This window comes from Ranitomeya variabilis, chromosome 6, assembly GCF_051348905.1.
Source record: "Ranitomeya variabilis isolate aRanVar5 chromosome 6, aRanVar5.hap1, whole genome shotgun sequence".
Lineage (NCBI taxonomy): Eukaryota > Metazoa > Chordata > Amphibia > Anura > Dendrobatidae > Ranitomeya > Ranitomeya variabilis.
Genome location: NC_135237.1, coordinates 336,786,759 through 336,930,937, shown reverse-complemented (window position 1 = coordinate 336,930,937; position 144,179 = coordinate 336,786,759). Strand labels below are relative to the sequence as shown.

The 144,179-nt window shown below is 44.6% G+C and overlaps 2 protein-coding genes and 1 long non-coding RNA gene across 3 annotated transcripts in view; all 3 read left to right on the top strand.

The window, feature by feature from the left end:
- Positions 1-3,844, top strand: part of EEF1E1 (eukaryotic translation elongation factor 1 epsilon 1) — a 9,959-nt gene extending 6,115 nt beyond the window's left edge. Inside the window, exons 3-4 of the mRNA XM_077269838.1 lie at positions 1,636-1,731; positions 3,423-3,844. Of these exons, the coding sequence (XP_077125953.1) occupies positions 1,636-1,731; positions 3,423-3,563 (237 nt within the window). The 3' untranslated portion in view covers positions 3,564-3,844. The remainder of the gene's footprint in view (positions 1-1,635; positions 1,732-3,422) is intronic.
- Positions 3,845-41,483: 37,639 nt separating this feature from the next.
- On the top strand, positions 41,484-141,790 carry BLOC1S5 (biogenesis of lysosomal organelles complex 1 subunit 5). Its single transcript, XM_077269837.1, has 5 exons — positions 41,484-41,679; positions 42,815-42,897; positions 97,022-97,151; positions 118,545-118,603; positions 141,156-141,790. Exons 1-5 carry the CDS (start codon positions 41,571-41,573, stop codon positions 141,330-141,332), a joined length of 558 nt encoding a protein of 185 aa, XP_077125952.1. The 5' UTR covers positions 41,484-41,570; the 3' UTR covers positions 141,333-141,790.
- On the top strand, positions 130,625-131,922 carry LOC143782111 (uncharacterized). The gene is made up of 3 exons (XR_013216873.1): positions 130,625-130,721; positions 130,881-131,037; positions 131,799-131,922. It is a non-coding gene; the product is annotated as an uncharacterized LOC143782111 (long non-coding RNA).
- Positions 141,791-144,179: the final 2,389 nt, after the last annotated feature.

Here is a 144,179-nt window from a genome sequence, read left to right as displayed (position 1 = left end):
TGACAGCGGCATTTAAATTGCGCTTCCAGCAATCGCGCCGGAAATATGCATACTGGTGACCCCCCCCCCCCCCCGTCACGTGATCGCTGGTCACCGGTGTGTTGGCATAACAACCTGAGGTCTCCTGGAGACCTCTATGGTTGTCAGTGCCGGCTTGCTGTGAGCACTACCCCGTGGTCGGCGCTCATAGCAAGTGAGTAAATCGGCTATGGAGGCGATCTGAACATTGCCTCTATGTAGTAGTCGATTGGGTTATCGCAGCTTCTAAAAATAAAATCAAACATACACATATTTGGTATCACCGCATTCAGAATCGCCCGATCTATTAATTAAAAATAAGGATTAACCTGATCGCTAAACGGCATGGCGAGAAAAAAGTTGAAACGCCAGAATTACGTCTTTTTTTTTTTTTTTGGTCATTGTGTTATTGCATTAAAATGCAATAATGGGTGATCAAAAGATCGTATCTGCACCAAAATGGTATTAAAAATGTCAGCTCGGCGTGCCAATAATAAGCTCTTGTTCAACCCGAGATCACGAAAAGTGGAGACGCTACAGGTACCAGAAAATGGCACAAATTTTTGTTGTTGTGTTTTTGTTTTTTTTTTCTTTTTTCAACAAAGTTTGGAATTTTTTTTCAGCACTTAAATAAAAAATAACCTAGACATGTTTGCGGTCTATGAACTCGTAATGACCTGGAGAATCATAATGGCAGGTCAGTTTTAGCATTTAGTGAACCTAGTAAAGCCAAACAAAAAAACAAGTGTGGGATTTCCCCTTTTTTGCAATTTCACCACACTTGGAATTTTTTTTCCCATTTTCTAGTACACGACATGGTAAAACCAATGGTGACCTTCAAAAGTACAACCCGTCCCGCAAAAAATAAGCCCCCACATGGCCATATGGATGGAAAAATAAAAAAGTTATGGGTCTGGGAAGGAGGGGAGCGAAAAACGAAAATGCAAAACTGAAAAAAGCTTCAGAGATTAAGGGGTCGGTATACCCATCTCAAAGATCCTATTTCAATATGTTCTAGGTGCAAAATCAATAATAGTAATTACCTCAAATTAGATATTCTGTATAAAAAAAAAAAATGTTTCAGTTGTATTGCGTATCTCATGTACAGGGTATCACAGTCACTCAGGTATCCGTGGAAACGGCCACTATGGCATTCCTGGCCGTGCTTGCGCAGTCAGTAAGGAGTTTATCATTATCAATGGTCGGGTTCTATGCGCACTGACTACACAGCCGTCCTGTCAGGGAGCTGACTAGATGGTGCATTGTGGCGGCCATTTTGCCTGGGTCCCTTCCATCCCTGGAGCAGTGTGGTAGTCGCCATGCAGTTCTGCACCTCATAGAATAGGAATCCATGTCCGTGTATCTGAGTGATTGTGCGGCCCGTGTTTTTCCTACAGTTATGCAGCTTGCTGTATTCTCTAATGGCTGGCTCCCCCTTGCATCTTATCTCCAGCTTTATAATGTACCTCCTTTACGCTCCCTCACACAAGGGCGCATGCATCCAATGAAGATTCCTTTTACCGTCCTGTTCCTAGTAATGTAAGATACGTGACTGAGCAATGTGCGGGGCATTGTGTTCTCACTTGTCATTTCTCTATTGCCATTTTAATTTTTCAGGATCTGAATTCCTATCTGGAGGATAAAGTATACATGGCTGGAAATGCAATCACTGTGGCTGATATCTTAACTTATTATGGGTTGCATCCATTCATAGTAAGTATTTAAAAATAAAGAACTATATCTGATCCTTATCTGGGCAGCCATACAAAACCTCTGACCGTGGTCCGCGTGCAGCTTTGCCTGCTCACCAAATATCGGACATTGCCGGAGCGACCAGCCATTAACATGCACTATTCTAGGCCACACGTCTGCCACAGGAGTGCATGCTGCCATTGGTTTTCACACGGTCATTCAGGCCATGAGAGGGGTCCGTCATCCGAACATTTACTAATAATGGTCAGTGTGCCGTCTGAGTTATGCGCTCACCCGACAACGCCCCAACAATCGCATACCCTTCTCTACAAAAAAAAAAATGCTTTTAAGCTGTTTATTGACCTGTTAGAAACATTCCTGTCATACTGAAGATCTATCATTCTATGGAACTGCTGTTATCTGAAAATCCACTTCTATCCAGCACCTTGCTGTATGCTAATGAGCGAGGACTGGGCCGGAGAGGCATTTACTCACTGACACTAGTCCTTAGCTTTTCCCCCAGTTCCTGCACTGCCCAGGTCTTCGCAGTGTTCTCTCCTCCTGCCCCCCATCTATCTGCCCACCCCCGTCACAGCTCTACTAATATCTTACTGATCCCAATGCTGACTCTTCACAAGCATACTGCTGAGACGGGGGAAGAGCGCAGCACGGCCCTATTATTGGTAGGTGACATACATTATTCAACTATACATTTTTTTTTAAATTATTATATATACATAATTTGTTTTGCCTCAGATGAACCTTTTCCTTAAAGGGAACCTGCAGTTATGGGGTTAATAGCGTTCTGACGCTGTCTGGCCCTTGCACTGACAGGTTTTATCCACTACTAGGACAACCTCTTCTTGATCCTAATGTTTGGCCCCCATAAAATAATAAAGCCTATACTCGCCTCCTGTGCTGGTGTTGGCACTCGCAGTCTCGGGACACATGACGTTATGTTACACATGACGCCGACCCCTATCGGAGCTGGCATCACGGTCCCCGGACAAATCGTACATGAAGAGGACGTCTGGGCTGCAGCTGGTCTCGGACTTACTCTTGCTGCTCAATTCGACAAAAGGCGATTGGGCGCCAGCATCGCCTATCTCAATAGCACGGAAGACGGAGTGCTGTCACCACAGGAATGGCTCCAGCACGGGATGTTAGTATAAGCTTTATTATCTTATGGGGGCCAAGCGAGGAGTATGAGAAGATGTCCAAGTAGTAGACAACTTCTTTCACTTTATTACTCCTGGTAGCCTCAGGTTTTCTGTTATGGAGGCATGGTCGGCACGGCTTCAGTCATCGCTCAGTACATAGCGAGTGGCGGCTGTAAACCCGCTCGGCACTGTCTCAGGCGTACATCATGGCCCTGAGCAGTGACTGAAGTCGCGCCTCTATGTCTGAAAGCCCGAGACTGCACGGCTCAGACCGCTATTAACCTGCAGGCTAGCCAAGTATCTGCAGGATAATACCATTTTTTCATATGTTCCCTTTAAGCTCAACCCTAGTGTTAGAAAAGTGACAAAAAGAGCGGCGTAAAAGCAAAAGTCTCATATTTTTTTTTTTTTTTTAAACGGTGTGTGCCAAAATTTGCGACTTATTCCAGCTCAACAGATTTTCCCTTTGTATTCAAATTGGAGATTAAGAGAAATTTTCACAATTATTCTTTGGTAATTTCTTATTTTATGGTATTTTTTTTTCTCTGACAGGCTGACCTCTCAATCCAGGAAAAAGAGACCTACATCAATGTGTCCCGGTGGTTTAGTCATGTCCAGCATTACCCGGGCGTGCGGCAGCATCTCCCAAGCTTGGTGTTTATTAAGAACAGAATCTATACTAATGTCCATTAGCTGCTCAGCCCCCAGCTGTAGGCACAGATATGTTTACTGGCCCCTCTCGGTTATGTCTGGGCCTCGTCATATGTCAGAATTTAGGCAGCAAATTGTCACATCTATTTTCTTATTTATTTTTATCAGTTTACCTTCTGGAAAGTCAACAGAATATCGAATATTTCATTGTACTGTATTAAATTACATTTAGACTTTGTGCCAATTTTTTTTTATTGTTGCAGTTTTTGTCTGTTTTTTTACAAAAGCTCTGTGCCAATAAAAGATGGGTATTGCTGGTTTTATTTTTCTGTTTTTGTTTATTAAATAAGGCCTCTTTCACACGTCCGTGTCTCCTGTACGTGTTGTGACAGTTTTCACACGTAGCAGAGACACTGACACGCAGATCCATTCAAATGAATGGGCATGTGCACATGCCAGTGTGTTTCGACGGACCGTGTGTCCCACACGTAGACATGTCCTTTTTTTGACAGGCCGCAGACCATCCCACACACATCCACACGGATGTCATCCGTGTGACACGCATCGGCGCCGGGGAAGAAGCGTTACAGTAAGCACTGTTCCCCAGCTCCGGGTGCTGAAGACTGCTCTCATCATTCTCCCCTGCTCTGCCACCGATTGGCGCAAGCAAGGGAGACTGATGAGTTATAATCAAGTCAGAACAATGAGAGCAGGTGTGGGCTTTTGGGACTCCTACTCCCATCAACCTACACCTACTGCCGCTACTAACAGTGACAGCAGGAGCGGATGATGGGGATATTCTTCACCCGCCGCCTGTGCTATATAAATGAATGAAAAACCCAGCATGGGTTACCCCCGTATTTTCTACAGCCAGCCAGGCAAAACTCACAGCCGGGGGTTGCATCCCTCAGCTGTAAGCTTCTGCAAGGTTGGTTATCAAGAATAGAGCAGTCCCCACTCTTATTTAAATAATAAAAAAAAAAATTTAAAAAAACTGCATGGTGTCCTTCCCCATTTTTGACAACCAGCCCTGCTAAAGCTGGGGGTTGGTATTCTCAGGCTGGTAAAGGGCAATTGATATAGCCCCCAGCCTAAAAATAGCAGCCCGCAGCTGCCCAGAAAAGGCGCATCTATTAGATGCATTATTTCTGGAACTTTGCCCGGTTCTTCCCACTTGCCTTGTAGCGGTGGCAAGTGGGGTTCATATTTGTGGGGTTGATGTCCGTTTTGTATTGTCAGGTGACATCAAGCCCACAGCTTAGTATTGGAGAAGCATCTATAAGACACCTATCCATTACTAATCCTATAGTTATATGGTAAGTAAAGAGACAGTCATAATAAAGTCTTTTATTAGAAACAACACAGTTTTCCATTTTTATTTAAAAATAACTTACACAGTTATACTCACAAAACGCCTATTCCACCGAAGCCCTCGTTCTCCTGTAATAAAACTAAAATAAAAAACAACAATATACCATACCTGTCCATCGTTCTGTCCCATGCCGTAACCCATGTCTGAGGGATAAATACTTTTCAACCTGGACTGTGCCAAGATGCGACCGTCCAGGTTGAGAACCACTGGTGACTGAACTGCTGTGAGCCCAGCCCCAGTGACCAGTGATGACGTCATCGAGGTTCCCAGCCGGGCTGAACTGCGGTGACCTCAGGGCCGTGGGAAAATGCCAGTGATGAGGTCACCGCAGTTCAAGCTCAGTGTTTTCACAGCAGATGACCAAGAGAATTTCTGTGTCATTTATGGAAATATCAAACTGCTTTCCTCACCCTCCTGTGTCCAGCACTTAGTCTCTGCCGCTGCTCCTGGTGTCTGTTATTGTCAGCTGCACTGACGTCCTGTCGACAGTGCTGCAACGCATAAGTGAGTTCAGCGGCTCTGATAGCACGAGCTACTCAGCCACTAAGGTCACTGGCTGCAATGCTGCCGACATATCAGCGCTGCAGTCAATAACAGACACCAAGTGAAGCTGAGACTAAGTGTTAGACCCAAGGAGGGTGAGGAAAGGACAGCTTGTTTTTTTTTTCTAACAACTGGACCTCTGGGAACAGGAGTTTTCGGAAAACCATGAAACCCTTTACATCCTTTGTTAGGCTCCCTTGATGAGTTTTAGGTGAGGTGTTGACACTGAATAAAAACAGCATTAGCATTAGATGCAGGAATCTGTGGGTTAAAAACTCACTAACAATACATGTAATCTGCACATGGCTGTTTTTGTCAGAGCCAAATTCCAGGAAGTATCTACGGCCGGTTTCACACGTCCGTGCCTCTGGTACGTTTAGCGACAGTTTTTTACAAGTACTGGAGACACTGATACATGTAGACCCATTCAAATGAATGGGTCTATGCAGATGTCAGCGTGTTTTGACGGACTGTGTGTCCGTGTGCAAAATACGCAGACATGTCCATTTTTACCCGGACACACAGCTCACCAAATGTCCCGTACATGTGCACACAGAGAACAGTGTACACTGTAATCTGTGCGCATGGACGGCAGCGGGGGAAGCAGCACTACTGTAAGCCGCTGTTCCCCCGCGTGTGGTGCTGAACCTGGCTTTGATCCATTGTGCCCGGCTGTGCCGGCGAGCAGGGGACCATGAAAGAAAAAAATTACGTGGGGTCCCTCCTATATTTTACAACCAACCCGGCAAAACTCACAGGTGTGGGCTGCTATTCTCAGGCTGGTAAGGGGCCATGGATATGGGCCCCCCGGCCTAAAAAAAACAGCCCGCAGCTGCCCAGAAAAGGCGCATCTATTAGATGCCCCAATTCTGGATCTTTGCCCGGTTCTGCCCATTGCCCTGTAGCTGTGGCATATGGGGAAATGAGGGGTCAATGTCACCTTCCTATTGTAAGGTGACATTAAGCCGACTTAGTAATGGAGAGGTGTCAATAATATTGACACCTCTCCATTACTAATCCTACAGTTGTTTTGATTAATAAAACACAGAGAAAGAATAAAGTTTTTAATTAAATGAAATAATATACACAGTTTTTCCATCTTTATTCTTCTGCCATTTCAAGTGAAGCCATCAATCACCTGTAATAAATCATAAAATAAAAAGCCAACAATATACCCTTACCTGTGTGCCGTACAGTCAAGTCCCATGCAGTAATCCATATCTAGGGGAATTTACAGTTTACAACCGGGAGCGCTGCTAATGCGACCGCTCCCGTCTCTAAACGACTGGGGAATGAATGTCACCGGTAGTCACTGAAGCTCTGTTCCCTGCGTCTCATTCATTCACCAGTAGTTTATAGCCGGGGCAGCGCTCCCGGTTGTAAACTGTCAATTCCCCTAGATATGGATTACTGTGTGGGATTTGACTGTACGGTGGACAGGTATGGTGTATTGTTGTTATTTTTATTTTAGGGCTTAATGTCACCTTACAAAAGGAAAGTGACACTAACCCCTCATTACCCCATATATATACAGGGCAGTGGGAAGAACCGGGCAAAGCTCCAAAATTGGCGCATCTAATAGATGCGCTTTTTCTGGGCAGCTGCGGGCTGTTTTTTTTAGGACGGGGGGGGGGGGGGGCCACATCCATGGCTCCTTACCAGCCTGAGAATAAAAGCCCGCACCTGTGAGTTTTGCCGGGTTGGTTGTAAAATATAGGGGGGACCCCACGTCTGTTTTTCTTTTATTCATTCTCCCGGAGCAGGGGAGAAGGGATGACAGCTGGCTTCAGCACCACACGCAGGGGGACAGCGCTTACTGTCAGCTGTCCGTGTGGTACTGATGCGGCACACGGATGTGTCACGCGGACACGGATATCTTTGGTACCGTGTTTTCCGGTACCAGAAATATCAGGATGTGTGAAACCAGCCTAAAACAAGCTTTATTTAAAACATGACACAGCAAAATTACAAAAAACACCAAATGCTCATTGTGGAAAGTATGTAGTTCTCTCACACTGACGTACATATATTGGGATGATCATGTGGGCACAGAAGCTGCGTCCGCGAGAGACCAGTGGTGATTGACTTGAAATATAGCAACACAAAGCCAAATGTTATTTTACAACAGCAAAAACATAATAATGCAAACTTTCTATAGGTTTTTTATCACCATAATTGCAGTGACCCACAGAACGGTAATGTATTTATGGTGAATGGTGCAGAACTCACCATAAGGCCGGGGTCATACTACCGTAGAATACGGGGGAGTGCTATGCGAAAAAACATTGCATTGGACTCGGACCAGTGATAATCAATGGGGCAGCTCACACCACCGGTTTTTTTCTTAGGCATGCTGCGATTGTACGTGTGTATCGTCTGAGACTCGCCAATGCAAGCCTATGGGTGCGAGAAAAACTCTGACACCACACGGAACATTCGACTAGCTTGCGACAAATAACGCAACAATTTTCCTCATTTCAGCCCACTGAGCCATTAAATTCAATGGGGAAAATCAGTGAGAAATGTAAAGTCATACGGATGCATAGGTGCGAGAAAATCGAATCCGCATTGCAAACGCATTACACATGGATGACCATACGGAGAACACTTGTGCGACTCTCTGCAGGGAGACTCGGACCCATTTTTCATACGTTAAGTGTGAGTCCAGCCTCAGGTCGGGGCACACTGGCGACTTAAACGGGCGAGTGCAATGCAATAAATAAAATCGCATTGCACTCGGACCAATATTAATCTATGGGGCAGCTCCCAGCAGCTGATTTTTTTTGTCGGCCGTTTTCCTCGTTCCGAGACAATCGCAGCATGCTGCGGTTGTCACAGACACTCGGCCGACTCTCGGATCACTCGCAGCCATATAAGCCTATGGGTGCAAGTGAGACAACGCACATCACTCGGATATCATCCGAGTAATGAGCGTTAAATGCTGACCCCGGCAATGGAGGAGATTAGTTTCTCCCCAATCCTTCACAGCTGTAGTCCGATCTGCTCTGCGAGAGGCTCGGAGCACAGACACATGACACTCGGCTCCTGCTCGCAGCAGAGCAGGAGCCGAGGGTCATTAGCATATCGCATCCGATGCAATACGCTAGTGTGACTCCAGCCTAAGAAAGACAAAAGTGAAATTGCTGTTATTTCATTTCTCCTAGAAAGTACTATAAATGTTTTTAGTTCTAAGAATTCCAAAATAGTGACATTAATAATTACAACTGGCGCAAAGAATAAGACTTGAAGAAGGGCTACAATAACAGCAACAAATAAAGATATGGCAAAATGCAAAGATGAAAAAACGGCTAACAACACTGCGCTCTGAAGACCAATATCACTGCTTTCTTAAAGGGTATATTTGTTACTTTACAAAAAATGTACCCAAGCACTATCGGGCAGGTTACATTTTAAAAAGTACAAATTGATCCACCCAATGCTTAATAGTTGGCAAGATGTTCTTTTCCTGAAGTTCTGTGCCCTTTTTCCTCCACACATACCTTTGATCATTGCGGCCGAAGAGTTCTGTTTTAACCTCATCAGTCCGCAGTACTTGTTTCCAAAATGCATCAGGCTTGTTTAGATGTTCTTTTGCATACTTCTGACGCTAAATTTTACTGTAAGGACAAAGGAGAGGTTTTCTTCTGATGATTCTTCCCTGAAGGCCATATTTGTTAAGATTAGTGATGACGTGATCGTTGTCGGATAATGTATTATTCAAGCACGCTCATGTCCTAATAGACGATTTTCAGCGTACTTGAAAAACAACGCTCGATTCTCTGCTGTTGTTAGCCACAACACATACAGGAATTGTCTTAACAGGCAATCTCTGCATGTGTTGCGAATGTCGAACAGCTGCGAAACATGCAGTTGTGGCGACTCGAGTATTTTTTTCCAGCACACCAAAAATAGTCGCTTAGGACACAAGTGTTTGGATAACGTGACGTCTTATTCAAGCCTCTGGGCATGCTCGTATATTATGTTAGAGTCCCTGCGGCCGCATGATTGCCTAATTGCTAGGGAAACCAACACGTGTCCAGGCTGTCTAACAGCCGCAATTTGTGCAGCCGCAGGGACTCGAACATAATAGAAGAGCATGCCAAGATGCTTGGATAACACCCGATCATGCTCGCTCATCACTAGTGCAGATGTCTCTGAACAGTAGAACAATGTACCACAACTACAGAGTCTGCCAAATCTTTCTGAAGGTCTGAAACAAGGGTTCTGATGTGCCTCTCTAGCAATCCTTCGAGCTGCTCACTGAAATTTTGCTTGGTCTTCCAGACCTTATCTTGACCTCCACTGGTCCTGTTAACTGCCATATCTTAATTAATTTTGAACTGACGAAAGGGCAACTTGAAAATGCTCTGCTAGTTTACAGCTTTCTCCTGCTTTGTTGGCCTCCATCATTTTCAGAGTGCTAGGCAGCTTCTAAGGGCTCATTTCCACATGCGAGGCACACGTCCGTATCTCGCATGTGGAAACCAAGCTATGGCGCCGGCACTTTGGAGCGGAGCTGTGCAGCTCCATGTGTTCCTATGCGGCCGCACGCTCCGCTCTGGAGTGCCGGCTCCACAGCTTGGTTTCCACATGCGAGATACGGACGTGTGCCTCGCATGTGGAAATGAGCCCTTAGAAGAACCCACGGCTACTGGTTTTTGGCACAAGGTAAGAGGAGGCTGGGTTTTTAGAAAGCTGTGAAATTTGCATCAACTGCCCTGTCCTAATGATGATGGTGAACAAGCCATTGACCTATCATGCTAATTAACCCCTTCATGACCCAGCCTATTTTGGCCATAATGACCTTGCCGTTTTTTGCAATTCTGACCAGTGTCCCTTTATGAGGTAATAACTCAGGAACGCTTCAACGGATCCTAGCGATTCTTGTTTTTTCGTGACATATTGGGCTTCATGTTAGTGGTAAATTTAGGTCGATAATTTCTGAGTTTATTTGTGAAAAAAACGGAAATTTGGCAAAAATTTTGAAAATTTCGCAATTTTCACATTTTGAATTTTTATTCTGTTAAACCAGAGAGTTATGTGACACAAAATAGTTAATAAATAACATTTCCCACATGTCTACTTTACATCAGCACAATTTTGGAAACAATTTTTTTTTTTTGCTAGGAAGTTATAAGGGTTAAAATTTGACCAGTGATTTCTCATTTTTACAACAAAATTTACAAAACCATTTTTTTTAGGGACCACCTCACATTTGAAGTCAATTTGAGGGTTCTATATGGCTGAAAATACCCAAAAGTGACACCATTCTAAAAACTGCACTCCTCAAGGTGCTCAAAACCACATTCAAGAAGTTTATTAACCATTCGGGTGTTTCACAGCAGGAGAAGCAACATGGAAGTAAAAAATGAACATTTAACTTTTTAGTCACAAAAAATGATTTTTAGCGAAATTTTTTTTATTTTTCCAAGGGTAAAAGGAGAAACTGGACCACGAACGTTGTTGTCCAATTTATCCTGAGTACGCTGATACCTCATATGTGGGGGTAAACCACTGTTTGGGCGCACGGCAGGGCTCGGAAGGGAAGGAGCACCATTTGACTTTTTCAATGAAAAATTGGCTCCAATCTTTAGCGGACACCATGTCGCGTTTGGAGAGCCCCCGTGTGCCTAAACATTGGAGCTCCCCCACAAGTGACCCCATTTTGGAAACTAGACCCCCCAAGGAACTTATCTAGAAGCATATTGAGCACTTTAAACCCCCAGGTGCTTCACAAATTGATCCGTAAAAATGAAACAGTACTTTTTTTTCACAAAAAAATTATTTTAGCCTCAATTTTTTCATTTTCACATGGGCAACAGGATAAAATGGATCCTACAATTTGTTGGACAATTTCTCCTGAGTACACCGATACCTCACATGTGGGGGTAAACCACTGTTTGGGCACATGGTAAGGCTCGGAAGGGAAGGAGCGCCATTTGACTTTTTGAATGAAAAATGATCTCCATCGCTAGCAGACACCATGTCACGTTTGGAGAGCCCCTGTGTGCCTAAACATTGGAGCGCTCCCACAAGTGACCCCATTTTGGAAACTAGACCCCCCAAGGAACTTATCTAGATGCATAGTGAGCACTTATAACCCCCAGGTGCTTCACAGAAGTTTATAACTCAGAGCCGTGAAAATAAAAAATAATTTTTCTTTCCTCAAAAATGATTTTTAGCCCAGAATTTTTAATTTTCCCAAGGGTAATAGGAGAAATTGGACCCCAAATTTTGTTGTCCAGTTTGTCCTGAGTACGATGATACCCCATATGTGGGGGTAAACCACTGTTTGGGCGCACGGCAGGGCTCGGAAGGGAAGGCACGCCATTTGGCTTTTTGAATGGAAAATTAGCTCCAATCATTAGCGGACACCATGTCGCGTTTGGAGAGCCCCTGTGTGCCTAAACATTGGAGCTCCCGCACAAGTGACCCCATTTTGGAAACTAGACCTCCCAAGGAACTAATCTAGATGTGTGGTGAGCACTTTGAACCCCCAAGTGCTTCGCAGAAGTTTATAACGCAGAGCCGTGAAAATAAAAAATAATTTTTCTTTTCTCAAAAATGATTTTTTAGCCCACAATTTTTTATTTTCCCAAGGGTAACTGGAGAAATTGGACCCCAAAAGTTGTTGTCCAGTTTCTCCTGAGTACGCTGATACCCCATATGTGGGGGTAAAACACTGTTTGGGCACATGCCGGGGCTCAGAAGGGAAGTAGTGACGTTTTGGAATGCAGACTTTGATGGAATGGTCTGCGGACATCATGTTACGTTTGCAGAGCCCCTGATATGCCTAAACAGTAGAAAACCCCCACAAGTGACCCCATTTTGGAAACTAGACCCCCCAAGGAACTTATCTAGATGTGTGCTGAGCACGTTCAACCCCCAAGTGCTTCACAGAAGTTTACAACGCAGAGCCGTGAAAATAAAAAATCATTTTTCTTTCCTCAAAAAAGATGTTTTAGCAAGCAATTTTTTATTTTCACAAGGGTAACAGGAGAAATTGGGCCCCAATGTTTGTTGCCCAGTTTGTTGTGAGTACAGTGATACCCCATATGTGGGGTTAAACCACTGTTTGGGCACACGTCAGGGCTCGGAAGGGAAGTAGTGACATTTGAAATGCAGACTTTGATGGAATGGTCTGCGGGCGTCACGTTGCATTTGCAGAGCCCCTGATATGCCTAAACAGTAGAAAACCCCCACAAGTGACCCCATTTTGGAAACTAGACCCCCCAAGGAACTTATCTAGATGTGTGCTGAGCACGTTCAACCCCCAAGTGCTTCACAGAAGTTTACAACGCAGAGCCGTGAAAATAAAAAATAATTGTTCTTTCCTCAAAAATTATGTCTTAGCAAGTAATTTTTTATTTTTGCAAGGGTAACAGGAGAAATTGGACCCCAACAGTTGTTGCCCAGTTTGTCCTGAGTACGCTGGTACCCCAAATGTGGGGGTAAACCACTGTTTGGGCGCATGTCGGGGCTTGGAAGGGAGGGAGCACCATTTGACTTTTTGAATGCAAGATTGGCTGGAATCAATGGTGGCGCCATGTTGCGTTTGGAGACCCCTGATGTGCCTAAACAGTGGAAACCCCTCAATTCTAACTTCAACACTAACCCCAACACACCCCTAATCCTAATCCCAACTGTAGCCATAACCATAATCCCAACCCTAACCCCAACACACCCCTAACCACAACCCTAACCCCAACACACCCGTAACCCTAATTCCAACCCTAACCCTAATCCTAACCCTAATCCCAACCCTAACCCTAATCCCAACCCTAACCACAACTGTAACCCCAACACACCCCTAACCCTATCCGTAACCCTAACCACAAGCCTAATCTTAACCCTATTTCCAACCCCAGCCCTAATTCCAACCCTAACTCTAATTCCAACCCTAACCCTAAGGGTATGTGCCCACATTGCGGATTCGTGTGAGATTTTTCCGCACGATTTTAGTCACAAAAATGATCTTTTAGCTAAATTTTTTTTATTTTCCCAAGGGTAAAAGGAGAAACTGGACCACGAACGTTGTTGTCCAATTTGTCCTGAGTACGCTGATACCTCATATGTGGGGGTAAACCACTGTTTGGGCGCACGGCAGGGCTCGGAAGGGAAGGAGCGCCATTTGACTTTTTCAATGAAAAATTGGCTCCAATCTTTAGCGGACACCATGTCGCGTTTGGAGAGCCCCCGTGTGGCTAAACATTGGAGCTCCCCCACAAGTGACCCCATTTTGGAAACTAGACCCCCCAAGGAACTTATCTAGAAGCATAGTGAGCACTTTAAACCCTCAGGTGCTTCACAAATTGATCCGTAAAAATGAAAAAGTACTTTTTTTTCACACAAAACTTCTTTTAGCCTCAATTTTTTCATTTTCACATGGGCAACAGGATAAAATGGATCCTAAAATTTGTTAGGCAATTTCTCCTGAGTACACAGATACCTCACATGTGGGGGTAAACCACTGTTTGGGTGCACGGCAAGGCTCGGAAGGGGAGGCGTGCCATTTGACTTTTTGAATGGAAAATTAGCTCCAATCGTTAGCGGACACCATGTCGCGTTTGGAGAGCCCCTGTGTGCCTAAACATTGGAGCTCCCCTACAAGTGACCCCATTTTGGAAACTAGACCCCCCAAGGAACTTATCTAGATGCATAGTGAGCACTTATAACCCCCAGGTGCTTCACAGAAGTTTATAACGCAGAGCCGTGAAAATAAAAAAATAATTTTTCTTTCCTCAAAAATGATTTTTAGCCCAGAATTTTTTATTTTCCCAAGGGTAATAGGAGAAATTGGACCCCAAAAGTTGTTGTCCAGTTTCTCCTGAGTACGATGATACCCCATATGTGGGGGTAAAACACTGTTTGGGCACATGCCGGGGCTCGGAAGGGAAGTAGTGACGTTTTGGAATGCAGACTTTGATGGAATGGTCTGCGGGCATCATGTTACGTTTGCAGAGCCCCTGATATGCCTAAACAGTAGAAACCCCCCACAAGTGACCCCATTTTGGAAACTAGACCCCCCAAGGAACTTATCTAGATGTGTGCTGAGCACGTTCAACCCCCAAGTGCTTCACAGAAGTTTACAACGCAGAGCCGTGAAAATAAAAAATCATTTTTCTTTCCTCAAAAAAGATGTTTTAGCAAGCAATTTTTTATTTTCACAAGGGTAACAGGAGAAATTGGGCCCCAATGTTTGTTGCCCAGTTTGTTGTGAGTACAGTGATACCCCATATGTGGGGGTAAACCACTGTTTGGGCACACGTCAGGGCTCGGAAGGGAAGTAGTGACATTTGAAATGCAGACTTTGATGGAATGGTCTGCGGGCATCACGTTGCATTTGCAGAGCCCCTGATGTGCCTAAACAGTAGAAACACCCCACAAGTGACCCCATTTTGGAAACTAGACCCCCGAAGGAACATCTAGATGTGTGGTGAGCACTTTCAACCCCCAAGTGCTTCACAGAAGTTTATAACGCAGAGCCGTGAAAATAAAAAATAATTGTTCTTTCCTCAAAAATTATGTCTTAGCAAGTAATTTTTTATTTTTGCAAGGGTAACAGGAGAAATTGGACCCCAACAGTTGTTGCCCAGTTTGTCCTGAGTACGCTGGTATCCCAAATGTGGGGGTAAACCACTGTTTGGGCGCATGTCGGGGCTTGGAAGGGAGGGAGCACCATTTGACTTTTTGAATGCAAGATTGGCTGGAATCAATGGTGGCGCCATGTTGCGTTTGGAGACCCCTGATGTGCCTAAACAGTGGAAACCCCTCAATTCTAACTTCAACACTAACCCCAACACACCCCTAATCCTAATCCCAACTGAAGCCATAACCATAATCCCAACCCTAACCCCAACACACCCCTAACCACAACCCTAACCCCAACACACCCGTAACCCTAATTCCAACCCTAACCCTAATCCTAACCCTAATCCCAACCCTAACCCTAATCCCAACCCTAACCACAACTGTAACCCCAACACACCCCTAACCCTATCCGTAACCCTAACCACAAGCCTAATCTTAACCCTATTTCCAACCCCAGCCCTAATTCCAACCCTAACTCTAATTCCAACCCTAACCCTAAGGGTATGTGCCCACATTGCGGATTCGTGTGAGATTTTTCCGCACGATTTTAGTCACAAAAATGATCTTTTAGCTAAATTTTTTTTATTTTCCCAAGGGTAAAAGGAGAAACTGGACCACGAACGTTGTTGTCCAATTTGTCCTGAGTACGCTGATACCTCATATGTGGGGGTAAACCACTGTTTGGGCGCACGGCAGGGCTCGGAAGGGAAGGAGCGCCATTTGACTTTTTCAATGAAAAATTGGCTCCAATCTTTAGCGGACACCATGTCGCGTTTGGAGAGCCCCCGTGTGGCTAAACATTGGAGCTCCCCCACAAGTAACCCCATTTTGGAAGCTAGACCCCCCAAGGAACTTATCTAGAAGCATAGTGAGCACTTTAAACCCTCAGGTGCTTCACAAATTGATCCGTAAAAATGAAAAAGTACTTTTTTTTCACACAAAACTTCTTTTAGCCTCTAGTTTTTCATTTTCACATGGGCAACAGGATAAAATGGATCCTATAATTTGTTGGGCAATTTCTCCTGAGTACGCAGATACCTCATATGTGGGGGTAAACCACTGTTTGGGTGCACGGCAAGGCTCGGAAGGGGAGGCGTGCCATTTGACTTTTTGAATGGAAAATTAGCTCCAATCGTTAGCGGACACCATGTCGCGTTTGGAGAGCCCCTGTGTGCCTAAACATTGGAGCTCCCCTACAAGTGACCCCATTTTGGAAACTAGACCCCCCAAGGAACTTATCTAGATGCATAGTGAGCACTTATAACCCCCAGGTGCTTCACAGAAGTTTATAACGCAGAGCCGTGAAAATAAAAAATAATTTTTCTTTCCTCAAAAATGATTTTTAGCCCAGAATTTTTTATTTTCCCAAGGGTAATAGGAGAAATTGGACCCCAAATGTTGTTGTCCAGTTTGTCCTGAGTACGATGATACCCCATATGTGGGGGTAAACCACTGTTTGGGCGCACGTCAGGGCTCGGAAGGGAAGTAGTGACATTTGAAATGCAGACTTTGATGGAATGGTCTGCTGGTATCACGTTGCATTTGCAGAGCCCCTGGTGTGCCTAAACAGTAGAAACACCCCACAAGTGACCCCATTTTGGAAACTAGACCCCCGAAGGAACTTATCTAGATGTGTGGTGAGCACTTTCAACCCCCAAGTGCTTCACAGAAGTTTATAACGCAGAGCCGTGAAAATAAAAAATAATTGTTCTTTCCTCAAAAATTATGTTTTAGCAAGTAATTTTTTATTTTTGCAAGGGTAACAGGAGAAATTGGACCCCAACAGTTGTTGCCCAGTTTGTCCTGAGTACGCTGGTACCCCAAATGTGGGGGTAAACCACTGTTTGGGCGCACGTCGGGGCTTGGAAGGGAGCACCATTTGACTTTTTGAACGCAAGATTGGTGTTGTGAAATTGGATTCTGGGCTCCCCCGGTGGCCACTTGTGGAATTGTACTTGTGTGCATCATCCCCTCTGTTCACCTGCTCCTATCAGGATGTGGGAGTCGCTATATAACCTTGCTCCTCTGTCAGTTTCTTGCCGGTCAACAATGTAATCAGAAGCCTTCTGTGCTTGTTCCTGCTACTAGACAACTCCCAGCTAAGTTGGACTTTTGTCCTTGTGTGTTTTTGCATTTTGTTCCTGTTCACAGCTGCTGTTTCGTTACTGTGTCTGGAAAGCTCTTGTGATCGGAAATTGCCACTCTGGTGTTATGAGTTAATGCTAGAGTCTTAAAGGAATTTCTGGATGGTGTTTTGATAGGGTTTTCTGCTGACCATGAAAGTGTCCTTTCTGTCTTCCTGCTATCTAGAAAGCGGACCTCGATTTTGCTAAACCTATTTTCATACTACGTTTGTCATTTCATCTAAAATCACCGCCAATATATGTGGGGGCCTCTGTCTGCCTTTTGGGAAAATTTCTCTAGAGGTGAGCCAGGACTGTCTTTTCCTCTGCTAGGATTAGGTAGTTCTCCGGCTGGCGCTGGGCATCTAGGGTTAAAAAACGTAGGCATGCTACCCGGCCACTTCTAGTTGTGCGGCAGGTTTAGTTCATGGTCAGTATAGTTTCCATCTTCCAAGAGCTAGTTCTCATATATGCTGGGCTATGTTCTCTCGCCATTGAGAATCATGACAGTTTGACCGGCCCAAAAAAGGGTTAATTACTGGCTGAGAAAGGAGAGAAAAAAGAAGTCTGCTACAATTTTTTTTTTTTTTTTTTTTTTTTCCCTCTAGTTCTGAGTGTGCTCTTAATTGAATCACTTGCTAGTCTGCCTATACTGCAGCCTTCCTCTCTTTCTCTCCTTCTAATCCTTGAATGGCTCTGTGTTCACCTGTTTCAAATGGATCTTCAGAGTGTAGCTACAGGTTTGAATAATCTCGCCACAAAGGTACAAAATTTGCAAGATTTTGTTGTTCATGCACCTATGTCTGAGCCTAGAATTCCTTTGCCTGAATTCTTTTCGGGGAATAGATCTCACTTTCAAAATTTTAAAAATAATTGCAAATTGTTTTTGTCCCTGAAGTCTCGCTCTGCCGGAGACCCTGCACAGCAGGTCAGGATTGTAATTTCCTTGCTCCGGGGCGACCCTCAAGACTGGGCTTTTGCATTGGCACCAGGGGATCCTGCGCTGCTCAATGTGGATGCGTTTTTTCTGGCCTTGGGGTTGCTTTATGAGGAACCTCATTTAGAGCTTCAGGCGGAAAAGGCCTTGATGTCCTTGTCTCAGGGGCAAGATGAAGCTGAAATATACTGCCAAAAATTCCGCAAATGGTCTGTGCTTACTCAGTGGAATGAGTGCGCCCTGGCGGCGATTTTCAGAGAAGGTCTCTCTGATGCCATTAAGGATGTTATGGTGGGGTTCCCTGTGCCTGCGAGTCTGAATGAGTCCATGACGATGGCTATTCAGATCGATAGGCGTCTGCGGGAGCGCAAACCTGTGCACCATTTGGCGGTGTCTACTGAGAAAACGCCAGAAAATATGCAATGTGATAGAATTCTGTCCAGAAGCGAGCGGCAAAATTTTAGACGAAAAAATGGGTTGTGCTTCTATTGTGGTGATTCAACTCATGTTATATCAGCATGCTTTAAGCGTACTAAGAAGCCTGACAAGTCTGTTTCTATTAGCACTTTACAGTCTAAGTTTATTCTATCTGTGACCCTGATTTGTTCTTTGTCATCTATTACCGCGGACGCCTATGTCGACTCTGGCGCTGCTTTGAGTCTTATGGATTGGTCCTTTGCCAAACGCTGTGGGTATGATTTGGAGCCACTGGAGGCTCCGATACCTCTGAAAGGGATTGACTCCACCCCATTGGCTAGTAATAAACCACAATACTGGACACAAGTGACTATGCGTGTTAATCCGGATCACCAGGAGGTTATTCGCTTTCTGGTGCTGTATAATCTACATGATGTTTTGGTGCTGGGATTGCCATGGCTGCAATCTCATAACCCAGTCCTCGACTGGAGAGCTATGTCTGTGTTAAGCTGGGGATGTAAAGGAACTCATGGGGACGTACCTTTGGTTTCCATTTCATCATCTATTCCCTCTGAGATTCCTGAATTCTTGTCTGACTTTCGTGACGTTTTTGAAGAACCCAAGGTTGGTTCACTACCTCCGCACCGGGAGTGCGATTGTGCCATAGACTTGATTCCGGGTAGTAAATACCCTAAGGGTCGTTTATTTAATCTGTCTGTGCCTGAACACGCTGCTATGCGAGAATATATAAAGGAGTCCTTGGAAAAGGGACATATTCGTCCTTCGTCATCTCCCTTAGGAGCCGGTTTTTTCTTTGTGTCTAAGAAAGACGGCTCTTTGAGGCCGTGTATTGATTATCGACTTTTGAATAAAATCACGGTTAAATATCAATATCCGTTACCACTGCTTACTGATTTGTTTGCTCGTATAAAGGGGGCCAAGTGGTTCTCTAAGATTGATCTCCGTGGGGCGTATAATTTGGTGCGAATCAAGCAGGGGGATGAGTGGAAAACCGCATTTAATACGCCCGAGGGCCATTTTGAGTATTTGGTGATGCCTTTTGGTCTTTCAAATGCCCCTTCAGTCTTCCAGTCCTTTATGCATGACATTTTCCGCGATTATTTGGATAAATTTATGATTGTGTATCTAGATGATATTCTGATTTTTTCGGATGACTGGGACTCTCATGTCCAGCAGGTCAGGAGGGTTTTTCAGGTTTTGCGGTCTAATTCCTTGTGTGTGAAGGGTTCTAAGTGTGTTTTTGGGGTTCAAAAGATTTCTTTCTTGGGATACATTTTTTCCCCCTCTTCCATCGAGATGGATCCTGTCAAGGTTCAGGCTATTGGTGATTGGACGCAACCCTCTTCTCTTAAGAGTCTTCAGAAATTTTTGGGCTTTGCTAACTTTTATCGTCGATTTATTGCTGGTTTTTCTGATGTTGTAAAACCATTGACTGATTTGACTAAGAAGGGTGCTGATGTTGCTGATTGGTCCCCTGATGCTGTGGAGGCCTTTCGGGAGCTCAAGCGCCGCTTTTCTTCCGCCCCAGTGTTGCGTCAGCCTGATGTTGCTCTTCCTTTTCAGGTTGAGGTCGACGCTTCTGAAATCGGAGCTGGGGCGGTGTTGTCGCAGAGAAGTTCCGACTGCTCCGTGATGAGACCTTGTGCTTTTTTTTCCCGTAAATTTTCGCCCGCCGAGCGGAATTATGATATTGGGAATCGGGAGCTTTTGGCCATGAAGTGGGCTTTTGAGGAGTGGCGTCACTGGCTTGAGGGGGCCAGACATCAGGTGGTGGTATTGACTGACCACAAAAATTTAATTTACCTTGAGTCTGCCAGGCGCCTGAATCCTAGACAGGCGCGCTGGTCGTTGTTTTTCTCTCGGTTTAATTTTGTGGTGTCGTACCTACCGGGTTCTAAGAATGTTAAGGCGCATGCCCTTTCTAGGAGTTTTGAGCCTGACTCCCCTGGTAATTCTGAGCCCACAGGTATCCTTAAAGATGGAGTGATATTGTCTGCCGTTTCTCCAGACCTGCGGCGGGCCTTGCGGGAGTTTCAGGCGGATAGACCTGATCGTTGCCCACCTGGTAGACTGTTTGTTCCTGATGATTGGACCAGTAGAGTCATCTCTGAGGTTCATTCTTCTGCGTTGGCAGGTCATCCTGGAATCTTTGGTACCAGGGATTTGGTGGCAAGGTCCTTCTGGTGGCCTTCCCTGTCACGAGATGTGCGAGGCTTTGTGCAGTCTTGTGACGTTTGTGCTCGGGCCAAGCCTTGTTGTTCTCGGGCTAGTGGATTGTTGTTGCCCTTGCCTATCCCGAAGAGGCCTTGGACGCACATCTCGATGGATTTTATTTCGGATCTGCCTGTTTCTCAGAAGATGTCTGTCATCTGGGTGGTGTGTGACCGTTTCTCTAAGATGGTCCATCTGGTTCCCTTGCCTAAGTTGCCTTCTTCTTCCGAGTTGGTTCCTCTGTTTTTTCAAAATGTTGTTCGTTTGCATGGTATTCCTGAGAATATCGTTTCTGACAGAGGGACCCAATTCGTGTCTAGATTTTGGCGGGCATTCTGTGCTAGGATGGGCATAGATTTGTCTTTTTCGTCTGCTTTCCATCCTCAGACTAATGGCCAGACCGAGCGGACTAATCAGACCTTGGAGACATATTTGAGGTGTTTTGTGTCTGCGGATCAGGATGATTGGGTTGCTTTTTTGCCTTTGGCGGAGTTCGCCCTCAATAATCGGGCCAGCTCTGCCACCTTGGTGTCCCCGTTTTTCTGTAATTTGGGGTTTCATCCTCGATTTTCCTCCGGTCAAGTGGAATCTTCGGATTGTCCTGGAGTGGATGCTGTGGTGGAGAGGTTGCATCAGATTTGGGGGCAGGTGGTGGACAATTTGAAGTTGTCCCAGGAGAAGACTCAGCTTTTTGCCAACCACCGTCGTCGTGTTGGTCCTCGGCTTTGTGTTGGGGACTTGGTGTGGTTGTCTTCTCGTTTTGTCCCTATGAGGGTTTCTTCTCCTAAGTTTAAGCCTCGGTTCATCGGCCCGTACAAGATATTGGAGATTCTTAACCCTGTGTCCTTCCGTTTGGACCTCCCTGCATCCTTTTCGATTCATAATGTTTTTCATCGGTCATTGTTGCGCAGGTATGAGGTACCGGTTGTGCCTTCCGTTGAGCCTCCTGCTCCGGTGTTGGTTGAGGGTGAGTTGGAGTACGTTGTGGAAAAGATCTTAGACTCTCGTGTTTCCAGACGGAGACTCCAGTATCTGGTCAAATGGAAGGGATACGGTCAGGAGGATAATTCTTGGGTCACTGCCTCTGATGTTCATGCCTCCGATCTTGTCCGTGCCTTTCATAGGGCTCATCCTGATCGCCCTGGTGGTTCTGGTGAGGGTTCGGTGCCCCCTCCTTGAGGGGGGGGTACTGTTGTGAAATTGGATTCTGGGCTCCCCCGGTGGCCACTTGTGGAATTGTACTTGTGTGCATCATCCCCTCTGTTCACCTGCTCCTATCAGGATGTGGGAGTCGCTATATAACCTTGCTCCTCTGTCAGTTTCTTGCCGGTCAACAATGTAATCAGAAGCCTTCTGTGCTTGTTCCTGCTACTAGACAACTCCCAGCTAAGTTGGACTTTTGTCCTTGTGTGTTTTTGCATTTTGTTCCTGTTCACAGCTGCTGTTTCGTTACTGTGTCTGGAAAGCTCTTGTGATCGGAAATTGCCACTCTGGTGTTATGAGTTAATGCTAGAGTCTTAAAGGAATTTCTGGATGGTGTTTTGATAGGGTTTTCTGCTGACCATGAAAGTGTCCTTTCTGTCTTCCTGCTATCTAGAAAGCGGACCTCGATTTTGCTAAACCTATTTTCATACTACGTTTGTCATTTCATCTAAAATCACCGCCAATATATGTGGGGGCCTCTGTCTGCCTTTTGGGAAAATTTCTCTAGAGGTGAGCCAGGACTGTCTTTTCCTCTGCTAGGATTAGGTAGTTCTCCGGCTGGCGCTGGGCATCTAGGGTTAAAAAACGTAGGCATGCTACCCGGCCACTTCTAGTTGTGCGGCAGGTTTAGTTCATGGTCAGTATAGTTTCCATCTTCCAAGAGCTAGTTCTCATATATGCTGGGCTATGTTCTCTCGCCATTGAGAATCATGACAGATTGGCTGGAATCAATGGTGGCGCCATGTTGCGTTTGGAGACCCCTGATGTGCCTAAACAGTGGAAACCCCTCAATTCTAACTTCAACACTAACCCCAACACACCCCTAATCCTAATCCCAACTGTAGCCATAACCCTAATCACAACCCTAACCCCAACACACCCCTAACCACAACCCTAACCCCAACACACCCGTAACCCTAATTCCAACCCTAATCCTAACCCTAATCCCAACCCTAACCACAACTGTAACCCCAACACACCCCTAACCCTATCCGTAACCCTAACCACAAGCCTAATCTTAACCCTATTTCCAACCCTAGCCCTAATTCCAACCCTAACCCTAAGGCTATGTGCTCACGTTGCGGATTCGTGTGAGATTTTTCCGCACGATTTTTGAAAAATCTGCAGGTAAAAGGCACTGCGTTTTACCTGCGGATTTACAGCAGATTTCCAGTGTTTTTTTGTGCGGATTTCACCTGCGGATTCCTATTGAGGAACAGGTGTAAAACGCTGCGGAATCCGCACAAAGAATTGACATGCTGCGGAAAATACAGTCATGGCCAAAAGTATTCACACCCCTGCAATTCTGTCAGATAATACTCAGTTTCTTTCTGAAAATGATTGCGAACACAAATTCTTTGGTATTATTATCTTCATTTAATTTGTCTTAAATGAAAAAACACAAAAGAGAATGAAGCAAAAAGCAAAACATTGATCATTTCACACAAAACTCCAAAAATGGGCCAGACAAAAGTATTGGCACCCTCAGCCTAATACTTGGTTGCACAACCTTTAGCCAAAATAACTGCGACCAACTGCTTCCTGTAACCATCAATGAGTTTCTTACAATGATCTGCTGGAATTTTAGACCATTCTTCTTTACCAAACTGCTCCAGGTCCCTGATATTTGAAGGGTGCCTTCTCCAAACTGCCATTTTTAGATCTCTCCACAGGTGTTCTATGGGATTCAGGTCTGGACTCATTGCTGGCCACCTTAGAAGTCTCCAGTGCTTTCTCTCAAACCATTTTCTAGTGTTTTTTGAAGTGTGTTTTGGGTCATTGTCCTGCTGGAAGACCCATGACCTCTGAGGGAGAAACAAATTTCTCACACTGGGCCCTACATTATGCTGCAAAATTTGTTGGTAGTCTTCAGACTTCATAATGCCATGCACACGGTCAAGCAGTCCAGTGCCAGAGGCAGCAAAGCAACCCCAAAACATTGGGGAACCTCCGCCATGTTTGACTGTAGGGACCGTGTTCTTTTCTTTGAATGCCTCTTTTTTTCTCCTGTAAACTCAATGTTGATGCCTTTGCCCAAAAAGCTCTACTTTTGTCTCATCTGACCAGAGAACATTCTTCCAAAACGTTTTAGGCTTTTTCAGGTAAGTTTTGGCAAACTCCAGCCTGGCTTTTTTATGTCTCGGGGTAAGAAGTGGGGTCTTCCTGGGTCTCCTACCACAGTCCTTTTCATTCAGACACCTGACGGATAGTACGGGTTGACACTGTTGTACCCTCGGACTGCAGGGCAGCTTGAACTTGTTTGGATGATAGTCGAGGTTCTTTACCCCACATCCGCACAATCTTGGGTTGAAATCTCTTGTCAATTTTTCTTTTCCGTCCACATCTAGGGAGGTTAGCCACAGTGCCATGGGCTTTAAACTTCTTGATGACACTGCGCACGGTAGACACAGGAACATTCAGGTCTTTGGAGATGGACTTGTAGCCTTGAGATTGCTCATGCTTCCTCACAATTTGGTTTCTCAAGTCTTCAGACAGTTCTTTGGTCTTCTTTCTTTTCTCCATGCTCAATGTGGAACACACAAGGACACAGGACAGAGGTTGAGGCAACTTTAATCCATGTCAACTGGCTGCAAGTGTGATTTAGTTATTGCCAACACCTGTTAGGTGCCACAGGTAAGTTACAGGTGCTGTTAATTACACAAATTAGAGAAGCATCACATGATTTTTCGAACAGTGCTAATACTTTTGTCCACCCCCTTTTTTATGTTTGGTGTGGAATTATATCCAATTTGGCTTTAGGACAATTATTTTTGTGTTTTTTCATTTAAGACAAATTAAATGAAGATAATAGTACCAAAGAATTTGTGTTTGCAATCATTTTCAGGAAGAAACTGAGAATTATCTGACAGAATTGCAGAGGTGTGAATACTTTTGGCCATCACTGTACAACGCAGCATTTCTGCACGGAATTTTCTGCACCATGGGCACAGCGGATTTGGTTTTCCATAGGTGTACATGGTACTGTAAACCTGATGGAAAACTGCTACGAATTCGCAGCGGCCAATCCGCTGCGGATCCGCGGCCAATCCGCTGCGGATCCGCGGCCAATCCGCTGCGGATCAGCAGCCAAATCCGCACATGCCATAACCCTAACCCTACCCCTAACCCTAACCCTACCTGTAACCCTAACCCTACCCGTAACCCTAACCCTACCCCTAGTTCTAACCCTAGTTCTAACCCTAACCCTAGTGGAAAAAGAAAAAAAAATATTTTCTTTATTTTATTATTGTCCCTACCTATGGGGGTGATAAAGGGGGGGTTTATTTATTATTTTTTTTATTTTGATCGCTGTGATAGAACCTACCACAGCGATCAAAATGTACTTGTAATGAATCTGCCGGCTGGCAGATTCGGCGGGCGCACTGAGCATGCGCCCGCCATTTTGGAAGATGGCGGCGCCCAGCGAGGAGACGGACCGACACCGGGAGCCTCGGTAAGTATAAGGGGGGGAGATCGGGGCACGGGGGGGCGTCGGAGCACCGGGGGGTGACATAGGAGCAGGGGGGGAGCGGGCAGGAGGACGGGGGAGCAGAGCACAGAACGGAGGGGACCGGACCCCATAATGGAGGACTGGGGGGGCGATCGGTGAAGTGTGGGGGGGTCACTTCAGGTTTTCCAGCCATGGCCGATGATATTGCAGCATCGGCCATGGCTGGATTGTAATATTTCACCAGTTTTTTAGGTGAAATATTACAAATCGCTCTGATTGGCAGTTTCACTTTCAACAGCCAATCAGAGCGATCGTAGCCACGGGGGGGTGAAGCCACCCCCCCTGGGCTGAAGTACCACTCCCCCTGTCTCTGCAGATCGGGTAAAATAGGAGTTAACCCTTTCACCCGATCTGCAGGGACGCGATCATTCCATGACGCCACATAGGCCTCATGGGTCGGATTGGCACGGGTTTTCATGACGCCTACGTGGCGTCATGGGTCGGGAAGGGGTTAAGGTCTGAATCCTTGGGTAAAGCTATCTGAACACACAAATACTAACAATGCAGGGTGCCCAAACTTTTGCATCAGCCCATTTTTCTTTTGTAATTTTTAAAATGTAACAGATGACTAAATATGTGTGTATGTATATATATATATATATATATATATATATATATATATATATATATATATATATATATATATATATTTGCCTAAAATACAAATGAAATGTGTCATCTTTAACTTTAGGCCTTAAAGAGATCATCCAATCTTCAACTTGCTTAACTGTATACAATAACAGTAATTTTGACCAGGGATGTCTAAACTTTTACATGCCACTGTGTCTTTGTGTTTATCAAGTGAATGTGGTAGATGCTGCCCGATTTCCACACAGCATGTATCAGACTCTGGCTCCGTGTATGTTTAATTCTGAAACACTACAGAGTTTCAGAGAAGAAAATTGCTTAATAGATGCAAGGCAAACTAGTCAGGAGAGGTGGGTCCCCGGGACTTCCTGGGACCCACATGTCCGACTCGTTTCCAGTGTGGCTTATCCTTTGGACTACTGAACTATGTGTTTCTCTTAACCCCTTAACGACCGCCGATACGCCTTTTAACGGCGGCAGTTAAGGGTACTTAAACCACAGCGCCGTTATTTAACGGCGCTGTGGAAAAAGTGAATAGCGCCCCCCAGAGTCGGGTTTTCTCTGAGAACATGATTCGGGGGTTTTTTACCAACCCCCAGGTTGCGATCACCGGTAATTAACCGTTTACCGGTGGTCGCAAAAAAAACCGCGATTTCCCTTTTAATTTCTCTGTCCTCCAATGTGATCACACATCAGAGGACAGAGAAGTGGGGTCCCCGATCGCCCCCCGATACTCACCTGTCTCCCCCGATGCTCCTCGTGACTCCCGATGGGAGCTGCCATCTTGTTCCGGCCAAAAAATGGTGGGCGCATGAGCAGTGCACCCGCCGGCCGGCATCTGGAAGATCTTTGGGGTCTCGGCTGCCGGGGGTAGCCGAGACCCCAAAGAACATGATCGGGGTCTGTTTTTACCGACTCCTGTTTTGCGATCGCTGGTAATTAACTTTACCGGCGGCTGCAAAAAAAAAAAGCTATGTGTCATTCTCTGTCCTCTGATGTGATCGCACATCAGAGGACAGAGAAATAGGGGGATTCGGGGACCCTGTTATACTTACCGGTGTCCCTGGGTCCTCCTGTGTCCCCTCCTGGCCGCCGGCTTCTTCATCTGGTAAGAAAATGGCGGGCGCATGCGCAGAGGAGATAAAGGAGTTGGGCTAAAGCTAGGGTTAGGGTTGGGGCTAAAGTTAGGGTTAGGGCTAAAGTTAGGGTTAGGGCTAGGGTTGGGGCTAAAGTTAGGGTTAGGGCTAGGGTTGGGGCTAAAGTTAGGGCTAGGGTTAGGGTTGGGGCTAAAGTTAAGGCTAGGGTTGCGTCTAAAGTTAGGGTTAGAGTTGGGATTAGGGTAAGGCCTCTTTCACATTTCCGTCGGTACGGGGCCGTCGCAATCCGTCGGCCCGACGTACCAACGGACGCGCAAAATTGTGCACAACGAGGGCAGCGAATGCAGTTTTCCGACTCATTCGCTGCCCATTCTGAAGTGCGGGGAGGAGGGAGCGGAGTTCCAGCCGTGCATGCGCGGTCGGAAATGGTGGATCTGACAGACGAAAAAACGTTCCCTTGAACTTCTGTCACGACGGTCCGCCAAAACACGACGCATCCGTTGCACAACGGATGCGACGTGTAGCCATCTGTCACAATCCGTCGTCAATAAAAGTCTATGGCAAAAAAATGCATCCTGCGGGCACATTTGCAGGATCCGTTTTTTTTTACCAAAACGAGGGATTGCGACGGATGGCAAAAAACAGAAGTGTTTTTCGAGGCCTTAGGGTTTGGATTAGGGTTGGTATTAGGGTTAGGGTTACATTTGGGATTAGGGTTAGGTTTGGGATTAGGGTTAGGGGTGTATTGGGATTAGGGTTAGGTTTAAGGTTAGGGTTGAGATTAGGATTAGGGGTGTGTTGGATTTAGGGTTTTGATTAGGGTTATGGTTAGGGTTGGGATTAGGGTTGTTTTGGGGTTAGGGTTGTGATTAGAATTATGGATCGGGTTGGGATTAGGGTTACGGGTGTGTTGGGGTTATGGTTGGAGTTACAATTGGGGGGTTTCCACTGTTTAGGTACATCAGGGGGTCTCCAAATGCGACAGCCAATTTTTTTCTCAAAAAGTCAAATGGTGCTCTCTCCCTTCTGAGCTCTGCCGTGCGCCCAAACAGTGGTTTACCCCCCACATATGGGGCATCAGCGTACTCGGGATAAATTGGACAACAACTTTTGGGGTCCAATTTCTCCTGTTACCCTTGTGAAAATAAAAACTTTGGGGCTAAAAAATCTTTTTTGTGGAAAAAAAAATATTTTTTATTTTCACGACTCTGCATTATAAACTTCTGTGAAGCACTTGGGCATTCAAAGTTCTCACCACACATCTAGATAAGTTCCTTGGAGGGTCTAGTTTCCAAAATGGGGTCACATGTGGGGGGTTTCTACTGTTTAGGTACATCAGGGGCTCTGCAAACGAACATAACGCCCGCAGACCATTCTATCAAAGTCTGCATTCCAAAATGGCGCTCCTTCCCTTCCGAGCTCTGCCGTGCGCCCAAACAGTGGTCCTCCCCACATATGGGGTATCAGCCTACTCAGCATAAATTGCCCAATAAAAGTTGGGGTCCAATTTCTCCTGTTACCCTTGTGAAAGTAAAAATTTGGGGGTGAAAAGATAATTTTTGTGGAAAAAATATGATTTTTTTTATTTTCATGGCTCTACATTATAAACTTCTGTGAAGCAGTTGGGGGTTCATAGTGCTCACCACACATCTAGATAAGCTCTTTGGGGGGGGTCTAGTTTCACTTGTGGGGGGGTTTCTACTGTTTAGGTACAGCAGGAGCTCTGCAAATGCAACATGATGCCCGCAGACCATCCCATCAAAGTCTGCATTCCAAGCGGCGCTCCTTCCCTTCCGAGCCCTGATGGGTGCCCAAACAGTGCCCCCCCCCACATATGGGGTATCAGCGTACACAGGACAAACTGGTCAACAAATTTTGGGGTCCAATGTCTCCTGTTACCTGTTGAGAAAATAAAAAATTGCAGGCTAAAAAATCATTTTTGAGGAAAAAAAAAAGGATTTTTTATTTTCACGGCTCTACTTTATAAATTTCTGTGAAGCACTTGGGGGTTCAAAGTGCTCAACACACATCTAGATAAGTTCCTTAATGGGTCTAGTTTCCAAAATGGTGTTACTTGTGGGGGGGTTTCCACTGTTTAGGCACATCAGGGGCTCTCCAAACGCGACATGGCGTCCGATCTCAATTCCAGCCAATTCTGCATTGAAAAAGTCAAACGGCACTCCTTCTCTTCCAAGCTCTGCTGTGCGCCCAAACAGTGGTTTACCCCCACATATGGGGTATCAACGAACTTAGGACAAATTGCACAACAACTTTTGTGGTCTAATTTCTCCTGCTACCCTTGTGAAAATAAAAATTTGGGGGCAAAAAGATCATTTTTGTAGAAAAAAATGCGATTTTTTATTTTCACAGCTCTACGAAATAAACTTCTGTGAAGCACCTGGGGGTTTAAAGTGCTCACCACACATCTAGATAAGTTCCTTAAGGGGTCTAGTTTCCAAAATAGTGTCACTTGTGGAGCGTTTCCACTGTTTAGGCACATCAGGGGCTCTCCAAACGCGACATGGCGTCCGATCTGAATTCCAGCCAATTCTGCATTGTAAAAGTCAAACGGCGCTCCTTCTGTTCCAAGCTCTGCGGTGTGCCCAAACAGTGGTTTACCCCCACATATTTCTGTTTTTACACTTGCGAAAATTAAAAAAAATGGTTCTGAAGTAAAATGTTTGCAAAAAAAAGTTAAATGTTCATTTTTTCCTTCCACATTGTTTCAGTTCCTGTGAAGCACGAAAAGGGTTAATAAACTTCTTGAATGTGGTTTTGAGCACCTTGAGGGGTGCACTTTTTAGAATGGTGTCACACTTGGTTATTTTCTATCATATAGACCCCTCAAAATGACTTCAAATGTGATGTGGTCCCTAAAAAAAATGGTGTTGTAAAAATGAGAAATTGCTGGTCAACTTTTAACCCTTATAACTCCCTAACAAAAAAAAATTTGTTTCCAAAGTTGTGCTGATGTAAAGTAGACATGTGGGAAATGTTATTTATTAACTATTTTTTGTGACATATCTCTCTGATTTAAGGGCATAAAAATACAAAGTTTGAAAATTGGAAAATGTAAACAATTTTCCCCATATTTCCGTTTTTTTCAGAAATAATCGCAAGTAATATCGAAGAAATGTTACCACTAACATGAAGTACAATATGTCACGAAAAAACAGTATCTGAATCTGAGTTATAACCTCATAAAGTGACAGTGGTCAGCATTGTAAAAATTGGCTCAGTCATTAAGTACCAAATTGGCTCTGTCACTAAGGAGTCAAACATCGCAGCATTTCAGAGTCAAACTATATGGTTGAAGTCCATGCAGCCAGTGTCTGATTCATGCTGTCCTCAGATTGTGGAATGTGGTGAAAATAGGACATATATCCAGTAAACATGTTGTACATTGATTCTGAACCTTCATACATCATTACAGCTCATTAAACATAGGACACGTGAGATACAGCTGTAGGGATGAGCAATGAACTCCTGCCACCATCGAACTGAGTTATTCCAGTGATGTTCACTTTCACTTTTGGTAAGATTAGATAAGAATTGGAAATGTTCATTAGCATAGGACAGGTGCAATGTACCTGCTGATCATAGGGGGGTTTACTTTGTTTTTTGTGAATGAGCTGCTTTCTGCTTGTGTGTTTTTAGATACTTGTATTGAGATGTTTTCATTGTACTGAAGTACAATTATCAGTATTACACAAGTTTTAAATTTTTATTGACAAATACATCAAATTTATACAAAGACTCAATATTTACTGTGTTGGCCCTTACTTTTCAAAACTTCGCCCTTACATTCTGGATATCCGCATCTAGGCCAAATCCTAACCTATTCTTGGCTAATCAGTGCTTGGATATTATAATAATTTCTGTATTTTTGTTTGTCAAATCACTTTTTGAGAATTAACTAAGTTGTCTATGGGAGTTTCCTGGCCATGGATCCAAAATGTCAATGTTTTGTTTACTGAGCCACTTGGGTACCACTTTTACCTTGTGACATAGTCTCCATCATGCTGGAGGAAGAGTTATTAATCACCAAATTGCTCCTAAATCTTTGGGAGAAGTTGTTCTTGGCAGACGTTCAGATACCATTCATAATTTTGCCTAACAACAGTGCCATGAATAATCAATGATCCCACTCCTTTAGATGAACAGCAACCCCACACATGAATGGTCTCAGGATGCTTTATTGTTGGCATGACACATATTTGCCCAAAATAATTGATGAGAGCTCATCCGAGGAAAAAAAAATGGGAAATGCATGGATTGGAGTGCACTGGACAGGGGTAAATTAATTTTACTCAAGCCGCCCCCTCCTTCTTCAATTTTCATAAATTTTTGGACAGTGTGTCAGTTTTTACTATCAGTTTAATCAAGGTATTTTTTGCTTACGAGAATCTCCTTTCAAACCCAAAACTAAATCGGACATCACGAGGATGGCATCTGAATGACTTTTTTCACAGATCCATAAACTTGCATTGGAAAGTATGATCGGTGACTTGGATGAAAATCGGACACGTCTCATTTTTTGGTGTGACTACTCAGTCTGCAAAAAACAATGTGAACAGCCCCATAAACTATAATGTGTACGAGTTACGTGAAGAACTAATATCTGAATGGATCCCAATACTAACAGAGGATTAGCTTTGCATCACCTCTTTACTTCATGAACATGCCAAATTCACCAAGCAGAAGGGGTCCACATACTTGTAGCCACACAGAGTACATTTGTTTCTATATAAAAGTAATGTGAAACAAAGATAATGATCTATTTACATGTACAAGTTTGCATTCTAACTTTATTTTCCCTTCCGCAATATTTTCCACTCCTTTTTTTTTTTGTTATGAGACAGTCTGACTACTCTTTATTACAAAACTCCAAATTCTATAAATTCTACCTGGGAACATTTCGTTTTATTGTCCATGCCTAATGTTATTCTTGATTTATTAAAACTGAATTACAGCTTTCTTCAGGCAGAAGGTGATTTTTATAGCGAAAATGATGAGGCAAATATGTGACCATATATCTGAGTGCTGCACTGAGCCCTTGGATAGACAGGTACCGTCTAATTCTAGGCTCAGAACTTGGATTTATTACACCAACCTACTGCAATTAAAGTCAAGCTTTAGGTTATACTGAAGCTCATAGCAGATTAGATTAAAGATATCTGTGAAAGTATTACTTGTTGCTCACTGTCCTACAGGCTTGCCTTTGCGTTAAAGAGTCTAAAAAATAGTTGATAAAATACTATGGATTATTGGATATTTCCCATTTTATTCAGTATCGCTATTTAGTAAACACACATCTTTTAAACTATTTCTCCATTGGAGGAACTCAATCTCTTTCCAGCCTTATGAGCTAATTTGACAGCTCATTGGTGATGTCTATTCCACTCCAAAAAGGCATCCTCCCTGGGGCTAGCCAGCTGGATTGTGGATTCTACAGATTTGGCTTGCTGTTCCTGCTGGGTGTCATCTGTCTTCTTAGACTTGCACTAAATAATTTTTGTCTTCCTTGACATCATCTGCCTGAGCAGTTTTTGCCTGCCAGGCCTGTCTGTCCAGGTTGAGCATCAAACACAGTAGCCATACGGATAATCAGAAAAGGCACCATTCCAAACAAAGCTGCCTGGGGCTGGCTTTGACCAAGATCAGCATAACATCCCAACAACTTCCAGCTATCATGACTGCGGCAGGCCTGATCTTCCATCAGAGACGCAGCCTATGGACTTATTCTGCTCACACAAGTTGCTTTCCTCTCCCTCCCCTACGTATTGTAGTAACTGTCAGCCTAATCTCCCTTTACCAGGAAGAGAATGCCTCAACAGGTTTGGGTCTCCCTGCCTCTTGCCGGCATTTCACTTGGATTTGCGCCAGTTGGATGAAGTGGATTACCATCGGTGAGCAGCCTGTGGAAAAATTACATGGTTCTGTAGCAAAGGCCTAAAACACTGCAGTGCGGAGCGTAGAAAATACTAATTGCACGTGGCATCGTTATACTATCATTTCAAGTCTGCGGCAACACAAAAGTGACAACAAATGCACGGTGTATCATCAAAGCAAAATGCACAATAAAGGCATATGCTATTGTTCAAGGCTAAACACTTCGATTCCTGAAGGACCCTTTGTGACATCTAATAACCTAACCATAGGCTGGCATATTTTAGTAATATTATGTACGGTATATCTTTGTAGTATGCAGAAATCACTTTTCTTCTCATCCTTAATTATTTCTTCTTGTCTGCCCAGACATTTAATTTCCATTGTAACCTGTACATTTATATTGTGACCTTTAAAAAAACAAAAACCACAACCTAAGGTCACCAATAAATGTGTTACTTGCCTCACTGGGTTCCTGCTCCGCTTCCCAGCAAGCGGCCACAGTCTGAGTGGATGGTCAATTCTCAAGCCAGTAAGTCTGACCCCTTTTGCTTTAACGAGTTACTAACTTTTTTTTATTTATAATTTTATCCAGTATGGAAAGTTATGTAATGTTACCAATCACTTTATTAGGGATTTGTCTTCATTCCTGAAAAAAAAAAATTATGCAAGTGGCTTCCAAAACTCTACTTTTTTCCAGTCTATTTGCCTGCTTCCTGCTGCATTGATATCAGAATGCACTCATTTGTGTTATCAGCGCATGCTCGTGTGCTAACAGAGTGTCCTCAGCGTGCTCGAATAATATGTTCAAGTCCCTAAAGCTGCATGGCTTTTGGCTTTGCAACAGCCGCAACACATGCAGGGATTGTCAAACAGACAATCCCCACGTGTGTTGCGGCTGTCTAACAGCTACAATTCATGCAGTCGCAGATGCTCAAACATATTTTTCGAGTGCGCCTAAGATAGCACGTTCGCTCATCACTATTTGGCATCTAAGCTGATTTTTATTTTTAGGTAAAGGGAAAATCCACCCAAAAGTTATCTTCTGACACTAGTCAGGTTATGTCATCAAGACAAGTCAAATTGCCACCAATTTATAAACCTAGTGAGTGGCCAGTCCACTTCAAGCAGACTCTGTGATTTCCAGGGCAGTATAGGATAGAACTGGGCTTTCATAGAGAGCAACATTGTGCACAGCATCCCAGATGGCCTGTGACAAGCGCTGCAGGAAGACGCTAGAGAATCTGCAGTTTAGCAAAAAAAAACAGAAAAGAGAACTGTCAGGATGTCTATCTTTAAAAGGGTTTTGAACTACTGGAAAACCCATTTTCTATGTCCCTATGTGCCTAGTAAAATATAAATTGATGCATACTTACTAGTGATGAGTGAACAAGCTTGGATAACATGTTATCCGAGTATCTTGGGCATGCTCATACAGTATATTATGTTCGAGTCCCTGCGGCTGCATGTTTGGCAGTTGTTAGTCTCAACACGTGGGAATTGTCTAACAAACAGGCAGCTTGAACACACATGTCCAGGCTGTCTAATAGCCGCAAATCATGCAGCCGCAGAGACTTGAACATAATATACGAGCACTCCCAGATGCTCGGATAACACCTGAGCGTGCTCGGATAACATATCTGAGCACGTTCACTCATCACCAATACTTACCTCTCGGACCAGTGCCATTCCTCTGCTTTGAGTATTGTGTCCCCCGGTGATGTCATCATGACATTGTTTATGTCATGTGAGCGCTGCAGACTATCAGCGGCCACTGATGGGTTACAGCATTTACGCTTCCATCAGACAGAAGCATTGAGGGTCCCACATTTTCTAGGCACCACCACAATCACACATTTTTTGGTCATGTACAGCTAAGAAGTCTGGGCTCTCCTTCATTACTAGAGAATTGGGGGGTTCAAACTAAGACAAAATCACCTGCAGAGACTGACATGTGGCGTAAGAGAAATTTCACCAATAGAATGTATTGGATGCGGTAAGTCTGCACAGTTCACTGAACACATGTGGATTCACCTGTGTTCAATGCCGTGAGAGTTCACCGGAGTTCATCAGCTAATCAGCTCCAGTGCTCTCACTTACGGCACCTCTGCATGAGAAAGTTCTCACACAGCGGTAGAAGTGAGAGCATCTGAGCTGATGAACTCTGGTGAACTCTCAAGGCACCTCCGTGATACACTGCGGGGGCAATTACCTCCTGTCAGTATATCGCCGGAGGCCGGGTAGAGCAGTCACATCTTCGGATGTGACTGTTCTACAAGTGAGATCGCCGTGGGACACTTGGTATTAAATGGTCTACGTCGGATTATATGTTGGTTTATTACTTTTTGATTGTTTGCAGGAGACGAGGGCGTCTTGGATTAGGCGTTCAGTAAGTATTATAGAAACTTGATTCCAGCTCACCCAGTTGCTCTATTCTCATCCACTTGGGGCTCAGACACTGGCCTCGCCCTGGCCTCACATCAATGAAAATAGAAAAAATTGGGAGTCCGGCTCAATAGGACTAGATTTTCCTTTTGTTTTATTTTTCAAAACAAAATATAGTGCATACAAAAGAAAAACTTACATGGTCGACATGACCCAGTCGACACGTTTCGACTACACTAGGCAGTCTTACTCATGAGTCAGTCAAAAACACGTCAACTGGGTCATGTCGACCATGTAAATCCTTCTTTTGTATGCACTATATTTTCTTTTGAAAAATAAAAATAAAAGGAAATTCCAGTCCTGTTGAGCCGGACTCCAGCTCAGTAAGTATGGTCAATTTAGATTAATATATGAGTCTGTGTGATTATTTCAAATAAAGGACTTTATTCTCGATGTCTGTTTTATACAATATCACTATGGGGTTAGTAATGTAGAGGTGTCTTATAAACGCCTCCTCATTACTAACCTGTGAGCTTGATGTCACCTGACAATACAAAGGTGACATCAATCCCACAAATATGAACCCCATTTGCCACCGCTACAGGGCAAGTAGGAAGAGCGAGGCTAAGTGCCTCTATAAGATGCGCCATTTCTGCGGCAGCAGAGAGCTGATGTTTTTAGCCTGGGGGTGCCAATATCCATGGCCCCTTCCCAGGCTATTACTATCGGCCTGCAGCTGTCTACCTAGCCTTTGCTGGTTTGAATTTATAGGGGGGCCCCATATCAATTTTTTTCTGGAGTTCCCCCGTAAACTAGCCAGTAAAGGCTAAGCAAACAGCTGTGAGCTGATATTAATAGCATGGGAACCTTTATGGCTACTGGCTCCTTCCCAGAATATTATCAACAGCCATCAGCTTTCCCTCTGCTGGTTATGAAAATTATATGGGATTTTATGGGCATTTTTTTCACTTAAAAAAAATAAAAAATCAGATATTGCGTTTCACGCAGTGCACAGACTGGCAGCGGATACTGTAACTGGAAAGCAGTCAATCTAAACAGATATCAAACAGTTAACTGTCAGCGGTGGCAGGCCACAATCTGGTGGGGGACATCTGATGTAACATCCCCTTAGACAGAACATCTTCATACTGGGAGCGGGAGACAAAACTGGAGTTGAAGGAAACCAAAGTGGAATCGTTAAAGTAAAAATATTGCAAATATGTTAAAGGCAAAGAAGTGTGCAATCTTAGGGAATGCAATCCCACTGAAGGACACGCAAAGCCGTTAATAGTTGCTTACAGACATCAGATTCCACAGACAAGATTAGTTTAGGTCAAATGTCACTTAGTAATGCAGGTAAGATATATGTTAGGACACCTGCGTATTTCATGGTTGTTACATACCGTATTGCTAATTCCAAATATTTTATATGATTTTCCCATCACTGGGCAGAATTACGCAGCTGTTCAAATGCAAAGCCTTATATCTGCCACAATGCGTAAGTAATTAGGATATACTGCAGTTCATACAAATCTTGCCTCTGGGTTCAGAAAATCTGTCTTTCCTTTTATATCTCCCATAGGTTCCCTAAATAGAAATTCTTTCCATGCATCTCAAAAATTTCTAGCTTTCTAGGGAGGGCAAAGACATAAAACTACTTTAAAAGGCATTTCATTTCTTTACTATATAAATATAATGTGCTCTCTACGCATTATGGATGTTCATATTACTTAGCAGCATGGAATGAGTGTTTCCTCGGAGTCCCTACATGATATATCAAATTGTAATCCTTTAATACAAACACTTTTGCGGTTCTAGGTTAATTTAGGTTAATCTGATAATCTAACTTTAGAAAATGCAGCAAAGTCAATAAAACATGCAGATAATTAAATGAAAAATGAAAATCAGATTTTCACATTTCTGGGGAATGCAGTTTTTAAAATGTAAAAAAAAAAAAAATCACCAGAGCATAAGGCCTCATTCACATACGGTACATGTTCTATCCATGATTTTATAATCTTTGGAGATGTTCAAATGTCTATAGTCTATGTAGTCGATGAGTCAGTGCAAAACTCACCAAGATATGGCATCACAGATGAAAAGTGCCAATATAAGTGTAATGATCCGCAAAGTTTTGTAGTTTATTTAATATTTATCCATTAATGAAAAACACTGATGGTAAAACCATTTTTTTTTGTGTATGTGAAGAAACACAAACATCTGAATGAGCCTTAAATGGGTTCCCCACTCTTAGGCTGCGTGTCCACGTTCAGGATGGCCGGCGGTATCGCCGGAGCGGCGAAGCCACTCGGCGCTAAGCCCCGCCCCCTTCTGGGACGCGATCATGCCGGATGTGTTAACTGTACACATCCGGGATCATCGCCCCCCTCCCATAGGGCCCTGTGTTATGCCTTGCGGGGACGCTGCGTCCCTGCAAGGTGTACGGACATGCTGCGATCTGAAAAGACGCGCAGCATGTCCGAAGTCGCAGGCCCGCCGCGTGCGGGTTTCCACGCATAGTGGACACGGGATTTCATAAAATCCCCTCCACTATGCTGGAACATCTGGACGCTGCGTGTTTGACGCTGCAGCTCTGCGCAGCGTCAAACAAGCAGCGTTTACTGACCGTGGACACACACCCTTAGTCCCGATAAAGAAAAGCTTATGATCACCTTCCGAGCCGTCTCAGTCCCTGCGGTGTTGGAACTCGCAGTACGGGGCTTTTATGCCGTTGTATGACATACGAACACGGCGCTTAATCAGTGTTGACGTTGCCTTGGCACAAATTGAGCATGAAGAGGATGTCCGAGCTGCAGTTGATTTCTGACTTCCTCTTCATGTTCAATTCGACAGAACATGGGGACAGTGAAGCCAGCGCTGACTGGGCGTCAAGCGCCACTTGTCATACAGCCGCACGAGAGCCCGGGACCGCGAGTGCCAACTCCACTGGAACGCCGCTGGCAGGAGATGCAGGTCTAAACTTTTTTATTTTATTGGCACCAAGCGTGGGGAATGAGAAGGGGTTGTCCTAGTCATGGACAAACGCTTTAGAGTAGTTGTCCAGGACTATGATACTGATAAGGTTTGGATAGGTTGTCACTATCAGAGCAATGGGGGGTCCGTCACCTGGCACTACGATTGATCTCCTGTTTGTTGGACTCTCCATGCATGTATTGTGCCTGTACAATGCAGCTGCGGCTCGGAACAGCTGATTATCGGGAGCTCTCTAGGTAGCCGGGTTCCCGATGCAGTTTATTCGGTAAGTGCTATAGCTTGCTGAATAAGGAGGGAGCTCAAGATATTCACTTATCTCTAACAATGATAAGCAAACGTGCTTGGATAATGTAAATAAAAAATACGGCACTCTGGAATAATGCTGCTGGTGGTGATCAAGTCGGGTGTCCAACCCATACAATTAGGCAAAAAAAATGACTTGCCACTCAGTTCTTGGATAATGTGTTATCTGAGAAAGCTCGGGTGTTATCCGAGCATCTAGGGCGTGTTCGGATAATATGTTCGAGTCCCTGCAGCTGCATGATTTGCGGCTGTAAGACAGACGCAACACATGCAGGATTACCTGTTTGTCAGACAATCCCCCCATGTGTAGCGGCTGTCTAACAGCTGCAAAACATGCAACCGCAGGGTCTCTAACATAATATTCGAGCACGCCCAAGATACTGGGATAACACATTATTCGAGCACGTTCGCTCATCACTACCCATGACGTGACCAAGAGCTCAGTTCATCAGTTCCTTCAGTTTGCATACTGCACATATTGTCATATCTTGATTGACGGCGTCCAAGCGAGTGTTGCCTGAATTCTGCAGCTGCCCTCACCTAGTGTCATTGCTGACTCCTTTCTGCAGTACCACTCCAAGCGGTGGCCCCAGACAAGAGTGATGAGAGCCGGCAATGAGACTGTGAGTGCGGCTGCGGTGTCTGTGCGGAGGTGAGTCGCCCCCGCCAGGGCCGTGGGGTACCCGGTACCGGGTCCAGTGTTCACAGGGGGATGTCAGGGTGGTGACCTTATCCATGGCCCTGGGTGCCGATGTAAAAGGGAAATCGAATAAAGTTTATGTTCGTGACGCCACTTGTGGTATTCGGTCAGTGGGGACCGATGCTGCTTTAAGGGGTCCTCTGGGGTGATGTTATGGCAGCTATATGGTATAACTTCCAACAGGTGAAGTAGGTCCCCAGGACTCCTGGTGTGTAGATGGTGAATAGTGCAGTAAAGAAGGAGGACACAGGAGTGCAGTCTCTTTACCTGGTTTACTGAAGGCTTCAGGCAACCGCAGTCCAGGGCACCTGATCACAGGACAGGCAGAGTCCGACCGGCTTGGAGGCAAATTGGGAGTCCCCTTTTCCAGGTGGAGATTAAAGCCTTTCTTCTAGCGCGGTGGTAATGTAGTCCCTTACTGCCTATGGCTTCTAATAAGGTCCTCACAGTCCTTCTCTCTGTCCCCCATATAGGTTAGGACAAAACCCCGTATGACAGGTGACTCAAGCCTTTTTACAGGGTCTCGATCACGACCCGGGCTGTGTCTCCTGGGTGTTAGGGCGAACAGGTGATATATAATCCAGCTGTCCTGCCGGTTTCTGCTATGTGTCTTAGAGTCCCACAAAAGCCTCGGTCTTCCAGCTACCGGTGTCTGCGCTTTGCCAGGGAGACAGTCTGCTCGCTGCTGTTATCCCCCTGGTGTCCTCATCCGTGCCTCTCCTACACGCTCACTGCAATCTGTTCTGCTTTCAGTGTTATCTCTGTCCAGGAGCTGCAGCACTTTCTTGTGGCTGCTTGGCCCCCCTGCTTCCTTCCCCTCTGTCTCTCTGACAGGAACTCACTAACTTTCCCTCCAAACCACAATATATATAGGGGAGTCACCTAGGAATAGGATCAAAAGCTCCCTCTTGTGGCCTGGAATGTGAACATGTTGCATGTTTGTGTTTACCTGGTGAAAGTTACCCTTCCTTGCCTCCAAGCGTGACATCACTCTCCCCGTGAGGAAAGTAAGGTCACTGTGACGACCAGGACCCTGGGGCGTCACAGGTGCATTGCTGCTGTGTAGATGAACATTTAAAAATATTGTTAATGTAGCAGTCACAGTGGTATCCACGCCAAATATGAAGTGGATGCATTTGCCTGTAGAGTTCCGTCACACACAGCATTTCGGCGTGCTGCGTATTTGGTGACATATCTGCAGTGGCAGCTACACATTGTGCACATTTTCCAAGCGTAAATGGACCTGTGGCGATCTTCTATTCTGCAGCTTCAGATTTCATTGCGGATTTCACCTCTTGCAATGGGTACAATTCTTTAGTGTATAACAAACTTGTCATACAGCAGATATAAATTATGATGGATAAGAGCGGTAGAAACGCTGCGGACAATCTACATCAGACCTGATAGGCCACGTTCACACACTCAGTACCTGTAAGCCAAAACCGGGAGTGGGTGATAAATACAGAAGCGGTGACGTGTTTCTATTATACTTTTCCTCTGATTGTTCCACTCCTGGTATTTGCTTACACGTCCTGAGGTAAAATACTGACCAAATACTGAACATGTGACCGTGGCCTCGTGTGCTGGTTCGGTAGGTGCATTGTTGCACACTACACGCTGCAGACAAACGTTTGCTAGGACTCATCAGTCGCTGCATTTATGGCTTTCTATATAATTGGGGCGCACTGTACGGATGGTGTTTTTCTCCACACGCACGTGCTTTTTTCCGTGACTGGAACATACGCAGTGTAAATGTGTATGGCGCTGTTGGTTGCATCATATTGTTCTACCCTCATGGACTAGTCCAGGACTTCTGATGTAAAGCACTATCAGCCTATTTTTACTACTCAATGGATGACACATATATTTAGTAGATGTCACTGAGCCTGAGTGTCACAGAATGGGGCACAGAAGCTCTTCCTGCAGCGATTTCCAGAAATGAGACCGAGCAGAAAACCAGTGTCCTCTCCTTACACCACTTCCTGACAATAATATTGACCCAATCAAAAGCCGAGATACAGAGCTGGCAAGTTAGGAGATCAGTTTGTCTCCAATCAGAAGCCGCGTTACAGATGTGACTCCGTGCCTGGTGTAAATAGAAGCGGCAGGAGGACAGCGGAGTCACGTGACTGAGTGCACCCCGCACTACAGCGACTGCGAGGAGATGAGCAATCAGTCACCGGCCAGAGCGGCCGCTCCTGCCCCGCTAATCCCGAGCCCGAAGCGGGACAACAGATACTCGGTGGGGCCTGCGACCCAGCTAATCGGCAGGGGTATGGCCGCTTACTGCATTGCTACTGGGCGACGTTGTGCATTATGGGGCCAGCGGTAGACTTGCGGGCTGCTTCACTTCCAGAAACAGCGCCTCTCCTGTCCGCGGGCTGTGCCTGGCAGTGCAGCTCAGCCGCAGTCATTGATTTGAGTAATATCTTGAGAAATCCGTGTGGAGAAAGCCTTCACTGCGCCCAGCAGCAGCCCCACATAGAGAAGTGCTGCCCCCTGACTGCACTAGGAGCTGCCTGCTATGGCGAGGACCCTAGTAAACAGGAGTGTCAGTTTCTCAAAACAATAGCATAAATGAGCTCCCCTGAATCTGCCTCTTCCTTGCTTTTGTGCTGTGACGCTCCATCGCAGTGATATTCACATTTGTTGCTTTTGGGGCGCCGTATGTGAAATCTCCCTGCAGACCAACTTGGGGTTTCTTCAGCGTTTTCGCTGGGGGCGTGCACTTACAGGCTATGTGCACACGTTGTGGATTTGCCTGCAGATCCGCAGCAGATTGGCAGCAGTTTTCCATGCGTTGTACAGTAGCATGTAAACCTATGGAAAACCAAATCCGCAGTGCACATGCTGCGGAAAATACCACGTGGAAACGCTGCAGTTTATTTTCCGCAGCGTGTCAATTATTTGTGCGGATTCCGCAGCGTTTTACACCTGCTCCTCAATAGGAATCCGTAGGTGTAAAAACGCAGGTGAAATCCGCGGTTAATCCGCAGGTAAAATGCAGTGCATTTTACCTGCAGACTTTTCAAAAACTGAGCGGAAAAATCTGCAACGTGGGCACATAGCCTCAGCCCTCCCTCCAAGATGCTGAGCATCAACTGCCTAACTGTCTTGGAAGGAGGAGTGAGAGCATCACTTCCCATCCCTCTTTTAGGGAAGACACTGAAGAAACACCCGGCGGCACTACAATCAGAGATTTCACATACTGCACTCCAAAAGCAACAAATGTGGATATGTCTCTGATGGAGTGATGCAATGGAAAAGGGCTGTGACAAACACGCGTTTCCTGAATGTGGAAACATACCCTTAGAATCGGGCCACCATCTAGTTTGTTTAGAATCTTCATAAAACAGCAGCCAAGCATAAGACACTTACGTTTTTATTATATCTCAAATCATTTTACAGATATCGGAGAAATTCACTCCAGATTGTTGGATCATCGTCCAATCATTCAGGGTGAAACCCGCTACTTCATCAAAGAGTTTGAGGTCAGTCACTCCAATCCTATTTTTTTTTTCCCTCAGCTCTTGTATGTTTTGCTACTATTGGGCGATGAAGAAAAAAATGTAATTATCCTATCACTAAAATGTTGTGTTGGTCCCAAGTTTATTTTTCTAAGAGCAGATAAAAAAATGGACCTTAGTTTGTTGAAAAACTTTCAATGTAAATTTAAATGTAATTTCAGTGCAAAGCTCAGAAGAGAAGGAGGGCCATATTATATCTTGAGGATTTTACGGTTATGGTCTGTGGGTGCCATGACCCACCAGGAGAGCCCCTGAAGTGCCAGAACAGCAAAACTCTTGAATTTTACAAACTACCCTCCCCAATGATTTAATATAGGGGTGCAGTGATCATGTTGACTCCACGGGGGTCACAGAATTTTATACCGTTGGGCAATGAAGAAAACATGATTACATTTTTACCATTAAAAAAATTGTTTTAGGGCCCTAATTTACATGTTCACAAGTAGAAATGGGTACAAATGGCACCAAAACTTGTCCCACAATTTCTTCTGAATGTAGATTTGGCTGTACTACTCTGCCATACAGAGAGACTTGGGAGGGATAGAACGCTATTTGCCTCCTGGAACGCAGATTTTCCTAGAACAGTTTGCAGACTCCATGTACAGAGACCCTAATTGCTAGAAGAGCAGAAAAATCCCCTCAACTGACCACATTTTGGAAATTATAGCCCTTTGGAAACTTATCTGTAGGTGTAGTGATGATTGTGACTCCATGGGTGGTTTCTAGTAACAAGTAGTGGATGTTACTGAGTAAATTGCAAACTCCCGTTGTAGTGACCAGTACGCTGCAGTCACCAGTACATTATGCCCAGCTCATGCTTCTGGAGACACACACCTGTAAATTAGGTGGGCTCTCATCACTACAGAAATGCCAAACGTGGACACTATATAGGGTTTAGGTACACTGTGGGGCTTAGAAGGGAGGGGGACATTTGGATTGGGAGCGCAGAATTTGCTGGATTTCTTTTGGGATGGGAGGAGCTATAGCGCTTTTCCAGAGCCTTTGTACTCCCAGTAACGTGGAAGCCCCCAATATTTCCATTGACAAATGGGACAGATTGCATCGCTGTATATTCTGAGAGCTATAACTTTTTTTTTTTTTTTTTTTTGTACACTGACGGAGTTGTGTGGCAGCTTGTTTTTTTGCGGGACAAGATGACGTTTTCAGAGATACCATTTCTATTTACATTTGTCTTTTTGATTGCGTTTCATTCTGCTTTTTATTCGGGGTTATGATGAAAAAGCATAGTTTCCCCTTTTTTTTTTTTTTTTCTTTTACGGTGTTCACTGAAGAGATTAACTAGTAGGACAGCTTTATGGGGTGGATCATCACACACACTGTCCTACCAACTGTGTGTGTACTTTTGTTTGTTTCTATTTTTTTTTTTGGCATATCAATGCGAGCTGTGGCAAGAAGGTTTGCTGTGTCTGTCAGCGTAGTGTCCAGAGGCTGGAGGCGCTACCAGGAGGCAGGCCAGTACACCAGGAGACATTCAGGGGGCCGTAGGAGGGCAACAACCCAGCAGCAGGACCGCTACCTCAGCCTTTGTGCAAGGAGGAACAGGAGGAGCACTGCCAGAGCCCTGCAAAATGACCTCCAGCAGACCACAAATGTGCATGTGTCTGCACAAACGGTTAGAAACCGACTCCATGAGGATGTTCTGAATGCCTGACGTCCACAGATGGGGGTTGTGCTCACAGCCCAACACCGTGCAGGAACGCTTGGCATTTGCCACAGAACACCAGGATTGGCAAATTCGCCACTGGCGCCCTGTGCTCTTCACAGATAAAAGCAGGTTCACACTGAGCACATGTGACAGTCTGGAGACGCCGTGGAGAGCGATCTGCCGCCTGCAACATCCTTCAGCATGACTGGTTTGGCAGTGGATCAGTAATGGTGTGGGATGGCATTTCTTTGGAGGGCTTCACAGCCCTCCATGTGCTCGCCAGAGGTAGCTTGACTGCCATTAGGTACCGAGATGAGATCCTCAGACCCCTTGAGACAATATGCTGGTGCGGTTGGCCCTGGGTTTCTCCTAATGCAGGACAATGCCAGACCTCATGTGGCTGGAGTGTGTCAGTAGTTCCTGCAAGATGAAGGCATTGAAGCTATGGACTGGCCCGCCCGTTCCCCAGACCTGAATCCAATTGAACACATCTGGGACATCATGTCTCGCACCATCCACCAACGTCACGTTGCACCACAGACTGTCCAGGAGTTGGCGGATGCTTTAGTCCAGGTCTGGGAGGAGATCCTTCAGGAGACCATCCGCCGCCTCATCAGGAGCATGCCCAGGCGTTGTAGGGAGGTCATACAGGCACGTGGAGGCCACACACACTACTGAGCATCATTTCCTTGTCTTGACGCATTTCCACTGAAGTTGAATCAGCCTGTAACTTCATTTTCCACTTTGATTTTGAGCATCATTCCAACTCCAGAACTCTGTGGGATATTAGTTGTGATTTACATTGATAATTTTTAGGTTTTATTGTTCTCAACACATTCCAATATGTAATTAATAAAGATTTACAACTGGAATATTTCATTCAGTGATATCTAGGATGTGGGATTTTAGTGTTCCCATTATTTTTTTGAGCAGTGTATATATCGTAATGTCACGATGGGGGCAGGCTTTGCAGCGTTGAGAATCCCCCCCCCCCCCCCCATGTGCTCACCCACCTTTCCACTCTCTCCCCATGTGCTGACTTCTCCCGTCTGTGGTCTCTTCTTTGACCTGTCTACCCCATGTGCTATCCCTCTTGTCTGCTGTCTTTCTCCTTCCTGTGCTGTGTTCTCCCCTCATGTGTTGAGCTGTCTCCCCCCTATTTTGTGAGGTAAAATATTGTTTAACCCCTTCCTGACATCAGACGTACTATCCCGTCGAGGTGGGGTGGGCCCGTATGACCGCCGACGGGATAGTACGTCATCATCGATCAGCGGCGCTCACGGGGGGAGCGCGGCCGATCGCGGCCGGGTGTCAGCTGCATATCGCAGCTGACATCCGGCACTATGTGCCAGGAGCGGTCACGGACCGCCCCCGGCACATTAACCCCCGGCACACCGCGATCAAACATGATCGCAGTGTACCGGCGGTATAGGGAAGCATCGCGCAGGGAGGGGGCTCCCTGCGGGCTTCCCTGAGACCCCCGGAGCAACGCGATGTGATCGCGTTGCTCTGAGGGTCTCCTACCTCCCTCCTCGCCGCAGGTCCCGGATCCAAGATGGCCGCGGCATCCGGGTCCTGCAGGGAAGGAGGTGGCTTACCGAGTGTCTGCTCAGAGCAGACACTTGGAAAGCCTGCAGCCCTGCACAGCAGATCGTCGATCTGGCAGAGTGCTGTGCACACTGCCAGATCAATGATCTGTGATGTCCCCCCCTGGGACAAAGTAAAAAAGTAAAAAAAAAATTTTTCCACATGTGTAAAAAAAAAAATAAAAAAATTCCTAAATAAATAATAATAAAAAAAATATATTATTCCCATAAATACATTTCTTTATCTAAATAAAAAAAACAAAACAATAAAAGTACACATATTTAGTATCGCCGCGTCCGTAACGACCCAACCTATAAAACTGCCCCACTAGTTAACCCCTTCAGTAAACACCGTAAGAAAAAGAAAAAAAAAACGAGGCAAAAAACAACGCTTTATTACCATACCGCCGAACAAAAAGTGGAATAACACACGATCAAAAAGACTGATATAAATATCCATGGTACCGCTGAAAACGTCATCTTGTCCCGCAAAAAACAAGCCGCCATACAGCATCATCAGCAAAAAAATAAAAAAGTTATAGTCCTCAGAATAAAGAGATACCAAAATAATTATTTTTTCTATATTTTAGTTTTTATCGTATAAAAGCGCCAAAACATAAAAAAATGATATAAATGAGATATCGCTGTAATCGTACTGACCCGACGAATAAAACTGCTTTATCAATTTTACCAAACGCGGAACGGTATAAACGCCTCTCCCAAAAGAAATTCATGAATAGCAGGTTTTTGGTCATTCTGCCTCACAAAAATCGGAATAAAAAGCGATCAAAAATGGTCACGTGTCCGAAAATGTTACCAATAAAAACGTCAACTCGTCCCGCAAAAAACAAGACCTCACATGACTCTGTGGAGCAAAATGTGGAAAAATTATAGGTCTCAAAATGTGGAGACGCAAAAACTTTTTTGCTATAAAAAGCGTCGCTGGTTTCACACTTGCGTTTTTGTCTGCAGCGTTTTTTGCACAAAAAAACGCATGCGTTTTTTCCCTATATTTGACATTGAAAACGCATGCGTTTTTTTTGTACGCGTTTGGTCGCGTTTTCAAACGCATGCGGTTTTTTTCTGCATGCGTTCATTTTCAGAAATACAACCTGCAGTATTTTCTTGCGTTTTTAAGCACATGCGTTTGTTTGCGTTAAAAACGCATGCATTTTTATCGAAAAAAAACAGAAAACACACTGAAAAGCCACCCACCACCATCAAGGTGATAAAGGGATCCAAACCCTAACCCTAACTCTACCCCTAACCTCACCCCTAACCGTTTAATGAACATTTTCTGACAGTCATAGTGCCACGTATTTCAGTGCCACGTATTTCAGTGCCACGTATTTCAGTGCCACGTATCACGTATTTCAGTGCCACGTGTTTCAGTGCCACGTATTTCAGTGCCACGTATCACGTATTTCAGTGCCACATATTTCAGTGCCACGTATTTCAGTGCCACGTATTTCAGTGCCACGTATTTCAGTGCCACGTATTTCAGTGCCACGTATTTAAGTGCCACGTATCACATATTTCAGTGCCACGTATTTCAGTGCCACGTATTTCAGTGCCACGTATTTCAGTGCCACGTATCACATATTTCAGTGCCACGTATTTCAGTGCCACGTATTTCAGTGCCACGTATTTCAGTGCCACGTATTTCAGTGCCACGTATTTCAGTGCCACGTATCACATATTTCAGTGCCACGCGTTTCAGTGCCACGTATTTAAGTGCCACGTATCACGTATTTCAGTGCCACGTATTTCAGTGCCACGTATTTCAGTGCCACGTATTTCAGTGCCACGTATCACGTATTTCAGTGCCACGTGTTTCAGTGCCACGTATTTAAGTGCCACGTATCACGTATTTCAGTGCCACGTATTTCAGTGCCACGTATTTCAGTGCCACGTATTTCAGTGCCACGTATTTCAGTGCCACGTATTTTAGTGACACGTATTTCAGTCACGTTTAGGGTTAGGGGTAGGGTTAGGGCTAGGGTTGGAGGTAAAGTTAGGGTTAGGGTTTGGATTACATTTACGTTTGGATTAGGGTTGGGATTAGAATTATGGGTGTGTCAGGGCTAGGGGTGTGGTTAGGGTTACCGTTGGGATTAGGGTTAGGGGTGTGTTTGGGTTAGGGTTTCAGGTAGAATTGGGGAGTTTCCACTGTCCAGGCACATCAGGGGCTCTCCAAGCGCGACATGGCGTCCAATCTCAATTCCAGCCAATTCTGCGTTGAAAAAGTAAAACAGTGCTCCTTCCCTTCCGAGCTCTCCCGTGCGCCCAAAAAGGGGTTTACCCCAACATATGTGTTATCAGCGTACTCGGGACAAATTGAACAACAACTTCTGGGGTCCAAGTTCTCTTGTTATCCTTAGGAAAATAAAAATTTGGGGGGCTAAAAATCATTTTTGTGGGAAAAAAAAGATGTTTTATTTTCACGGCTCTGCGTTATAAACTGTAGTGAAACACTTGGGGGTTCAAAGTTCTCACAACACATCTAGATAAGTTCCTTGGGAGGTCTAGTTTCCAATATGGGGTCACTTGTGGGGGGTTTGTACTGTTTGGGTACATCAGGGGCTCTGCAAATGCAACGTGACGCCTGCAGACCAATCCATTTAAGGCTGCATTCCAAATGGCGCTCCTTCCCTTCCGAGCTCTGTCATGCACCCAAACAGTGGTTCCCCCCCACATATGGGGTATCAGCGTACTCAGGACAAATTGGACAACAACTTTTGGGGTCTAATTTATCCTGTTACCCTTGTAAAAATACAAAACTGGGGGCTAAAAAATCATTTTTGTGAAAAAAAAAAAGAATTTTTATTTTCACGGCTTTGCGCTATAAACTTTAGTGAAACACTTGGGGGTTCAAAGTTCTCAAAACACATCTAGATAAGTTCCTTGGGAGGTCTAGTTTCCAATATGGGGTCACTTGTGGGGGGTTTGTACTGTTTGGGTACATCAGGGGCTCTGCAAATGCAACGTGACGGCTGCTGACCAATCCATTTAAGTCTGCATTCCAAATGGCGCTCCTTCCCTTCCGAGCTCTGTCATGCGCCCAAACAGTGGTTCCCCCCCACATATGGGGTATCAGCGTACTCCGGACAAATTGGAAAACAAATTTTGGGGTCCAATTTATTCTGTTACCCTTGTAAAAATACAAAGCTGGGTGCTAAAAAATCATTTTTGAGAAAAAAAATAAAAATTATTTTCACGGCTCTGCGTTATAATCTGTAGTGAAACACTTGGGGGTTCAAAGCTCTCAAAACACATCTAGATAAGATCCTTAGGGGGTCTACTTTCCAAAATGGTGTCACTTGTAGGGAGTTTCAATGTTTAGGCACATCAGGGGCTCTCCAAACGCAACATGGCGTCCCATCTCAATTCCAGTCAATTTTGCATTGAAAAGTCAAATGGCGCTCCTTCCCTTCCAAGCTCTGCCATGCGCCCAAACAATGGTTTACACCCACATATGGGGTATCAGCGTACTCAGGACAAATTGGCCAACATTTTTTGGGGTCCAATTTCTTCTCTTACCCTTGGGAAAATAAAAAATTGGGGGCGAAAAGATCATTTTTGTGAAAAAATATGATTTTTTATTTTTACGGCTCTGCATTATAAACTTCTGTGAAGCACTTGGTGGGTCAAAGTGCTCACCACACATCAAGATAAGTTCCTTAGGGGGTCTACTTTCCAAAATGGTGTCACTTGTAGGGGGTTTCAGTGTTTAGGCACATCAGGGGCTCTCCAAACGCAACATGGCGTCCCATCTCAATTCCAGTCAATTTTGCATTGAAAAGTCAAATGGCGCTCCTTTCCTTCCGAGCTCTGCCATACGCCCAAACAGTGGTCTACCCCCACATATGGGGTATCAGCGTACTCAGGACAAATTGTACAACAACTTTGGGGGTCCATTTTCTCCTGTTACCCTTGGTAAAATAAAACAAATTGGAGCTGAAATAAATTTTGTGTGAAAAAAAGTTAAATGTTCATTTTTATTTAAACATTCCAAAAATTCCTGTGAAACACCTGAAGGGTTAATAAACTTCTTGAATGTGGTTTTGAGCACCTTGAGGGGTGCAGTTTTTAGAATGGTGTCACACTTGAGTATTTTCTATCATATAGACCCCTCAAAATGACTTCAAATGAGATGTGGTCCCTAAAAAAAAATGGTGTTGTAAAAATGAGAAATTGCTGGTCAACTTTTAACCCTTATAACTCCGTCACAAAAAAAAATTTTGGTTCCAAAATTGTACTGATGTAAAGTAGACATGTGGGAAATGTTACTTATTAAGTATTTTGCGTGACATATGTCTGTGATTTAAGGGCATAAAAATTCAAAGTTGGAAAATTGCAAAATTTTCAAAATTTTCGCCAAATTTCCATTTTTTTCACAAATAAACGCAAGTTATATCGAATAAATTTTACCACTAACATGAAGTACAATATGTCACGAGAAAACAATGTCAGAATCGCCAAGATCCGTCAAAGCGTTCCAGAGTTATAGCCTCATAAAGGGACAGTTTTCAGAATTGTAAAAATTGGCCCGGTCATTAACGTGCAAACCACCCTTGGGGGTGAAGGGGTTAAAAACAGTCAGTGAAATATTATACCTAACAAAATGAATCCTCTGTGATCCCTGTAATGTCAGCACTGTCTTTTGCTTCCTCCCCTACCCAGGAGATGTGGTATTCTCCGTACACGGTCAGACACAGACAATTTTTAAAATGAACTTTTGTTCTTGGGAAAACCCCTTTAATGTGACCGGCTTCCTCTGCCTGTAGACACGTCGCGCATCTGCTGCCGGGATCAGCTGAATGATTCACTGTGTGAAACTCGCGCAGGCGCAGTAAATCAGACCGCCGCCATCTTTGTGCAGACAGATAGCGGCGGGCACATTAAAACTGTGTATGCGCTCCTCTTGTACAAAGATGGCGGCGGTCAGTGAATCAGTCGGCTAATCTCGGTGGCGGCATGTTCGCAACGGTGTTCCGCTGGTGGTACTGCGCAAGAGTTTGCCTACGGAGTATACAGTTAGTGTGTGTGTGGTGCGTACAGCATATACAGTGTGTGTTGTGTGGCGGTGTTCCGCTGGTGGTACCACGCAAGAGGTTAGTACCACCAGCAGTTTCCATATTGAGACACCCATCACTTGGGTGTCCCAGTATGGCGGTCGGTGAACTTCCGCCACTTGGAATTCTGGGATCCAGATACATCTGGACGGAGCAGATTGTGAAGACATTACAAGGTAATTATATATTAAGATTGCAATGGATTATAACTGTTAGTACTGCACTGACGCCAGCCCCTGAGACCATGCTCTGTGCATGGTTTGAAGGGCTTGCCGTAGCGTGGTGACCCGGATGTCGTCTTGACGACATCGGGTCATCATTTCAATGATCAAGGGCAGAGGGGCTTTCTTCCCTTTGCCTGCTCGCTAAATGCTTCTCTCAAAGCATTTAGGGGGTTAAAGTGGCGGGAGCAGTGCGGACACCGCTCCTGGCACTGAAAGCCGGGTGTCAGCTGTCTTGATCAGCTGACACCCTGTGGCGATCAGTTTGCGAGGGCATCTTCTGTGTACAGTTTTCTTCAGGTCATCCCAAAGATTTTTAATTGAATTCAGGTCTTGGCTTAGTAGCTCTGGCTGAGCCATATCAAAACTTTGAACTTTTTCTGGCAAAGCCACTCTGTTGTTGGAGGTATGCTTAGGGTTGCGGTCATGTTGAAAGTTGAAATTGCTCTTCAGCTTTTTGGCATAGGCCTAAAAGTTTTGATGGAGAATTGACTGTATGCAACTGTTCTTAATTCTCTTCACCTTGATTAGAGAACCAGTTCCATCTCCCAAAAAACAGACCCAAAGTATAATTAAGCCTCCATTATGCTTCATTGTTGGTATGGTGCTCATTTCGTTATGTGCAGTGTTGCTTTATTCAAACATACCTTTTGGAATTGTGGGAAAAAGTTGAGTCTAGGTGTCATGAGACCATGCTTGTTTCCCTGTATGCTTTTGGCAGACCTGATGTAGGTTTGTTTTTTGTTTTTTTGGTTTGTTTTTTTTTATTAAGAAAATGTTTCTGTCCCGCCAGGTTTCCCCAGGCCAGACATATGAAGAATACAAGAGATTGTTACATGCGCTTATGCACTACACAACTGGTACTTGACAGAAATTCCTACAGCTCCTAAAATGTTGCTATAAAATTTTCATTTTTTTGGGATGTCCAGTTCTAGTTAATGTCACTGTTATGCTAAATATGTTCTTCTTGATGACCGTCATCAGTGTTCCTTGGTATATTTATTGCCTTGGAAAAAGTTTTTCCAGGACGTCCCTCCTGACAGCACCACCAGGAGGAGGTTGTCCTTCTTATCCTTGATAGGGACAGGAAACACAGAAGAGGTTAAATAGCCCCTCCCCACCTCCACCCCCCCCAGTGTTTTTCCTGTCCCTATCAGGGACAGACGCAGAGGAGCGATGGCACGGCTTACCGTGCTTAAGATTCCAATACCCGGTCGAGCAGGGCTCCCGGAGCGGCCTCATCCCTCTCCGAGGGCTCTGAGCAGGCGGAACAGGACTCCGCATAATAGCGCTGACACCGCTGGAGGTCCCTCAGCGCCGGTTCACGCCAGGGAGCGCGCGGAGTTGGGCCTGCGGGGGGCGTGCCGCGTCATCGGAGAGCGCCACGTCGTCAGGCGCGCCGCGTCATCAGGGCGCGCCACGTCTCGGGCGTGCCGCGTCACCGGGGCGATGCGCCGGCGTGTGCGCTGCATCTCTGGGGCGCGCCGCTTCAGGGACGCTGTAACCACCAATGGGACTTCCGGTGGCGTTCCCGGGAAGCTCGTGGCCTCGGGGACGCCGGAAGTAGGCGTCAGGCTGTATCATACAGCTGAAGAACGGAATCCCCGCCCAGCAGCAGTGGACGTCAGAGACCCACAGTGATCACCGGCAGCTGAGCTCGGAAGGAGGACGAATCAGATGATTTGAAGACAGGTAAGAGTTCCTATTTAATCAGGAACATCTGACTGCACACTGATCCCAGAGAGATGGAGGGTGCAGATCGTCCAGAAATCCTGTCCTCAGAGCTCGCCCCCGATCATGTAAGTTATACATAGGGGGTCTGTATCACATATCACAACACAAGCTATAGGGCCTCTCTATATCTATTGCAGGATAAGGAGACTTCCAAGCGCTCAGCGTCAGGCCAAAAGCGCAGAACAAGTAAATGCCCTCTATGCTCCAGTAGGCTACCAGAGGGACATAGGAAGAAAGTATGTGATAAATGCATGGCAGGACTGCTTAAAGGAGAACAGACTTCCCTTCTGGATAGTATAAAAACTATGATCAGAGAGGAAGTACAGTCCACAGTATCAGCTCTGTTGCCAGTTGAATCTCCCCACCCTAAGAGACCTAGGTGGGAGCAGGATCTTAGTTCAGAAGAAGGGGAGCTTTCAGCTTACTCCGTATCCGATTCCATGGAGGGAGATTGCTCTTCAAATGTCCTCCCAGAGGAAAAGAAGAGATATCTATTTTCTTCTGAACACACAGAGACATTACTACAGGCCGTCAGAGATACCATGAGAGAAGAGGAGGCCACGGAACCCCTTACAATCCAAGACGAAATGTTTGGGGGGCTCAGAGCTCGTAGAAGCAGAGTGTTTCCCGTAAATCGCCATATTCAAGAAATGATCTTAGAAGAATGGGGCGATATAGGGAAAAAACTGATAGTCCCAAGAGATTTCAAATATCGTCTGCCCTTTGATCCAGAGGAGACCAAAATCTGTGAATCCGTTCCTAAAGTGGATATACCCGTAGCCAAGGTCTCAAAAAAGACCGCCATCCCTTTTGAGGATTCCTCGGGTCTCAAAGATCCTATGGACAAAAGATTTGAAGATCTCCTCAAAAAGGCCTGGGAGGCTTCGGCCGCTATCATGAAAACCAATATTGCGGCCACCTCAGTTGCCAGATCAATGTCTCTGTGGGTAGAGAAACTAGAGACCCAGATTAATAATAAAACGCCTAGAGACGAGATCCTAAAATCTTTACCACTCCTGAAGATAGCAACAGACTTTATGGCCGATGCCTCCGCAGAGTCAGTGCGATTTGCTGCAAGAAACAATGCCTTATCTAATGCAGCGAGAAGAGCTCTATGGCTCAGATCATGGCGATACACAGTCAAAGAATAAACTGTGTTCAATACCCTTCTCTGGCCTTCACGTCTTTGGTCCGGTATTGGACGAATTGCTTGAAAAAGCAGCGGATAAGAAAAAGGGTTTCCCAGAAGAAAAACCAAAAAACACGCCGTCCTTTCGTAGGTCTCGTTTCCATCCCAGACAAGACTATAGAGGGAAAGGGAAGGGCGGAAGATGGAGCTACCCGAAAGGTGGTAGAGGCAGGGGTACCTTTCAAGACCAAAAATCAAAAACTAATAAACAATGACGCCAACCTAGTGGGGGGAAGGCTTCAGTACTTCCTACAAGGTTGGCAAAACATCACTCAATGTATAAGTTATAGGGATATGCAGAGAACCATAACATAAATCAAATAACACTTACGAGTCTCCCTGACGAAGGCACATTGCCGAAATGCGCATTGGGGCTGTGGCATCACCATTTGTATGTTGGTAAGTGTTATTTGATTTATGTTATGGTTCTCTGCATATCCCTATAACTTATACATTAGGGGTTCTAACATTGAGGGCCTCTCTTGGCCTTAAGGATGGCATTAATATATGTATATAGTTTGCTATCTTCACTTCAAACCCTGCATCTGTTTACCCAGAGAGATATTTCTTTATACTAGTGACTAAGGGATTCAAGGATCAGGGTTTCTATGTGTATAATGTGCTCTGTGTATAGTGCTTTGTTTTACCCCGGTGTTTATGACTCATGTATTGAGGAACCCATATGCAGGATGTTACTTTAGCAATTTATCTACCCATCTTTTGGTGATGCCTGTATGTTTTTCTCTTGGCTCACTTGTAGCACTGTTGGCTATTTTTAATTGTTTGTTTTTATACAAATTAATAAAGTTTGTTATCTGTTCATAAATACGTGGTTTTTCTTTATAAGTTTCAACTACTTGGAGATTACAGATAGTTGGAGAATTGACTCTAACCTCTTCATCCAGATGGCCGGAAAGAACAAAGGGAAAAAAGCATCCAAAGCTACTCTAGCAAGATGGATTAAATCTACCATCACGGCAGCCTATATCTCGGCAGGAATAACTCCTCCAGAAAGCCTCAAGGCGCATTCGTTGAGAGCAATCTCAGCCTCATGGGCAGAAAGCGCTGGGGCTTCTATGGACCAAATATGCAAAGCTGCAACATGGTCGAGGTCAAATACCTCTTGTAGACATTATAAGTTAGATGTAACTGTGAATCAACAGACTACATTTGGGAGGAAAGTCCTCCAGGCTGTAATCCCCGCCATAAAAAATAAGGAGTTATTTGGTATTTTTCCTGGTGGTGCTGTCAGGAGGGACGTCCTGGAAAGTAGGAATTAGTCCTACCAGTAAGTATGTTTCCAGGAGTCCATCATGACAGCACCCCTTATATACCCTCCCTTGAGTTCCTGTCTGATATGTGATATAAACATGTGTAGAAGGAATTTCAATAAAATAGAGTTGCATCCATCCTGGTGTGGTACTTGGAAAAATCACTGAGGGGTGGCGGTGGGGAGGGGCTATTTAACCTCTTCTGTGTTTCCTGTCCCTATCAAGGATAAGAAGGACAACCTCCTCGTGGTGGTGCTGTCATGATGGACTCCTGGAAACATACTTACCGGTAGGACTAATTCCTACTTTTTACCCTTCACCTGACTAACAACATTCAACAAGACCATGGCTTTTACAGTATGGCTTTGTGCATACGTCTTTTCAAGTGGATTCCGTCCAGAATCTGCCTACAAAAGTGCCCCATAAAATGAACATAATGTGCAGCAATGTCAAAAAGGCATTGCTGTTTTTGCAGCTGTTCAGTCTTGTCACTACTTCTAACTGCTTCAAGCTTTGGAAACCCTGAAATGGTTAAAAGTGACATGCTTAATCTTTGGGCATGGAAGAATCCTGACAGTGTGCGCTGTGGGTTATGTGAGGATTCACAAGTCTGCAGTCACTGGCTGCAGACTTAAGTCAAACCTGGACAACCCCTTTAAGTTCTTCATGATACCAATCAAGTGGGTATATCTTCTGTACCCATTTGATCAACTGAAGGAACCCATCTGACAAACAGTCAGGCGTTTATTGAAACTGCAGGGATCATTAAAAACACCAATCGGAGCAGTTTTACCATTAGATGTTGCTGTCAATAGCAACAACAGCTTCAAAGTGCTTAAGCAGAAGGAGTTGCCACTAGATTGTGAAAGAGAGTAGACTCTTTCTGGCATTAGTGCAACGTGATCAAGGGGGAGCCGAGGGTGGATTTGCCTAATGGTGTCTAACCGGTGATATTCCCCTGTAAAGCTGACAGGTGTCATGTAGGGTTGAGCGACTTTCATTTTTTTTAAGATCGAGTCTGGTTTTGGGAAACCCGATTTTGTCCAGAGTCGAGTCGAGTGAAGTCGGCCGATTATCGCTAAAAGTCGGGGATCGACCGAAACACGAAACCCAATGCAAGTCAATGGGGAAGCATAGCCGGCAGTGAGTGGAGGCCAGGAAAACACCTACAGTGCCCATTTTAATGCCAAAAACATCCATTCTTGTTTTCTGAAGCTTGTCAATCTAAATTAACTTTATAATAATAGTTGGGCACTGGAAATTGGGGGTGATTTGGCAAAAGTTGTGGGGGGTAGGGCTGGTTCAAGGTTTTAGTGGGCACAGGAAACATGGACTACGTCACGGCGGTGGAGCAGTGAGAGGTAAGTATGTCAAGTTTGCAAGTGCTGTGATCCTAAGCAAGCAGGGGGGCCCACTCGTTGGCATTGGCACTGGCACAGGGCCCCTCAAAGTACAGCGGTGTGTTTGCACGGCGGGGGCGCCTCCCACCAGCAGCGACACTTTTGCGTACTCTGAGGGGCCCTGTGCCAGTGACGTCGCCAACGAGTATGCCCCCCCCACCTGATGAAGGAACCTGTACTTTCATCTGCACCTTCCTCTTTGTCCCTGTGTAAGGTGGTATAACATGCGGGAAGGGGAACCTGACTTTCAGCAGGGTCAGATTCTGGCTGTGTAGAGTGCAAGGGGAATGTAGTGGTCTAGGTCAATGTACCAGCAGACTCATGTAGCAGTGGCTGGGCAGTGGGCAGGATGAGGAGGAAACAGATATAGGGCCAAAGAATAAAGTAGGCTAAATGCAGTTCAAAATTGGTAACAGGACTAAACAGGCGGCATTGCTTTGTTGAGTGGAGTAGCAAACCCAGGAGCAGCAGACACTGTTTTAAGGGCCCAAACACACTAATAGGCCAAATGCAGTTTAATATCTGATACTATAGGCCGAAAGCCATAAGGTTGAAGCTCAGCTTTATTCAGTTGAGGGCAACACCAGGGAGGGGCAGACACCGTTAGTAGGCCGTAACCAAAGTTGAAGGCCAAATGCAGTTTAAAATCTGATACTATAGGCCGAAAGCCACAAGGTTGAAGCACAGCTTTATTCAGTTGAGGGCAACACCAGGGAGGGGCAGACACCGTTAGTAGGCCGTAACCAAAGTTGAAGGCCAAATGCAGTTTAATATCTGATACTATAGGCCGAAAGCCATAAGGTTGAAGCTCAGCTTTATTCAGTTGAGGGCAACACCAGGGAGGGGCAGACACCGTTAGTAGGCCGTAACCAAAGTTGAAGGCCAAATGCAGTTTAATATCTGATACTATAGGCCGAAAGCCACAAGGTTGAAGCACAGCTTTATTCAGTTGAGGGCAACACCAGGGAGGGGCAGACACCGTTAGTAGGCCCTAACCACCATTTTGTTTTTTAAAAAACACTTAATGAGAGCCAGAAGGTTGAAGCACAGCTTTATTCAGTTGAGGGCAACACCAGGGAGGGCCAGACACCATTAGTAGGCCGTAAGCAAAGTTGAAGGCCAAATGCAGTTTAAAATCTGATACTACAGGTCCTTCTCAAAAAATTAGCATATAGTGTTAAATTTCATTATTTACCATAATGTAATGATTACAATTAAACTTTCATATATTATAGATTCATTATCCACCAACTGAAATTTGTCAGGTCTTTTATTGTTTTAATACTGATGATTTTGGCCTACAACTCCTGATAACCCAAAAAACCTGTCTCAATAAATTAGCATATTTCACCCGTCCAATCAAATAAAAGTGTTTTTTAATAACAAACAAAAAAACCATCAAATAATAATGTTCAGTTATGCACTCAATACTTGGTCGGGAATCCTTTGGCAGAAATGACTGCTTCAATGCGGCGTGGCATGGAGGCAATCAGCCTGTGACACTGCTGAGATGTTATGGAGGCCCAGGATGCTTCAATAGCGGCCTTAAGCTCATCCAGAGTGTTGGGTCTTGCGTCTCTCAACTTTCTCTTCACAATATCCCACAGATTCTCTATGGGGTTCAGGTCAGGAGAGTTGGCAGGCCAATTGAGCACAGTAATACCATGGTCAGTAAACCATTTACCAGTGGTTTTGGCACTGTGAGCAGGTGCCAGGAAGCATGAAGTGCTCCAAAATCTCCTGATAGCTAGCTGCATTGACCCTGCCCTTGATCAAACACAGTGGACCAACACCAGCAGCTGACATGGCACCCCACACCATCACTGACTGGGTACTTGACACTGGACTTCAGGCATTTTGGCATTTCCTTCTCCCCAGTCTTCCTCCAGACTCTGGCACCTTGATTTCCGAATGACATGCAAAATTTGCTTTCATCAGAAAAAAGTACTTGGGACCACTTAGCAACAGTCCAGTGCTGCTTCTCTGTAGCCCAGGTCAGGCGCTTCTGCCGCTGTTTATGGTTCAAAAGTGGCTTTACCTGGGGAATGCGGCACCTGTAGCCCATTTCCTGCACACGCCTGTGCACGGTGGCTCTGGATGTTTCCACACCAGACTCAGTCCACTGCTTCCTCAGGTTCCCCAAGGTCTGGAATCGGTCCTTCTCCACAATCTTCCTCAGGGTCCGGTCACCTCTTCTCGTTCTACAGCGTTTTCTGCCACATTGTTTCCTTCCAACAGACTTACCATTGAGGTGCCTTGATACAGCACTCTGGGAACAGCCTATTTGTTGAGAAATTTCTTTCTGGGTCTTACCCTCTTGCTTGAGGGTGTCAATGATGGCCTTCTTGACATCTGTCAGGTCGCTAGTCTTACCCATGATGGGGGTTTTGAGTAATGAACCAGGCAGGGAGTTTTTAAAAGCCTCAGGTATCTTTTGCATGTGTTTAGAGTTAATTAGTTGATTCAGAAGATTAGGGTAATAGGTCGTTTAGAGAACCTTTTCTTGATATGCTAATTTATTGAGACAGGTTTTTTGGGTTATCAGGAGTTGTAGGCCAAAATCATCAGTATTAAAACAATAAAAGACCTGACAAATTTCAGTTGGTGGATAATGAATCTATAATATATGAAAGTTTAATTGTAATCATTACATTATGGTAAATAATGAAATTTAACACTATATGCTAATTTTTTGAGAAGGACCTGTATAGGCCGAAAGCCACAAGGTTGAAGCACAGCTTTATTCAGTTGAGGGCAACACCAGGGAGGGCAGACACCGTTAGTAGGCCGTAACCAAAGTTGAAGGCCAAATGCAGTTTAATATCTGATACTATAGGCTGAAAGCCACAAGGTTGAAGCACAGCTTTATTCAGTTGAGGGCAACACCAGGGAGGGGCAGACACCGTTAGTAGGCCCTAACCACCATTTTGTTTTTTAAAAAACACTTAATGAGAGCCAGAAGGTTGAAGCTCAGCTGTATTCAGTTGAGGACAACACCAGGGAGGGGCAGACACCGTTAGTAGGCCGTAACCAAAGTTGAAGGCCAAATGCAGTTTAATATCTGATACTATAGGCCGAAAGCCAGAAGGTTGAAGCACAGCTTTATTCAGTTGCAGCTTCTTTGCAATAATATAAAGAAGACGCGACAGGACAACACTCGGTGGATGCCATATCTGTGTTTTCAATGGAAAAAAACCTTTCAGTTAACTACTTGCAGGAGAAAGTTTTTGTAGCTGGTGGCCAATTTTGGTACTGTACCAGTTTTTGGTTGTATGTGTTTTTGTTTTTAATGTTAAAATGTATGCATTTGATATCTCTCCAGTATTTTCTTTATTATAAGCAAAATACTTATTTTTATATTTTCTGATGTTTTATACCGGAGTGTTCCTCGGGACACGCTTATAAACTTGATAATTGGTTCCAGGGGTACACGGGCAGCAGTGATCTGGTCAGTGGAGGCCTAGTGGAAGGAGGGACCGCAGACAGGCTTCGAAGGCCTAACATGATAAAATGGGCTGGCTGTAGGCACTTTATAATTGGTTCCAGGGGTACACGGGCAGCAGTGATCTGGTCAGTGGAGGCCTAGTGGAAGGAGGGACCGCAGACAGGCTTCGAAGGCCTAACATAATAAAATGGGCTGGCTGTAGGCACTTTAAAATAGGTTCCAGGGGTACACGGGCAGCAGTGGTCTGGTCAGTGGAGGCCTAGTGGAAGGAGGGACCGCAGACAGGCTTCGAAGGCCTAACATGATAAAATGGGCTGGCTGTAGGCACTTTATAATTGGTTCCAGGGGTACACGGGCAGCAGTGGTCTGGTCAGTGGAGGCCTAGTGGAAGGAAGGACCGCAGACAGGCTTCGAAGGCCTAACATGATAAAATGGGCTGGCTGTAGGCACTGTAAAATAGGTTCCAGGGGTACACGGGCAGCAGTGGTGTGGTCAACGGAGGCCGATTGTAATGAGTGTCTGCCAGTTAGTAGTCAAAAAACAACAAATAAATGTGAATGTCTCGCATTAAAACAAAGACACTAAAGGGTGCAATCATTAGGTTCAGGGGTGGGATCCTCTGCGTTGTTTCAGACCTACTAATTTAGCGCAAAGTATTTACTGTGGTAAATAGAGGACACTGCCCCTGACTATGTTATGTACCATCATACATGTCAACACAATGGTATTGTCAGTGGCAGGTATGGAAGGATGTCAGCGCATACACTAAACTTTGGTGGAAGTGTGAGAGATAACTGTGGAAGTGGTAGAGCAATGTTTGACCTGGGGGTGGGTGAACTCTCTTGTGGCCGGCGGTACAGGCCCAGGGCCCCTCATGTTACAACAGTGTGTCTGACGTTGGGTGCGCACCACCACCGCCAGAGACACTTTATTGTACTATGAGGGACCCAGTATCAATGCCGTCGACCAAAAGCGAGCACACCCACCTCTTCAGACAAACAGCAGTCTCATGGGTGCTTGCGCCAAGTCGCGATACCACGGCCCCGTGTGGGGAGTTTGGCCATTTAGGGAGGTGTAAACATGTCATATGCCGGACAATCAGCTGCAGAAAATTAGACATTAGAAAAGTAATTCACAGTAGTCCACAGGCAAGAGCTTTTCATAGGAAAGCTAGGTGTCGGCCGGGCAAGGTGGGGCAAAAGATTTTGAAATCCAGTTGTGGTTCATTTTAATGAATGTTAGATCGTCAACATTTTGGGTAGCCAGACGAGTCCTTTTTTCGGTTAATATTGAACCTGCAGCACTGAATACTCTTTCTGATAGGACACTTGCTGCCGGGCAAGCAAGCTCCTGCAATGCATATTCTGCCAATTCTGGCCAGGTGTCTAATTTTGAGGCCCAGTAATCAAATGGGAATGACGGTTGAGGGAGAACATCGATAAGGGATGAAAAATAGTTAGTAACCATACTGGACAAATGTTGTCTCCTGTCACTTTCAATTGATGCAGCAGTACCTGTCCTGTCTGCGGTCATAGCAAAATCACTCCACAACCTGGTCAGAAAACCCCTTTGTCCAACGCCACTTCTGATGTGTGCACCCCTAACACTACTAATCTGCTGCCCCCTGGAGCTCGTGTGATAACGATCACGTGCGCTGTGTGCTGGGAATGCCTGAAGCAAACGGTCAACAAGAGTTGATTGTTTGGTTGCTAATATTAGTTCCAAGTTCTCATGTGGCATAATATTTTGCAATTTGCCTTTATAGCGTGGATCAAGGAGGCAGGCCAACCAGTAATCGTCATCGTTCATCATTTTCGTTATGCGTGTGTCCCTTTTTAGGATACGTAAGGCATAATCCGCCATGTGGGCCAAAGTTCCAGTTGTCAAATCTCCGGTTGTGATTGGTTGAGGGGCAGTTTCAGGCAAATCTACGTCACTTGTGTCCCTCAAAAAACCAGAACCCGGCCTTGCCACGCAACCAATTTCCAGTGCCCCCGGGAAAGCTTCCGCATTAAAAATATACTCATCCCCATCATCCTCCTCGTCCTCCACCTCCTCTTCGCCCGCTACCTCGTCCTGTACACTGCCCTGACCAGACAATGGCTGACTGTCATCAAGGCTTTCCTCTTCCTCTGGTGCAGACGCCTGCTCCTTTATGTGCGTCAAACTTTGCATCAGCAGACGCATTAGGGGGATGCTCATGCTTATTACGGCGTTGTCTGCACTAACCAGCCGTGTGCATTCCTCAAAACACTGAAGGACTTGACACATGTCTTGTATCTTGGACCACTGCACACCAGACAACTCCATGTCTGCCATCCTACTGCCTGCCCGTGTATGTGTATCCTCCCACAAAAACATAACAGCCCGCCTCTGTTGGCACAGTCTCTGAAGCATGTGCAGTGTTGAGTTCCACCTTGTTGCAACGTCTATGATTAGGCGATGCTGGGGAAGGTTCAAAGACCGCTGATAGGTCTGCATACGGCTGGAGTGTACAGGCGAACGTCGGATATGTGAGCAAAGTCCACGCACTTTGAGGAGCAGGTCGGAGAACCCAGGATAAGTTTTCAATAAGCACTGCACCACCAGGTTTAAGGTGTGAGCCAGGCAAGGAATGTGTTTCAGTTGGGAAAGGGAGATGGCAGCCATGAAATTCCTTCCGTTATCACTCACTACCTTGCCTGCCTCAAGATCTACTGTGCCCAGCCACGACTGCGTTTCTTGTTGCAAGAACTCGGACAGAACTTCCGCGGTGTGTCTGTTGTCGCCCAAACACTTCATAGCCAATACAGCCTGCTGACGCTTGGCAGTAGCTGGCCCATATTGGGACAACTGGTGTGCAACAGTGTCATCTGCCAATGGAGTGGTTGGCCGACTGTGGTCTGTGGAAGAGCTGTAGCTTCTGCAGGAGGAGGAGGTGGTGCGAACGCCTACACAACTGTTTCCTAGACCGTGGGCTAGGCACAACTGTCCCGAAATTGATGTCCCCTGAGGACCCTGCATCCACCACATTCACCCAGTGTGCCGTGATGGACACATAACGTCCCTGGCCATGCCTACTGGTCCATGCATCTGTAGTCAGGTGCACCTTTGTACTCACAGATTGCCTGAGTGCATGGACGATGCGCTGTTTAACATGCTGGTGCAGGGCCGGGATGGCTTTTCTGGAAAAAAAGTGTCGACTGGGTAGCTCGTATCGTGGTTCAGCGTACTCCATCAGGGCTTTGAAAGCTTCGCTTTCAACTAACCGGTAGGGCATCATCTCTAACGATATTAGTCTAGCTATGTGGGCGTTAAAACCCTGTGTACGCGGATGCGAGGATAAGTACTTCCTTTTTCTAACCAGAGTCTCATGTAGTGTGAGCTGAACTGGAGAGATGGAGATCGTGGAACTTGCGGGTGTGCCGGTGGACATAGCAGACTGCGAGACGGTTGGAGATGGTATTGTTTCCGCCGGTGACCTAGATGCAATATTTCCTCCTACAAAACTGGTGATTCCCTGACCCTGAGTGCTTTTGGCTGGCAAAGAAACCTGCACAGATACTGCCAGTGGTGCGGAAAATGGTGGCCTTACAGTGACGGAAGGGATGTTGCGTTGCTGACTAGCTTCATTGGCCGAGGGTGCTACAACCTTAAGGGACGTTTGGTAGTTAGTCCAGGCTTGAAAATGCATGGTGGTTAAGTGTCTATGCATGCAACTAGTATTGAGACATTTCAGATTCTGACCTCTGCTTAAGCTAGTTGAACATTTTTGACAGATGACTTTGCGCTGATCAATTGGATGTTGTTTAAAAAAATGCCAGACTGCACTCTTCCTAGCATCGGATCCCTTTTCAGGTATTGCAGACTGAGCTTTAACCGGATGGCCACGCTGTCCTCCAACAGGCTTTGGCTTTGACACGCGTTTTGGGCCAGATATGGGCCCGGCAGATGGAACCTGTTGCGATGTTGATGCCTGCTGCGGCCCCTCCTCCACCTCCGCTTCTGAACTACTGCCGCCTGCACCCTGTTCCCCCAATGGCTGCCAATCGGGGTCAATAACTGGGTCATCTATTAACTCCTCTTCGAGCTCGTGTGCAACTTCGTCTGTGTCACTGTGTCGGTCGGTGGTATAGCGTTCGTGGCGGGGCAACCTAGTCTCATCAGGGTCTGATTGTGGATCAGTACCCTGAGAGGGCAATGTGGTGTTCTGAGTCAAAGGAGCAGCATAGTACTCTGGCTGTGGCTGTGCATCAGTGCACTCCATGTCAGAATCAACTTGTAATGGGCATGGCCTGTTAAGTGTTTCACTTTGTAAGCCAGGGACGGTATGCGTAAAGCGCTCCATGGAGTAACCCGTTGTGTCGCCTGCTGCATCCTTCTCTCTTGTTGTAGTTTTTGCTGAAGAGGACAAGGAAGCGACTTGTCCCTGACCGTGGACATCCACAAGCGACGCGCTGCTTTTACATTTACCAGTTTCAGAAGAGGAGGCAAAAGAGCTAGAGGCTGAGTCTGCAATGTAAGCCAAAACTTGCTGTTGCTGCTCCGCCTTTAAAAGCGGTTTTCCTACTCCCAGAAAAGAGAGCGTTCGAGGCCTTGTGTAGCCAGACGACGAAACTGGCTCCACAGCTCCAGACTTACGTGGAATATTTTTATCCCCACGACCACCTGATGCTCCACTACCACTACCATCATTACCAGCTGACAATGAACGCCCACGGCCACGACCTCTTGCACCAGACTTCCTCATTGTTTTAAAAACTTAACCAAAGTAACTTTATTTGTTGCTGTCAAACAACTTACACGGTAAGCTATAACTTCAGTATGATTTCAATATCCCTTAACAGGTTGGTGAGACCACAAGGAAAATCAGGCACAATGTTACACACTCTGTTTTCTGTGGCACAAAATCACAGAGATGCCACACACGCAGGACTGTCACTCAAGCACAAATGTCAATATTAATCTCCCACCTTTTTTTTTTTTTTTTTTTTTTTTTCCCTCAGGGAGACTTTAGAAACCAAATAAGATAAATTGTTTTTTTCAGGGACAATTTAGAAACCAAATAATAATAAAAAAAAAAAAAAAAAGCTTTCTATGGCCCAGTGCCCACTGAGTGAGAGATGGCACACACAGGAGTCAGGATCAGGAGTGGCACACAAGCCCTGAGGACAGTATTAATCTCCCACTGATGGATGTATTTTTATTTTTTTTTTCAGGTAGATTTTAGAACCCAAATCAAGCAAAAAAATAAATAGGCTTTCTATGGCCCACTGAGTGAGAGATGGCGCGCACAGGAGTCAGGATCAGGAGTGGCACACAAGCCCTGAGGACAGTATTAATCTCCCACTGATGGATGTAGTGTTTTTTTTTTCAGGTAGATTTTAGAACCCAAATCAAGCAAAATAATAAATAGGCTTTCTATGGCCCACTGAGTGAGAGATGGCGCGCACAGGAGTCAGGATCAGGAGTGGCACACAAGCCCTGAGGACAGTATTAATCTCCCACTGATGCATGTAGTGTTTTTTTTTTCAGTTAGATTTTAGAACCCAAATCAAGCAAAAAAATAAATAGGCTTTCTATGGCCCACAGAGTGAGAGATGGCGCTCACAGGAGTCAGGATCAGGAGTGGCACACAAGCCCTGAGGACAGTATTAATCTCCCACTGATGGATGTAGTGTTTTTGTTTTTTTTCAGGTAGATTTTAGAACCCAAATCAAGCAAAAAAATAAATAGGCTTTCTATGGCCCACTGAGTGAGAGATGGCGCGCACAGGAGTCAGGATCAGGAGTGGCACACAAGCCCTGAGGACAGTATTAATCTCCCACTGATGGATGTAGTGTTTTTTTTTTCAGGTAGATTTTAGAACCCAAATCAAGCAAAAAAATAAATAGGCTTTCTATGGCCCACTGAGTGAGAGATGGCGCACACAGGGATGGCACACACACGGATGGCACTCTAGCAGAAATGCAAATCTTAATCTCCCACAAAAAAAAAAACAAAAAAAACAGGGACTGTCCTACAATTACTATCTCCCTGCAGTAATCTCAGCCAGGTATGGCAGGCAGCAATAGGAGTGGACTGATGCACAAATTAAATAAAAAGTGTGGACAAACAAAAAAGATAGCTGTGCAGAAAGGAAGGAACAAGAGGATATGTGCTTTGAAAAAAGCAGTTGGTTTCCACAGTGGCGTACACACAGCAATACAGCTATCACGGAGCCATCTAGGGCAGCCCAATGAGCTACAGCGCTGAGAGAAAAAAAAAAAAAATAGCTTCCAGTGTCCCTGCACACCGAAGGTGGTGTTGGACAGTGGAAATCGCTACAGCACAAGCGGTTTGGTGGTTAGTGGACCCTGCCAAACGCTATCCCTGCTTCTGACGAAGCGGCAGCAACCTCTCCCTAAGCTCAGATCAGCAGCAGTGAGATGGCGGTCGGCGGGAACGCCCCTTTATAGCCCCTGTGACGCCGCAGACAGCAAGCCAATCACTGCAATGCCCTTCTCTAAGTTGGTGGGGACCAGGATCTATGTCATCACGCTGCCCACACTCTGCGTTCACCTTCATTGGCTGAGAAATGGCGCTTTTCGCGTCATTGAAACGTGACTTTGGTGCGAAAGTCGCGTACCGCATGGCCGACAAGCACAGGGGTCGGATCGGGTTTCATGAGACGCCGACTTAGCCAAAAGTCGGCGACTTTTGAAAATGAGCGACCCGTTTCGCTCAACCCTAGTGTCATGTATTGCAATGCATGAAACCAGTGATGGGAGAAATAAAGGTTGAGGTCCCATAAAGAGACTGACTAAAAAAATAAATAGATTAATTTTATTATTTTATTTTTTTTAAGAGAGAATAATAAACAAATACTTATGTTTATGTAAAAATAACAATTAACAAAGTGCACACACATGGTATCGTCGCTTCCAGAACGACCCGATCTATAAATCTGTCACTAGTCAACCCCTTCAGTGAACACTGTAAGAAAAAAAAAAAAAGTGGCTTAAGTACTTAATGACCAGGCCAATTTTTACAATTCTGACCGCTGTCACTTTCAGGTTATAGTTCTGGAACGCTTCAACGGATTTCACTGATTCTGAGGTTGTTGTTTTTTTGTGACATTGTACTTCATGATAGGGGTAAAATTTCTTCAATATGACTTGCATTTATTTGTGAAAAAAATGGAAATTTGGGAAACTTTTTTTTTTTTGTTCGGACCTTATAAAGGTTAAAAGTTGACCAGCGACTTCTCATTTTTTCCAACAAAATTTACGAAACCATTTTTTAGAGACCACCTTATATTTGCAGTGAGTGTGGGGTGTCAATATAACAGAAAATACCCAAAAGTGACACCGTTCTAAAAACTGCACCCCTCAAGGTGCACAAAACCACATTCAAGAAGTTTATTAACCCTTTAGGTGCTTCACGAGAACTAAAGCAAAGTGGAAGGAAGAAATGAATATTTAACTTTTTTTTTTTTTTTTTTACAAAAAATTTACTTTGGAACCAATTTTTTATTTTCACAAAGGTAACAGGAGAAAATAGACAACAAGATTTGATGTGCAATTTCTCCTGAGTACGCTGATACCCCGTATGTGGGGGAAAGCCACTGTTTGGGCGCACGTCGGGGCTCAGAAGGGAGAGAGCACCGTTTGACTTTTTGAACGCAAAACTGGCTGGAATCAATGGTGGCGCCATGTCGCTTTTGGAGACCCCCTGATGTACATAAACAGTGGAAACCCCCCCCCCCCCCCCCATTCTAACTCCAACCCTAACTCCAACACAGCCCTAACCACAACTCTAACCCCAACACTACAGCCCTAACTCCAACCATAACCCTAATGGAAAAAAATATATATATTTTATTATTTTTAGCTAACTAAGGGTGTGATAAGGGGGTCGGGTGAATTTGCAAATTTTTTTTTTATTTTGATCACTGCGTCTTTTACGGACATCCATTTTAGTGGAAAATTCTTGTAGAAATTATACTACAGGATATTGTACTGCATTGCATTACGATTAGCGTAATTGTAACTGTAGTCCGTTTAGTAAGTTTTTTTGTTTTTTGTTTTTTTTTTCTCCTTTCCTCAATAATAAAAAAAAAAAAAATTACACACACACACACACACACACACACACACACACACACACACACACACACACACACACACACACACACACACACACACACACTTGTCTCAAACACTATTCAGCCGCGGAGGCATACACATCCTTGCCTCTGATTGTGAAGGAGAAGATGAGTCCTTTCTTTATTTTTCCTCAAGTGAAGCCGAACCACCATGAAGCTGATGTCCTTTTCTAGACCACTATACATGGTCTTCCTCTACGCAAGTCCCCAAACCAGACTGTGTCCTGAAGTAAAACAAGACAATGAGGGCAGTTGATCTCTCTCTGATCAAGTCCTAGAGTGCCATGTGAAAAGCTAAGCGATGGCATAATAAGCTGGTTGTTCACGTCGTACAGATGGCAATGTGGAACTCTATAATGCTATCACGATGTGCAGGCCAGACTGGTATGTAGTTCCGGGAGGTAGTGACCGAGGCCCTAATCTTAGTAAGTCAAGAAGGAGCAGGCCCCAGTACTTCCGGAACTGACTGTGTCTGTGTTGTACCAGGGCAACATTTCCCTGGTGAGGTCCATCAAACTGGGAAGGGAGGAAGGTCGTAAAAAAGGTGCAAAGTGTGTTACAGAAGGGGGATACGAAAAGACACCATTTATCAGTGCGACACCTGTTCTGTGTATGAAAGACTTTCAGTCTACCTCTCATCCATGGAGTAATACATTTATTTCTGACTTGTGCAACTGGTGTAAGTCAACCTGATGCACTCTACATAACTCACCTGGTCATGAAGGTGAAAACAGGCTGGGGAGTGTAGGGGTTAAAGGAAATTGTGATTTATTTTTATTTATTTTTTTTTCCCCTTTCCCCCCACTATGTTCTGCAACACAATTTCAATGCATTATATAGTATAGGTGATCAGATGTTTACATTTAAGAACAAAGTGGGGAAAAACAATTCAATCCACACCACTCCACTCTTGTGTATTGTGGCCAAGTACTGTTTGTTTTTTTCTTGTGTCCACATAGACGCATGTCAGCTTGTTTTTTTTCCATGACGAGTTGTACTTTTGAGGAAAGACATGTTTGGGTTGTCACCATTTTCCAAGACCCATAACGTTTTCATTTCTTGATTGATGGAGCTATCAACTTTGCTTTCTTTCTTTCCTTTTTTCTCTTTCAATTTTTCCAAACTTAGATCAACCCCCGCTTCGTATTACAGTACATTGTTAGAGATTTGCACAATTCATCTTCCAAAAAATGCTTTCATATGTCTACGTCAGTTGAAAAATACAGGAGTTATGAATGAAGAGGAGTAAAAAAAATGTTTAACATAGCCATCTTGAGGACGGTATATGTCTTAAAGTGGGTCAGGGGTGAGAGATTTTTAGGAGATTCAGGAATCGTGTAAAAGATTTTCTTGTACTCTTAATGGCTGCATTCTTCCTGCCTTTCACTTCCAGCTGTGTGCAATAGGTGGCAGTAGTGTTCTACTGTAGTACCGTATTATAAGTATTGATGTACATTTTATATAGACATGGCCAATTTTTCACTATGAAAAAATTTGCTGCTGATTTGCAAGGAAGTCCCCAGCAGAACTTAGGGTTCCCTCACACTGGCGTATAATATGGTAGAGTGTAATGCAAGAGAACATCGCATTGCACTCTGACCAATGTTGTTCAATAAGGCAGTGCTTATCTGCGAGGTATTATTTTTTCTTTTTTTATACGCTAATGTGAGCAAGCCCTTAGGCTGACCATTGAATCTGCAGTTTTGTGCCTCTGATGTGTGCAAGGATTCAGTGGGGCTAATCCATGTATGGTTTCACAATGTAGTTTTCTTGTGGAATTTTTATCAACAAGTGAAATAATTGACAGGCGAATTACGTACAAATGTTGGCACAGAATGCTTTATAAAATGAACTTCATGTGAACAGACTTGGGAAATGGGTGTGTGTCTTATAGTCCAAATATACCATATATACTTGAGTGTAAGCCGAGATTTTCAGCCCATGTTATTATTTTTTTTTTTTAAGGCTGAAAGTGCCCCTCTCGGCTTATACTCGAGTCATTGTCCCAGGGGTCGGCAGGGGAGGGGGAGCGCAGCTGTCACATACTCACCTGCTCCTGGCGCGGTCTCTGCATCTCCGATGGTCTCCAGGCACCTGCAGCTCTTCCTGTGTTCAGCTGTCACTGGTACCGCTCATTACAGTAATGAATATGGACACGACTCCACTCCCATAGGGGTGGAGCCGCATATTCAGTACTTTAATGAGTAGTACCAGTGACCGCTGAACACAGGAACAAGCTGCTGGCCCATGACGACTGAGAAGCAGGGACCGGGCCGGGAAGGTGAGTGTAACGGGGGAGGGTGAACATTGCGCGATTTTCACTGCCGGGCGCCGCGCCGTCTTCCGCGTCCTCTGGCTGTGACGTTCGGGTCAGAGGGCGCGATGACTTAGTTAGTCTTATACTAAAGTCAATAAGTTTTCCCTTTTTTTTTTTTTTTTTTTTTTGTGCCAAAATTAGGGGTCTCGGCTTATACTCGGGTCGTCTTATACTCGATTATATACGGCACTTACCAGGAGTGTGGCTATTCTGCTGGCCCTGGGCTAGGAAGAAGGGGTGTCCGGTGGTCTGACGCTGGAGGGCGATGATCTGTCTCCCCGAAACGCCGCACCAGCCTGGGAATTGAAGTCACATCATCGCCGGACCACTGAACACATCCTGTGACCCCGCTCCACCAGCGCTGCCAATTCTCCCCCTCCCTTCCCCCGTTAAGCTGAATTTGGACTGTAAGACGGACCCCCTATTTGAGGCATGAATTTTTTTTTCCCCTATTTTCTTTCTGAAAATTTGCGGTGCGATTTGACTTGCTTACCAACTGTCGACGTGCACTAAGATTATATTCTAGCATACATAGAATCCCTACACATAATTCAATTACTAAGTCAGTTTGGTCTGTCGGGAGCTTTACATGGTCATTTACATTGTGATTTTATTTTTATTTTTTTTTTAGATCATATTGTATAGCAGATGGCAATATATTACCATATTTCGTTCTACTAAATGTGATTAGAGCGAGCCCAGTCTCTGCCACTCTACTTTGTTGAGTTATCCAACTGCCAATTTTATTTTATTTTTTTCCTCTCTGTAACTGGGGCATTCTGAGGAGCCCTAGTTACAGAGGAAAACAGTCCACTACAGTGGCAGAGTTCACTGGCAGAGTTGATCTGTTATGCTGGCACTTACCCGTGATAATGTAATCTCCTAATCTCCCAGGTCTTGCACAAGTATCAGCAATGTTGAAATTTCCATTCACTACATAGCGTTTATTGAGCCTTATGTAGCTGGCAAAAGAGAAAACGGAAGCCACAATAAACCGCTTCTGTTCCCCCAGGGTTGCCGACTATCTGACAGCTGGGAACCGGACCTGCTTTGGCTGGATTGCAGGACCCTGGTCCTGGGATTTAACTGTTAGCACAGGGTCAACATGCTATTGGTCAACGTGCCATAACTTTTCGGTGCAATGTCTTAGTTGGGTTTATGCAAGCATACACATTTGTGACCATCACGCTTTTTGTGGGTCACACAAAGACATTAAGGTTTGTACTGAGGTGTCTGATGGCCACATATCTCTGTCTTAAACGTTTATGATACCATTGGTTTTATGTATGTAGTACAAATCTTTTGTGAGATCGGCGAGAACTGGAGGAAGGTTGATACTGAAAATAAATCATTTGATGAGTAATATCTATGGAATAACCAAAATGAAGAAAAATGTTCTTCACACACATTCTGCTTTTTTTGTTCAGCTATCCCCAGTGTGGATGACATATTCAAACCTCAGACAGCTGCCATATGGCCATACATAAAACCACTATCTATCTCTTCACCATAATTGCTATAGTTTTATTATTTTAATAAAGCAAATGTGAGCAACTGCTGTATAATCCGGCCATTGCTCACATGAAAGAGACAAGATGTCTTTTCTAAAATGAAAGGGGTCCTCTGAAATGAGAATTGCAGTGTAACACCTCTTTGCTCTGGCTAATAATGGGGTCAGGTTCTGAACAGCGGACCCCTTGAGAACAATGTTTGCAATCAGACAAGGTCATTGCTCTGGGATTTTATACTGCCCACAACGCATACCAAACCATACGGAATCGCCATCCAAACTTTAGAAATATGACTAAAGGGGTTGTCCGGACAGAGGTACTTGATAACCTGAGTTGCACGCAGCTCCACTCTGTGTGTAGTGTCATTTTCTGGCTACAGCATTATAGTTTTTATTCCATAGAACAGGGGCTGTTCTGCAGTGCTGAAACACAGGAAATGGATCTGGTGTGCTGCGGCACTAAACTATTATGCCTGGGGCCCGGTGAGCAGAAGCAAGGAGGGGGGCTGGGCTGCCTGTGTATCTGGCCAGCCTCCCCACCCTTTTGCTACCACTCACTGGGCCCCATACAGTAGCAAGGGCAGTAATTCCTTGATGGCAGCCCTGCTCAGTATTGATGCAGTGCTGTGGAGTCGGGCATCAGGGAAATTGAGGAGTTGGCGGTTTGGCTTACCGGCTCCTCGGCCCTGCAGACAACCACTTTTAAGCTTAGGTACAGCAACACCACTGAGGCTGCAGGAATTAATCCATCTCTTGTGTGTATATTGAAAGCGTTGTAAAGTGCAAGAGAAGAATTGGTTACTCCCTCACAATGATTTGTTTGGTTTGTGAATCGTGTGAATTACTGGTCTGTATGACGTTACACATAATTCGCAATCTGCCCGGCAGACAAATGATTAGATAGTAGACTTGCCAAATAGATATATTGTTGCAGTTAATTTTATAGAAAGACTCAGACAGTGTGTCGCCCCATTAGCAATAGCATGTCTCTGCTGTCAAAGGCAAAAAATGGTGTTGGTTCATAGGTCTCCTGTTATGTGACTATCGTTAAAGGGAAACAAAGTACGGCTACACATCAGGGGTGTGATGGTTATCTGATCAGTTTTTTTATTTTTTTTTATTTTGTGCTGTAATATATCCTTGGTCATAAACGCATTTAATGGTCACGGTAAGATGGGGACTACAGATAAAATAAAGGCAAATCCAGGTGTCTGCTAAATTTACCAATGCAACACCGCAGTGCAATATTACCTCCAAGTAGGTCCATGCTTGGTGCTATAAGGTGTCATACACCTCAGCTATTATCCACCCGAGCAGAGAGGCAGTCAGTGTTGTAAGAAAGGCATATTTGTTTAGTAAGTAGCAGGTTTTAACAGATAAATAAAAATTTGCACTAGCACCCGGTGCGCACCACATGTACACATTTGTTTTTTTTTGGTACATTATTGAAAAGATTTAGCATTTTTATTTTAATCTGCCAGGGATGGGTAAAATTGGGGTTGTGTAAGAACCAAGGCTCTGGATTTGTAGTATTGTAGTATTAACTTTTTATATAAGAATGTTGACAAGTTTACAAATGTTAATTTAGTTTACATTATATCAGTCAAATGCCACTACTTACAAAACAAAGTGATTTTCATCATTTTACCACCATAAAGTTTCTACTAATTATAGACAATTTATGAATGTGTCTGAGCTGGTGTGAAAACCTTTGCTTCCAACTATACTGCCCTGGCGAGAACTGGAGGGGCGATTCATCAAGCTTGGCGATTCTCTAGCTGGTCTTGATGAGGGGGGTGTTTTGGAGCAGATGCTCCTGATTAATTAAGAGGCTCATGGCTCTTTAATGAGTCAGGCGAGGCGTGTAATGGCATTCGCCGCTGTGTTGGCTTACCACAAATCTTAAAGGGAACCTGTCACCCCGTTTTTTCCGTATGAGATAAAAATACTGTTAAATAGGGCCTGAGCTGTGCAATACAATAGTGTATTTTGTGGACCCCGATTCCCCACCTATGCTGCCGAAATACGTTACCAAAGTCGCCGTTTTCGCCTGTCAGTCAGGCTGGTCTGGTCAAAAGGGCGTGGTGTCTTCCCCCAGATCTTGCTTATCTGTACGCTGGTGGCGTAGTGGTTTGCGCATGCCCAAGGTCCCGAATCCACTGCACAGGGGAGTGAAAACATCGCGATGTGCGTTATTTCCCTGTTGATCGGTGGGGGTGGCCATCTTCCTTTGGCCGCGCGTGCGCAGAAGCGGCGCTCTGCTGGCCGCGGCTTCAGGAAAATGGCCGCGGGATGCCGCGCGTGCGCAGATGGAGATCGCGGCGGCCATTTTCCTGAAGCCGAGATGCGAATTCTGCTTCAGGAAAATGGGCGCCGCGATCTCCCATCTGCGCACGCGCGGCATCCCACGGCCATTTTCCTGAAGCCGCGGCCAGCAGAGCGCCGCTTCTGCGCACGCGCGGCCAAAGGAAGATGGCCACCCCCACCGATCAACAGGGAAATAACGCACATCGCGATGTTTTCACTCCCCTGTGCAGTGGATTCGGGACCTTGGGCATGCGCAAACCACTACGCCACCAACGGAAAACTAAGCAAGATCTGGGGGAAGACACCACGCCCTTTTGACCAGACCAGCCTGATTGACAGGCGAAAACGGCTACTTTGGTAACTTATTTTGGCAGCATAGGTGGGGAATCGGGGTCCACAAAATACACTGTTGTAATGCACAGCTCAGGCCCTATTTAACAGTATTTTTATCTCATACGGAAAAAACGGGGTGACAGGTTCCCTTTAATCCAACCTCTGCTGGAGTAAAATTTGTGGCATAGCGAATGCCACCACTCGTCATGAATCTGAACATCACGCCCCAGCTCTGCCCACTCCAATATATGGTTTGGGGAATAGGCTATGGCTGGACTTGGTGTCATAAAGTGGAGCAAAATATATCTGGAATACTTTGGGAATAGGGTTGTTGGCCATTCTGATGTTTAGATGTTATCACTTTCTTGTTCCTGGAAGAGGACATCTGGGGAGATTTCTCCTGGTAATAGTGCAAACATCAGATGTCCTGTCAGCCGAATGACTGTCCCATGGCTGGGGGCACTGATCTCTAGAGGACCTCTCCACCTAGATCACCTGTTGGGATGTTGGCGAGCTGCTTTCGGGTTCGGAAGACTGGGCCATGAGGAATGCGGTGCGCTGCATGCACAAATTTAAAAATGCCGCCAAATCAATCGAGGGCACATGCGCGGGCCCGGCGGCTTTTGGGTCGGAGGTGAAGCTTGGCGTGACGTCAATGGGGCGCTAGTGCATGAATTCAGCAGCCACTTCCAGATTCGGAAGATAGTATTGTTAAAAAGCACAGTAAAGTTTTAAAGAGGAGGTGGGGGAAATCCAGGCAGCCATAGCTCCTCCCACACCTGCTCATATAAAAAGGAGTAGAAGTATGGGTTTACTCTTGCAAGTGGATATTCAAGGTGTGTCTTGGAGTGCAACTTGGAGAATCCAAACTTTCCTTGGGAAGACTATGCAAAACCTGGTCCTGGCATGGTAGTTTCGGGACCTAGGATGGGGTGAATGATTTATTTTAAACACATGCGGATTAGTGTTATTACCTGTTTTCAGGTTAAGCCCAAGAAAGCAGTGACCAAGACAAAAAACAAGGAATGTGCCTCGTGCAGGGAAGCATTGACAAAATCTTAATATAAAAAACTTTGCAGCTCCTATATAGGAAAACCGATAATGGAGGAATCTCCTTCCCCATGTCAGGACACTAAAACATTGATTAACCCCTTAATCCCATATGACGTACTATCACATCAAGGTGACCTGGGACTTAATTCCCAGTGACGGGATAGTACGTCATATGCGATCAGCCGCGCTCACGGGGGGAGCGCGGCCGATCGCGGACGGGTGTCAGCTGCCTATCGCAGCTGACATCCGGCACTATGTGCCAGGAGCGGTCACGGACCACCCCCGGCACATTAACCCCCGGCACACCGCGATCAAACATGATCGCGGTTTGCCGGCGGTACAGGGAAGCATCGCGCAGGGAGGGGGCTCCCTGCGGGCTTCCCTGAGACCCCCGGAGCAACGCGATGTGATCGCGTTGCTGCAAGGGTCTCTAACCTCCTCCTCCCTGCAGCAGACCCAGATCCAAAATGGCCGCGGCATCCGGGTCCTGCAGGGAGGGAGGGTGGCTTACCAAGTGCCTGCTCAGAGCAAGCGCTTGGTAAGCCTGCAGCACTGTAAGTCAGATCGCCGATCTGACAGATTGCTGTGCAAACTGTCAGATCAGCGATCTGTGATGTCCCCCCCCCCGGGACAAAGTAAAGATGTAAAAAAAAATATATATATCCACATGTGTGTTAAAAAAAAAGAAAAATAAAAAAAAAATTATATATATAATATTCCCATAAATACATTTCTTTATCTAAATTTAAAAAAAAAAACCGTAAAAGTACACATATTTAGTATCGCCACGTCTGTAACGACCCAACCTATAAAACTGTCCCACTAGTTAACCCCTTCAGTGAACACCGTAGGGGGGGGGGGTTGGGGGTGGAAACGAGGCAAAAAACAACGCTTTATTATCATACCGCAAAATAAAAAGTGGAATAACATGCGATCAAAAAGACGGATATGAATAACCATGGTACCGCTGAAAACGTCATCTTGTCCTGCAAAAAACGAGCCGCCATACAGCGTCATCAAAGAAAAAAGAAAAAAGTTATAGTCCTCAGAATAAAGCGATGCCAAAATAATTATTTATTCTATAAAATAGTTTTTATCGTATAAAAGCGCCAAAACATAAAAAAATGATATAAATGTGGTATCGCTGTAATCGTACTGACCCGAAGAATAAAAATGCTTTATCAATTTTACCAAACGTGGAACGGTATAAACGCCCCCGCCCCCAAAAGAAATTCACGAATAGCTGTTTTTTTGTCATTCTGCCTCACAAAAATCGGAATAAAAAGCGATCAAAAAATGTCTCATGCCAGGAAATGTTACCAATAAAAACGTCAACTCGTCCCGCAAAAAACAAGACCTCACATGACTCTGTGGACCAAAATATGGAAAAATTATAGGTCTCAAAATGTGGAGACGCAAAAACTTTTTTGCTATACAAAGTGTCTTTTAGTGTGTGACGGCTGCCAATCATAAAAATCCGCTTATAAAAAATGCTATAAAAGTAAATCAAACCCCCCTTCATCACCCCCTTAGTTAGGGAAAAATAATAAAATTAAAAAAAAATTATTTATTTCCATTTTCCCGCTAGGGTTAGGGTTAGGGTTAGGGTTGGGGCTAGGGTTGGAACTAAAGTTAGGGTTAGGGTTTGGATTACATTTACGGTTGGGATTAGAGTTAGGGGTGTGTCAGGGTTAGGGGTGTGGTTAGGATTACCGTTGGGATTAGGGTTAGGGGTGTGTTTGGATTAGGGTTTCAGTGAGAATTGGGGAGTTTCCACTGTTTAGGCACATCAGGGGCTCTCCAAACGCGACATGGCGTCCGATCTCAATTCTAGCCAATTCTGCATTGAAAAAAGTAAAACAGTGCTCCTTCCCTTCCGAGCTTTCCCTTGAGCCCAAATAGGGGTTTACCCCAACATATGGGGCATCAGCGTACTCTGGACAAATTGGACAACAACTTTTGGGGTCCAAGTTCTCTTGTTACCCTTGGGAAAATATAAATTTGGGGGGCTAAAAATCATTTTTTGTGGGAGAAAAAAAAAAAAGAGATTTTTTATTTTCATGGCTCTGCGTTATAAACTGTAGTGAAACACTTGGGGGTTCAAAGTTCTCACAACACATCTAGATAAGTTCCTTGGGAGGTCTAGTTTCCAATATGGGGTCACTTTTGGGGGTTTCTACTGTTTGGGTACATCAGGGGCTCTGCAAATGCAACGTGACACCTGCAGACCAATCCGTCTAAGTCTGCATTCCAAATGGCGCTCCTTCCCTTCCGAGCTCTGCCATGCGCCCAAACAGTTGTTCCCTCCCACATATGGGGTATCAGCATACTCAGGACAAATTGGACAACAACTTTTGGGGTCCAATTTATCCTGTTACCCTTGTGAAAATACAAAACTGGGGGCTAAAAAATCATTTTTGTGAAAAAAAAAATATATACAGGTCCTTCTCAAAAAATTAGCATATAGTGTTAAATTTCATTATTTACCATAATGTAATGATTACAATTAAACTTTCATATATTATAGATTCATTATCCACCAACTGAAATTTGTCAGGTCTTTTATTGTTTTAATACTGATGATTTTGGCCTACAACTCCTGAAAACCCAAAAAACCTGTCTCAATAAATTAGCATATCAAGAAAAGGTTCTCTAAACGACCTATTACCCTAATCTTCTGAATCAACTAATTAACTCTAAACACATGCAAAAGATACCTGAGGCTTTTAAAAACTCCCTGCCTGGTTCATTACTCAAAACCCCCATCATGGGTAAGACTAGCGACCTGACAGATGTCAAGAAGGCCATCATTGACACCCTCAAGCAAGAGGGTAAGACCCAGAAAGAAATTTCTCAACAAATAGGCTGTTCCCAGAGTGCTGTATCAAGGCACCTCAATGGTAAGTCTGTTGGAAGGAAACAATGTGGCAGAAAACGCTGTACAACGAGAAGAGGTGACCGGACCCTGAGGAAGATTGTGGAGAAGGACCGATTCCAGACCTTGGGGAACCTGAGGAAGCAGTGGACTGAGTCTGGTGTGGAAACATCCAGAGCCACCGTGCACAGGCGTGTGCAGGAAATGGGCTACAGGTGCCGCATTCCCCAGGTAAAGCCACTTTTGAACCATAAACAGCGGCGTTGCTAAGTGGTCCCAAGTACTTTTTTCTGATGAAAGCAAATTTTGCATGTCATTCGGAAATCAAGGTGCCAGAGTCTGGAGGAAGACTGGGGAGAAGGAAATGCCAAAATGCCTGAAGTCCAGTGTCAAGTACCCACAGTCAGTGATGGTGTGGGGTGCCATGTCAGCTGCTGGTGTTGGTCCACTGTGTTTCATCAAGGGCAGGGTCAATGCAGCTAGCTATCAGGAGATTTTGGAGCACTTCATGCTTCCATTGGCTGAAATGCTTTATGGAGATGAAGATTTCATTTTTCAGCACGACCTGGCACCTGCTCACAGTGCCAAAACCACTGGTAAATGGTTTACTGACCATGGTATTACTGTGCTCAATTGGCCTGCCAACTCTCCTGACCTGAACCCCATAGAGAATCTGTGGGATATTGTGAAGAGAAAGTTGAGAGACGCAAGACCCAACACTCTGGATGAGCTTAAGGCCGCTATTGAAGCATCCTGGGCCTCCATAACATCTCAGCAGTGTCACAGGCTGATTGCCTCCATGCCACGCCGCATTGAAGCAGTCATTTCTGCCAAAGGATTCCCGACCAAGTATTGAGTGCATAACTGAACATTATTATTTGATGGTTTTTTTGTTTGTTATTAAAAAACACTTTTATTTGATTGGACGGGTGAAATATGCTAATTTATTGAGATAGGTTTTTTGGGTTTTCAGGAGTTATATGCCAAAATCATCAGTATTAAAACAATAAAAGACCTGACAAATTTCAGTTGGTGGATAATGAATCTATAATATATGAAAGTTTAATTGTAATCATTACATTATGGTAAATAATGAAATTTAACACTATATGCTAATTTTTTGAGAAGGACCTGTATATATATATATTTATTTTCTCGGCTCTGAGTTATAAACTGTAGTGAAACACTTGGGGGTTCAAAGCTCTCAAAACACATCTAGATAAGTTCCTTAAGGGGTCTACTTTCCAAAATGGTGTCACTTGTGGGGGGTTTCAATGTTTAGGCACATCAGGGGCTCTCCAAACGCAACATGGCGTCCCATCTCAATTCCAGTCAATTTTGCATTGAAAAGTCAAATGGTGCTCCTTCCCTTCCGAGCTCTGCCATGCGCCCAAACAGTGGTTTACCCCCACATATGGGGTATCAGCGTACTCAGCACAAATTGTACAACAACTTTTGCGGTCCATTTTCTCCTGTTACCCTTGGTAAAATAAAACAAATTGGAGCTGAAATAAATTTTTTGTGGAAAAAAAAAAAAAATTACCGTAAATGTTAATTTTTATTTAAACATTCCAAAAATTCCTGTGAAACACCTGAAGGGTTAATAAGCTTCTTGAATGTGGTTTTGAGCACCTTGAGGGGTGCAGTTTTTAGAATGGTGTCACACTTGAGTATTTTCTATCATATAGACCCCTCAAAATGACTTCAAATGAGATGTGGTCCCTAAAAACAATGGTGTTGTAAAATGAGAAATTGCTGGTCAACTTTTAACCCTTATAACTCCCTAACAAAAAAATTTTGGTTCCAAAATTGTGCTGATGTAAAGTAGACATGTGGGAAATGTTACCTATTAAGTATTTTGTGTGACATGTCTCTGTGATTTAACCCCTTAACGACCTTTGACGCATACGCTGCGTCATGAAAGTCGGTGCCAAAACGACCTATGACGCAGCGTATGCGTCATGGAATGATCGCGCTCCTGCAGATCGGGTGAAAGGGTTAACTCCATTTTCACCCGATCTGCAGAGACAGGGGGAGTGGTGCTTCAGCCCAGGGGGGGTGGCTTCACCCCCCCGTGGCTACGATCGCTCTGATTGGCTGTTGAAAGTGAAACTGCCAATCAGAGCGATTTGTAATATTTCACCTAAAAAACAGGTGAAATATTACAATCCAGCCATGGCCGATGCTGCAATATCATCGGCCATGGCTGGAAAACCTGAAGTGACCACCCCCCACCCCACCGATCGCCCCCCCAGTGCTCCGGTGCGTGGTCCGGTCCCCTCCGTCCTGTGCTCCGCTGCCCCGTGCTCCTGCCCGCTCCCCCGTCCTGCTGTCCGCTCCCCCCGTCCTCCGATCACCCCCCCTGTGCTCAGATCCACCCCCCCACCACCCCTTCATACTTACCGATCCTCCCGGTGTCCGGCCGTCTCCTCGCTGGGCGCCGCCATCTTCCAAAATGGCGGGCGCATGCTCAGTACGCCCGCCGGCCGGCAGATTCCTTACAGGTACATTTTGATCGCTGTGGTAGGTTCTACCACAGCGATCAAAATAAAAAAAATAATAAATAAACCCCCCCCTTTATCACCCCCATAGATAGGGACAATAATAAAATAAAGAAAATATATATTTTTTTTTTTTCCACTAGGGTTAGGGTTAGAACTAGGGTTAGGGTTACGGGTAGGGTTAGGGTTATGGCATGTGCGGATTTGGCAGCGGATCCGCAGCGGATCGGCCGCGGATCCGCAGCGGATCGGCCGCGGATCCGCAGCGGATCGGCCGCGGATCCGCAGCGGATCGGCCGCGGATCCGCAGCGGATTGGCCGCTGCGAATTCGTAGCAGTTTTCCATCAGGTTTACAGTACCGTGTACACCTATGGAAAACCAAATCCGCTGTGCCCATAATGCGGAAAATTCCGTGCAGAAACGCTGCGTTGTATTTTCCACAGCATGTCAATTCTTTGTGCGGATTCCGCAGCGTTTTACACCTGTTCCTCAATAGGAATCCGCAGGTGAAATCCGCACAAAAAAACACTGGAAATCTGCTGTAAATCCGCAGGTAAAACGCAGTGCCTTTTACTTGCAGATTTTTCAAAAGTCGTGCGGAAAAATCTCACACGAAACCGCTACGTGGGCACATACCCTTAGGGTTAGGGTTGGAATTAGGGCTAGGGTTGGAATTAGGGTTACGGGTGTGTTGGGGTTAGGGTTGTGGTTAGGGGTGTGTTGGGGTTAGGGTTGGGATTAGGGTTATGGCTACAGTTGGGATTAGGGTTAGGGGTGTGTTGGGGTTAGTGTTGAAGTTAGAAATGAGGGGTTTCCACTGTTTAGGCACATCAGGGGTCTCCAAACGCAACATGGCGCCACCATTGATTCCAGCCAATCTTGCATTCAAAAAGTCAAATGGTGCTCCCTCCCTTCCAAGCCCCGACGTGTGCCCAAACAGTGGTTTACCCCCACATTTGGGGTACCAGCGTACTCAGGACAAACTGGGCAACAACTGTTGGGGTCCAATTTCTCCTGTTACCCTTGCAAAAATAAAAAATTACTTGCTAAGACATAATTTTTGAGGAAAGAAGAATGATTTTTTATTTTCACGGCTCTGCGTTGTAAACTTCTGTGAAGCACTTGGGGGTTGAACGTGCTCATCACACATCTAGATAAGTTCCTTGGGGGGTCTAGTTTCCAAAATGGGGTCACTTGTGGGGTGTTTCTACTGTTTAGGCACATCAGGGGCTCTGCAAATGCAACGTGACGCCCGCAGACCATTCCATCAAAGTCTGCATTTCAAATGTCACTACTTCCCTTCCGAGCCCTGACGTGCGCCCAAACAGTGGTTTACCCCCACATATGGGGTATCACTGTACTCACAACAAACTGGGCAACAAACATTGGGGCCCAATTTCTCCTGTTACCCTTGTGAAAATAAAAAATTGCTTGCTAAAACATCTTTTTTGAGGAAAGAAAAATTGATTTTTTATTTTCACGGCTCTGCGTTGTAAACTTCTGTGAAGCACTTGGGGGTTGAATGTGCTCATCACACATCTAGATAAGTTCCTTGGGGGGTCTAGTTTCCAAAATGGGGTCACTTGTGGGGCGTTTCTACTGTTTAGGCACATCAGGGGCTCTGCAAATGCAACGTGACGCTAGCAGACCATTCCATCAAAGTCTGCATTCCAAAACGTCACTACTTCCCTTCCGAACCCCGACGTGTGCCAAAACAGTGGTTTACCCCCACATATGGGGTATCAGCGTACTCAGGAGAAACTGGACAACAACTTTTGGGGTCCAATTTCTCCTGTTACCCTTGCAAAAATAAAAAATTCTGGGCTAAAAAAATATTTTTGAGGAAAGGAAACACATTTATTATTTTCACGGCTCTGCGTTATAAACTTCTGTGAAGCACTTGGGGGTTCAAAGTGCTCACCACACATCTAGATAAGTTCCTTGGGGGGTCTAGTTTCCAAAATGGAGTCACTTGTGGGGAGTTCCTACTGTTTAGGCACATCAGGGGCTCTGCAAATGCAACGTGACGCCCGCAGAGCATTCCATCAAAGTCTGCATTCCAAAACGTCACTACTTCCCTTCCGAGCCCCGGCATGTGCCCAAACAGTGGTTTACCCCCACATATGGGGTATCAGCGTACTCAGGAGAAACTGGACAACAACTTTTGGGGTCCAATTTCTCCTGTTACCCTTGCAAAAATAAAAAATTCTGGGCTAAAAAAATATTTTTGAGGAAAGGAAACACATTTATTATTTTCACGGCTCTGCGTTATAAACTTCTGCGAAGCACTTGGGGGTTCAAAGTGCTCACCACACATCTAGATTAGTTCCTTGGGAGGTCTAGTTTCCAAAATGGGGTCACTTGTTAGGGAGCTCCAATGTTTAGGCACACAGGGGCTCTCCAAACGTGACATGGTGTCCGCTAATGATTGGAGCTAATTTTCCATTCAAAAAGCCAAATGGCGTGCCTTCCCTTCCGAGACCTGCCGTGTGCCCAAACAGTGGTTTACCCCCACATATGGGGTATCATCGTACTCAGGACAAACTGGACAACAACATTTGGGGTCCAATTTCTCCTATTACCCTTGGAAAATTAAAAAATCCTGGGCTAAAAATCATTTTTGAGGAAAGAAAAATTATTTTTTATTTTCACGGCTCTGCGTTATAAACTTCTGTGAAGCATCTGGGGGTTATAAGTGCTCACTATGCATCTAGATAAGTTCCTTGGGGGGTCTAGTTTCCAAAATGGGGTCACGTGTAGGGGAGCTCCAATGTTTAGGCACACAGGGGCTCTCCAAACGCGACATGGTGTTCGCTAACGATTGGAGCTAATTTTCCATTCAAAAAGTCAAATGGCACGCCTCCCCTTCCGAGCCTTGCCGTGCACCCAAACAGTGGTTTACCCCCACATATGAGGTATCAACATACTCAGCAGAAATTGCCCAACAAATTTTAGGATCCATTTTATCCTGTTGCCCATGTGAAAATGAAAAAATTGAGGCTAAAAGAAATTTTGTGTGAAAAAAAAGTACTTTTTCATTTTTACGGATCAATTTGTGAAGCACCTGAGAGTTTAAAGTGCTCACTATGCTTCTAGATAAGTTCCTTGGGGGGTCTACTTTCCAAAATGGGGTCACTTGTGGGAGCGCTCCAATGTTTAGGCACACGGGGGCTCTCCAAACGTGACATGGTCTCTGCTAGCGATGGAGATCATTTTTCATTCAAAAAGTCAAATGGCGCTCCTTCCCTTCCGAGCCTTACCATGTGCCCAAACAGTGGTTTACCCCCACATGTGAGGTATCAGTGTACTCAGGAGAAATTGTCCAACAAATTTTAGGATCCATTTTATCCTGTTGCCCATGTGAAAATGAAAAAATTGAGGCTAAAATAATATTTTTGTGAAAAAAAAGTACTTTTTCATTTTTACGGATCAATTTGTGAAGCACCTGGGGGTTTAAAGTGCTCACTATGCTTCTAGATAAGTTCCTTGGGGGGTCTAGTTTCCAAAATGGGGTCACTTGTGGGGGAGCTCCAATGTTTAGGCACACGGGGGCTCTCCAAACGCGACATGGTGTCCGCTAAAGATTGGAGCCAATTTTTCATTCAAAAAGTCAAATGGCGCTCCTTTCCTTCCAAGCCCTGCCGTGCGCCCAAACAGGGGATTACCCCCACATATGAGGTATCAGCGTACTCAGGACAAATTGGACAACATCGTTTGTGGTCCAGTTTTTCCTTTTACCCTTGGGAAAATAAAAAAATTGTTGCTAAAATATCATTTTTGTGACTAAAAAGTTAAATGTTCATTTTTTCCTTCCATGTTGCTTCTGCTGCTGTGAAACACCTGAAGGGTTAATAAACTTCTTGAATGTGGTTTTGAGCACCTTGAGGGGTGCAGTTTTTAGAATGGTGTCACTTTGGGGTATTTTCAGCCATATAGAACCCTCAAACTGACTTCAAATGTGAGGTGGTCCCTAAAAAAAATGGTTTTGTAAATTTTGTTGTAAAAATGAGAAATCACTGGTCAAATTTTAACCCTTATAACTTCCTAGCAAAAAAAAAATTTGTTTCCAAAATTGTGCTGATGTAAAGTAGACATGTGAGAAATGTTATTTATTAACTGTTTTGTGTCACATACCTCTCTGGTTTAACAGAATAAAAATGTGAAAATTGCGAAATTTTCAAAATTTTCGCCAAATTTCCGTTTTTTCCACAAATAAACTCAGAAATTATCGACCTAAATTTACCACTATCATGAAGCCCAATATGTCACGAAAAAACAGTCTCAGAATCGCTAGGATCCGTTGAAGCGTTCCTGAGTTATTACCTCATAAAGGGACACTGGTCAGAATTGCAAAAAACGGCAAGGTCATTAAGGCCAAAATAGGCTGGGTCATGAAGGGGTTAAGGGCATAAAAATTAAAAGTTGGAAAATTGCAAAATTTTCCCCAAATTTCCGTTTTTTTCACAAATAAACGCAAGTTATATCGAAGAAATTTTACCACTATCATGAAGTACAATATGTCACGAGAAAACAGTGTCAGAATCGCCAAGATCCGTTGAAGCCTTCCAGAGTTATAACCTCATAAAGGGACAGTGGTCAGAATTGTAGAAATTGGCCCGGTCATTAACGTGCAAACCACCCTCGGGGCTTAAGGGGTTAAAGACTAGGTTAAGAGTATGGTAAAAAAGGAAATTCAGCATACATGTGGCCCTTCAACCTCCTCATGCTTGCAACATGCACAGTCAGAGGTTAGCTCAGAGGAATAAAAAGAGGAATCTGGGGAATGATTGACTCACAGTTCTGAATCATTATCATCTAATGGGGAATATGGTCAACCATGTTTTCCAGGGAAGAAACGGGGAAGCTACTGAAATTGATCAGGTCGACTATGGGAGTAGAGACTCTGAAGGAGTATAGATCTGTGCAAGATTCCATGTTCAGTAAGTTGGATGAGCACAAACATCAGGTGTTTCCAGTCCATAAGAATTTACTTTCCCTGATCAAAAAAGAATGTAAAAGGCCAGCTAAGGTTACAATACCTAGTACCTTTAAATGGAAATGCCCATTTCTGGAAGATCTGAATGATGATTGGGAGAAATCCCAAAAATTGATGTTGCTATTTGCTGGATTTCTAAAAATGTGGCCCTTCACTTTTCAGGATTTAGGATCTCTAAGCGATCCATTAGATAGAAAGGCTGACACCTTCCTCATGTAAACATGAGAGGTTACGGCCGATTCATTTAAACAAAGTATAGCAGCCCCTTGTACTGCCAGATGATGATGATGATGATGATGATGATAATCTTTAGCACCAACATATATTCTGCAGCGCTTTACAGTTTAACAGTTTCAAACAGAACAGTCATAAGTAACAACGTTAACAATACAATAATTAAAGCAAAATAGGATGACCTGCTCATGAGAGCTTACAATCTACAATGAGGTGGGGGAGATACAAAGTGCAGGTGTGTATTTACAATGATGGTCCAGCCATCTTGAGGGAGTGTGGGATAGGTAGAGATAGTAAATGGGCTACACACACACACACACACACACACACACACACACACACACACACACAATGACTTTGATAGACCGCTCTGAACAAATGTGTTTTGAAGGAGTACCTAAAACTGTGCAAGTTGTGGATGGTCCTATCTTCTTGGGGTAGAGCATTCCAGAGGATTGGCACAGCGCGGGAGAAGTCTTGGAGTCGGGAGTGGAAGGTACGGATAAGTGCAGAGGTTAGTCAAAAGTCATTTCCATAGCGCAGCGGTCGGTTAGGCCAATAAACAGAAATGAGGGAGGAGATGTAAGGGTGTACCGCACTGTGGAGAGCTTTGTGGGTGAGATCAAGTACTTTGAATTGGATCCTGTAGTGAATGGGCAGCCAGTGTAATAACTGGCGGAGAGCGGGCACGTCTGAGTACCGATTAGCCAGATGGATGACCCTGGCTTCTGCATTAAGTTTGGACTGGAGAGGGGAAAGTCGAGTAAGAGGGAGGCCAATTAATAGAGCTTTACGGTAGTCCAGGCGGGAGTGGATCAGGGTGACAATGAGGGTTTTTGTTGTTTTCATGGTTAGAAAAGGGCGGATTCTAGAGATGTTCTTTAGGTGTAAAGGTACCTTCACACTGACCAACTTTCCAACGATAACGATAGCGATCCGTGACGTTGCAGCGTCCTGGATAGCGATATCGTTGTGTTTGACATGCAGCAGCGATCTGGATCCTGCTGTGATATCGTTGGTCGGAGCAGAAAGTCCAGAACTTTATTTGGTCGTCAGATCGGCATGTATCGTTGTGTTTGACAGCAAAAGCAACGATGCCAGCAATGTTTTACAATGGTAACCAGGGTAAATATCGGGTTACTAAGCGCAGGGCCGTGCTTAGTAACCCGATATTTACCCTGGTTACCATTGTAAAAGTAAAAAAAAAAACACTACATACTTACTTTCTGATGTCTGTCACGTCCCCCGACGTCCGCGCTGCTGCTCAGAGCTTCCTGCACTGAATGTGTCAGTGCCGGCCGTGAAGCAAAGCACAGCGGTGACGTCACCGCTGTGCTTTAGGGCCGGCGCTTACACAGTGCAGGGAAGCGGACGCCGGGGGACGCGACAGGCACCGAAATGTAAGTATGTACTGTTTTTTTTTTTTTTACATTTACACTGGTAACCAGGGTAAACATCGGGTTACTAAGCGCGGCCCTGCGCTTAGTAACCCGATGTTTACCCTGGTTACCCGGGGACTTCGGCATCGTTGGTCGCTGGAGAGCTGTCTGTGTGGCAGCTCTCCAGCGACCACACAACGACGAAACAGCGACGCTGCAGCGATCGGCATCGTTGTCTATATCGCTGCAGCGTCGCTTAGTGTGACGGTACCTTAAGCAGCAAGAGCGGGCAAGAGATTGTATATGGGAGGTGAAGGAAAGATTGGAGTCAAACAAAACACCAAGACAGCGGGCCTGCTGCCAGGGTGTTATTATGGTGCTACCCACGGAGAGGAAGATGTCAGATTTAGGGAGGTTAGTAGACGGCAGGAGCAGAAGAAGTTCAGTTTTGGAAAGGTTGAGTCTCAGATAGAAGGAGATAAACATAAGGATGAATGACCTCGGGGAGATCAAAACATCCAACACCGCGGAGACACCATCACGTGTTTCTCAGCGCAGTGATCCAGAACACTGCCCCCATCCCTTAAGGGAAGTATGCAAATGCATGTAGAAAAGCCGCGGAGACACCATCACGTGTTTCTCAACGCAAGCAATAAATAGCCAGGTCTTTCACCGGGAAGGAACAACCACGGGAAGGGCAGCATCCAATAAAGGAAAACCACCTATGCCAAAACATGGTATCCATCCACTGACAGCTGTTTTGGGGTATTTGCCCCTCATCAGTGTGGAGTAGGAAACTGGCTATTAGGAGCAGTGCCTAGTGAAAAGACTATAAACATAAGGATGAATGACCTCGGGGAGATCAAAACATCCAACACCGCGGAGACACCATCACGTGTTTCTCAACGCAGTGATCCAGAACACTGGATGGGGGCAGTGTTCTGGATCACTGCGTTGAGAAACACGTGATGGTGTCTCCGCGGCTTTTCTACATGCATTCAGATAGAAGGCGGACATGATCTCTGATTAAATGACTTCCAGAGCTGGATTTCCAAATAAGGAACAAATGTCCTAGAGAACCACTTTTAGGAGCATTACCCACTACTCAGAAAGTAGCTGACTTCATAGTGGACGCATCAATGGATCGTGTTAGGTTTGCTGCCTGACCCTGTGGTCTTTCAAACTCTGCTCGCAGAGCCCTCTGGCTTAAAAATAGGTCAGCAGATTTCCAGTCAAAAACAGAGATCTTAGAGAGGGCGTTGGAAAAATGAATTTTCACCCTCCCTTTTGGGGTTCAGCGCCCAGAGTAAGTAGCCAGAGAGAAGATGGTGGAAGGGTTGGACGAGCCTGAGGAAGATAGGTCAAACTAAGCGATTCCTATTTAAAAAAAAAAAAAAAAAAAAAGCCAGCACCTACAAAGGGACCTAAACAGCAATGACAAACAAAGTTGCACTCTGTATTGCTAATGCATGTAAATATAACTAGCATTACTGCTGTAGACAATGTAAAAAAAAAAACTGAAAAAAAAACACGGAGATGCTTAGCCCATAATTTGACCAATTTATGCATGCCCAGTTGCCAACAACAAGGTGATCTCTGGTTTGGACCAAATTTTGTTGTAAAAAGGTCTTACAATTAATAAATGGGTGTTGGTTAAAGTACCAGGCCAGAAGAGGGACAAGGACTTTGCAGCAATTTATTTACAATAAAAGAACCAGATGGTTCCTACAGACCCATAATCAATTTAAAAGCCCTGAATTGTTACATAACAACTCTGAATGGAAACCCTAACATCTACAGTTAAACTTCTGCCCATTTTTGTTTCATGGCAGTAATAGACTTAATTTGCATATTTTCACATCCCGATCCTCCCAGACCACCAAAAATATCTGAGTGGCAGTAGAATTTCAAGGCGACCTTTTGCATCTACAATCTCCATGCCTACATTTTGGGGTGTCTCTAGCATTCAGAATCATATATAAGGAATAGTTCCATATCTAGACTACTTTCTAATCAGAGGAGACACAGAAAAAGCCTGTTCAATAGCATTCAGACAAGTTTTATCCACCCTGACAAGATTAGGGTGGACAGTGAGGGTATGTGCGCACGTCAGGATTTCTTGCAGAAATTTTCCTGACAAAAACCGGACATTTCTGCCAGAAATCCGCATGCATTTTTTTTTAGCGGTTTCGATGCGTTTTTTTTTGCGTTTTTTTCCAAATGCATAGAATTGCGGGAAAAACGCAGAAAATCCGCAAAATTAATGAACATGCTGCTTTTTTTTTTACCGCGATGCGTTTTTTTTTTGCGGAAAAAAAACGCACGATGTGCACAAAACATGCAGAATGCATTCTAAATGATAGAAGGCATAATGTATGCGTTTTTAATGAGTTTTATAGGGTTTTTATCGCGAAAAAAAGCTAAAAACGTGAAAAAATCTGAACGTGGGCACATACCCTGAACAAAAAGAAATGTCAAGACTGGAACCACTTCAGGCTCGGGGGATTTTTGGCATCATCTTGGACTGTTCGCCAGCGATGTTTCCTCCCATCAGAGAAAATTCAAAAGCTCAGGCTAAAAATCCTAAAAGTTAAGAAAACACATCTCAGTAAGCGAAGCCTTGTCTTTGTTAGGATCCCTAACTGCGACAACTCCAGCAGTTCAGTGGGTTCAATTCCACTCAAGAAGTCTACAGTGGGAGATACTGGCAATAAAGGCCATAATAGATCAGTTGGATTAGAAATGTTGACTGTCTACAAGGTTCTAAACTGACTATGGTGGACAGAAACGGAAAAGCTCTTAAAAAGGATTCCATGTAAAATTCAAGAACCAGTTGTAATTACTACGGATGCAAATCCACTAGGTTAGAGGGATTTTGTTTTCAAAGTGTGGGATTCCAGAAAAAAAAAAAAAGGTTCCTCCAGCCTAAAAACTGACCGCAGTTAGGAAAGCCTTAGGGTATGTTTCCACATGGCGTATTTGCTGCGGATTGGACGCTGCATACAGCCGCAGCGTCCAGATGTTACAGCATAGTGGATGGGATTTTATGAAATCCCGTCTCCATTATACGTAAAAAGACGCAGGTGGCAGACCTGCGTTTACGCACATGCGGCATGTCTATTTATCTTGCGGAGACACACAGTCTTTGCAAGATTAATAGCACCGTTCTAATTATAGGATGCGGTGATTCCGCATGTTTTCAATGAACACATGCGGAATTGCAGCGCCCCAGAGTCCTGGTCTTTGCAGTACTGTGGCTCCGCCACTATGGGGAGCCATGGTGCGTCCGATGGCACTGAAGGAGTTCAACTGATCAGGTATCACAGACACCAATACATTTCACAGCCGGGCCTCCGGGGGGAGCTAAGGGTTCTATTCATTAGGCCACTCCCCACCATAGTGGGTAAACTGGGGGTCAGGCAGGAAGTTAGATCAGAAAGCTGACTGGATTGGACGAAGCAACACCTAGTGGCAGAGGGTGTTGTGGAGGAAGAGACAGTAGGGTCTCTGTCAGGGGTGGGATCCTGACAGAGGCTTGGCATTGAAAAGAACGTAACGGGTCCGCGCCAGCTCCGGGAAGCGGCGGGACCCAAGAAAGGACTAGAAGCGAGATAGATTGTGCTGAGTGAGAAACGAGATCAAGCAATAGGAGAATTCCAGTAGGGGTCGTGCTGTAAGACCGGAGCAACACCCTACTGAGGCGCACTACCGGTGGCCAGAACGCCGAGGGAGTATTATAACATTCAGCTTCAAGCAATACTCTAAACAGCGGCAGGACAGTCAGTTTAAGGCGGGCTGTCTAACACATATCACCTATGAAGTCTTGGGAGGCAATTGCGGGAGAGGGGCGTCTCTAGGGTCCCGGAAGAACTCCAGGCCTATCCGACAAACGGGTGCCGTTCTAACTGTAACATCAGGAAGGGACGGAAGATTAGAAGAACATCATTTAATCGAGTTGTGAGGGAACTTAAGAAACAGACACAACGGTTGTGGGGTACTTTCCGTAAGCACAGCAGGGAAGGACTACAACACATAGCGCTAAGAAGGAAGGCACCGATTTCCACCTGTGAAGTGAACTCTGGAGGTGCCATTGGACCGGCCGGACTTGCGCAGCCTGGTGAACCGTATTCTGGACTGAGGACTCAGAGATCTCCAGTAAAGAGGTAAAGAGACTGCAACCTGGTGTCCTCGTTATTTACCGCGACCTGCACCCCACAACTGCACCGTTACAACACCACTTATTGCACTGGACGTCCCCCACTGACAGACAGGGCCACGGACCGGGTCTAGCCACCGTGACAACCCCAGAGCAGAGACCCAGAGGCCCGGCTCCGGGTACCCCTCGGCCCCGCGGCGGTGTGGGGGCGCTCCAGAATCACCGCACGTACAAAAGCCAGCAGCGCTTTGGACGGAGCGGGGATCTGCTGCGTTCAAAGCTCTGCCGGTACGACACATGGAAACATAGCCTTACAGGCAACCTTGAAGTGAAGTACAGGAAAGAACTTGGTAATTCTATCAGACAACAATATGGCATTTGCCTATTTAAGTCAAAGGGGAATCGGGTCAGATCCATTAATGTCAGAGCTTTTTTCCATAGCAGAACAAATATTTTTATCCCTTTTCAGGCCGACACTTAAGGGGATCAGAAAACGTCATCGCCGACTACAAATATGTGAAAGTGTTTGCCCCCTTCCTGATTTCTTATTCTATTGCATGATCATCAAACTTAAAGGGAACCTGTCACACCCCCCCCCCCCCCCAGGCGTTTTTAACTAAAAGAGCCACCCTGTGCAGCAGTAATGCTGCATTCTGACAAGGTGGCTCTTTGATTATTTCTGCAGTTACAGCACCAATAACTAAGTTTTGTAATTTGTCTAAATACCTTTCTTCAGTCCTGGAGGCAGGCCTTCCCCCCCCCCCCCGCTGCAGACGCCACCCAGCCGTCACTCAAGTCTTCTTGGCGCCGCCTCCTCAGCGCTGTTTTGAAATCAGCCGGCGCCTGCTCTCTCTTGTCATGCCTTGGGCAGGCGCATTGAGCGCTGCCCGTCCTCTGTCCTCATATGCAGTCTAGCTGACTGCGCCTGTGCGGCCTCCCTACCTGTGAATTCCCGCCTCACAGTAAGAATAAATCAGAAGACACTGCGGGGCTGGGATTTACAGGCAGGGCGGCCGCACAGGCGCAGTCAGCTAGACTGCATATGGGGACAGAGGACGGGCAGCGCTCACTGCGCCTGCCCAAGGCATGACAAAAGAACGCAGGCGCCGGCTGATTTCAAAACAGCGCTGAGGAGGCGGCGCCAAGAAGACTTGAGTGACGGCCGTGTGGCGTCTGCAGCAGGGGGGGAAAGGCCTGCCTCCAGGACTGAAGAAAGGTATTTAGGACAAATTACAAAACTGATTATTTCTGCAGTTACAGCACCAATAACTAAAAGAGCCACCTTGTCAGAATGCAGCATTACTGCTGCACAAGGTGGCTCTTTTAGTTTCAAACGCCTGGGGGTGGGGTGGGTGACAGGTGTACCTTGTCTGCCCTGTTGAGGGCAGAGCAAAGTACTGCAGTGGGCAGGTGCCGGGCCTCTCTGACCTTTCCTGGCGCCTGCGCACTGCAGTACTTTGCTCTGCCCTCAACAGGGCAGACAAAGTTTGCCTGCATCGGAGCCGCAGCGTTAATAAAAGAAGAGGACGTCATCGTAGGAAGATATAAGGCCCCAGACCGTGACGCTGACCGGACCGCAGCGGGACTGCCCCTGGGTGAGTATAATCTAACCTCTTTTTCTCATTTTTCAGGCTTCATCGGGGGCTTATCTACAGCATTACAGAATGCTCAGCAGTGCGTTTCGTTTTGGAACTCTGCCATGCAGGCCATTTTGCCCACTCTGTCTTTTGGTGGAGTGATGGACACTGACCTTATCTGAGGCAAGTGAGGCCTGCAGTTGTTTGGTTGTTGTTGTGGGGTCTTTTATGACCTCTCAGATGAGTAGTCGCTGCGGTCTTAGGGTAATTTTGATCTGCCAGCCTCTCCTGGGAAGGTTACCAACTGTTCCATGTCTTCACCATTAGTGGATAATGGCTCTCATGGTGGTTCATTGGAGTCCCAAAGCTTTAGAAAAATGGCTTTATAATCTTTTCCAGACTGATAGATCTCAATTACTTTTGTTTCTTTTTTTTTTTTTTTTCCATATTTTCTTTGGGTTGTCGCATGTCTAGCTTTTTTATGTAGACCACTTTCAGGCAGGTCCTATTTAAGTGATTTCTTGATTGATAACAGGAGTGGCAGTAATCAGGCCTGAGTGTGGCTAGGGAATTTGAACTATGCTTCCCAAAGATGTGATAAACCACAGTTAATTTATGTTTTTAGGGTTGGGGGGCCTGTAGGTTTGGATTTCTTTTTTCCTTAATAATAAAGACCTTCATTTAAAAACTGCATTTTGTGTTCTCTGAAACCCAAAAAAGAGCAAAAAGTGTGTCTCTTTCTCTTTCCCCTTCTCTTACCCCCCCCCCCCCCTCCCCATTGAGAACATAGGCTAGGCTGAGTGTGCATGTCACGTCGTGTATATGCTTGAAGGGGTGGGAAGACTAGCCCACTACTCATTCAAGCATATCTGTTTTTACCCAATTCTAAAACGGTTAATGTAAAGCACAAATATACATATTTTCTGTATGATGTAGGACTACAATAAAGCACCACTGTGCCTGCTGCTGGATTCTGCAACTAGCAATGATCTTTTTGAAGATGCATCGACCCAATGACACCACTAGGTGGAGGTAGACCATTAGTTTTAATATACCGCTGACAGATTTACTGTGCTGCCATTATCTTGTTAGCACAGCTCTTTGTATATGTGGCTCTTAATGTTCTTCACCTCAGAAAGGCGGGTCATGCTGAGCAGACACAGCAAACACATGTTCCACACAGATGTCCTTTGAGGCGTTTGTGTGAGGTGCCGTTGTGAGCTAATATCTTCCAGTGCTCCGCTGGGTCTGTGTTTCATTCCACTAAGGGTTTATTAAAGCTCACATAGTCTTTGTAGTGGAGATTCTTTTGAAGCATTTTCCAGGCCTGCAGAACTCATCTTCTGCTATGTGCTGAGAGCAGTGATTTTATGAATCTGCGCTGATGTTTTACCTTTATTCTCAATGTGCCCAGATGTTCCTGACACTTTATATATCAAGGTACTCGGGGCACAGATCTTTCCCCAGAGAGAAGGGTACAGAAAGCTGAAGAAGACTTATTCATCTTCTCTAATCGATCATTCAGTATATCCATAAGTGTAACACATTGACCTTTACTTTTCACTATCAATATCTGCAGGAAAGATGGGCATAAGTCACTAAATATTCTGGATATTGGAATGCCATGTTTTTGGAGTACGGTTAGAGTAGGGGTATTCTGACCTTCAACATTTACAGACATTAGTCGACATACTATTCGATCCACGTCAAGTTTCTCACTGTTTTCATCTGTAGTAATATCCGTCTTGCTACTCTACTTCTGCAACAGTAGAAGCTTGTTCACATGTAGCTTTTTTTTTTTCTCTCTCATTTAGAAAAGCGTGTTTCAGTAACAGCAAATGTGTGAGCTTTCTAAAATGTTATTCACATGAGTTTTTTTTTTTCTCCATACAGTTTAAAAAATTGTTTTAGTATTTTACTGCAGTTTACTCCACTGAAATCAAAATGGTTTGGTACATGTGTGTACACACAAAAAAAAAAAAAAAAATTTGTGAACATATTTGGCAGAAGGTCTGTAAAACTCTGTGGAATTCTTGGCGCTATATAAGTGACTAAAATACCGTATTTGTTTGGACTAGAACCGGATCATAAGACGCTCCTAGGTTTTAGAGGAGGAAAATAGAAAAAAATTGAAGCAAAAAAAATGTGGTTAATTTTGTACTAATATCCCCTACCCTGGTATACATGGCACCCATAAAAAAAAAAGCACATTCTACTTACCTTCCCTGTGCTCCCTCGCAGCGTCATGTTCCGATGGACAGCGGCCGGAATACTCACTGCTCACCACACCTGGGACTATGGGTCTGTGAAGCAGCAGTGCTCCATTGATGTTAATAGTGGGCACAGTGTTAGCCACAGCCACCAGCTTCCTGCAGCTGACCGGCAATCACATGTGCCCACTACTTAAGAGAATGAATATTCACTGTCATCCACTCCCATAGGCGTGGGGAGCAGTGAATATTCATTCCCTTTAATATCGGGCACATGTGATCACCGAGCTGCTGCTGGAGCCGTGGCTAACATTGTGCCTGTTGCTAAAGAGAAATGAATAGTCACTGCTCTACATGCCCATAGTGCAGGACATAAAGGTGGGAGGGACTATGGGTGTGGGGAGCAGTGAATATTCATTTGTTTTTAGCAGCGGGCACAGGGGTTAACCACAGCAGGCAGCTCCTGCCACCTGTGACCCACTGCTTCGTCACTCCCAACACCTCTCTATCCACAGCAGGTACATCCGGACTATAAGACACTGCCCACCCCCATTTTCCTCCAAATTTTTGGAGGAAAAAAGTGCATCTTATAGTCCAAAAAAATGTACGCATCTGCTTCTGACAAAACCATCTTGCACGGGGTTGTGTTCTGCTTCAACTTGCCAGCGACAGGATGGGTAATTTTAACATTGATTGTTTTGCACAAGCATTAATTGTGTTGTCCTTGGCAAAAAACTCTTCGTTAACCAAAGGCTTGTGAATGTATAAAGTAATAAAAGGAGCTGCTTGTCCTTCTTGGCTTCAGCACCAACTTTCTGATAGGCTGCAGAAGTAATATCACATCAACTGTACACGTGACCGCTGCAGCCAATCACTGTCGCTGCTGTAAAGAATATTATGTAATTGTATTTTATTTCTTCTTTTAAGGAAAAACGTGCACATAGAGAACTGAGGGTTCTAGAAAATGTGAAAAGCAGCACATCTGAAACCAGTGATCATATTCTTCCAAGATGTATGGATGTGATGCAAGATCAGTTTGGACCGGTGCTGAAATTGCGTAAGTTGTTTATTGCATGACAACAAATACTTCTATCTGAATGCCCAGCAAGAAAAAGTAGGACATAGACTTGGCTTAGGGGAATCTGAAAATTTGGGTGCTGCCTAGTAACAGGACTTGTCAGTATTTCCATTGGATATCCACACTCTTGTTTTGTGTTAGGAGTCTTGGTATTGAGTTGAAATCACTTGGTCCTCAGTGCTGAAGCAAGAGCATAAGGCTATGTTCACATGGAGTTTTTGGATCAAGTCCTTCTAAAACCTGACTCAAATACTGCTGCAGAACATGAAAAATCTCTTCCAAAACCTCTTCAACAAAAGGAATACTCCTCCAAAAAGCTTTTGTGAGCATTAGTATATGCACATCTTTTTTAAATTCAGGCAAACATGCAGACCTTTTTGGAGGGTTTTTTTATTATGTCTTTTTCACTGCCATTTTTATTTTTCCTTCATTCAATAATGATGAAACCACTAGTGTGGTGTTTGGGGGTTTTTTGTATTTTTTTTTTTGTGGGTTTTTGCTTAAAACATTTTTTTAATTAAAATGAAAATAGATGGCAAAATACTCAGACATCCCGGCAGTTTTCAAGCTTTCACATTGACTTATGTTGTAAAGTGCAAAGCATTTGAGTGGAAAACTATAAATAAGTGACATGTCCATTCTTCTATCTGCTTGGCGTTTTTAGAAACCTGTGTTTAAAAGAAGTTCAAAAGCCTGAACATATGACGAGCAGGTGTTTTTATATAAAAATTCATGCGTTCATTGATCTGCGTGTTTTCTGAGGGTTTTTTCTGGCAAATTCCGCCTGAAAAGACATTGAATGCACATACCCTTGGCATACGTTTGAACTGCTTTGGCTTTTTTTGTGTTCAAAAACTATGGATCCCCTGGAAAAACACTTCTCACAGAACTCTATGAACCTAGCCTAAAGGACGTGGGCAGAGGAGAGGGAGGATGCTCAAGACAATGAGGTCCTCTCCAAAACCCTCCTGAAATAGCACTCAGAAAAGACTTAGAATTGCCTTTGTTCATTCTTTTATGTAAAATTATACATGTTTAATCTTTTGAGCATCTTTTATATGCTTCAGGTTTCCAATGATGCCAGTCTGAAGAATTTTCAGGATACTTATTTTAACAGTCGTTTTGTGCTCTGGAGGCGCATTTACAAGTCCATGTGAAGGCACAAAAGACACCTGGACATCTTTTTGAGCATTTTTTAACATTTTTTTTTTCTCCAAAACTGCTCAGTTTCTTCATTTTTGAATAGAGTTAAAAAGAAAAACTGTTGAAAACACCAGTAGAAAAGACACTAAGAAAATGCCTAAACATTTAAAAAGCTCTCAGGAAATACTTTAAAACAAAAATCCAGACTATTATATACACAATGTTATTGATAGTCCTGTATGGATTACATGTGGTGTTGAGGTTTTTTTTTGTTTGTTTCCCCCATTGCAGAAATGCTCCAAAAAAGGAAAAAGGACACCTCTCCATTATTAACCAGGCTTAATGTCACCTTACAATAGCAAGGTAACATTAACCCATTATTACCCCATATGCCACCGCTACAGGGCAATGGGAAGAGAGAGTCTAAGTGCCAGAATTGGGGGTCAATATCCATGGCCCCTTCCTAGGCTGTGAATAGCAGCCCGCTTCTGTCTGCGTAGCCTTTCTGGCTATTAATTATAGGGGGACCCCAAATCATTTTTTTTTTTGGGGGGGGGGGGGGGGCGGTACCCCTATTAGAATAGCCAGTAATGGCTAAATATACAGCTGTGGGCTGATATTCATAGCCTGGTAAGATGCATGGGTATTAACCCCTTTCCAGGCTACAAATATTGGCCCCGGCCGTCGGCTTCCCCTCTCTAGCAAAGAAAACTGCGCGGGAGACCACGCAATTTTTTTCACTTGTAGGATGGAACTTGTGCAGCCAATAAATGAGCTTCCACATTATTTATTCATGATTTTCTGGGCTGGGATCCATTATATGTCCGTTTTGCAAGCTCGCCATACGGATGTCACACGGATGGTTAGATGCGAGAAAATTGCATTTTCGCATTGCACACCGATGACATACGGATCACTGGTTGGGATTTTTTTTTTTATATATATATATACGTTATGTGTGACTCCAGCCTAATTCTCATTCACTGGAACTGTAAGATTCTGCATTTTTGACGCAGTGAAAATTCGAAGCAACAAAAACCCTAACAGTGTTAGGGTTTACAAAACACCAGAAATAAGGAGTTTTCTGATGCTTCTTCAACTTGACAAACTGTCCCTTCAGCTTCCTCCCAAAGAAAAGAAAAAAAAGCGTGATCGTATGATCACAAGTATTTCCTAATTTTCTCTGGTAGAATAAAGAATTTAAGCTAAAAATGGTTAAATATAATGACATGGCTTGAATGTATACCGTCCTGAGTAATAACGTACGTTGTCTACACATTTTATGGTATTATTTATTTATATAGCACCATTAATTCCATGGTGCTGTACATGTGAAAAGGGGTTACATACAGGGTTATAGATATCGTTAACATTAAACAAATTTACAGTGACAGACTGGTACAGAGGGGAGAGGACCCTGTCCTTGCGGACTTACAGTACAGACCAAAAGTTTGGACACACCTTCTCATTTAAAGATTTTTCTGTATTTTCATGACTATGAAAATTGTACATTCACACTGAAGGCATCAAAACTATGAATCAACACATGTGGAATTATATACTTAATTTCAGTTGTTTCACACTTTTTTGTTATGTCTTATATTCTAGGTTCTTCAAAGTAGCCATCTTTTGCTTTGATGACTGCTTTGCACACTCTTGGCATTCTCTTGATGAGCTTCAAGAGGTAGTTACCGGGAATGGTCTTCCAACAATCTTGAATAAGTTCCCAGAGATGATTAGCACTTGTTGGCCCTTTTACCTTCACTCTGCGGTCCAGCTCACCCCAAACCATCTCGATTGGGTTCAGTTCTGGTGACTGTGGAGGCCAGGTCATCTGGCATAGCACACAGCCTGGAGGTGTGTTTGGGGTCATTGTCCTGTTGAAAAATAAATGATGGTCCAACTAAACGCAAACCGGATGGAATAGCATGCCGCTGCAAGATGCTTTGGTAGCCATGCTGGTTCAGTATGTCTTCAATTTCCCAACAGTGTCACCAGCAAAGCACCCCCACACCATCACACCTCCTCCTCCATGCTTCGCGGTGGGAACCAGGCATGTAGAGTCCATCCATTCACCTTTTCTGCGTGGCACAAAGAAACAGTGGTTGGAACCAAAGATCTCAAATTTGGTCTCATCAGACCAAAGCAAAGATTTCCACTGGTCTAATGTCCATTCCTTGTGTTCTTTAGCCCAAACAAGTCTCTTCTGCTTGTTGCCTGTCCTTAGCAGTGGTTTCCTAGCAGCTATTTTACCATGAAGGCCTGCTGCACAAAGTCTCCTCTTAACAGTTGTTGTGGAGATGTGTCTGCTGCTAGAACTCTGTGTGGCATTGACTTGGTCTCTAATCTGAGCTGCTGTTAACCTGCGATTTCTGAGGCTGTGACTTGGATAAACATATCCTCAGAAGCAGAGGTGACTTTAGGTCTTCCTTTCCTGGGGCGGTCCTCATGTGAGCCAGTTTCTTTGTAGCGCTTGATGGTTTTTGCCACTGCACTTGGGGACACTTTAAAAGTTTTCCCAATTTTTCGAACTGACTGACCTTCATTTCTTAAAGTAATGATAGCCACTAGTTTTTCTTTACTTAGCTGCTTTTTTTCTTGCCATAATACAAATTCTAACAGTCTATTCAGTAGGACTATCAGCTGTGTATCCACCAGACTTCTGCACAACACAACTGATGGTCCCAACCCCATTTATAAGGCAAGAAATCCCACTTATTAAACCTGACAGGGCACACCTGTGAAGTGAAAACCTTTCCCGGTGACTACCTCTTGAAGCTCATCAAGAGAATGCCAAGAGTGTGCAAAGCAGTCATCAAAGCAAAAGGTGGCTACTTTGAAGGACCTAGAATATAATACATAATGTCAGTTGTTTCACTCTTTTTTTGTTAAGTATATAATTCCACATGTGTTAATTCATAGTTTTGATGCCTTCAGTGTGAATGTACAATTTTCATAGTCCTGAAAATACAGAAAAATCTTTAAATGAGAAGGTGTGTCCAAACTTTTGGTCTGTACTGTACATTCTTCAGGATAATGGGGAAGAGACAGGAGGTCGGTGTGCTGCAGCACTGGTGGTGGTGAGGCGGGTGGTCGTGGCGGCAGCTCGGGGGGTCAGTGACGTGGCAGCAGCTCGGGGGGTCGGTGACGTGGCGGCAGTTCCGGTGGTCGGTGACGTGGCGGCAGTTCGGGTGGTCGGTGACGTGGCGGCAGTTCGGGTGGTCGGTGACGTGACGGCAGCTTGGGTGGTTGGTGACGAGGCGGCAGCTCGGGCGGTTGGTGAGGCGGCAGAATGGTTATTGCAGGCTGTAGGCTTTCCTGAAGAGATGTTACTGACAACACTCACATTTTTTCTATGGAGATGGGTAATGTGAGTTCTCCACTTTCTGATCTAAGCGCCTGCAGTCGTCAGCTCCATGTTACCTTGGCACCCTGTGACAGAAAGAACGAGAGTCATGTTTCCACTTTACTTGTTCGCTGGTCTTTCTTTATAAATGGGCAGAATAAACCCGAAGGAAAAACCTCCAAGCAGCACACAAATTGCATTTCTGTGTCAATGCTGATTGTACCTTTTATTGCCACCAGCCTGGATTTTGGGCTGTATGGGTCATATCTGAGGCTCTCCTCACAAAACAAAGCATTTTGAAACCTCAAAGTGAAATTGGCCTTAATTTTCTGCCTTCCGGTTATTGTTCTGCGCTAAAGTCCTGTAATACATTCAGGATTGGGCTTCAAAGCCCCGATCTCTGGATTGTGAGGTGTACTAGCAGACGTTCCTCAGTGATCAGAAAGTTATCCTCCATCCTATGGAGTAATCCTTGTAAGTTCAGTCAGTTTAACCTCACGTTCTTGTGAGGTTATAATCACACATTACATATAGACTGTGACTTTCCAGCTCCAAATTCTTATTACAGTAGCAGTGTTATGGATTTAACAAACCACCACATACTAAAATTTTATTCTGTGGATTTTCCACTGTGACATTAAAATGCAAACTGTGAAATCTGGGGCAACAGGAGCTGAACAATATGCTGCATCTGAGGCTTATTAAACAAGTGTGGACGCATCCTATACTTGGAGTAACTGTCCTTTACAATTCATCCTTCCCCATAAATCAGTAGTACCCATGAAATGAAGAAAATGTGTAACATATTGTATAAAAAATAGAATAACAATGTTTTTTTCTCCTTTTTATTCTTGATTCACAGGTAAAATATGTATTCAGTAAGTGTAGATTTCTCTGACGGCACCATGGAGAGAGGGGATCCGCCCACCAAGGACAGGAAACCTACAGATAAAAAGGCGGTACCTCTCTCCTGCATCAGTTGGTTTCCTGTCCTTGATGGGAGACCTACAGGAGTCCTTACCTACAGAGGACGAACGTCGTGGGAGTCCGGGGCCAATCGGCCCAATTCAGGTAGCGGTGGTCACCCTGCCTCGACTGGTGTGGTGACCCGAGGGGAGGTGGCATGCAGTTTTGCGGCCACCTCTCCAGGTAAGAAACCGCATCAGCATCCAAGGGGGGGTCCCTTTGTGGATGTGGGGAGCAGCGCGTCTCTCCTCCTAAGCGTCAGTCTGCCGGCTTAGAAACCCGGGGGTTCCGTGATTCAGCATACCCGCGCGTGGTGCGCGGCGCCATTTTGGAGTCTCCGCCTGCTCGGGATTAGCCGGTGAGTAGCCGGCGCCTGCGCTCTTTTCCCCTGCCTGGTGCAGGCGCAGTGAGCGCTGGCCGTCTTTCCTCATATGCAGCCCAGCTGACTGCGCCTGTGCGGCCGCCCTGCCTGTGATTCCCAGCCCCGCAATGTGAATAAATCATAAGTCACTGCGGGGCTGGGATTCACAGGCAGGGCGGCCTCGCAGTCAGCTGGACTGCATATGAGGAAAGACGGCCAGCGCTCACTGCGCCTGCACCAGGCAGGGGAAAAGAGCGCAGGCGCCGGCTACTTTTGAAAACAGCGGTGAGGAGGAGGCGGCGCCCGGCGCCAAGAAGATGTGAGTGACAGCAGTGTGCTGTCTGAAGCAGGGGGGAAACGCCGGCCCACTTGGCTGAGGACCAGGTACTTCAGACAAATTATAAAACTGATTATTTCCCAAGTTACAGCACCCAGAACTGAAAGAGCCACCTTGTCAGAATGCACAAGGTGGCTCTTTTAGTCTGAAACGACTGTTAGGGGGTGACAGGTTCCCTTTAAGTCCCATATCCTGGACCCATTCACCCTATGCAATAAGTCCCATTAAACAAGATGCTATCTAGTAGCCTGGATATATTACCCAAGGATCCGGGAACAAAGCGTCACAAGAGCCGAACAAAGATGCGGTAGCCCAATAGTAAATGCTTGTGCTAGTGCTGGGGGGGTGAACTGAAGCCCCACGCGTATCGACGCTATAAGAGCGTCTTCATCAGGGGAATGTAAAGCAGAACGTTTGAGCTTGCTCGAATATAGCCAAGTGGTTAAACAAAATAGATATCACCTGTTAGGATGAGGCAACGTGCGGTCTCCTTGTGGCATACACAAACCGGCAATCATTTCCGGTGCAGTAGGTCCAAACAATTACGTTGCCAAGGCTGCCGAGTAACGTGCTCAGTCTCGGTACAGAGTTACCATAGTTACATTGACGCCGGACTCGCCAGGAATTGCCTGCGCGAGTGTGTCAGAGCAAGGGAGGGAGGCTTGCAACATTCAGAGAGCCCAATAGTAAGCGCCTGCACTATGAGACATTTGAAAAAACTGACCGTCACATCCAAACATAGATCAAGTGTGAACAGGTGCTGAACCTTAGAGTCACCAACTCCTATACAGTTAAGCAAAAAAGGCAGCACACTGCAGCGCTAACACATGAAAAAATGAAACACAGAAATTGAACTGCATTACTGCACTAAAAATATTAAAAAATGAGAGCGTTTAGCGCATAAAAAAGGCCAATTTTATGTGTACCTGGTAGCCACTTTACGGCATCTCTCTTATACCAGGTCCTTCTCTGTGGAGGGGTTAACTGTATAGGAGTTGGTGACTCTAAGGTTCAGCACCTGTTCACACTTGATCTATGTTTGGATGTGACGGTCAGTTTTTTCAAATGTATTGTCTAGCCTTCTGACTGAGCACTCCGCCTCCTAGTCACAAGTGTCTTAATTGCAGCAGGTCCAGTACCCCTCCACAGAGAAGGAGAATGTTAGTCTCATGAGAGGTTTTCATAGGTGCCCATTCACATGGAGACGTTTATTCTCAGCGAGGAAGGATAGCGCAGGACCTGGTATAAGAGAGATGCCGTAAAGTGGCTACCAGGTACACATAAAATTGGCCTTTTTTATGCGCTAAACGCTCTCATTTTTCATATTTTTAGTGCAGTAATGCAGTTCAATTTCTGTGTTTCATTTTTTCATGTGTTAGCGCTGCAGTGTGCTGCCTTTTTTGCTTAACTGCACTATGAGACAGACCGACTGAAAAAGATATATGCATCAGTCCCGGTACAGAGTCACCATAGTTACATCGACGCCGGATTCATCAGGAATTGCGCCTGCGCGAGTGTGTCAGAGTAAGAAAAAGAAGCTTGCAACATTCAGAAAGCCCAATGATAAGCGCCTGCGCTATGAGACAAACAGGCTGAAAAAGTATATTTGTATAACTAGGCACCAAGGCGTACATGCCATATACAAGCAAGAAATACCCTTGGTGGCCGAGCAGTCTAGAATTGAATGTACGTCCCGTGCGATAATTTTACTTAGAAGTGTAAATGCGCATCGGTCAACATAGTTAGAGTGCAGACGAAGGCAACACACACCTCAAAAGCACTAAGCCAAAGGAACACAAACGCCATCAACAGGAGTTCAAAGAAATATATCAAGAAGGGCCTTCAACGATCAGAGCCCAATAGTAAGCGCCTGCGCAGTGTGACCATCTGATTCAGAGGGTATACACAGAGGTTCGCATAAATACGTAAAGCACAAGTAAGAACGATTGCCAAAAGCACCAGACTGAGTCAACACACCTGATAGAGTCGGTGCAGATGAGAAGCCACACAGACTATAGATAAGAATGAGACCATACCGTCAAGAAAGTTCCCTACTGAATCTCTAAAAAGAGCATCTCAGTAAGTGCCATTGCGCCAGCAGCTAGTTGTTATCATACCGGGATTACACTGCGGCGCATTAATTTTCTGGCATATGGACCAAGAATGACCCTTTAGAATAAAGGTAGGTGGTACTAGTGCCTACGCAGTGGAACATGCTGACCTAGAACGTAATGTAAGCGAATGAAGAGTGGCGCTATGATAGAACCGCCATACATTTCCAACCAAATACATATATTTATTTATTAACCCAAAAGGGTCTAAATGCCAGGTAGGTGGATTATGCCCACAAAATAACAATTCGTGAAACCCAGTACATAGTATAGCTGGCAGCAGATACAAAAATATCAAAGAACAAAATGAGCAGAAAAAAATAAATAAATAATCAGAAAGGCAAGGCAAAGAAGGAGTCAATAGGCAGGGGGCCAAGAGGCCGACAGTTCTCGGATCCAAGATGTTCTCCTCATATCCAACCTAAAGAAGGACCAAGGCAGTGAATATGTCCACAGGACCTAGAATCAAACGAAAGACACACAAAAGTAAGCACAAATGAGCAATGGGAGGAGGACAATTGGGTAACGAGACCAAAAAGGAACATAGTACTCATGCTTGCTTATAGAAGCCAGTGTATAGGAGCTCCTCATTCATGCCTGCCGGAGCCAGGCTATTGAGATTATAGATCCACTTAGACTCTTTCCACAGGAGCTCAGGTACTACACTCCCACCCCTAATGTCTGTTTTAACCCCCTCTAAACCCATAACCCTTAACCCCCTTGGTGATGCCCCATGCTGGTGTAGGAAATGCGCGGCCACTGAAGAAAGCTTCTTACCTTTACCTAGGTCCTTCTGGGCTGTGTTGATTCCTGAAAGGTGCTGTTGCTTTCGGCGCCTGAGCTCCTGCGTAGTATAGGCAATGTAACGCTTCAGGCAACTACAAACTAGAGCATAAACAAGATTCCTGGTGCGACAATTAAAGTATCCAGACACCTGGATCCTCTTTGAGTTCGGTGTAAGACATATCCCACTATCCGCTAGCATGTAGCTGCAGACGTTGCACCTACCACAAGGGTAGGATCCATGGGTGTTACCGCCTGCCCCAGTCCTGATAGTGGTGCACCTGAAGTGGCTCGACACAAGTTCATCTCTCAGATTACGAGATCTCCTTGCCACCATCCTGGGGGTACCCGAAAGCCATGGAGAGAGTTTGGGCTCGGTCAACAGAATATCCCAGTTCTTCTTAAGGATAGCATACACATCATTCCACTGGTTATGGTATGTGGTGACAAGGTTGATGGTCCGTACCGGAGTTCTACTCCTAGGCTTCAATATTTCTTCCCTCGTCACCTGCTGGGAGTGTTGGTAAGCCTGGGATATAACCCTCTGAGGATACCCTCTGGCTTGAAATCTCTCCGTCAATTTTTGCGATTCCTCCTGAAAATCAGACAGAGTGGTGCAATTTGTCCTTATTCTGAGGAATTTGCCCCTCGGTATGCTATTCCGTAAATGGGTCGGATGGGCGCTTGTGTAGTGAAGCAAGCTATTTGTAGCCGTCTTCTTGCGATGCAAACTCGTCACCAGGCCATTACCCCTAATCGAAATCTTCAAATCTAGGAAGTCAACCAGGGTGGTGGAGATATTTGAAGTCAACTTTATCCCCCAGGGATTGTCATTGAGCTGAGCGATAAAGAGATTACAATCATCAAGAGTACCAGTCCAAAGGAACAGGACATCGTCTATGAATCTATACCATTTAGGTACAAATTCCTGAAAAGACTGAAGTTTGCATACATGTTGTTCCTCTCACCACCCCATAAACAAGTTTGCGTATGCGGGCGCACACTTCGCGCCTATTGCGGTGCCCGCAGCTTGCCTGTAATAGGTGCAGTCGAAGACAAAGTAATTTTTCTCGAGCACCAGTTTCAGGAGGAAGGAGTCGTGGTCCCTATCCCTGCTGGTTTCACGATCCAAGAAAAACGCCACAGCTCTAATCCCCAGAGAATGCTCAATGCTGGTATAAAGGGATTCGACGTCCAACGTTGCAATGTAGGTACCCATCGGTATCTCAAGATCACTGATTTGTTCCATGAGGTGCATAGAGTCCCTGATATAGGAGCCTAAAGAGTAAACGAGCGGCTGCAAGAAAAAGTCGAGGTAAGTGCAAGGCCTTTCGAAAAGTCCCCCTATTCCAGATATAATTTGCGTACCTGGGGGGTTATCGAGGCGCTTATGTACCTTAGGGAGCATGTAGAAAGTAGGTACTCTGGGCATATCAGTTGTTAAAAATCCCTTCTCTTTCTTATTTATAATTCCCATCTCGAACACAGTCTGGACTAAACGATCCAGTTGCCTCTCGAAAACATCCGTTGTATCCGATGGAAGGACCTGGTAATAAGAAATATTAGAGAGTTGACGCTTAGCTTCAAGCACATAAAGCTCCTTTGGCCAGATCACCACATTCCCCCCTTTGTCAGCTTCTTTAATGACAAAGGAGTCCTGCTTCCTAAGATGTTGGAGGCAGTGTCTTTCTTCCCTGGTGAGGTTACTCTGGTCCCCTTTCGTTCTCCTCCAGAAGCTCCAAAAGGTCACGGAATGTCTGCCTATCCTCGTCCAGTAGTGTATCAATTACCGATGGCTTGTGATAAAGTAATTTAAACGTCAACTGCCTACAAAAGAGATACAGGTCTTTAGTGAGTTCAAACTTGTTCAAGGGATTGGTGGGTGAGATTGAAAGCCCCTTAGAGAGTACAGAAGCCTCCCCAGGTGATAGGGAGTAGGAGGACAGGTTGACAATCTGCAACTTGCCCGACTCCATGGCCACCTCCTGCTCAGTCTCAGGCTCTAATAGCTTCGGTTGTTCCTCCTGGGGTACCTCCTGCGACCCGGGGACCAATCCTGATTGTGCCGTACCTTGGATCTTCCATTTGCGTGACTTGCGCCTCCCCCTCCTGTGGCGCCTTCCTGGTCGCTTATATCGGATGATAAAAAACCATCACTCGATACGGGGTTCACCTGTTCGGTTCGTGCCCGTTCCCCCAATGAGGCCACGGGTATCCTCCTGGCGTTACCACGGTGCGTCCACCTGTAAGCCCTCTGACTGTCAAAATCGGTCTTGTCACGTTGGAACTTGCGCTTTTTCCCTTTAATGACTTCCCTCTCAAACAAATCAATGGTGGTTTTTAAACGTTCCTTTAAAAGGGGCAACCTGTCCCTGTTTATCAAAGGTATCCAACCTCCAGCAGCATCTCAATTAATATAAAAGAACATTTAGACAGTCCTGCCTCCCAAGTACTCCTGAGGGCTGTATCAACTTCTCAGGCCGGGAAAATCTGAACCCGCAAGCCACGTGGTATAAGCCTAAGCTTTTTGTACTCATCCAGGCTCTTCACATTCCACCAGGCCTTAGTTAAAGACTTATGTAAGTGGGTAATGTCCCCACACAGCTGTGAAAAGCCCTCATCTCGTGCAGCAGCAATTGCTGACACACCTTCCGTGCAGCCAAAGACACCAGAGACCTGATCACGTCAAGTAGCTTCACGGGCCTCCAAATCCATTTTTAAAATAATGAGGAATTCCTCCAATAAACAGCCGTGTGCCACCGCTCAGAAAGCCAGTCAAAAGAATACACTGGTAAAACACGTATTTGTACAGAGAAGGTAGCGGGCACCACAGACACAAGTGAATCAGGGATCAACCATATGCATATATATAAGACAATTGAGAACTTAGGCAAGAGAAAGGATATGCATACCAATGGGATCAACCATCAAGAATTACAACTTTATTTGTGCCTTTTTCTATAAATAAAGTTGTAATTCTCGATGGTTGATCCCATTGGTATGCATATCCTTTCTCTTGCCTAAGTTCTCAATAATGGCAGGGATTGGCCACTGCGCGGGATCGGTCTCGCGAGTGCGGGCAGCGTTACTGCGCATGCGCAGGTTTGCATAGGCGGCGGGAATCACCGCTATAAAGGGGGAAAAGTAATTCAGGTTGGCGCTTCCATGGAGCTTAACCGGCGTTCCCCTAACTTGAGCGACCTAGAAGCATCACCCCTATCTAGATCACCGCCGACGCCGCAGCAGCAAAAGCGACGGCCGCAAAAAGGACACCAGGATGTCACCGGTAAAGGACGCTCAGGGTCTCTGCATAGCAAGGAGTCCAGTACGGTGTTCGGCACAAGGGATAAGCTAATGACAGACGCAGATCATCCCCAACCGGTATTTGTGTCCATAAGGTGGTAAGTGATCTCCATGAAAGTCAATGATAGTAAGGAGATATATATTTGTCTCTTCTTACTTTAGGGGAAGAAAAGCTTAGGCAAATCTAAGCATAGGATTTGCGCCCTTTGTAGAGAGGATCTTCCTACTACTTGGGAGAAGAGGCTTTGTAGCGCGTGTGTACAACAGACAGTATGCAAAGGGCTTCCCGGGTTCGCAGCAGACCTCAAAACCCTGATAAAAAATCAGGTAGATGATACTTTTAGATCCCTAAAGGGGGGTAAAAAGCGAAGGAAGACCAGACACAGGTCCCCGTCTCCTGAGTCCAGTATTACGGATAGCGAAGATGTGGACTCGGATACATCTAAGGCTACTTTCACACTAGCGTCGTTTGTAATACGTCGCAATGCGTCATTAATGTGAAAAAAACGCATCCTGCAAAGTTGTCTGCAAGATGCGTTTTTTACCCATAGACTATCATTAGCGACGCATTGCCACACGTCGCAACCGTCGTACGACGGTTGCGTCGTGCTTTGGCGGACCGTCGTGTAACTTTTTTTGCACGTCGTGTCCGCCATTTTCGACCGCGCATGCTCGGCCGAAACTACGCCCCCTTCTCCCCGGACATTACAAGGGGGCAGCGGAAGCGTCGTAAGACTGCTTCCGCTGCCCACGTCGGGCATTACTTTCACAACGCACGTCGGGCCGACGCTAGTGTGAAAGAAGCCTAACTCATCATCTTCCTCTAGGGGTCACAGCTGTTTTCCTCTGGAAGACACAAGACAGCCTCGTTAAAGCATTTAGGAGCACTATGGGGCTGGCGGACCGTCACCCAAAAAGATCAGTACAGGACATTATGTTCGGGGGTCTTGAGCAAAAAAAGAGGAGAGCCTTTCCCTCTTAACGAGAGAATATCAGCATTGATTAAAAAAGAGTGGAAAAAGCCTATAAGAAAAGCGTTACTAATGCCAAAAAGAAAATACCCTTTTGATGACGAATCTTGCTCCTTCTGGGAAAAAGCCCCCTAAACTGATGTTGCCATAGCTAAGGCATCGAAAAAATATGCCCTTCCATTTGAGGACACAGGGGTCCTGAAAGATCCCATGGGAAAAAAAGGCAGACGCTTTCCTCAAAAGTTCTTGGGAAGCAGCTGGAGGAGGGCTAAAACCGGTGGTTGCCTCCGCATGTTCATCCCGTTCATTAATGGTCTGGTTAGACCAATTGGAAATCCAGCTAAAAAACAAATCCTCTCGAGACTCAATCTTAAACACCTTACCGGTGATGCGGGGAGCTGCCGCTTTCTTAGCAGATGCCTCCGCAGATTCAATCAGGCTAGCTGCTAGGTCAGCGGTTTTCTCTAAAGCAGCTAGGCGAACCCTTTAGCTTAAATGTTGGCCAGGGGATCTCCAGACAATATCTAAATTATGTACCATCCCCTGTGAAGGCGAATTCTTATTTGGCCCCACTTTAGACGATATTTTAGAAAAAGCAGGGGATAAAAAGAAATCCTTCCCCTCCCTTGGTTTCCCTTCCTACAGAAGGCCCTTTCGGAGCAAGAGGTTCTTCCGAAGGAAGCCGGGGAAAAACAAATACAAGTGGGAAGATAAGAAAAGCAAAAACAAAGGATTTATGTTCAATAAGAGCCCCAATGACAACAAAAAGCCCACCCAATGAATATTTGCCCCAGGTGGGGGGAAGACTGTCCCTCTTTCTCTCAGCCTGGGAGAAAATTACCAGCAGTCCATGGATTTTGAGCATAATAAAATCGGGACTAAAGCTAAAATTTCTCAAACTTCCTTGTCCCTCCATAATGATGACATCACTGAGGTCTTTGGGAGAGGAGCAACTAGCATTATAAAAAGAAGTCATGGGACTAGTGGGCAAGGGGGTTCTCCTGGAAGTTCCCCCACAAGAAAAAGGGCAAGGATATTACTCCCCTCTGTTCCTGAGGAAAAAGCCATACATGTCTATCATAAACTTGAAAAGTCAAAACAAATATCTAGAAGTCCAGTCGTTCAAAATGGAAACAATAAAAACGTCAATAAAAATGCTGTTTCCGCTGTGTTTCTTGGCAGTCCTGGATCTGAAGGACGCCTACTATCACGTCCCTATCCACAAAGATCACCAAAAATTCCTCAGGATAGCAGTCTACATTAGGGGGGTGATATACCATTTTCAATTCTCAGCTCTCCCCTTCGGGCTGGCCATAGCTCCACGAGTCTTCACAAAACTAGTTACAGAGGTAATGGCTCACCTGAGGGAACAGGACACCCTGATAGTGCCATACCTCGACTTCTTGGTAATCGGCACCTCTCCCCAACACTGCGGAAGGCAGCTAGAGACAATCATGCACTCATTAGAAAACCTGGGCTGGTTGGTGAACTTAAAAAAATCCAGGTTGTTACTGTGCCAAATCCAGGAATATCTGGGTCTTACTGCCACCTTCCAGCAGGGAATATACAAAACATTATGGGACTAGTATCCAGAATGCAAGATCTCCCCTCCATAACCCTCCGCCAAGCTGTGTCCCTCTTGGGATCCATGACTGCCTGCATCCCTGCAGTCCAATGGGCATAGACCTCTTCGCGAACAATCTGAACAGAAAAGTTGACACCTTTTGCTCCATAACACCATTGGGGAGCCCTGTATCATTAGATGCGTTCCTGATTCCTTGGCACCATCAACTAGCATATGCCTTTCCCCCAATTGCTCTGATTCTGGCAGTGCTGAGGAAGATTCGGGAGGACGGGGCTCACGTAATCTTAATAGCCCCGTTCTGGCCGAAGAGGCCTTGGTTTTCTTGGATGATGAGAATGTCCATCTCCAACCGGGTACTCCCGGACTTCCCAAACCTCCTCCCAGGGCCTAGTTCATCATCCGCAGGTTGCAAGTTTACACTTGACAGCCTGGCATTTGAAAGGGAGCTACTAGAAAAAAGAGGATTTTCCCTCAAAACATCTCTGCTGGTCGCTCTCACCTCTGCACGTAGAGTTAGCGACATACAGGCTCTATCTGCTAACCCCCCTTTCACTCAATTCCTGGATGATAGGGTTGTTCTCAAAACAGACCCAGCGTATCTCCCAAAAGTAGCATCCTGATTCCATAGGACACAAGAGATATCTCTTCCCTCCTTTTGTCCTAACCCCAAAAACAAGGAGGAAGATTCCTTTCATACATTGGATGTTAGGAGATGCCTGGTGCATTACATAGAAGCCACCAGGGAGAGTAGGGATGATGGCTCTCTTTGTGTGTGCTTTCAGGGTCCCCGGAAGGGGAAGAAAGCCTCCAAAGGCACTTAGGCTGATGGCGTCCGTGATCCATCTTGCCAATCGTACTCATCAAGCGGGGTACCCGTCCCGGGAAATATCAGGGCTCACTCAATGAGAGCAGTTGCAACCTCATGGGCGGAGAAGGCCAGAGCCTCAATCGATCAGATATGTAGAGCTGCTACCTGGTCTTCACCATCTACATTCTATAAGCACTATAGATTGGACCTTATCTACTCTTCGGACCTTACCTTCGGTAAAAGGGTTCTGCGAGCGGTGGTCCCTCCCTAAATGTACAATCTCTGCAATTCTCTCCGTGGTGCCGTCATGGGCGTCAGAGAAAAATATAGTTCTTACCGATAACGGTATTTCTCTGAGCCCATGACGGCACCCGTACATTCCCTCCCTTCACTTATGGGTGTGCACATTAATATAGTGCTCTTCGACAATTATCGAAGTAGTCACGCGGTATCTCAATTAAGTTTTCAAGTAATGCTAAAGTCAAGACTCTATTCCTTAGTCTCCCATCATTCTCTAGTAAACAACTGATGCGGGAGAGAGGTACCGCCTTTTTATCTGTAGGTTTCCTGTCCTTGGTGGGTGGATCCCCTCTCTCCGTGGTGCCGTCATGGGCTCAGAGAAATACCGTTATCACTAAGAACTATATTTTTTCCCATTACTGGAATAGGAAAAGACAGTTGGTGCGCATAAAGTTCTATGGAGTAGGACATTCTGCTGCAGATATGCCTGAAATCACAGATTTTTTTTTTTTTTCTTTACATCGCAAAGCTCATTATCTAGATTTCGCGGCCACATCAGAGCTGGCGAGTCTCCTAGTTTCAGAGTACAGTGCTTGTAAGCGCTGCTCTCAAGCTGGCCAGTTTCCTGCATCCGGACAGCTGCATTGCTGCACCCTGTGCTCTTTCAATGCCGCAGTGGAAAGCGCCCTTTGCCTGTTGCATAGGTGAGTACACAGTTCAGGTTATTGGAGCAGTGCGTTCCTGAAGTGCCATGTTGAGAACTACCCTTTTAACTATACCATATAGCTGTGTCCTCACATTGCATCTGCTCTGAGACTTTTTGCTGCAGCAAAAAAAAAAGGCATATTTTTGCCACTTCAGACATCCACAGCAACTTCTTTTTTTACTTAGATGGCAACACCTAGCCTGATTGGTGGGTCTTCTCACTTGAGTTAACCAGCTCACAAATCAGGGTGGATAAAAATCAATGTTTTTTTAAAAAAATAAAAAAAATCGGATTTTTTTGATTTAAATCGGATTTTTTTGATTTAAATCGGATTTTTTTCAATAAACTGCTTTTTGAGGAAAATATTTTACCATCCAAAGGTTCTTCCATCATGAGATAAAGCTGAGTTGTTTAACTCAGTAGAATAAAGGCTGTATATGTGTAACATTCACAATGCCATGCTCTTCCAGAGGTTTCTGTAGGATGCTGACTATCCAACAAGTTTGGGCATGTCAACTGAATGGAAAAAGAAACTAAACCAAAAGTGAAACCAAGCTAGAAGTGTGGAATTAAAGGGGCAGTATGAACAAAATGTGGAGGCTATTAATAGTTTATACAATTAAGACATGCTGCTTTTAAACACCTACCTATTGCCATATAGTAAAACAAAAAAGATTTTTACTTACTTTGGGGTCCCCCCCTCACCCTGGCGTTAGATCGTTGCCCCTAGTTTCGTCCGTGTAACTATGGGCGCACATGCGCACTGCTCTCACTTCTCATTTTAATCGTGATTTATATTAAAAAAAACCTTTTGATTTAAATCAGTGATTTAAATCATGATTTAAATCATGATTTAAATCGATCCGATTTAAATAGAAAAAAATCTTTTGATTTAAATCGTGATTTAAATCATGATTTAAATCAATCCACCCTGTCACAAATACCTATGAGGCAGATATTATGGGTTAGGAGATCCCTGCTTGGTGTGGACACACAAGCCATAAATTAACTTAGAATGTTTGTATCAAAGGGAATTCGTAAGTGGCTCTTATAAATCAGACAACACTTGTATTACTGCCCGATTACTATAGTGATGTCTCCGTGTACAGCTCAAAATCCTACCTGTATATTTCCACATCCAGACCACTTCTAAGTTGCATATATACCGTATATTTGTGTGTTGTTTTTTTTATGGGGTTAAGGATTTTTGGGAGCCTCTGGCCCGCACTAATGAGGCTCAAAGTAGGCTTGGTCGGTCCTGCTCACCAGTCATATTCCACATATGCTGTAAAGTATTACGGTAATTGTTTCTGCAAAGTCTTGCATTCCTGGGATCGACCAAAATATACTGCATATGTCAAAAGGGATGAGAAAAAAAAGTGTTTAGCTCTTTTTGTGTGTCTTTAGCTCTTGCCAAAAAAAGAAGAAAGTGACACGAGCTGGTGAAATATCCCTGAGCTATGTAAAATTCGGTCCTGTTGTGGTTTTAAATCTGGCACCTGGCAAAGTTTTCACACTTGGAAAGTAGCTGGGAAAGTTTCTGATTTTTGATGCCTAAACAGAAAAATGTGGGTTTTTAAAAAAAAAAAAAAAAAAAAAAAAATTCCCTCCACCTCTATCCATCAAAGGGCTGTTTATGCACCTGCGGAGTCTAGAATGGCAAAGACAAGGGGATGTGACCTACCGTACTCTAGATCCAGATGGAAGGTGCCGATGCCACTAGTTCTGGAAGCCTGTGCTGCATGTGCCACCTCCTGTAGAGCAGATGGCATTTCTCAGCAGTGGGTCTGATTATGGGGATCTTCTTTGTCTAATAGATGGCGTAGGAAATGTAGAAAGGAACTGTTAAATGAAAATGTCTGTGTGACGGAAATGATGGGGCTCCGTGGAGTGTTGCCTCATGATGTTTTTATTGTGTGCGTGTGACGATTAATGTTACTGGATTTTCTGGGAAAGGAACAGTTTTATAGCAATCCCGCAGCTATAGTCAGGGGCCAGAGCTCCTTGTCACATGTCCTCTGTTTCCATACTGGCCTCACTTCAAGTGATAATGTTACTCGATTTATTAAAGCTACTTGTATAAAAGAAGCATATAATAGGTGATACATGTATGATCGCTGGGACCCCTGTTTTCCTCAATGTAAGTATAATGGAGCATATATTTGACTAGCACTCCGTTCACGGTCTATGTGCGATAGTCACGCATATTCACGACTGCTGCCATAGACGTGAATGTAGCATGGGGGCCCACATGCGCACATACTTTTCGATTCAGGGGAAACGTGCTCATCTGTGGAAATACAGGCTATCGGCGCCCTCTTGGCTATTGGCCCCCAGCAATCCATGTATCTTTTTTTGCTGCGAAATGTGTGGGGTTTTTTTTTTCGGGGTTATTTTTTATGTGGAAATGACAAATTTTAGCACCCCCAAATGGGTTTTATTAAATAGTAGATGGAGGCCCGATGCGATAAGGCGGCGATGTCGCTATGGGGGCAGGCTCTGCAGCATTGAGAATTGCCCCTCCCCCATGTGCTCACCCACCTATCCACTCTTTCCCCATGTGCTGACTTCTCCTGTCTGTGCTCTCTGCTTTGACCAGTCTACCCCATGTGCTATTCCCCCCCCCCCCCCCCCCCCGTCTCTCTCCTTCTTGTGCTGTGTTCCCCCCTCAAAGACAATACTGGTATTACTGCAGGAGATCGCATAGGATACATTTTGTGAGGTAAAATATGTCTTTTGCTTCCTTCCCTGTCCAGGAGATGTGACTTGCTCCGTAAACGGTCAGGCAGACAATTTTTAAAATGAACTTTCGTTCGTGAGAAAACCCCTTTAATGTGACCGGCTTCCTCTGCCTGTAGACACGTCACGCATCTGCCGCTGGGATCAGCCGAATGATTCATTGCACCTGTGCGTAATTCGCGCAGTAAATCAGACCGCCGCCATCTTTGTGCAGACAGATAGCGGCGGTCATATTAAAACTGCGCATGCACTCCTTATGCAAAGATGGTGGCAGTCAGTGAATCATTCGGCTGATCCTGGTGGCGGTGTGTTTGCGACGGTTTTCCGCTGGTGGTACCGCGCAATAGGTTGGTACCAGCAGCAGTTTCCATATTGAGACACCCATCACTTGGGTGTCCCAATATGGCGGTCGGTGAACTTCTTCGGCTTGGAATCCTGGAATACGGTGACATCTGGACAGGACAGAAAATGAAAACATTACAAGGCAATTATATATATATATATATATATATATATATATATATATATATATATAGAGATAGATAGATAGATAGATAGATATAGATATTTGGGGTTGTACGGCTTTTATATGCTCTGTTTACTTGCACATTCACCTTTGATGTGACCTGTGGTCATAAATCAGCTGAGAGGGGCTGTGAAGAACAGGTAAGTGTTGCAAACACTCCTGTCAGAATAAGATTACAGAAATAGTGTTACCTATATAAGGTAAATGGTGCAAACTTGCTTACGGAGAACTTGCTTGCCTGGCACTCGAATTCCAGAATCCTGGCTATTTTGTGATTACTATGCCACAGCGACTTCATGTGTCTACCAAGGACGTTGGCAGTGGCCTGGCTGCTATGGAACACTGATGTGTACGCCGGACCCTGGTCCTACAAATCTCTCTGCTTAACTGGCGACTATTTACACAACCCAAGGGGCACACATCATGACACCGAATAGCCATGAAAAGGTAAAATGGCTGTATCCAATAGACACTCAACCTTGTTCATATGAAAAACAAATGAAATCCTTTATTGTAAACCAAAATCTAACATTTAATACCTAATCAAAACAGATAGAACAGGACATCCTATAAGTCAAGAGAGGCACGGATAAACTTATAGGGCCAACTCCTGAAGATTATTTTTATAATCAAGTACATTTATCAAAGACAGCATAAGTAACAATAAATGTCATGTGCAACCTATATTCCTAAATTGGCAAGTACCATAAATAAAGATCTAATATACCAAGAAAAGTAAAGGTAGAGCTGCCCAGAGGAATCTGTCCCTGCCTGATTAGATTGGTTTTGGATTCCCTTTTAAGGCTTGTTCATAATGCATGTTTTTTCCTCAATTTTCCAAAATTGCAGTAGAAAGCCATCGAACTCTACAGTGATTTCAGAAAATTGCCGCACAGAACACATTGTAAGCGCATTCTGTGAACATGCCCTTAGGAGAGACCTATTTTTTTCATACCACGTTTTTATACTTGGGAGCAGTATTTTCATCATTTGCTGTGTCACCTATTCATTTGTCTGGAAATAATTTGCTTCTGACAGTGGACAGTTTGGTATGGGCATAGAACAAGTGAAATCCTTAAATGCTTGTCGGAGCGTTCTAGAACATGTAAATAAAGGAAGTATTTGAGTCTTCGCCCCATCTGTTAACAATCTGTGTCTTGTCAAGCCTTTCCTTCCATGTGCACAGCGAGCTCCAAATTCCCATTGCTTGTCAGCAGTATAAAGTGATGGGGCCTTAATCTCCTTTCCTGCTTTGGTTTCTCTAAAGCAACGGGGTGCAGTGCATTGAACCGGGGACACACAGGTCTCACCCATGGGCACTTCCTGAACATACTGCTAAAATGTTTTACTACAATGATTCTGAAGCCTACCGCACACTGATGTGGACACAGTTTCCTCGCGAGGACAGGACAGCTGATTAATCCATTCATATATCTGTTTCTTTCAGTGGAAACTGCCAATCACACCATCCATAGGCTCCAGCCGCGAGACCAGGAGAATGAGAAGGTAAACATGGCTCTCAGCACGTTTTGTCACCAAACTCCGAGAATCACAATATCCAGGAAACCTGCCGAGAAGCTGAAATATCCTTTATTTTCTCTTTATTGTATGCATGATATAGGCAAAGATTACTATAAAGAAGAACCCTAAATATAGCAAATCTGCCCAGATATGCACATACCTATACTACAATCACACTGAAAGGTGGAGAACAACCACAGTTGAAGCTGTATGATATGACTGCTCATTACCGAGAAGATTACATTTTTAACATGAGAAAAGTGAATGCAAGTGTTTTGTTATTGGTGATATTTTTTGCTGTACAGCAAATACACCAAGTTCTTTTAATTGCATTTTTTTATAGCTATTTGCTGGATTATGCCACTGTTTTCTCAGTCCATTTATCCTCCCCTGCCTAATTCTGTCCCTTTCACCATTTTTATGTTTCACTGTTTTACCTCCTGACCTATTGAACTCCGTATTACAACTATTGCACAATTTTCCCCACCGAGCTTCATCAATTATACTAGGAAAATGGTTGTGGGTAAAATTGTGCAATAATTATGACACACTAAGCTGTGTATTACTGAGATAAAATAGTGAAAAATAAGTGGTGCAGTGAACGGAACTAGGCAGCAGGTACATAGATTTTATCAGGCGTAAAGAAAAAAAATACTATCTCAATGTCTCCTATTTGTACAATTCAATTGAAAACCAAACTGATTCGAAACAATTTCTTTGTTGAAGTACCTTTTTAAATTTATGACAGCATTCACTCTTTTTGGGTTGGAGACGATCAGCATGGCACATCTAAAATTGGCTATTTTTGCCCAATCTTCGCAGTAGCACTCCAAATCTGTGAGATTGCAAGGGCATCTACAACATCCTCTTCAGGGCAACCCACCGATTTTCTGTTGGATTCAGGTCTCCTCTCAGCTTAGGTCGTACCAAAACTTTGATCATCTTCTGGTTGGTTTGGAGGTATGCTTAGGGTTATTGTTGTGTCGAGCAGTGAAATTCCTAAAGGTTTTGGTTCAAAATTGATATTTGGAACTGTTCCCTTCACCTTGACTAAAGCCCCAATTCCAGCTGCCGAAAAACTGCCCCAAAGTATAATGCTGCCTCCACCATTACTCACTGTGGGCACCATGTTATTTTGGTGATGTGTAGTGGTGGCTTTGGCCATAATTTCATAAGGTATGTTGGCGCAAAGTTCCACCTTGGTCTCATCAGACCATAACATGTTTTGCAATATAATGTAGGAAGACCAGGTATAGATTTTTGGCAAAACATAGCAGAGCATGGATGTTTTTCTGTATAAGAAAAGGATTCTTTCCTGCCACCCTACCCCACGGGCCATACATATGAAGAATATGGGAAGTTGTTGTCGCATGCTCTACACAACCAGTACTTGTCAGAAATTGAGATCCTTTTGCTGTGTTATAAGCTGTTTACGGACTTTGGCTATTGCTGTAAAAATACAACTAAGAAAATGTCAGGAAAATCCTACTATGAGGTTAATATACTGATTAATAGCGTTATGAAACTGCCCAGAGCCCACATTGAGACTTGTGATGCTGGGAGGAAATGAACGTTATTCCTCCTGACAGCCTCGGGCTTTCAGTCAAAGGTGCGGCCTCAGTTACCACTCAGTGCATAGTGAGCAGTGGATGTAACCGAGCCCCTGGCACTTCCTGACAGTCAGCTCAGTACGAATGTTAAAGTTGGCTGTCGGTGAATGCCCGGGCCTGGCTACCCCCTCACTATGCACTGAGCTGCACCATTAGGACTGAAAGCCCTAGGAAACTGGGAGGAAGATAATTTATTTTGTGGGTTCTGGACCGCTTCAAAACGCTATTAAACTGCATTTAACCCCATATCTGCTGGTTAATAGTGTGTGTATTATAATATAATTTTTTAAAAATCTAATGTAGATAGATATTGAAGGCATTGGCAGAATTCATATCGGCCTGTAACTTGAACACTGTGCACAATATTTTTAAAGCTGATCTTGTGCCATATTTCATAAACTGCATACATTACTAAACATATCTCGGACTTAAGCATGCTGAATTTACTTTCAAAATCTGTCAGAATGGCTGTCTAATATTTTATGAAGGTTTAACCCTCCTCCCTGCTGCTGTTCTAATACCGGACTGCTGAGGACTCATAAGTTATTTCACTTTATAGCTAGACTGCTAAACTGCTCATCTTAATACCCGGATAACACAAATCGTTTTGTATGTCACAGAATATATGTTAGAATTATTGCCTCGTACAAGCTTTTGATGTAGTCTTATCCCTATCTACTCTTACTACTATAATAAATATTTTGTTTTGTGGAATGCAATTTAACCCCTTAATGACCCAGGCTATTTTCGTTTTTGCGTTTTCGATTTTGCTCCCCTCCTTCCCAGAGCCATAACTTTTTTTTTTTTTTTTTTTTTTTTTTTTCCCCGTCAATATGGCCATGTGAGGGCTTATTTTTTGCGGAACAAGTTGTACTTTTGAATACCACCATTGGTTTTACCATGTCATGTACTAGAAAACGGGGAAAAAATTCCAAGTGCAGTGAAATTGCAAAAAAAGTGCAATCCCACACTTCCTTTTTGTTTGACTTTTTTGCTAGGTTCACTAAATGCTAAAACTGACCTGCCGTTATGATTCTCCAGGTCATTTGAGTTCATACGAGTTTATCTAAGTGGTGAAAAAAAAATTCCAAACTTTGCTAAAAAAAAAAAAAAAATTGCGCAATTTCCGATACCCGTAGCGTCTCCATTTTTTTAGATCTGGGGTTGGGTGAGGGCTTATTTTTTTGTGTGCTAAGCTGATGTTTTTAATGATACCATTTTGGTGCAGGTAAATTTTTTTGATCGCCCGTTTGTTTTTTTTGGTCGCCACGACGTTGCATTAAAATGCAATGCAACGTCACTTCGACCAAAAAAACATAATTCTGGCGTTTTGATTTTTTTTTTATTGCTACGCCATTTAGCGATCAGGTTAATCCTTTTTATTTTTTTAATTATTTTATTTTGAATGGGGCGAAAGGGGAGTGATTTAAACTTTTATATATATATATATTTTTCATATTTTTAAAAACATATACACTGTGTTCCAAATTATTATGCACAAAGAGTTTAGGAGTGATAAGGTTAGAATTTTTTTGTTTGTCATTTAAACTCATTGATGGTGATGTGTGTCAGGGCTCTTTATATCACTGAAAGCAATTGCAGATACCTGTGCAAATTAGTTTGGCAGGTGTGTCCAAATAAAGGCAAGACTACTTAAGAAGGCTGTTCCACATTATTAAGCAGCCTACATTTTTTGCCAAAATGGGAAAGAAAAAGGATGTGTCGACTGCTGAGAAGCAACAAATTGTGGAGTGTTTAGGTCAAGGCAGGACTACAATCAACATTGCCAAGACACTTCATCATGATCATCGCACAATCAAGAAGTATGTAGCTGATTCCCAGCACACACGTGTGCGTGCTGATAAGGAAAAATTGAGGACTCCTTCCAACAGGCAATTGCGTAAGGTTAAAAGAGCAGCTGCAAAAATGCCTTGTCATAGCAGCAGACAAGTTTTTGAAGCTGCTGGTGCCTCCAACGTTCCCAGAACAACAAGATACAGGGTCCTTCAGAGGTTTGCAGCTGTGCGTAAGCCATCCTGTCGACCACCTCTATCCACTGCACACAAGCAGAAACTGCTCCAGTGGGCCAAACGATACATGAAGACTGACTTCCAAACTGTTTTGTTCACCGATGAGTGCCGTGCAACGCTCGATGGTCCAGATGGATGGAGTGGAGGATGGCTGGTGATGGACACCCCATGAAAACACGGCTAAGGCGCCAACAAGGAGGAGGTGGAGTAATGTTTTGGGCTGGAATCATGGGGACAGAGATTGTCGGCCCCTTTATGATCCCTGAAGGGTTAAAGATGAACTCCATAATCTATGTGAAGTTTCTAAAACAACACTTCCTACCATGGTTCAAGAGGAAGGACCGTGCTTTCCGCAGCAAGATCATTTTCATGCCTGATAATGCACCGTCTCATGCTGCAAAAAACACATCTGCATCTCTGGCTGCTATGGGCATAAAAGAGGACAAACTTATGGTGTGGCCACCATCTTCCCCTGACCTCAACCCCATTGAGAACCTCTGGAGCATCACCAAAAGGAGTGTCTATGATGGCGGGAGGCAGTTCACATCTAAGCAACAGCTCTGGAAGGGTATTCTGTCCACATGCAAAACAATTGAAGCAGAAACCATCCAAAAACTGAGAAATTCAATGGACGAGAGAGTTCAGAAGCTTCTTTCGAACAAGGGGTCCTATGTGCAAATGTAACATCACCTAGAATAACGTTTTCACTTGAAAACTGTTTGATTTCATTTTGTAATAAGCTGGGATAATGCTTATAACTTCACAATTGACCATTTTTTGTTCAAAATAATTAAAAAAAAGGTTAAACTCTGCTGTGCATAATAATTTGGAACATGCATTTTGAGTGTTTATTTTTTTTAAAAGATACTGTTTTCATTGGCAGTTTGTTCCAAAACATTGCAATTATACTAGAATAGTAGATGACTGGAAAATAACAATGACTGCAATTCAGATAGGTAATTTAGAGAAAATATGAGGAAATATTATTTGCATAATAATTTGGAATACAGTGTATATATTTTTTTTTTTTTCATTTTGGCATGCTTCAATAGCCTCCATGGGAGGCTAGAACTGCCACAACTTGATCGGCTCTGCTACATAGAGGCAATGCTCAGATCGCCCCTATATAGCAAAATTACTGCATTGTTATGAGCGCCGACCACAGGGTGGTGCTCATAGCAATCTGGCATCAACAACCATAGAGGTCTCAAGAAGACCTTTGGTTGTCATGCCGAAACGCCGATGACCCCCGATCACGTGACGGGGGTCATCGATGCGCGCATTTCAGGACGGATGGCGGGAAGTACTTGGTAAATGCCGCTGTCAGAGTTTGACAACGGCATTTAACTAGTCAATAGGCACGGGCGGATCGCGATTCCGCCCGCGCCTATTGCGGGCACATGTCAGCTGTTCAAAACAGCTAACCTGTCCCGGCTTTGAGATAGGCTCACCGCAGGAGCCCACATCAAAGCGGGGGTTCTGCCCTCAGATGTACTGTTCCGTCCAAGGGCAGAAAGGGGTTAAGGCAATCATTCACTACTGGATAGCCTCTGCTTAATCAATTCAAGGCCTCATAGAAAATTAAAACGTATACTCGCCGTTGGGGCTCATACTCCTTTGCAAGAAAAAGTGACCGGTACAATCCATTAAAAAAATCGGATTGCACTCTAATGTTCTAGGATTCCCTTCTCATCTGCATTTTTTTTTTCTTTTCTCCGTTCAGATTGACCTGAGAAAATTGCAGCATGCTGCGATTTGCGGCTTATATGGAAGAGACTCGCCAATGAAAGTTAATGGATGCAAGAAAACAAATTGCATGGCACATAGACCACGCATGTGCTGTCTGCTTTTTACGTACCCATCTCCTAGAAAACTCAACATTTCATTAGCCGAGCACAGTAAATTCATTGTGGGACCCCTGAGAATATAATTAAAAAAAAAATATATATATATATATATATATATATATATATATATATATATATATATTAGATGGATAGAAAGTGGTCAATGACATATAATTAGTGCAGTGCGTGTGTAGTTTAATGTTCATGGATTTGGCCAATAATTAACTAACTTAAAGAAAAAAAAAATGATGTTGGGTCCCTCGAAACTTTACTAACCAGCAGGGAGAAAGCGGACAGTTGGGGGCAGATGTTTCTAGCCTGGGATGGGGGTAATAAACATAGAGCTTCCCAGGCTATTAATATTAGCTCACAGCTGTATACTTAACTAGTAATGGCTAGGGTTGAGCGAAACGGGTCGACTATTTTCAGAAGTCGCCGACTTTTGGCAAAGTCGGGTTTCATGAAACCCGACCCGACCCCTGTGTGGGGTCGGCCATGAGGTCGGCGATCTTCTGAATCTGGAATCGGAATTCCGATACCGATTCCCGATATGTTTAAGATATCGGGAATTGGTATCGGAATTCAGATTTAAGTGTAAAATAAAGAATTAAAATAAAAAATATCGCTATACTTACACTCTGACGGGCCCTGGTACTAACCGGGAACCTTCCTTCCTTAGAATCAGCCTTCCAGGGCCTTGCGGTGACGTCACGGTGACGTCGCGGCTTGTGATTGGTTGGTGCGGCCCCCATGTGACCGCTCGCGCGACCAATCACAAGCCGCGACGTCTCCGTGACGTCACCGAAGGTCCTGGAAGGGCTGATTCTTAGGAAGGAAGGCTGCCGGAAAGAAGCAGGGCATGTACGAGGGTGAGTATATAGCTAATAGGAATATACTCACCCTCGGCTTCTTTCTGGCAGCCTTCCTTCCTAAGAATCAGCCCTTCCAGGACCTTCGGTGACGTCACGGAGACGTCGCGGCTTGTGATTGGTCGCGCGAGCGGTCACATGGGGGCCGCCCGACCAATCACAAGCCGCGACGTCACCGTGACGTCACCGCAAGGCCCTGGAAGGCTGATTCTAAGGAAGGAAGGTTCCCGGTTAGTACCAGGGCGCATCAGATGGTAAGTATAGCGATATTTTTTATTTTAATTCTTTATTTTACACTTAAATATGGATCCCAGGGCCTGAAGGAGAGTTTCCGCTCCTTCAGACCCTGGGAACCATTGGAAACCCAATGCACTGCATTGGGTTTCGAGTTTCGGCCGACCCCGACTTTTTTATAGGATCGGCCGATTTCACTCGACCCGACTTTTGAAAAAGTCGGGTTTCGTGAAACCCGACCCGATCCTATAAAAGTAAAGGTCGCTCAACCCTAGTAATGGCTATTGAAAAGGGGAACCTCCCCCCAAATAATGATATGGGGGCCCACCTATAATTTATAACCAGCAAAGGCTAGGCAGATACCTGCGGGCTGATATTAATAGGCTACGAAGGGGTCATGCATATTGTCCACCTCCCAGATTAAAAACATAAGCTCTCTTGTGAATGCGCCAATTCTGGCACTTGGCCTCCGCTCTTCTTCTCACTTGCCCTGGTGCTGGGTTGCTGTCAACTTTGTATAGGCACCCGACATCAAGCCCAGGGGTTAGTAATGTAGAGACGTCTATAAAACGCCCCCATTACTAACCTCATAGTTATATTGTAAATATAAAAAAAAAACACCCAGAAAAGTCATTTAATTGAAATGATACTGACACCTTATTTGAACTAAAAATAAAAAAAACAGTTACTCGCCTTTACGCCAAATCCACTGAAGCACATGTCCCTTGTAAAATAATAAAAACCACAAACAACCATATTCCTCCCATTTCCGACGAGATGATAATCCAGTTGTCCCTGGACAAGGGTAACTCTGCTACAGTGGGGAAAATAAATATTTGATATGCTACCAATTTTGCAAGTTTTCCAACCTACAAAGAATGTAATTTTTATTGTAGGTACACTTCAACTGTGAAAGACAGAATCTTACAATGTGTCTTTCTGGTTTTTATTTTTAACATTCTGTCTTTCACAGTTGAAGTGTACCTACAATAAAAATGATCCCTCTCCATTCTTTGTAGGTGGGGAAACTTTTAAAATCGTCAGTGTATCAAATACTTATTTTCCCCACTGTAGCAGAGTTACACTTGTTCAGGGATAACTGGATTATCATCTCGCCGGACTTGGGAGGAATATGGTTGTTTGTTTGTTTTTATTCTTTTACAGGGTACATGGGCTTCAGTGGATTAGGCGTAAATGTTAGTATAACTGGGTTTTCTTGTTTGTTTTTAGTTCAAATAAAGGTGTCTGTGTCTGTATTTCAATTAAAGGTCTTTATTCTTGGTGTTTTGGTTTTTTTATTTGCAATATGACTATGGGGTTAGTAATGGGGGCGTATTTTATAGGCACTTCTCCATTACTAACACCTGGGCCTTGATGTCTGGTGCAATACAAAGCTGACATTAGCCCCAATATTATTACCCTCCTTCCACTGCACCAGGGCAAGTGAGAAGAGGGGAGGCTAAGCTCCAGAATTGGCTCATCTTATGGATGCGCAATTTCTGGGGCGGCTGAGGGCTGCTGTTTTTAGTGTGGGTGAGGGCCAATGTGAATGGCCCCTTCCTAGTCTATTAATATCAGCCTGCAGCTGTTTGCCTAGCTTTTTCTGTTTAATATATTGGGGGGGCACTTACATTTTTTGGTGGTCCCCCATGTTACTAACCAGTAAAGGCTTAGTATACAGCTGTGAACTGATATTAATAGCCTGGGAAGCTCCCATGGGTATTACCCCCTTCCCAGGCTAGAAACATCAGCCCACAGCTGTCCGCTGTTATCTCTAACTGAGCAAAACAACAAAAATGAATGCAGATGTCAAAAGGGCAAGAAACTGTTTTTTCAGCATTAACCCTGGTGTCCCCGGATAAACCACCGTTATAATGGGTGGGCCTGCAAGGGTTTGCCAGTGTTCCTACAGATAGTGGGGGGTGTAGAGGCTCAACAGCTTTAACTGAACGTGATAAACCTGCGTCTGAGAGTGTCCATGTATGTGCAGAAGAGTGCTTTTTATGTGTGTTGCGAATGATATATATACACACCCCATGTGCATAGACATACTCAATGTTGTAAAAAATCATCAGGTGTGTGTATATATGGGATCTATAGCTGACGCTATAATAGGGACCTTATAGTAAAGGTATACAGGGGGCACGGAAAGTATTCAGACTCCTTTTTAAATATTTACTCTTTTTCATTGCAGCCATTTGGTAAATTCAAAAAAGTTAAATTTTTTTCTCATTAATGTACACTCTGCACCCCATGTTGACTGAAAAAAAACCAGAAATGTAGACATTTTTGCAAATTTCTTAAAAAAGAAAAAGTGAAATATGACATGGTCATAAGTATTCAGACCCTTGTTCAGTATTGAGTAGCACCCTTTTGAGCTAGTACAGCCATGAGTCTTGGGAATGATGCAACAAGTTTTTCACACCTGGATTTGGGGATCCTCTGCCATTCTTCCATGCAGATCCTCTCCAGTTCTGTCAGGTTGGATGGTGAATGTTGGTGGACACAGAGTTGTTCTGAAGCCACTTCTTTGTTATTTTAGCTGTGTGGTTAGGGTCATTGTCTTGTTGGAAGGTGAACCTTCGGCCAAGTCTGCGGTCCAGAGCACTCTGGAAGGGGTTTTCATCCAGGATATTTCTGTACTTGGCCGCATTCATGTTTCCTTCAGTTGCAACCAGTGGTCCTCTCCTGCAGCTGAAAAACACCCCCATAGCATGATGCTGCCACCACCATGTTTCACTGTTGGGATTGTATTGGGCAGGTGATGAGCAGTGCCTGGTTTTCTCCACACATACCGCTTAGAATTGTCACCAAAAAGGTCTATCTTTGTCTCATCAGACCAGAGAATCTTATTTCTCATAGTCTGGGAGCCCTTCATGTGTTTTTCAACACACTCTATGCAGGCTTTCATATGTCTTGCACTGAGGAGAGGCTTCCGTCTGGCCACTCTGCCATAAAGGTCCGACTGGTGGAGGGCTGATGTGATAGTTGACTTTGTGGAACTTTCTTCCATCTCCCTACTGCATCTGTGGAGCTCAGCCACAGTGATCTTGGTGTTCTTCTTTACCTCTCTCACCAAGGCTCTTCTCCCAACATTGCTCAGTTTGGCTGGACGGCCAGGTCTAGGAAGACTTCTGGTGGTCCCAAACTTCTTCCAATTAAAGATTATGGAGGCCACTGTGCTCTTAGGGTACTGTCACACAGTGCCATTTTCATCGCTACGACGGTACGATTCGTGACGTTCTAGCGATATCGTAACGATATCGCAGTGTCTGACACGCAGCAGCGATCAGGGACCCTGCTGAGAATCGTACGTCGTAGCAGATCGTTTGGAACTTTCTTTCGTCGCTTGATCACCCGCTGACATCGCTGGATCGTTGTGTGTGACACCGATCCAGCGATGTGTTCGCTTGTAACCAGGGTAAACATCGGGTAACTAAGCGCAGGGCCGCGCTTAGTAACCCGATGTTTACCCTGGTTACCAGCGTAAACGTAAAAAAAACAAACAGTACATACTCACATTCCGGTGTCTGTCCCCCGGCGTTCTGCTTCTCTGCACTGTGAGCGCCTGCCGGCCGGAAAGCGAGCACAGCGGTGACGTCTGACGTCACCGCTCTGCTTTCCGGCTATGGTGTTTACACAGTGGAGAGAAGCAGAACGCCGGGGGACAGACACCGGAATGTAAGTATGTACTGTTTGTTTTTTTTACGTTTACGCTGGTAACCAGGGTAAACATCGGGTTACTAAGCGCGGCCCTGCGCTTAGTAACCCGATGTTTACCCTGGTTATCCGGGGACTTCGGCATCGCTCCAGCGCCGTGATTGCAAAGTGTGACCGCAGTCTACGACGCTGGAGCGATAATCATACGACGCTGCGACGTCACGGATCGTGCTGTCGTAGCGATGAAAATGGCACTGTGTGACAGTACCCTTAGAAACCTTGAGTACTGCAGAAATTCTTTTGTAACATGGTCTGGCATGCACTGTGAGCTGTGAGGTCTTACAGTGCCTTTTAAAAGTATTCGGCCCCCTGGAACTTTTCAACCTTTTCCCACATATCATGCTTCAAACATAAAGATACCAAATGTAAATTTTTTGGTGATGAATCAACAACAAGTGGAACACAGTTGTGAAGTTAAACAAAATGTATTGATTACTTTACATTTTTGTGGAAATTCAAAAACAGAAAAGTGGGGCGTACAATATTATTCGTCCCCTTTACTTTCAGTGCAGCAAACTCACTCCAGAAGCTTATTGTGGATCTCTGAATGATCCAATGTTGGCCTAAATACCTAATGATGATAAATATAATCCACCTGTGTGTAAGGCCGCTTTCACATTTGCGGTTGTGTCCGCAGCGTTTCTTCCGCAAATATCTGCATGCGTTTTGTATTCCTATCTTTAACATTATCGACGCATGCGTTTTTCTATGTTCGCGTTTTGCCGCGTTTGACGACGCATGCGTCGTCTAGCCGTCTGCGTCTTGGCGCGGAAATGCAACATGTAGTAATTTTTAGAGGCGTCATTTTGCCGCCTGGAAACGTATGCGGCTGACTGCGCAGGGTTTGCGCCAAAAAAACGCATTGTAGTCTATGTAAACGCATGCGTTTTTCAGTACATGCGTTTGCTTGCGTTTGCCGACGCATGCGTCTCAATTGAGAAAAACATGTCTAGACACTGATAAGCCACCCCCCACATACAAGGTGATAAAGGGAGGGTGTGGACAGTTGCAGGTCACTACTCATCAGACTGCCTTGCAGACGAGACGCCCCGCAGCCCCTTGGATCAGCAAACAAGCCTCAGAACTATGTGAGTATATCCTATCCAGTGCATTTCTTTTCTATAATCTGTGTCTATATGCCCTAATTTCTGTCATTCCTTTCTTTCTGCACACATCAGAATGTCTTCTTCTTCTGATGAGGAAACGCCTGGGCCTGCACAAGGGGAACATGTCAGCGAAGTGAGTATTCACCTCCTCAGATTGTATTCACTGTCACATCTACACATATGACAATGTATATTTTCCCTTTTTCAGACCACTTCCTCTACAGCGGAAGAGACTGGGCAGGAGACTGGGCAGGAGCAGCGTAGTCACGGCCGGGCAACACGGCGGCATCGTGTAAGTATAGCTGGCTGAATGTGTATTGTATCCTCACTTTAGAATTCTTGAATCTTCATTTCTTTCTACTTCTCTCTTTCTTTCCCTTTTGCTTCAGCACCAGTGTTTTTTTTTTACTTCAATATTCATGCCATTCCTCTGATTCTGTTTTCTGTCTTCCGTATGTGAACGCCTCCTATATTAATGTACTTTTTGTTGTTAGGTTCCAGAGGAGGATGAGGACCTAATTGAGATTGAACACCTCATCTCCCTGGTTCACGAGCGAGTCGCATTGTGGGACACCTGGGATCCACTGCACGCCAACAATGTGACGATCCGGAGGCTTTGGAATGAGGTGGCCGCAGCGTTGTGGGATGGCTGGGCCAATGCCCCGGCTTGGGTCCGTTCTGCATTTGGTAAGTATCGCAATGCAGTGTGATGTAGTCAATACCTTGGCCATGCTCACACAACTGTGTATGATGTGAGAAAGTCATTACTTTTTCACAGCACATACAGTTGTGTGACCATGGTCAAAAGACCATTGTCCTAACTATTATGTTTTGTTTTGCCAACAGTGTCAAAAGTGAAAACACGTTGGAGATCGATGAAGGACCGCTTCAACAAGGACCTGCGCCAAGAGAGCCGGCTTCCAAGTGGTTCTGGAGCAAGGATACGCAAATACAAGTACCACCGCATCCTTGCGTTTTTGAGACCAGTCCTTGCACGAAGAACGTAAGTATATTGGTTAAAAAAGAAAAAAAAAAGTGTTGTATAATGCAATTTTTTTGGGGTCATTATTTCAAATCAGTATTTGTAATCCAAAACCTTGAGTGATTGATAGATGCAGAAGTGGGGTACGTGTTCTTTGAATACTTTCCCTCACATAGTTCCTCTCCAGGTTTTGGCTTACCAATACTGAATTGAAATACTGAGCAAATACTGAGAGTGTGACGGCAGCCTGCACAACAGATCTATACTCAGCAAGTTAGGTGTCAGAAATAATGAATTCAGGATGCCAATGGCTCCTCAATTCATTTTTCCTGACACTTGTCCTGGTGAGTATACAGGTGGCTTGTATGTCCTCTGTCGTCAATTCGTATTTCCCATCAGTATTTGTAATCCAAAACCTTGAGTGATTGATAGATGCAGAAGTGGGGTACGTGTTCTTTGAATACTTTCCCTCACATAGTTCCTCTCCAGGTTTTGGCTTACCAATACCTTGTATAGAGATATGGCTTGTATTGCCTCCATCGTCTCTTCATAGTTTACATCAGTTTTTTTAATCCCCAAGGACTGGTCGATGCATGCAGAAGTATAGCATGTTGTTTTATGAAACTTTTATTCCTACTGTTGAACTCCTGGCTTGCAAATTCTGATGTAAAATTCAATACAAATAGTGTTAGTGTGACCTTTCCCTATCTGAATGTGTATCTAACTGTTCAGTTATCTTTTTGTAAATGTTTTGTAATATTTATTTTTTTTTTTTCCCGCAGCACTTGGAGCTCCACTGTTGGCCCAGGTTCTGGAGCGGTCCTTCATCAGTCAGCCACGGACCCGTCCCAGCCATCCTCCAGCGCTGCAGCAAGTGGGCCTGCCAGACAAGTCCTCTGCCTCTAGCCAATTTTTTATGGGCTCCTCCCGGCAGCGGCAGAGGGCCGCGGACAGGTCACTCATGCCCGAGTTTTTGCACTTGAGCTCGGTCTTCCATGAGGGACTCAAGGCGATGGGTGACCGACTGGATACTGCCATTAGTCATATGAGCACACGTATCCAGGAGGTAACCACAGCCCTTGCCCAAGTGAAAGCCGACCTCCAGAGGCCAGCACATCATTTTTTTAATCAGATAGAACAGGGCATGTCTGAACACCTTAGTCCTGAGCTCCAGATTACTGTTATGCAGGCCTGCAATGCTGCTTACGTGCAGGCTATGCAGCAGAGTCGGTATTTTCAGCAGACAGTGGGGGCATTTCCAACAGTGCCCACACTGTCACGCTTTACATCAATGCCGACATCTGCTGCATACCACTGCACGGCCACCTCCATTCCAAACACTGCCGGACCGTATTATAGCACCACCACCATGCCCAGTGCAGTGGGTCAGCCCACCGCCACCACCATGACAACTGCTGCTCCTGCTTGGGCCTCCTCCACTGCCACCACCATGCTGCCGCCGCAGGACCCTGGTCTGGCGTTCCCCGCTACCACCACAAGAGTTCCGCCGCAGGACCCTGGTCTGGCGTTCCCCGCTACCACCACAAGAGTTCCGCCGCAGGACCCTGGCCTGGCGTTCCCCGCCACCACAACAAGACTGCCATTGCCGGACCCTGCCCTGGCGTTTCCTGGCACCACCACAAGACTGCCGTTGCCGGACCCTGCCCTGGCGTTTCCTGGCACCACCACAAGACTGCCGTTGCCGGACCCTGCCCTGGCGTTTCCTGGCACCACCACAAGACTGCCGTTGCCGGACCCTGCCCTGGCGTTTCCTGGCACCACCACAAGACTGCCGTTGCCGGACCCTGCCCTGGCGTTTCCTGCCACCACAACAACGAACCCGCGCCAAACAAGGAAGGGGAAAGGCAAAAAAAAGCAAAAAACAATAGCTATCCCTCCCCCCTCACCTCCCAATGTGTCTGTAATGTCTGGTTTGTCTCACCCTTCCAGTGTGTCTCAGCCCTCTCATGTGTCTAGCCCAATCCCGGAATTTCCTGACCCCAGCAGCTTCATAGCGCCTTCTCCTGCCACCCCTATGTCGGCTGCAATAAGCCAGACCTCACAACTGGACACCCCACAATATCGGCACTCAACCCCAAGCAGGCGCAGTTAATTTTTTTGTTTGTGTGTGTTTAATAAACCTGTGTTTTGCCCCAATAAGGTTTGGTTAATTGAGTATTTCGCCGCCGTCACCACACACCATGCGCCAATAACAAATAATGCGTCAAACACTTTTTTGGGGGCCACCTCCAACCTCCAGTACTTACTTAGCAGAACACTGAAGCTTGGTGTGTGTTTGGTTGAGAGATATGAGGTTGCCCCCAAAAATAACACTTGTATTTTCTCCAAAAACAGTTATTTCTGTTTACTCCGTGACTTTTGGTCGCACACAGAAGACAAAATGGTGGTAATACACAGCACAACTATACTCAACAGGTCGTGTCTTATCAGAAACATTATTTATGACCCCTGACCTGCTGATTTTAGAAATGCATTGTATTACCTCCATTTTATCTTATTGGTACATATACATATATTTCACACAAAGTGAAGGAACAATGTACGTCATACATGGCATATCTATACTCACCCGGACAAGTGTCAGGAAAAATGAATTCAAGAGCAATTAGCATCATGAATTCATTAGTTCAGACACCTGACTTGATGACTATAGATCTCTGGTGTAGGCTGCCGTCACACTGTCAGTATTCGCTCTGTATTTTACAGCACTATTTGTAAGCCTAAACCTGGAGTGGAACTATGTGAGGAAAAGTACAATAAACAGATATGCACCACTAAAAGAATTTAACTACCGCTCCTGGTTTTGGCTTACAAATACTGATGTTAAGTACTGGACAAATACTGCGACAATAACGGACATCGTCTATACAGTCTGCGGCAAATAGCTAATGGTGAACCAAGACAGGACTCAATTACGGCAACAACCTAAGCCCAAAAACCCAAAGTGGTTTGTTAAGGAAATAGATAGGAGACATGGTGAAGAAAGTAAATCACAATTATTTTATTGGAAAAAACATTAACATTCCAAACATAAATTTGCAGACCCGAAACCAGCAGTACATTTTACACCATATTGTCCTGCCATGGCACACGTCCAATGTCAGAATCAAAAAACGCTGCAAATTGGTCCCGCATGTGGCCTACTTCAACTGTTGACCGCAGCGGGTGATGACGGTAATCAGGCAAAGGGTTTGCAACAGGTTCATCAAGTTCTATGGTGGATCGCTCCTTAGCCAGAATGAAATTGTGGAGAACCACACAGGCTTTAACCACCTCATCCACTGTCTCCATTTTTAGATTTATTGCAGTTGCTAGAATGCGCCATTTGGACACCATAATCCCAAAGGCACACTCTACTGTTCTGCGTGCCCTGGTTAGTCTGTAGTTATAGATCCGTTTTGTGCGGTTCAAGTCCCGACTTGAATAGGGCTTCAGGAGATTTTCACTCATCTGAAAGGCCTCATCCCCAACCATTACAAATGGCAGCGGTGGGCCTTGAGTGTAGGGGAGTGGTCGTGGCTGTGGGAAATTAAAATTTTTGCCATAAACACGTCGGCCCATATCAGAGGTTTTAAAAGTCTGTGAATCGTTGCCACGGCCAAAAGCACCAATGTCCACAGCAATGAAGCGACAGTCCGCATCGGCTATTGCCATAAGAACTACTGAAAAATATTTTTTGTAGTTGAAGAACTGTGATCCCGTTCTGGCTGGTTTGGTAATCCGGATGTGCTTCCCATCCACCGCACCCAAACAGTTGGGAAAATCACAAACAGTCCAAAATTTGTCAGCAATTTCTTTCCACATGTCCTCCGTGGGTATGGGTATAAATTCCTCACGGAGAATGGTCCATAAAGCCCGGCAGGTTTCAAAAACAATTCCGGACAGCGTGGAAATCCCAAGGCGGAACTGGAAATGAAGGGATGACAAGCTCTCTCCAGTTGCAAGAAATCTGTAGTAAGAATAAATAATTTACAAAATAGGCAAAAAAACATCAGACCTGCAAAAAATTATGGGTAGCTTTTGTTTAGAATTATTACGTACCTTAAGGTAACCAGGAGACGTTCCGCTGGTGGAATGGCTCTACGGAGCTGTGTGTCCTGTCTCCGGATGGCTCCTTGGACACGATCAAGCAAATCCCGGAAAGAGTCTTGTGACATCCTGGTATATTCCGGGAATTTTTCTGGGTTCTCATTGAGCTCACCATACAGGGTGTGATATGCACCACGGCTCTCACGCAGTTCTACAATGGGGTGTTGCCAAAACCGCCTACGCCTTGTCCTTCTTTGTCTTTCCCGGTTTCGGTGTTGCTCCCAAGCAAACGCACATGCCAGAAAAATCTTGATGCTCAGATCCAGTTTGAAGTAATAGCTATCCATGTGAAGATCCATCTTCTCACAGGACACAGGAGCAAAATCTGAAGATTTCAGCTGTCCTAGGGTCTATATATAGATTTCACATAATACACGCCCTCTGTAGTCCCATTGGCTGGTTCTTGCATCTAGATTTTTTCTCTGGTAAATTTTTGCGACATGCGCACAAAAAACGCAAACGCATGGAAAACGCAAGCAAAAGCATGTAAACGCTGCGTTTTAATGACGCATGCGGTAACCGTAAGCGTTTTAAAAACGCTGCGTTTACACGCGTTTTCATGCGTTTTTCGTGTCCTTGCGTTTGCGGATTAAACGCTGCAGATTGAAACGCTAATGTGAAAGTAGCCTAATCAAGTCTCCGAATAAATGCACCTGCTCTGTGATAGTCTCAGGGTTCTGTTTGAAGCACAGAGAGCATCATGAAGACCAAGGAACACAACAGGCAGGTCCGTGATACTGTTGTTCAGAAATTTAAAGCCGGATTTGGATACAAAACTATTTCCAAAACTTTAAACATCCCAAGGAGCACTGTGCAAGCGATTATATTGAAATGGAAGCAGTATCGTACCACTGCAAATCTACCAAGACCCGGCCGTCCCTCTAAACTTTCATCTCAAACAAGGAGAAAGGCAACACAGCTCATCACCCTGAACACACCATCCCCACTGTCAAACGTGGTGGTGGCAGCATCATGGTTTGTGCCTGCTTTTCTTCAGCAGGGACAGGGAAGAGAGTTAAAATTTATGGGAAGATGGATGGAGCCAAATACAAGACCATTCTTGAAGAAAACCTGTTGGAGTCTGCAAAAGACCTGAGACTGGGACGGAGATTTGTCTTCCAACAAGACAATGATCCCAAAAGTAAAGCAAAATCTACAATGGAATGGTTCACAAATAAACGTATCCAGGTGTTAGAATGGCTACGTGAAAGTCCAGACCTCAATCCAATCGAGAATCTCTGGAAAGAGCTGAAAACTGCTGTTCACAAACGATCTCCATCAAACCTCACTGAGCTCGAGCTGTTTGCCAAGGAAGAATAGGCAAGAATTTCAGTCTCTCGATGTACAAAACTGATAGAGAACATACCCCAAGCGACTTGCAGCTGTAATCGCAGCAAAAGGTGGCGCAACAAAGTATTAAGTTAAAGAGAGAGAATAATATTGCACGCCCCACTTTTCAGTTTTTGAAGTTCCACAAAAATGTAAACTAACCAACAAATTTCGTTCAACTTCACAATTGTGTTCCACTTGTTGATTCTTCACCAAAAATTTACATTTGGTATCTTTATGTTTTGAAGCATGATATGTGGGGAAAGGTTGAAAAGTTCCAGGGAGCTGAATACTTCTGCAAGGCACTGTAGAATACCAGCTGCTTGCTTCTTCCCTATCTGTAATGCAGTGGCCGCACAGTCACCAGATCTCAACCCCATTGAGCCGTTGTGGGAGCAGCTTGACCGTATGGTACGCAAAAAGTGCCCATCAAGCCAAGCCAACTTGTGGGAGGGGCTTCTGGAAGCATGGAGTGAAATTTCTCCAGATTGCCTCAGCAAATTAACTGCTAGAATGCCAAAGGTCTGCAATGCTGTAATTGCTGCAAAAGGGAGCATTCTTGCTGTAATTGCTGCAAAGTTTGAAGGAGAAAATTATTGTTATTTTAAATAAAAAATCATTCATTTGGCAACTCATTTGATTAAAGGGAATCTGTCACCTACTTTTTTGTATATAAGCTTCGGCCACCGCTATCAGGGGCTTATCTACAGCATTCTGTAATGCTGTAAATAAGTTAAATAAGCCCCCGATGTAACCTGAAAGATAAGAAAAACAAGTTAGATTATACTCACCTGGGGGCGGTCCGGTCAGGTAGGCGTCGCGGTCCGGGTCCGGCACCTCCCATCTTCATGCGATGACATCCTCTTCCTTCCTGTTGCGGCTCCTGCGCAGGCGTACTTTTATCTGTCCTGTTGAGGGCAGAGCAAAATACTGCAGTGTTCAGGCGCCTGCGCACTTCAGTACTTTGCTCTGCCCCTCAACAGGGCAGATAAAGTATGCCTGTGCAGGAGCCGCGACAGGAAGCAGGGAAGAGGATGTCATCGCATGAAGATGGGAGGTGCCGGACCCGGACCGCAATATCTAGTACTAATCACGGTCTCAGTTTGAACACTGTATATAGTAATAATCACAACCGATAGCTGGACTTCCTAGGATCATCAAATAGCAGTGCAAGGAGGCTTTTTCAGTCCTCACGCCACCGACTGCAATGTCAAGCCTTCATCCCTGAACAGAATCAAAACAGCCAAATGAGAGTCCTCCAAACCAGAGACACCAATGTGTTGAACTTGCATATCCCGTACACATGGGTCTCTCTTTGTTAGTCTTTGAAAATCGGTACTAGTCCACACCAACCAAACCAATTTGTACATTTTGTAGAACTAAACTGTGACGTGTCAATATGGAGTATAAAAATAATTACTACCTGCTTTATATATTTTAGATACTTGACTCTTTGGAAAAGTCTTGACACACAACATTTACTTTACAGCTGTTCAGCTTTTTTCAGCTCGGTTCATTTATTTTGTGACCTTTTTAGGGTCATTATGGAACTGCCAAAGCTGTTTTCCTTAAATGATGGGTATATTTTAATTCTTTAAACTAAGAAGATTAAAACTTGCTTGTTTGTATTAACATCAAGAGCGAGAAACCACTATGACCTATATACTCCCACAAAAAATCAACAGTGGTCTTCAGTCTGTGGTCAAGACTGGGGTGGTGAAAGCCCGCAGAACCTGTCCATACAGTGCACCCTCTGTTTACTGAAAAATAGGGGAAAATGCTTACAAAGGTCACCGTACAAAATAACTGTGGAAAAGGTCTGTGCACTTCGATGCCTCTGCGGTTTTAGAAGCTGTCTGTGACAGTTGTTTTGAAGATCCAACTATGCTAAAGTTGAAAAACTGCTACAAATGACTTTTGCATATCTTAAATTTAGGAAAAATGTCCAATTGAAATGTTTTTATTTTTAGAGTTGTTGCTTTCCTACATGTATGTGGATGTTTTTATCATTTCTATCTAACATATACTGCAATATGTTGTAGGTTTTATTTTGTATACTGATTTACAAGCAAAGCTGTGGAGTTTCTAGAATTGTATCAAATCAGACTTACCGTAATAAATATATTCCATTAATTGGAATTTAGAAAAGCTACAACTCCCCTTTTTATAAAAGTTACAATTTTTCTCTACAGTAAATGTTTTATTATTGGATAATTATGAGAGAGTCAGAACCTTGGTTTACCAACTCCACAGTCCTGTTTACAGTAGACAGTGAATGTAACTGTATGGCATACATGTATGTTGGGACCATATGCTTGTGTATAACAAGAGAAGTTCCCAACACATACAGTATGTAATGAGCTGTTAATAGAGCCTTAAAAATCACCGATGAGCCATGTAGTAGGTGCAGAGGACACCTGTGGCTGAACACAAAAATAAAACGAAGTGCGCTCTGCAGATTGTGTAAATAAACTCCAAATATCATCACCCTACTTTTACTAACTTACCATTAAAATATGTGGACAGAGCAAAAATACTTGCACTCAATGTCCCAAATCAAACACCAAACATCCTCAAATACTTGTTTGCAATGTCACTATGGAACTGGCAGTTTCCATCCTGGGGTCATATTTTGAAGAGTGTGAAAAGGCACTAAAACCTAAAAAAAATGAAATGTTGATTATTAAGGTTTCTTTTCTGTTACAGGAAAAATATATATTTTGTACCATGTTTGCCAATACATAGAAAAATAAATTTAAAAGTGTGTCCTCAGTGGTTGATTAAAAGGTAACAAATGGTATTCTTTCATTGTGTTATCCTAGGCTGATGAAGAGTCACATATCTCTACACAACAGGACATAGGAATAGTGTACTAAGCAAGTGATGTGAAGCAGAACTATCCGTATCGGAAAGGGAGAAACTGTTGTGGCTGCCCTTTTTTTTCCCTTAGTCTCTCAGTAGTCCTCTGACCCAGGTTTTGTGCAGAACGAGTATTGTAGAGATGTACAATTAGTTAATAAGCCAGAGTCCTTTTGGTAACCAGATTTTATTTTTTTTGCGTTTGAGTAGGAGAAAAATGCACGCAATTGGACAGCAACACTTCTTCACTCGTGACTTATAGTTCCATTTAAGATATGGTACATTCTAATACATTCTTCTGGAGGTTACTCCATTGTGTTATGGGAAAAATATATGTATTGCACCAACATTTACTGACACAAATTTTTCTCCCCTTCGCACTTGCCTTACTTACTGCACTATTCCTATGATCTGTTTGTGTTTAATTATGTGACGATTCGGTTTCCATCAGGCAAAGTACAACACAAAAGTGAATAACTGGGAAATGTAAAAAGACTAAAATGGTTATTATTTACAGGTAAGGAGAGTAGTTGGACTGAGCTTCGGTGAGGGCTTCACCCAGGTCACATAATTTTCTCTAAATTTGGCAGCAGCCTCGATTTTATATAGACTAGATCGCCATATGAAACTATAGTATTTATTAGTTGTTTTTTTTTTTTCTTTTCCAATGAGATCTAGAAGATGGATTCTAACATATCAAGCGCATATTAACTGCATTTCTGGAGTACTTCTTCCAGGAAAATGTGGAGACCACAGTTCTTCATCTAAGATTCCAATAAACATCTCCTGTATCAGACACTTGCTGTATGAAGGAGACCAGTCGGAAAGGTGGCTCCCGAGCATCTTCTCCCTGCCCGCTTCCCTGGATTGACAAATCTCGGTCCACAGTGATCTTTAAAGTGTGGTTTTCTCTAAGAGTCAAATGTACCAGGCTTAAGGTACCGTCACATTAAGCGACGCTGCAGCGATATCGACAACGATGCCGATCGCTGCAGCGTCGCTGTGTGGTCGCTGGAGAGCCGTCACACAGACCGCTCTCCAGCGACCAACGATGCCGAAGTCCCCGGGTAACCAGGGTAAACATCGGGTTACTAAGCCCAGGGCCGCGCTTAGTAACCCGATGTTTACCCTGGTTACCAGTGTTAAATGTAAAAAAAAAACAAACACTACATACTTACATTGCCGTGTCTGTCGCGTCCCTCGCCTTCAGCTTCCCTGCACTGTGTAAGCGCCGGCCCTAAAGCACAGCGGTGACGTCACCGCTGTGCTTTGCTTTACGGCCGGCACTGACACATTCAGTGCAGGAAGCTCTGAGCAGCAGCACGGACGCCAGGGGACGTGACAGACATCAGAGGGTGAGTATGTAGTGTGTTTTTTTTTTTTTTACTTTTACAATGGTAACCAGGGTAAATATCGGGTTACTAAGCGCGGTCCTGCGCTTAGTAACCCGATATTTACCCTGGTTACCATTGTAAAACATCGCTGGCATCGTTGCTTTTGCTGTCAAACACAACGATACATGCCGATCTGACGACCAAATAAAGTTCTGGACTTTCAGCAACGACCAGCGATATCACAGCAGGATCCAGGTCGCTGCTGCGTGTCAAACACAACGAGATCGCTATCCAGGACGCTGCAACGTCACGGATCGCTGTCGTTATCGTTGCAAAGTCGTTTAGTGTGAAGGTACCTTAAGTTCTTAAAGCCAGTGCCTGATATGCTGCTCCTGGACTGGGCAACATGTATGAGCTGTCAGATTTTCTTTTTAAGTAGCTCTGATGTATAATTTATGTATAAAACATTTTTAATCGTGGTTTGTTTGTTTTTTTCATTCTTTTTAGAGTGATGCAGCAGAGAAAGTTAGACGTGAGAAACTTCGGGTACAGTGGGAGGCATTCATGAAGGAACAGGAGCAGAGACAATCGGCGATAGACGAGGAGCACAATAAAGCTGTTTTGCGTCTAAAGGCACAATATACACAGATGGACAGAGAACTCTCCAAAATGGCCTCTCTTTAAAAACAACTATGCCCTTCATAAAATATGCCTGTGATCCATAGATGCCTGTTTGCCATTCTGTTACCTATTAGAAAAGCGTGTTGGTAAGATTCCATTACCTCATATGTCAAGTGCCTCATGAAGATCCAGATCTGAGCCCAGATCTAGAACAGAGGGTGTGCTGGAGTTTTATAGATACATAGTATACTTTTCAATGGAAGTTCAGGATAGACATCATGAACAATTCGCTGTTGATCTTACGTTTGTGCTTTTCCCTGGATTAGTGTCACCTTTTGTATTGATTCTGTTTAATGTAAACCATTTTGTACACTGTATTGTACAGACCTCACTGTGGTACTGAGCAATGTCCAGCTCCTTCTTTAACTGAAATACTTCAGCAATAAAATAACGAGGTACAGCAAGAAGTGAGAAATTATACAATAAAGTCCGTTTAAAACCTTTTTGGCAAGTACTGTTAACATGACGCACATTGTCTTTTTTTCCTAAAACCTCCAGAAAGTAGATATTGCTTTACTGCAGGTGTACATGAAGATTGAAAGAAGTGTATAATTCCAACTGCACACTTGGGCCATGTTCACTTGTTGCGTTTTTTGAAGCGGTTTTTATGCAAATTTTCAGCTGTGTTTCACAGTACCAGAACAGTCTGAGATTTCAGAAATCTCATGCAAACACCTTTTTAGGGGTTTTTTTTTCCTGACTCTTGTCTTGGGAGCTTGGTTTTTGCAAAGTTCAAAATGTCACTTTCAGCATTTTTTGCAGCGTTTTTCACTCAGCGAAAGCGATGGGTAGTGCAAATATACTGTAAAAATGCAGGTATCAGGTTTTGCTGTCAAAACCTAATGAAGTTGAATTAAGGCACTAAACTTACATTTTTTTTTTTTTATAAGCATGCACAGGAGACAAGTGTACCCTGATAAAAATGCAGAAAAAAAGCAGCAAAACCTAAGCAAAAAGCACAGCAAAACCTGATTTTTGTAAGCAGCTTAAACTTTGCATAAAAACTGCCGCAAAAACGCAATGTGTGAACATAGCCTTAGCATTTTTTTTTCCTGCAATATGTATGGCAAGTCTTTTGATTTTTTTTATTTCCTCTACGGTAGTCCATGAATAGTGAAGTGGCCACTCACCATTTTCAGTCACTCATCAATGAAATGTGTGTTGGTAAAAATTAGAAATATTTATATAACTTTTGTTGATTACAATGGAGAAAGACAACATAACCACCTTGATTACTGGTTGATAGTGGTCACTAGCCAAGCATATGTGGCAGCTATAACTAATGTTCACCAAACTCCCTGAGGTAAATGTACATCTACAGCATGGGATGCCATGAGACTTAACTTTTAAGGTATAATAAAAATAGACTCAAAACCACACGTAAATATTATCAAACATTTAGCACTCATGACACCCAGTTATATAAAGAAGTACCCACGACAACCGTACAAGTAATAAAAATTGGGAAGATCTCACCCGTGTCTTTGGATATCGCCCGTAGAAGACCACGCTGGAGGAAGAGGAAGGGAAAAAATTCTGTCGCTATTATCCCATGTCTTACCCCATGTGAAGGATTCCTGCCCTAACAAGGGCAGTACCCAAGTGATGCCCTAGTAATAGTGAACCCCAACCATTCCCTACTCTTTTTGACCTTGTTGCATAAGCTTCATCAAGGGAGAATATAACAAGGGGTTAAGTATACAGGTACTTCTCAAAAAATTAGAATTCCATCAAAAAGTTAATTTATTTTAGTTCTTCAATTCAAAACTTATATTATTATATAGTCGTTACAAACAGAGTGATGCATTTTACATGTTTATTTCTGTTAATGTTGATGATTATGGCTAACAGTCAATGAAAACCCAAAAGTCATTATCTCCGTAAATTAGAATGCTTTATAACACCAACTTGAAAAATGATTTTAAAATTTGAAACGTTGGCCTACTGAAATGTATGTTTAGTAAATGCACTAAATACTTAGTCGGGGTTCCTTTTGCATCAATTACTGCATAATAGCGGAGTGGCACTGCTGAGCTGTTCCGGAAGCCCAGGCTGCTTTGATAGCCTTCAGCTTATCTGTATTGTTGCGTCAGGTGTGTCTCATCTTCCTCTTGACAATACCCCATAGAGTATGGGGCTAAGATCAAGTTTGCTGGCCAGTCAAGCACAGTGATACTGTTGTTTTTAAACCAGGTATTGGTACTTTTGTCAATGTGGACAGGTGTCAAGTCCTGCTGGATAATTCAACTTCCATCTCCAAAAAGCTTGTTGGCAGAGGTAAGCATGAAGTGCTCTAAAATTTCCTGGTAGATAGTGGCACTGCCTTTGGTCTTGATAAAATACAGTGGACCTACACCAGCAGATGAAATGGATCCCCAAGCCATCACTGAATGTGGAAGCTTCACAGTAGACCTGAAGCAGCTTGGATTCTGTGCCTCTCCACTCTTCCTCCAGACCCTGGGACCTAGATTTTCAAATGAAATCCTAAAGTTACTTTCATCTGAAAATAACACCTTGGACCACTGAGCATCAGTCCAGTTTTTTGTCTCCTTGGCCCAGGTAAGGTGCTTCTGGCGTTGTCTATTGGTCATGAGTGGCTTGACACAAGGAATTCGACACTTGTAGCCCATGTCCTGGATACGTCTGTGTGTGGTGGTTCTTGAAGCAATGACTCCAGCAGCAGTCCACTCCTTGTGAATTTCCCCCAACTTTTTGAATGGCCTTTTCTTAATCCTTTCAAGGCTGTGGTTATCCTGGTTGCTTGTGCACCTTTTTCTGCCACACTTTTTCCTTCCACTCAACTTTCCATTAATATGCTTGGATACCGCACTCTGTGAACAGCCAGCTTCC

What these genes read in the sequence shown, in the direction of transcription:
- BLOC1S5 (XM_077269837.1), top strand. Translation starts at nt 41,571, where the DNA reads ATGAGCAATCAGTCACCGGCCAGAGCGGCCGCTCCTGCCCCGCTAATC. An exon ending in GACCCAGCTAATCGGCAGGG is followed by an intron (nt 41,680 to 42,814) that starts GTATGGCCGCTT and finishes ATCATTTTACAG; the next exon opens with ATATCGGAGAAATTCACTCC. An exon ending in GAGACCAGGAGAATGAGAAG is followed by an intron (nt 118,604 to 141,155) that starts GTAAACATGGCT and finishes CATTCTTTTTAG; the next exon opens with AGTGATGCAGCAGAGAAAGT.